At 31.8% G+C, this 144,179-nt stretch overlaps 2 protein-coding genes and 4 long non-coding RNA genes across 14 annotated transcripts; 2 read left to right on the top strand and 4 right to left on the bottom strand.

Moving 5' to 3' along the window:
- Positions 1–6,837: 6,837 nt before the first annotated feature.
- On the bottom strand, positions 6,838–9,461 carry LOC139526008 (uncharacterized). Its single transcript, XR_011665082.1, has 2 exons — positions 9,357–9,461; positions 6,838–7,262 (listed from the first exon to the last, which is right to left on the bottom strand). It is a non-coding gene; the product is annotated as an uncharacterized lncRNA (long non-coding RNA).
- Positions 9,462–17,168: 7,707 nt separating this feature from the next.
- On the bottom strand, positions 17,169–21,684 carry LOC139527267 (uncharacterized). Its single transcript, XR_011665315.1, has 2 exons — positions 21,457–21,684; positions 17,169–17,958 (listed from the first exon to the last, which is right to left on the bottom strand). It is a non-coding gene; the product is annotated as an uncharacterized lncRNA (long non-coding RNA).
- Positions 21,685–28,110: 6,426 nt separating this feature from the next.
- Positions 28,111–72,800, bottom strand: LOC139527291 (serine/threonine-protein kinase 36-like). Of its 9 annotated transcripts, XM_071322638.1 has the most exons (37): positions 72,686–72,800; positions 69,864–69,963; positions 69,017–69,157; positions 67,268–67,345; positions 66,026–66,205; positions 65,061–65,128; positions 64,262–64,488; positions 63,151–63,311; positions 61,385–61,408; positions 60,473–60,652; positions 59,611–59,631; positions 58,830–58,853; positions 56,660–56,845; positions 55,619–55,839; positions 54,800–54,899; positions 53,623–53,720; positions 52,644–52,749; positions 51,815–51,965; positions 49,934–49,951; positions 47,340–47,470; positions 46,693–46,800; positions 44,644–44,742; positions 43,377–43,471; positions 42,542–42,605; positions 41,671–41,781; positions 37,920–37,994; positions 37,330–37,557; positions 35,097–35,200; positions 34,467–34,580; positions 33,685–33,844; positions 33,210–33,348; positions 32,906–33,029; positions 32,481–32,541; positions 31,753–31,882; positions 30,470–30,542; positions 29,839–29,935; positions 28,111–29,074 (listed from the first exon to the last, which is right to left on the bottom strand). In XM_071322638.1, exons 2-37 carry the CDS (start codon positions 69,945–69,947, stop codon positions 28,886–28,888), a joined length of 4,170 nt encoding a protein of 1,389 aa, XP_071178739.1. In that variant the 5' UTR covers positions 69,948–69,963; positions 72,686–72,800; the 3' UTR covers positions 28,111–28,885. The 9 variants fall into 9 exon arrangements, with proteins under 9 accessions (XP_071178739.1, XP_071178740.1, XP_071178741.1 ...); XM_071322639.1 differs by lacking the exon at positions 49,934–49,951; XM_071322640.1 differs by lacking the exon at positions 58,830–58,853.
- Positions 72,801–72,957: 157 nt separating this feature from the next.
- On the top strand, positions 72,958–99,316 carry LOC139527293 (GPN-loop GTPase 1-like). Its single transcript, XM_071322647.1, has 12 exons — positions 72,958–73,117; positions 81,283–81,376; positions 82,280–82,319; positions 83,110–83,176; positions 84,153–84,190; positions 84,800–84,878; positions 85,560–85,700; positions 86,160–86,306; positions 87,247–87,329; positions 88,022–88,128; positions 98,561–98,647; positions 99,189–99,316. Exons 1-12 carry the CDS (start codon positions 72,989–72,991, stop codon positions 99,308–99,310), a joined length of 1,134 nt encoding a protein of 377 aa, XP_071178748.1. The 5' UTR covers positions 72,958–72,988; the 3' UTR covers positions 99,311–99,316.
- Positions 92,050–97,442, bottom strand: LOC139527294 (uncharacterized). Its single transcript, XR_011665321.1, has 3 exons — positions 97,306–97,442; positions 92,977–93,071; positions 92,050–92,189 (listed from the first exon to the last, which is right to left on the bottom strand). It is a non-coding gene; the product is annotated as an uncharacterized lncRNA (long non-coding RNA).
- Positions 99,317–132,254: 32,938 nt separating the features above from the next.
- LOC139527290 (uncharacterized) lies at positions 132,255–134,868 on the top strand. Its single transcript, XR_011665320.1, has 2 exons — positions 132,255–132,356; positions 134,228–134,868. It is a non-coding gene; the product is annotated as an uncharacterized lncRNA (long non-coding RNA).
- The last annotated feature ends 9,311 nt before the right edge of the window (positions 134,869–144,179 follow it).

Here is a 144,179-nt window from a genome sequence, read left to right as displayed (position 1 = left end):
ACATATCCAGGAAAAGTCCTGTCGAATAGAAAAGAATGCAGGTCAGATAGGTCTCAAAAAAACCACTAAGAAAACTGTAGTTATGAGTTTAAACACTAATAACCCAGCACCACTTATAATAAACGGAAAATCATTACCACAGACTGATACCTTTACTTACCTAGGAAGTACTGTAAGATCAGATGGTGGAGCCAACACTGACATCGAACAAAGACTGTCAAAAAGCTAGAGCTGCTTTTAATAACCTGCAGCCTGTATGGAAATACGATCAATACATCATCCGGACAAAGCTAAAATTATACAACAGTTGTATACTACCTATCCTGTTGTATGGTTCTGAATGTTGGCTAATGACAGAGGCAGACCAACAGAAGCTCTCTACATTTCATACCAAGAGTCTGAGGAGAATCTTAAGGTTATTTTGGCCATAAAAAATTACCAACCAGGACCTCCTCAATCAATGCAAACAGGAAGAGATCAGCATATTTATAAGCAGGAGAAGATGGAGATGGATTGGCCATGTTTTACGTAAGAGCCTGAAGAACTAACAAAAACAGCAATGTTCTGGATCCCAGAGGGAAACTGACACAGAGGACGACCTAAGATAACATGGCGGCGCATAGTTGAGTCTGAAATGGCAAATTTCCAACATACATGGTGGAGCTTGTAGAAGATGGCACAAAACAGACAGATGTAGAGAAACGTCGTTGCTTCCCCACACGCCAATGGGCGTAATGGGCAGGAAGTAAGTAAGTAGAGATTGTGTTCGTACATGAACAAAATGTTATTCATCTTCAATAACAGACATTTTACAACATTCACATAAACGATTTTCTCTAGAAATATTATTATAACTACCAACATTAATATATAACTTTAATGTTCCGCTACGTAACTTTGTTAACAGACTAACATTATTGCCATAAGAGAGATATTTTTCAATATAAAAATCAATTTAAATCTACAATAAAAAGCTGTGTACTTCTTTCCTGAACAGTTGTTGAACAATTCTGCAAGTCTTGATTTTTTAATACGAGTTTTAATATCATTCATACATTGTGGTTTCATCTTTATTTAGCCATACATAATTTAACCCAAGATCATATAATACATCCCGAATATTTGAGGCCCAGTTTACAAAACCATTGGTAGCATCGCCAAACAAGAACTTATACACATTGTATACAACTTTTGGATTATTTGTAATAATATGCAACCAATATTTAAAAACAAAATCGAACAATAAAAAGAGGTAAATGGCCAAGTTCGTCAAATAAAAAGCATGTTGGTTCATTTCGACCCAGTTTAAACACAAATCTACAAAAACGGTTAAGGATGGGTTCGTTATCTTTAGAACGATGGATACCCAATATTGCTGATGCATAGCCTAAGTCGGAGCCGATCATACTGTCTAAAAGAAACATCTGTTCTTCTTGAAGACTTGTTTGAGAGAGTTCATTAGAGATGGCATGGCTCTAATTTCTTGTTGTGCTAAACGTTTTTGAGTATGTTGAACTTTCCGATTTACTGTAATAATATACCAAGGTACACATATGAATTAACACTTTGCAGTTCCTTGTTATCATAGAAAAAATGAGTGTCTACTGGTCTAAATCCATTTACAAATACCACTAGTTAGGTTTTCTCACCGTTTACTTCGATTTTCCATTCATTGCAGTAAAGTTAAAGTTTATCAAATCAGTGTTGCAGAACAGTCAGTGTTTGTTCAAATAAATCGGTGTCGTCAGCAAAAAGTATAAGATATATAAGATTTCAAATCAAAGATATGACACCTTCGTTTACATCAGTGGAGATATCTGGAATAATTTCATTTATAAAAAAAAAGTAATGGAGATAAGAACTCGCCTTGTTGTTCGCCAAGATGGTTATAAAAAGCCTCTGATAGTTCTCCACCCGACCCCACACGTTAACGCACAGATGAATAAATAGAATTTAACATTGATATGTATATACTGCTAACTCAAGATTTAAGAAGTTTGTATCTAAAAATTCTTCTGTATACCTTATCAAACGCCCTTCGGAAGTCTACGAAGCCATAGTATAATTTTAATTTATGATGAGAGTATGTGAAATATTTCCATGTAGAGTAGATATAGCATCAACAGTCGATCGTACTGTTTGCAATCCAAATTGGTTGTCTTTTATATGATTTTCGTCCTGAGACCACGATAACAAACGGTCAGTTAGAATACTAATGAATAATATATATAATAGGTCTATAGTTAATCGGATTTGGATCATCACTTTTAAGAACAGATATAACTAAATATTCAGTCAAATTTTCTTGATATTAATAGATTATCGTTGATCATCTCAACGAGATTGATTTCTCGCTTGAACCGGAACGGCGAAAACGAGAAAGGCAATCGAGTTGAGATGACCAATGATAATCTGTTTATCACTATTTTACCTATGACCACGTTGTCAATTTCATGCCAATTTCGTTAGCAACGCAACGTGCCTGCTTAGTTTCTAGCAGTAATTTTCCATCTCAAGCGAGTAGCATGATATGAAAAAATACATGTATCACAAAAAAAGATCAAAGGAAAAAATGCACAAAAGAGCGATAAATTCCGATAGCAAAGATCGACTTTAACCAAGTTTTTAAAATAGGTGCGAAAAAAAATAGACATGACGAATAGTTACCAGGATTATAATTGTGTACGCCAGACGCGCGTTTCGTCTACATAAGATTCATCAGTGACGCTCATATCAAAATATTTATAAAGCCAAACAAGTACAAAGCTGAAGAGCATTGAGGATCCAAAATTCCAAAAAGTTGTGCCAAATACGGCTAAGGTAATCATATCACCTACAATTTCATCTTTAACTGCACTTTTTCCGAATTTAAGGTGGTATGGGTGTCTTTCACCATCTTGGATTGTAAAAAACAGAGAATTTAAAGTCCATATTTTCAATGTTCTTTGTTATAATGAATAGAAACTGATTGTCCAAACACTTTGAAAGCGCTATCGTAAATAATACGAGTTATCTCTCTTACGGTGTTATGTATATCGACATCTGAATTAATATCATTCACAACTAACAATAGTTTTTCTCTATGATGTTGTAACATTTTTGCATATACAGCTTTTTTATTTGTTTTCCATTAAATTGCGTGTTGTGGTATTTGTTCTCTTTGGACATATAGTGGAAAAGCTAAGTTCAAATTGAAAAAAATAAAGGCATGTGATCTGAGAACTCATACATTTCTAGAACTTCAAAGTCACTAATAATACCATAATTGTTTGGAGACACAAGAAGATAATCGTTGATACTCGTCCATTTACTATTACAAAACGTGAATTTACCATTCATATCGCCATCGAGTCTACCGTTAGCTATAGTTAATCCTGTGTTATAGCACACCAGTAATAATTTACGTCCAAAGATGCTATACAAACCTTTCAGATATGTGCTATTTAAATAATGTCAATTGATTCTAAAATAGATAGTAGAAATGCGTGACAGAATCATTTAATTCGTCTTTAAGTTGATAAATGATGAGGTTATTTTTCTTGCTTTCAATTCGTATAATTATAAACAAAAAAAGACCTTCAATTTCTTAATATACAGATCTTTGAAATAAAAATAAACAATATGGTTTCGTTTGGGTTTTTTTTCATTTCGAATGCAAAGTTAAAGTTTTAACACTAAATACTTGCCAAGGTTTTCACTGAAATGAAAGCAGTTATATTCCAGTTGAAGTTTATTGTACATCACGGCTGATAGTTTTAAAGTATAAATAAGTGTATAGAAATTACAGCTGTAATGTATAACAGATTTCAAATGGAATAAAACTGCTTTCATTTCGATGACAATTTCTGCCATAATCTTGTATTGAAAATTTTACTTTACATCTTAATAAAAAAAAACATTGTTTGTTTGTACTATAAAGATCTTTATCTGGCACAACTGTGCATTTCATATCGCATATTATTATTTGTATGTTAGGTATATCTTTGCGTCGTCTTTGAAAATTAAAAATTGTACTAGCGTCTCTATAATGTTCTGGTAAATCTGTGTTATTGTATAGATTTCAAGATTGTTATAGGTTTTTATAATCAGAATAGATTGATATAATTCATTTTACATCGCGATCATACTGATAATATAAAGGATATATTTATAGTAAGATTTGTTCAATTTATTGTTAGTTTTCATGTAGTGGTTGTACTGTTCTGTATCATAAATATATAATCCATCGCCCCGTGAGATTTATCGTTGGCTATTATTCAGTCATTTAAATATATATATATAATAAGTATGTTTGAACCAGTGACGACTCAACAGATGTTATCCATCGGATCACCAGCAGTAATGGTGATACAAGGCTGACAATACATTCTGTATATATAATTCGTCTAAACATGAGCCCAACAATGTTAGTTCTGTGAATTTGCTTTCGCAAAATTTTTGTTCTACTCATGCTACTGAGATATCGTGGAACCATATTGCCTTGCACTATCCCCGACGCGTTAGACCACTCTACCACTAAGGCTCTACAATAATAATCCTTTCGGGGGCCGGGTTTTACCTTTTCTTGTCAGTTTTTATCTACCGTCGTAATACTGTACATGATATATACTGCATGAAAATGAACTTGTTACAGATCAGCTGAATTATATGTTGTAAAGGATCCTACAAATTACTGCAAGATGCAGTCACAGAAATATTTATATGATAAGTACGTCTGAACCAGTGACGACTGTACAACATCGGTTTACCAGCAGTTATTGTGATACAAGGCTTACAATAAATTCTGTAAATATATCTCAGTAGCATGGGTTCGAATCCAAGCGAGGGAAGAACCAAAAATTTGCGAAAGCAAATTTACAGATCTAACATTGTTGGGTTGATGTTTAGACGAGTTGACACTTTTGGCCTTTTCGAAAATATTATTTGTGCTGTATTTAGACCCCTCTACCATGAAATTTGTTTTACATGCACACGTATAAAAATTGCGGTTTTTATCCAACGCAATTATAGGTTCGAACGTTGTTTTCAATTTAGACTTATATGTTTTTTGTCTGTATGTGCGTTGAAAGCCGTACGGTGACCTCTATGTTGTTTTGTTTGTATGTGCATTGGTGAAAACCGTACCGTGATCTATATGTTGTGTTGTCTATGTGCGCACTGTTGAAAACCGTACGGTGATCGCTATGTTGTGTTGTCTGTATGTTTACTGTTGAAATCCGTACAGTTTTTTCTATCACTGTTGTTTTGTCTGTATATGCACTGTTGAAAGCCTCATGGTCATCGCTATATTATTTGATCTGTTTGTGTACTGTTGAAAACCGTACGATGATCTCATTGTTATTTTGTCTTTATTATAAACTTAGTAGTAAATACAGATAAATGGTATGTGTAATACAATCACTGGCAAGCGTGCTGTATCAGCCACCCGTGATGATATCGATATCAGCACGGTAACAAAGGCTTTATCACACCTTTAATCTGTATGACGTCACGTCATCGATTGCAGTCACTGTTGCAAAGGCTTTATCAAATCTCTAATCAGTATGACGTCATGTCAAACCTATAATCTGTATGACGTCATTTCAAACCTCCTTATCTGTATGACGTTATGTTACACAAAAAAAACATCTACGTGAGGTATATGTATATAATAAAGTGTATATGATATGGCTTTTTCAATATCACACACCATATCAACCCTCAACCAATATAATCCCTCGAGCAGAGCTCTTGGGATTATATTGGTGTCTCGGGTTGATACGGATGCGATATTGAAAAAGCCATATGATATTCTCTATTTATGATTTATCTGCACTGTTGAACGCCGTTGGGTTATCTCTGTTATTTAGTTTTTATAAGGACTGTTGAGTGTGTAACGGTGTTCTCTATGTTATGTTGTCTTTATAGTGAGGTGTTTAATTTGCGTTCATACCACACCTGCTCATTTATATTTGTAGTCTGTAACCAAATAAAATATTTTTCAATGGATTGAGAATTCGAAATTTCGCTTTTGTTGTCTTTTATATATTGTTTCTCAAGTCTAATGATTGTTCCATTTTGAACACCTCAATATTACGAGGGTTACATCAGCTCAGTTGTCGTTTCGTCGGTACTAAAATGATTTATAACAAACCCTAATAAAATTTTGACGTAAGTTCATAAATTTGGTAATTATAAAGAAATTAAGGTTTAATGTATCTGAGATGGATTTGGCTATTTTTATGTGGTCATATAACTCTTGAACTATTCCGGTTCTTATGCACCCTTCTCTTTCATAGATTTGGTTTTGAGCGTTCGGGATGAAGGTTAATCATCAAAAGCGCTTCGGACGCATGGAATTTAAAGTGTTGTTTTAATTTTTACGGCAATGGGTCGATACCTCTGCTGGTAGACTATCAGATCCTATTGTATAATCAGCTCTGTAGTCAATACTTCGGCAAGGACATTATTTTTTAACAAACGTTATATGATTGCCCGTTTATAAATTTTGAAATTATAAAAAAACAAAAATTGAAACACCTTCAAGAAGAATAAACCTTAGATGGATTTGGCTATTTGATTGGTCTTTTTTTGTCATATAGCTCTTCAACTCTGTCGGTTCTGAAACATCATTGGCTTTAAAATATTTGGCTTGGGATGTTCCAGGTGAAGGTAGATATCCAGTAATCCGCTTCGGGTGCATACAATTACTACTAGTTGTTTTCATGTTTTAGGAGGAGATGAATAACAGCATTTAAAACGATGTTTCTTTACCAATTTCTTGTGTCTGTAATAATTTTGTGTAATAAGTTTTTAAATCACATCCTCTGTTTTCTAATCGAGAACGAAATCTGTCAATATATTTTTTTATTGTTTTTTAATTAGGATTTAATGTCAAAACTGTTTACACAGTACAGCGGCTTTATTCAATGAAAATACAATGATGTTTTTAAAAAAAGTTCCCCCTCATGCCATTATCACAGTTAGAAGGTCTTTGGCAAATTGGTCTGTTATAGCGCCGATATCCTTTTGTTTTTTAATCGTTGTCCCAGCACCAGTCTGTTTTTCTTTTTTCCCTTTGTTAGGTGGTATGTATCCGGGGATGAAATTCCGGTACTCTGTTGGAACAAACTTTGCGATGTCTTGCATTAAATCTGCTATTCCATTTTTTCCAATGCCAGCTCCTGGTGTTGGCAAAGCAAATGTCAGACACTGGATGGATATTAGAATTATGAAAAACTCTTTATACATCTTGAATTATTGTTTTTCAAAGATTCTAGTGCCTAGATGAAAAACAGAAATGGAATGATTAGAACTTTATTGAATATATTCATATAGTTCTCTTTCATACAATGTTTTTAACGTTTGAAATCCCCTTTCACAACAAAATTGACAATATCAGTATTTATAGAATTACTAGTATAGTATATAGTTATCATAAATGAAAAGTTATAAATAAAATCGTCAGGTAGAAGAAATTCCCCTTTTAAAAGTATGTGTTATGCTAAACCACGCTTATATTTTATTAAAGATATTAAAGATATTAGAAACCGTTTTGGTTGTAGTTGTACTAAATTGTATTCATAATTCCCATTTCTTCTCTAGATTTGGATATTGTGCGCATGCTTAACACGGAATATTACATCAAGAGACAAAAAGGAATATGCATGTTCCCAATCGCAAATTTCCTTTGTAGAGTGTTCATTTTTAATCATAGCAAAACCTAAAAGTCTAATAGCTGTATCACTAGCATGTCAACACTGCAGTTGTGAGTTCGAATCTCACACACGACAGGTGCACTCGACTCCAATCTTAATTGACTACGATTGTTAGTTTCCCTACCCTCCGAGCACTCTGACTCCCTCCCCCTTTAAAGTTGATCGCCACGGAATAGCATAAAAGTGTTGAAGTGGCGTTGAACATCAATCACTCAATAAATCATAGTCTACGTTGGATAAAATTCTAACTAGTTTGATGTTCAATTAGCGTTTTGTCTTTATAACTACCAACTTATACAAGAAATGATTTAAACAATTAAATAATTTGCCTTGAAAAACTTAAAGAAATAACTTTTTAAAAACTTATCATTATACAAATTTTAATGCAGCTATTAAAAAATTGTTTATAAACATATCTACATTATGTTATGATAAATCGGTTGTTATATATCAAAACGTATTGATTGACACATCAAAGTGGCTTGTTTCTAAACGTTATTTACAAAATATGTTGAAATATCTTTTATTGTCTTTTTCGCCAAATCAATTATTTTACGAAGATTTAGGCAAACATTTAATTGAAAAAAATGAATGATAATCATTTTAATATTCCCTCGAGACCAGTTGAAAAACCAAAGTAGCCTAAATAAAAGAGCGAAACAAAAACAAAAATTTTAACAAAATAAATTCTTGCAAAAAATATACAGGGATCAATTGGGAAACTATTTTTTTTTTAATTTAATGGCGTTCTTATAGATATACAGATTGTAAAAACGTGGCATGTGGATTGTTTCTATCTTTTACAGATTGAGCGAGATATTAATCATATTTAAAAAAGAAAATGAATGATAATCATTTTAATATTCCCTCGAGACCAAAATATGGAAAACCAATTAAGTTGAAAAACCAAAGTAGCCTAAATAAAAGAGCGAAACAAAAATAAAAATGTTAAAGTAGATTTTGTATCGTTTTACCAGAGAGCAAAACTTGGACAACCAATTAAGTTGAAAAATCAAAATAGCCTAAAAAGAAGAGCAAAATAAAAAAAAAATAATTTAAAAATAAATTTTGTATCGTTTTAAGATTGTAATCCTGGTACTTTTGATAACTATTTACCAAAGAGCAAAACGAAAATATGAATACAATTAATCAATTGAAAACTAAACCAAAATATCGTAAAAGATGCATGGAAAAAAATTTGTAGATCGTATTTCAGAGACATTGGGTTTTATATAGACTAATATTCTTTATTGCCTTTAAAAAACATAATTTATGTTTGCCAAAAGAATAGCCTTGTTCTCATATAAAAAAAAAGCCATATCCATTTTCTATTCTACATGAAATAAATTATAACAAATTTTACAACAATCAGTTTATCAAGATCCATTAATTTCAAACGATTTCTTAAGGTCCTTGCATTTTGTACCATTACTATAACTGTAATGAGAATACTAAAAAGTAAAATCACCAAAAAAACTCCGAAGAAAATTCAAAGAGGAAAGTCCCTAATCAAATGGTAAAATCAAACTAATGGACAACAACTGCCGTAAATATATTTAGCTTTTTTTCTAAAAATAAAAAACAAATAAAGTCATTATTTTTTTAGAGCCAATTTGAGACAAGCTTTTTACATAAAAATGAGGAATAAAAAAAACGTACCTGTACATGACAACCAGCTGATCACAGTCATTCATTTACCTGTACATCATTAAGTACATTGTGGTTAGATATACAAATTAATGTTATGCGTTTTCTGTACCTACATACGTGTTAGTTTTAAATAATTCGTATATATAATATGTTTTAAAATTCTGTACAGAAAAATAAATTGATTTGTACAAAATAGGTTATTGGTCATGAATTGTTACGCTTATTTATAAATAATCTCGGCTGATGAATTATGTACAAATATAATCTAGCTAATTAAAGATTGTGTTTGCCACTTTCCGACCGTAATGTAAAATCACTAGAAATCTTTTTTTTTTAGTTGTTTTTTTTCAATTTTTGTCGCTTATGTTTTTAAATAACGTTGTCCATAGAAAAAATTCGATTTTTTTTAGTGCATTGATTGATTAAATGATTAGTGTTTACCGCCACTTTCAAAACTATTGTACTTTTTCGTAGCGGCAAGTTTTTATTGGTGGAGGAGGCCGGGTGCCCGGACAGAACGAACCACCGACATGCGGTAGGAAAACTCACAATCCTAGTCAACTTAGATTGGAGTCGAGTGCTCCTGTCCCGTTCGTGATTCGAACTCACAACCTCAGTGTTGACTGGCTTGTAATACAGTACCTCAACTGCTTAGACCTCTCGGCCATTGATGTCCCCATGGAGGAACGATATGTTTTACTTTAAGATATTCATAGTTGATTTTACTCTCTGATGCATGATTTTTTTCAATTATTTATTGGGTTTTTTGTTTGCTTTTAACTAACTTACAGTAACTTTAATAAATACCAGCTTTGGTATGTGTTTGGTATGACTATACATTTTCACTTCTGTGATCGTCCTATGAACAACAAAATTGTATATTTTGTAAAAAAAACTATTTCCGAAATTCCATGACTTTATACCTTACAACAGCTTTATTTTTATTTAACTGTGTAGGCTATTTTATACGGAGTCATTTTTGTCGTGGTTTATGGTTGTCTTTTTGATATTGCTTAAAATCTAACTCCTTATTTTATTAATCTTGTATTTACATTGTGTCACAGATCAATTTTTTTCCGATCAGTGTATGTGCATTTGTTTTTTTTTTAATAGTTCTTTTGATTGAGTTAAGCCATTTTTAATTTCTATTTTATAGTGTGTCATTCTATGTTGACGTAATGTTAGACTATTGTTTCAGGTAAGGGTGAAGGTTGGTACCTTTTAAACCCGTAACATTTGTTTGACTTATTACGTCAATATTTTTAGCATATTTTGTTCCTTTACTGGTGCTCTTTCGGCATATAGTATCAATTTTAATTTGTTGATTTTTTAAATTTCACCTTAGTACATCCTTAAGCTACAATAAAAGATTGCTTGCTAGACCCTCTCTGTGATTAATATTAGATAACTCTGGTTAATTTCCCCAATCAATCTATCATGAAGGGGTGATAAATAATTCGACATTTATTTATAGTCTTTTTCAAAAATTATGAACGGTTCTTTATATTGGTAGGTAATCATTGTAAACGTTTCAAATTTATGAAATTATATTCGTACATCAATGTTTTTGACACTCCAATAACAAAAACTGAAATATATTGAATTGATACATTTTGTAATTATTCAAAATTTTATCAGAAACCTATACTTTAATTATAAAATAATGAAGCTTTTTAAAGGGAGACAATACTCGCATAACTTTTTTTCGAATCAGCACATGAACAAAGGAATGTCACTCTTGCATACAAATAGCACATCAATATAATTAATTAACTGTAAAAAATATTTCTTTGAAATTAGTTAACTTCCTCAGAAAAATGCTCGAACCATTTGACTTTGATAGCTTATTATTAACGTTTTTACTCAATATTTAAATAAAGAAGTTAAAGATTATTTTCTTCTCAAAGTGTAAGACGCAATAAAAATCGTATGTTTTCATCATCTACCCCAATACAGATTTGGTCCGTTTCTGTGTGTGTTGCGTTTCGGTGTTGTGTCGTTGTTCTCCTCTTCTATTTAATGCGTTTCCCTCGTTTTAGTTTGTTACCCCGATTTTGTTTTTTGTCCATGGATTTATGAGTTTTGAACAGCGGTATACTACTGTTGCCTTTATTTAATTAAGTCCTCAACATTTCGACATTTGTTTGTTTATTTTTATCAACACCGGTTTGTTAACAAATCACAAGTACATGTCCAGATCCGACAATATACCTTTATCCCGATATCGTCAGGTAAATATGCTATATCAATATTGAATTTGTTATCGGTAAATTAAAAGCAAACTATATATAATTGTTATATTCATATTGAATTTATATGTACTTTCATGGATCTATAATCTGTCGACTCCTTATCTTGGTATTGCACAAGATCATGTTTTTCTCTGACTGTTTATGACGTCTTTACATTGCATCCATTGGATGTTGGATATGTACTGAATGATAATTTAGTCTCAGATGCATGCTTTTTTCAGTTGTTATTGGCTTCGAACTAGCTGTCCGTAAGTGTGAGTACTCTCATGTCTGTACTTAGTCTTTTTCAATTGAATTTTATAGTTCGTTCTTATATAATACTGGTACACCACTGTCCCAAGTTATCTGAAGATTGGGACCCTACTAACATGTTCAACCACGCCACCTCCAAGCCTGTAATTCAGTAATTGTCGTTTGTTGCATGTTTGTTTTTCGTTCATTCATTTGTGCATTAATAAGGCTGTTAGTTTTCTTGTTTGAATTGTTATTGAAGGCCGTAAAGTGATCTATAGCTGTTAATTTCTGTTTCATTAGGTTCTTTGATAGTTGTCTCATTGGCAATCATACCAAATCTTCTTTATTATTTATATATCAATTCAAACTTAATGTCTGCCTTGATGAGATTGTGTTTTAATTGAAAAAAGAGTGAGAAGGTTACAAAAGGATGATGGGTTGAAACGAAAACCATACGTTTGATAAAAGATGGCAACACCGTGACACGAAACAATTCCATTTTATAATTCGAATGTTGTCGTCTGCGTTTTTAATAATTGCCTATGAATGACCTCGTAAATTACTGTACTAATAAACTACTAGTACTTTTGAAATTAGTGAAAATGATTCATAAAAACATAACCTAATACGTGTCCTTAAAATTTATACCTGTATAAGGGTGTGGATGGTGGTTTACAGAATCGAGAATAATTGAGCAAAGCATAGTTGAAAAAATGGATGTAAAATAAAGAGTAGAGAAAAAATTGCATAAAAATTGAAAAAAGAGAAATGAAAGGCCCTATCTAGAACCTCCTATATAGTCAGTACATTTAAGTTGTAATACAACCATTAAATAATGTAAAACAAAGATCCCCAGTCAGCAGACTAACAGTGGGCCAACGTTGGCAAATGGTCGGCCCGTTGGTCGACCGTTGGTGTTGGCTTCACAACATTGGCCCAACGTTGGCAAATTGTACATTGGTCGCACGTTGGTGTCGGCTGCACAACATTGGCCAAACGTTGGTCTGTTGTTGTAAATTCATATTATTATCTCATGTTGGTTATAAATAATCGGGCAAATGTTGGCATTATGTTAGTAGCAACATAGGGCCGATATGAAATTTTGTTAATAGAATTGATTATATAATATTTTACGCTTTATTTCTCTTGGGAGGCGGATAATTTCGATTGCAGCAGGCTTTATGAAAAGTTAATGTTATACCGACAGTGTTTATCAACTGAAATTACATTTACAACTCTATGTTGGGCCAATGCTGGCCCAACGTTGCGTGATCATATATTATACTCTATATATAAGTCAGATAAAATTTATACTGGAATATCATTACTGTAATAAAAAAAAATGTATACCGTAAACATAGATTGCCTGGTTAAAAATTAAAATTTATTGCAATCATTATTTATAATAACTTTATTCATTAAACTTTGTGAAACATAATAATAGCAATTATATGCAGAGTGATATTTGATACAGCCAGTCTGTTAATCAAGCCCATTCTGATAAGGTTGACCATATGTTCGACAAATTTCAAAGATAGTTGCTATGGTAATTAAGTTTATAGGAAATCTGAATGTAATGGGATGGTCACTTTTGTGATTATTTCCTGTTGTGTATTTGTAAGAAAGCAGTGATACGAAGAAAACAAAAAGAGAAAATCATATCATCTGAGATTCAAAGAGAAAGATAGTAACATGTAAGTTGTAACTTTAAAAAATCTGATATATATATATACGATTCAGAATGACAAATACAATATGATTTTTTAATCTGAGGGATGTTAATAAATATCAAAACATATATTAATTTCTATCATTTTATAATGCTGATCTTAAAGTTCCTACGTTTTGGGCGAAATATTTTCTAGATTTTAAATCATTTCAATCCTATTAATTATCATGAAATAGTTGCCACTGAACATTAGTATCTTCAAACAAATGGTAAATTATATAAATCTATAACCACAACATGTATGATCATTACTGAAGTTAATGGAATAAAAATGTCTTAAGATGTACCTTATTCCGTAATGTTTCAAAAATGTGGTATAATGATTTCTACTTCATTAAAATATAAATGAATTTGTTAGTTTTATTGTATTTCTAAATCGCATGCAAACAGATACGATATATTTGTGAAACCTAATCATATACACACTTGAATGTGTAACAGTGTTTTTATATATCAAATATATAACTGTTCATTAATACACATCTAAATTATTCTTTATATATCATGTATATTACGAATATATAAAGTATGATACCGAATTCTGAAATAAAAGTAATAAGGGTTTGTTATACCCACAAATCCGTCTAATACTAATGAATTTCTGACAATTAGACAAATAACCAATATATAAAAAATTGGTTATTTAAGATTTGATTTTGTATTAAATAGTGTTTAAACTATTTAGAATATACATTAATTTATATTACATATCTAGAAGGGAGATTACGCACGCATGCATTAGACAAATACGCAATTCAAGTTTACTTATAACTTTATTACAGAGTCGGTTAGAAAAAAAAACATAGCTGTAAATAGTCTTCGGATAAGGAGATAGATGATGCAGCTAAAGATTGGCGGCGCTTAAGCCTTGACTGAGAAGGTGGCAAGAAACAGAGAAGGGAAAAAAAGAATAACATATATAAGTAATAATGACACTGTTGAAGTTCAAATTGAGGAGGACACTACTCGTGGTGACGACCAATGATATCAAATTTAAAATAAATAAAGTTTCATCTTCTGAATTATTTAATTTTCATTCTGGATCTGGAACCAATACAACTAAAATTACATCTCCGAAAAAAACTATTTGTATGATCGCCTAACCATAAGCCATACGTCATTTGTTCTGTTAAAGAAATAAATGAAATTTATATGAAAAAAGAAGATGTGGTATGATTGCTAATGAGACAAGTCTTTACAAGACACCAAATGACACAGAGTTTATCTGGTCGATCCATCAAACATTGTCAAAGAATTATCTTAGCGTCACACAATAAATAAAATTAAAGAGGCAAAGTTCATGAAAAAAACAAGGACAGTAACAACAATGGGTAATACAAAAATACAGAATTGCTACCTTAAACTTTGGCAGTTTGGAATACAAAAAAAGATCAAATGCGCTCCGGAGTATTTATCATATACAGCTCTTAATGCAGCATCCATTGTAATTTGGTTGAAACAATATACCAACGTATTGCCAACATAAAAATGAGAAATACCTACCTTGGACCAACATAGTGCCAACATAAGAAAATATATCGCTACGTTGGTCCAACGTTGTGCCAACATGGATTTCGTTTTTCATACAATGGGCCAACGTTGGCTCTATGTATTGCATATAACCGTACAACGTTGGGCCAACATGAAGCCATCATGTTGGGCCAACGTAGGCCCACTTTGCACTTATACGTTGGGCCAACGTTAAAATACAACGATGGGCCAATGCAATGATATACGTTGTGCCAATGTTGGGCCAACATACTCATGTTGTCTGGGGAGGTACTAAGGAGGCGTAAACAAAAATTGCATTCGAAATATGTTTTGTTTCTTCAGACCGATTAAATCACAATGTAAGCACTTAAACCCCGAAGTACACCGCTTTTTGATCAGTTTGGTGATGAGGAAAGTTACTGTATGGTTTCTCTTTATCAATGAATTTATGACCATACAACGAGAAGCTGATGACTAGCAGATGCCTAGCCTTGTTTTACTTTTGTTACAAATACTTGAAATGTCATTAGGTAAAGAATGTATAATGAAGGTCAAAATATAAAAGTGTGTTACAATTTTTAATGTTTCCATATCTTTAATTGTAATTTCATTTCAATTGATCATGTTGATTTGTAATCTTGACAATGTACTTTTATTCAATACTTCTTTCATATTTGTGTATATTGTTTCATTGAAGAAAGACAATTGTGGACACTTTTGCTCAAGAAGTGGACACATTCATCATGCTTTTTGAAAGTTTCATTGGCTTATAGACCATTGTACTAGGGAAAATATAAAAAAATAAAAAATAAAAATAAATTTTCAATTTATACAAATAATTTAACTCTGAAATCATTATGTGTGAATATTCAATGCATATATATGTATTTTGATAATACAAATTCTTTCCTCTAAAACTAAGGTCATTGTCTTTTCTCAGTGAACTGTTATCAGATGTGAAACCACAACCTCAACTGTTTGGCAATTAAATCTGTCACAAGTTGATAAAATACTGTAGCTGTTACAGATCATACAAATTCAGTCCGGACTGAAGATTTTCGGGGTTTAACACAAAAGAGAGCAGATATCTGAAAAAGATTTTTGTTCCAAACACAATCCATTTCACTTGTCATAAAAAGTTCAAAAATGTAAAACACCTAGGTAAAAGCAACACTTTGAGTAGTTAGACTGACACAGTGCAGGTTTTAAGTGATTTTTACTTATACGACGTTTGGTTTAGATAGGGTGGATTGTGTGCATAAATTACTAGTAAAACGACACTCCATTATATATTTTTGCCAAGTTATGCTTTTTTGGTTAGGCCAAATAGAACAGCATGTGGTCCGAGACCACAATTGTCGTCCCTTGATTTTTGTTTTTTCGTTGTTCACAAATATAGTCCCTAGTGTTGACAGTGGGTTACTTGCCATTAATTATAATACCCCTTCCAAATTTACTTCTCCATGTTTAATGCCTCGAATTGCAAATAGGGGGTGAAATTTTAAAAGAAAGTAGTGTTCTGGTCCAGCTGAAAAAGGTTACAAATTAGCACTTCGGAAGCTGTCAAAAGATTTCAAGACGCCCTAAACATTAAATTGTCCATATTTTGAGTTAGAGCCGATGAAGTTTTCTATAAATTTTATATAATTTGTCCCAAAAGTAGTACAACACACTGTAAAAGTTTCTTTGAGAAAGCCCAGGTGGGATTTTTTTATTTTCATTTATGCTCTAAAATAAACGCACTACGAAATAATTGTGGTCTCGGACCATGTGTGGTTCCAGTTACACTTTAAAAAAGAGTTGGGTAGGTATATATTTTTTTAATTTTATGGTGTTTACTCAGTGTTGCTTACCCTGATTTTTTTTCAATCGATTTATGAGTTTCAAACAGCGGTATACTACTGCTGCCTTATTTTGCTTAATGATTAATGACCAACATATATTTAATGTAGGCTATTGTTAAGACTTAAAAGTTGTGTAGGTAGGGTAACAGGAACTACATATACATTTTTATTTGGCATTATGTGTATTATAACATTTTGTTTGACCTTGTTTACTCATATATATGCGTGTACGAGTGTTACCTTGGTGTTTTTTGCTGCACCTTCCAAAATGTTAGGCTTTTCCATTGCATTTTATTCATATTCTGGGACACAAAAGTAAAAGGAACATTTCAGAGTAGGCAGATAAATTTAAAAATTAGACATTGTTTGTGTACGTAATCATTTTAAATCACAGAATTTGGTAGGTGCATTGCTTGCAAAAGGTCTTGGGCAAACGTTTTTGCCATTTGTCCCATTGTATTTCGGTATGGTGCTCCGGTGTTAATTCCACCTGGTCCAGTTCCGGGTGCTGGTTCCCAAAAAGCTGGCGATCCATTGTTTTGTCCCTGTGGGTTATTTCCTGTCGTTTGACCAGAGGGACCATTCCCTTGGGTTTTACTCGATGGACTATTTCCCGATGGATTGTTTCCAGTCGATTGGCCAGAGGGACCGTTCCATGTCGATTGACCCGAGGGACTATTTCCTGCTGAATGACCAGATTGACCAGGTGATCCATGTCCATGCTTGTTTCCGGGTGAACCGTTTCCTGTGTTTGAATTAGTTGGTCCTTGTTGAAACCAGTTGGGAATTTCAAGATTAGGCACGGGATTATTATTTGAATTGCTTGCAGAATTTGACCCGGAAGTAGGTTGATTGAACCCAGGCACCAGATGGCGGTACTCTTGCGGAAGTGAATTTGATATCATGTTTACAACATTGTTTGGTATCATATTTTGTAGTTCCGCCATTCCACCGGAAGGAGATCCAGACATTATGTTTCCGAGTCCGAGTTGCTGTGAATCACACTGTCTAGCTAGAACATCAATCAAAATGGCTACTACTGACAAATACATTATTGGAATCTGTAAAACAAAATATTGCTACAAGTTTGATATCAAAGAATAACAAGTTTAAGTATAGATTTTTTGTTTGCGCGTTTTGATTCGCAAAACATAGAGCAAACAAGAATGGACAAGCTGAAATGTCTCGCCCTCTTTACTGAGCATTCACCTTAATTTATTAGCAAGGTTGCTGTCCATCAGACTGTTTTCTGACTTTATCTGTGTTAACAGTTTATACTTAATTTAGTCCTGGTATCTATGATGAGTTTATTATATTGAAATACAGTTGAAACATTGAACAAGAGTGCACACTCTGAAATGTCTCACCTTCTTTACTAATCATTGATATTATATTATAGTCCTAAATATAAATGTTTTCTACAACTATCCCATCAACTAAACATGATCCAAGAAAATGAAATAAAGGTCAAATGAAACAAACTGGAAATATATGTGCACCTTAAAATCATTCGATACACCAAATATGCTGTATTTCAAAATTCTATCTCAAAGAATATTTTTTATGCATGCAAATGTGTTTTTTCATGAACAATCTAACCAAATTTAGGCAATTTTCATAGACTTATAGCTTGAAAAATAGCACGGTGACCCATACTTTTTATTATATTTTTGAAAAAAGCATATTAAAATCTTCATTTTGGCAAAGTATCAGAAAATTCTGTCTCAAAAAGTCTTAACTACGATCTACCTTAAGACAAATATAAAATTCCAGATATCATCTTGAACAATTGAAATAATATATGCTCAATCCCAAGTTTCACGATTCATTTTGTGAGGTAACAACTATTAATATAATCAGTGGTTTTTTTTATATGGAAAAGATTTTAGGATATTAAATAACCTTCTAGGAAACCTACAAATAAACTCATCATAGATACCAGGATTAAAATTTTATATTTGCACCAGACGCGCGTTTCATCTACAAAAGACTCATCAGTGACGCTCGAATAATTAAAAAAAAAAGCCAAATAAGGTACGAAGTTGAAGAGCGTTGAGAACTCAAATTCCTAAAAATTATGCCAAATACAGCTAAGGTAATCTATTGCTGAGATAGAAAAGCACTAGTATTTCAAAAATTCAACGTTTTGTTAACAGTTGATTTTTTAATTATGAACATATCAATGATAAATCAAGACAACACAAAAGTGGTGACTACTGGGCTGGTGATACCCTCGGGGAAATAAATCTCCACCAGCAGTGGCATCGACCCACTGGTTGAAAATAAACTCATCATAGATACCAGGATTTTATATTTACGCCAGATGCGCGTTTTTTCTACAAAAGACTCACCAGTGACGTTTGAATAAAAAAATGTTAAAAAGGCTAAATAACATACGAAGTTGAAGAGCATTGAGGACCAAAATTCCTAAAGGTTTTGCCAAATGCAACCAAGGTTATCTATTCCTGAGGTAGAAAAACATCATATCATTACTAGTATGACATATTATTCTTCATGTCCAACAAATAAACAGTGTTTCTCCTATTTTTGCTGTTAGTTGCAGGCTCATAAAAAAAATGGGATCAAAATATTAAAGATTTTCCTCTAGATACTATCGTTTGATTGTACAAAGCTTCCGTCCATGATTGTAAAAATACCGGATGGTTTATATATCTAATAAATGTTTTACGAAATTTAACTGCTAACTGTATGTTAAGTTAACTGGAGGAAAAACCAAGTCCATTTATAAGTAATATACTGAAAACAGGAATTAAATATTTACAAAATTTACTTCTGGATACTCTCTTGTGATCATAAACAAACTTCTAAGTTTTGTAGAAATCGAGCATAGTTTCTGTGTGTGTTACATTTTATCGTTGCGTCGTTTTCTCTTATTTTTGAGTGTAATTTCACATTGCGATAAGACGTGTCACGGTACTTGTCTATCCCAAATTCATGTATTTGGTTTTGATGTTATATTTGTTAGTCTCGTGGGATTTTGTCTGATGCTTGGTCCGTTTCTGTGTGTGTTACATTTTAGTGTTGTGTCGTTGTTCTTCTCTTATATTTAATGCGTTTCCCTCGGTTTTAGTTTGTTACCCCGATTTTGTTTTTTGTCCATGGATTTATGAGTTTTGAACAGCGGTATACTACTGTTGCCTTTATTTAAGAAAGTTTGTAAAATTTAAAAAACATTAACCGCAGAGGGAATATTTGTTGAAACCGACGCCGACGACGACAACGACGACGGAATGTAAAATCGTTGCGTGTCGCTTGCGACAAAAGTTGCAGGCTCGACAAAAAAGGCAATGACTCACGTTAATAAAACATTGAAATGGAGTGTGAGGCAAAACATATATTAAACAAGAGATATAATGTATGAAATCTGAATCAAGCTTTGGACACTTCTTCTGTATAATCAGGTCCTGATAATGATTCGGAGTATTCATGAAAATAAACTAAATAAACTCATCATAGATACCAGGATTAAACTTTATATTAACGCCAGACGCGCGTGTCGTCCACTAAAGACTCATCAGTGACGCTCGAATCAAAAATTGTTTAAAAGGCCAAATAAATAATGAAGTTGAAGAGCATCGAGGACCAAAAATTCCTAAAAGTTTTGCCAAATACAGCTAAGGTAATCTATTCTCGAGGTAGGAAAGCCTTAGTATTTTAAAAATTCAAAGTAAGAAATTATCATCTATGTTTGCATGTTTGAAAGTCATAAAAATTTGAGTACCTCCTTTCCATTCCCGAAAATTTTCAAACACACTTAATCCCCCTTCCAACTTTATTCCTCTTCCCACTTTCAGGTTATGAACAGTCTCTCAATCAAATCTCAAATTATGGTTGAGGTAAAGCTGTCTCCTGTCCTTTGATAACACGTTAATTCATTTTGGTACGAGACGACTTTCGAAGCAACATTTTTTCAAAAGCGGAAAATTAAGTCTTTATTGTTTAAGCGCTGAATAACAGTTTTGTTTAAATGAAATATGTAAATTGTTAATGATTTGTGTGATAACTATTCAATACACTTTAACTTTCCAATACAAGTTTTGATAACTTTCAGGTTCAGTAAAACAAATACAGGGGAAATGTGACCTTTTAATGAAAGACTAAAATAAATTAAATTCAGTCAACGTGTTTCGTGTCTGTTTTAAAGAATTTATTGCAAAGGCTGAGTCAGCGTCAAAATATAACATTCCATCAGCAGTGCTGTCCAACAATTTAAAAATGAATAAAAAAAAGAATTACCTAAACTTTCGTAATAATTCAGCATTTATAACATTTATAAGGCCTTGTTTTAATGTCACACAAGCCACCCAACTTTTCATCAAATATAAAATCTATTTACTCAAACATATTTTAACATGAAAAATATTAAACCTCTTGGATCAGTCAGTAAAATAATACACCCCAAGTATATGCCTACACTTTAGAGAAAAGTTTATCTTGATACTGAGCGATTGTATTGATATGTATAAAGTTACTTCGATTATATAGTATATTCAATATTGAATATTAAATTAAGTGCGCATTTAAATTAGTAGACAAACCTTTTAGTGTGAATTGCTTCCAAATTTTCCAAATTATTCTGTAAATAAACAATGCATCTTAGTGTCGTTATGAAATGTTGACAGGTGGAGCCATAAATAAGCACATGACAAAGACAGGTTATATTTAGTATGATTATTATATTAATACCTCCCTGAAGTTATTATATGCATACAACCCAAAAGAAAATTCTAATTATTCAATTATATCCCATACCAACATCTTATTCTCATAAGACCATAAAAAATACGAAGAAAATAAATACCATTTATAATACCTATCATAGGCAAAATACAACTAGGTTTGTTAGTACTAAACCCTTTTTCTAAATCATCCAGGGGCAACTACACACACAAACACAAACAATATTTTCATTTTCTTTCAACAGATCCTTTCACACAAGAAACCTGAAGCTCTTAGTTAATTTCTTTAATTATTTCTCGTGTTCCTAACAATAAGGTTAATTAGGTTCATCATTTTCTGAAACAAACGAAGATATATGATGATACATTATAAATTATGAAGAAGTCATTTATCATAGTTTATATACATCATACAACGATCATTTAATAAGATGGATCAGAGGTGCTTTTAGTACATATTCTATTGTTTGTTCTAGTCTAGGAAGATATTATAACTGGTGACAATTTTTTAAAATACATATCTACGGTCGGAAACATATAATTTTACGTTTGTTTTATTTGTCTCGTTAATGTGAATTCCAAAATCATTGCGCGCATTTAATATTTATTATTGGTAATTTTTGCAATTATTGAACATGTTGAAGCGTGTACAAAAATTATAGATTCATTATTTCGATTTCATGAAAATCTGCATAGAGATCTATTTATCCTGCAATTGGGTGTCCTACTATACAGATACAGCCCTACAGATATCGCTATGCTGTATCCGTATACTATACAGATATCGCTTTAAAGCTCCGCCCACTGCCGGACTGAGTATTGTTTGAACCTGTGTGACCTCAGAATGTGTATTCCAGTTGCATTCCAATGACGATGACAATTGTCGATTTCAAAACTTGAATGTGTATGATTGTGTTACAAAATCAACCATGTCAATTTCAGCATGCATGTTTAGTGAATGTCAAGTCTGAAGCGTAGGACAACTCGTACACTTCTGTTTCAAATTTGACAATGTTTTGTTATTTGTTTTTACTGTTGAAATTAGTTGTTATGTTGAAATAAATAATTATTCACCTTGAGCGATGTATTATTGTTGACCATTGGAGATTCTTTCTTTGTGAACCCGTCTTCAGCGTAATGTTTGATTTTGATATTACTACGCGGGCCTCAAGGGATTGCAAATCGAAAATAAATGCTAAATATGTTAGTTTTTGTGTCTTTCAAAACACAAACAATATACAGAATTAATTGCAGGATAAAGACAATAACTGATTAGTGTCTTTAAATATCAGCTGTATTTGTACTCGGCTCGAAACAGGTGTAGTAGCTCGCTAAAAGCTCGCATACACCTTGTTTCCTAGCCTCGTACAAATACAGCTGATATTTAAAGACACTAAACAGTTATTGTCTATATATTGAAATTCGAGTTCTTTATATATCAATACTCACATAGTAGCATTTTTCTCATTAATAAAAACAGAGTTCTTTCGTCCGTTTGGTCTTCAGCTGGAAACGCTCTCACGCGTACGTGCGAGTCCTCTTTTTTTATTTTTTGTTTTATCAAAGATTAATATCCTTCAATAATCTTCTGCTGAGTCAATAAAAAGACTTTAGCAAAATTTAAAAAAGCTATATTGGCTGCATCTAAACGCATACGCAGCTTTTAGCAGTGAGAAAAAGAAATGTTGGACAAGGAGTCGGATAAAAGTATATATAGGTACAATTGATAGTCTCACGCTTTTTGTAGATGCAAAATATCTAGCTCTGAGTATTGGTTAACCACACAGAACTTTTTACAAGGACTCAATACCAGGTTCCAAAGCGTGCGTCTCTTCTTATAGCTATTATGATTTAATACGCCAGAAGTGCGTTTCGTCTTCATAAGTGACGTTCAGATAAAAAATAGTTAGAAAGCCAAACAAGTATAAAAACCAAAATAAGGGAAAATGAATACATTTTCAAAATTTCGTTCAAAATAGTAATGATGGGAATGTAGAATTCCATGTAGTCAATGTAGTCAATGTAAGGGACTAAACGGGTTTGTCTCATTGGCAATCATACCACATCTTCTTTTTTTATATTTACATTAATAACAAACCACCAGAGACACAAACAATTGAACATAAACCTTTCAACTGCTTATGCAGATATGAAAAGTAACATAGTCACACTAGCTGAATTAAGTGCAGCATTTTGATTTTAAATTTAGAAATTGTGAGTATCGGTTCCAAATTTCCGTGTTCTGAGTACCATCAAAATGCACCATCACGTTGACATTGTGTCGGATAAAAACCTGTCAGGGAGGGAAAATTGTAATCAAGCAGCTCTTTTGATCCCCGCTGAATATAAGGCTGACAAAAACATTGTCCAAGAGAATGGTACGGGGCGCCGAATGGGACTCTTGTGGTTTTGTACAAAATTCAATTCTGTCATAACAAAACCATTTTTGTCTTACAAAACTATGTGCTACAGACTTGATTTGTGAGAACTTCAATTTTGTGATGACAAAATTCATTTGTGTAGACAAAATTAATTTTTGTCATGACAAAATTCATTTTTGTAGACAAAATTCATATTTGTCATGACAAAATTCATATTTGTCATGACAAAAGTCAATTTTGTCTAAAAGGTATGCAAATATAAACATATTTGCATACAAAATTGACTTTTGTTACCTGATATGGAAATTAAATCACAAAAGTCAATTGTGTGAGGTAAGATTCAATTTTGTGAGACAAAATTGACTTTTGTGAGACAAAATTGATTTTTGTGAGACAAAATTCAATTTTGTGAGACAAAATTCAATTTTGTCAATTTTGTTGAGACAAAAGTCAATTTTGTTAATTTTGTTGAGACAAAAGTCAATTCTGTCAATTTTGTTGAAACAAAAATCAATTTTGTTGAGACAAAAATCAATTTTGTTGAGACAAAAGTCAATTTTGTTAATTTTGTTGAGACAAAAGTCAATTTTGTCAATTTTGTTGAGACAAAAGTCAATTTTGTCAATTTTGTTGAGACAAAAGTCAATTTTGTCAATTTTGTTGAGACAAAATTCAATTTTGTCAATTTTGTTGAGACAAAAGTCAATTTTGTCAATTTTGTTGAGACAAAATTCATTTTTGTCAATTTTGTGTAACAAAAGTCGATTTTGTATGCAAATTAGTTCACAGAAACCAAACTAAACTAATTTGAATACAAAATTGACTTTTGTCGCCCAATTTTCAAATTAGGTCACAAAATTCAAGTCTGTGTAACAAAAATGAATTTTGTCATGACAAAAGTGACTTTTGTCCGCTGATAGATAATTTTGTATGACAAAATTTTAAATTTGTAGTATGATACAAATTTTGTTAAACTGAACTTATTTTTGTTGAACAAAAGTCACTTTTGTCCGTACAAAATTGAATTTTGAGTACAAAACCACAAGAGTCCCATTCGGCGCCCGTAAATGGTACCTTTACTGCGACTCTTTCCAATCATGAAGATGCAAGATAACACAAGTCGTTGACCATACGTGAATTCATAACTGCTTTTTAAAAGAATTACAAAAGAGTAATGATTCAAAATGTCTGAAAAGGAGAGTTGAACACGGTAGATACAAAGCGAATATAATCAATTTTTATAATGTATATGGGCTAAATGCTATGACAATCATTGTCCATTTTTCACAAGAACAGTAGCAGCTTAACGAGACTGTAACATTATAATTGACTGGTAGATTAAAGATCAAACTATGCTCAGAATGATTGCCGGGAATGTCAAGATCAAAATACTCTCTCACTTTGTTCCTTAAATATGAACATGTCTGCATTTGCTACAAAAAGGAATAATGAAATTGCCTAACCATTCAAATTCTCTTAGGGGTATTGGTGTGAACGATTTTGGTATGGGAGTTGTGCGGTTTTTTTTTTTTGGTTTTTTTTTTCTATGGTCGGGTTGTTGTCTCTTTGGCACATGCCCCATTTCCATTCTCAATTTTATAATAACAAAGAGCTGTGTAATAACTTCAATGAACAAATGTGTTACAAACAACCTTGTCACTATGAACACTTTTTTCAGTTTGTTATTCAAATAACCATGGGCCAAACATGTGTATAATTAAAAACAAAGACAACGTCAGTAAGTGGCTATATCAAAATAAAGGTGGAAACCTCTATCAATGTAGAAAAGTTTAAGCAAGATTCAAGTTATCATCCTGATAAAGATTGTGTGCAGTATTTATGTCATGGACTCACTTTGAAAATTAAAATCGCAATATAGATGTTCCTACTAAAGAATGAAGAGTTTCAGATTTCTTTAGACTCGACTCAACACAATAATGTGTAAATCTGATATATCCGACGCGTTCACATTAATACCCATAGCCCCCTAATAGTGGCTGATGTTCTGTATTAAATGGTGATTATTCTTATACTAAACTAGCTTTTTTCACAACTCAATTTGAAGATCCTTTGATTCAAGTTTTTAGCAGATAGTAGTTAGATGCGTATTGTAGATATATATTTAAACTTCAAGATCTGAACCAAAATTAGCGCGAAATGCTGTAGCCATGGGTTAATTTTTTCAACAAGCCATAAATGAACATGCAGATGTAGCTTTAGACACTCTATTTACATTATGCAGATACAGTATACATATTCGTGTTTGATAATTTATCTTTAACATGCATAAAGACATAAAAAGATGTTTAATGTTGTGTCGTTGTTCTCCTGTAATATTTAATGCGTTTCCCTCAGTTTTAGTTTGTTACCCCGATTTTCTTTTGTCCATAGATTTATGAGTTTTGAACAGCGGTATACTACTGTTGCCTTTGTTTACAACTTCATTAGTACATTTAAAAAGAATTTGTAAGAACTTTTATTTTTTTTTAATTGTTAATACTTAATATAGGGGCCGAATTAATTAAATTACTCTGGTAATGGGAATATTCATTAATTCCCCAAAATTCTGTAGTTCATTTTTTGGCAATTCACATTAATGTTTGAATGGACAATTGTATAGCGTTCATTTTGCTATCTAAATCAAAATTAGTTTGAGGAAATGCATTTCTAGCTCTTGTAGTTCTGCCTACACCGAGTTTAATATGACCTTCCTTTTGTCTCTTTTAGCTGTCTACACCGAGTATAATATGACCTTCCTTTTGTCTCTTTTAGCTATCTACACCGAGTATAATATGACCTTCCTTTTGTATCTTGTAGCTATCTACACCGAGTTCAAAATCAATTCCATGTGTATTACTGACATTTATAGTGTGGCTCTTGAAGCCTAAGTTGTAATCAGTTAGCTACAACTTGTTTAGGAATTTAGTTAATGCTAAGTCTTAATCGAACCAAAATGTAACTTAAAGTTGAGCTGAGTCTTTATTAGGAAGTCTTATGTATATTGTAATTATATGGTAGTCATATTTTGAGATTGAAATGTAGATTATCTTGATTTATGAATTTTGTAAGAGAATATTAACTGCTTTTATTTTGTATAATTTGTAAATCAAGGAGCGAGCAATTACTCCTATTTAAGAAAGTAGGTCGCCATCACTTCTTCTATTACCACATGAATACTAAGATCCGTTATCAAATATATGGATGTTCTTTTTTTTATTGTATATGTAGAATTAATAAGTAGCAGTATTGCAATATGGGATATATGTCAATGACTTTACAGCAGTCAAACAGTTACCTGTAGTCAGACGATAATCATATCTTTAGCACCACTAAGCATGCTTACCTCGTGGTGTAAAGTTTGAGTCCGTCTTTGAGTAGCCATTTGGATGGGTATGTTTTTTTTTATTTATAATTCTCATATACTGTACATCTAACAAGGATTCTGTCATGATTTATGCATACTGCTTCCTATCGGAGTAAAATACATCTATGTCCTGCTTAACATGTCGAAATGTATTATTATATTATTTATTTATGTATTTATCTGTCTTTGGTGTTCTTGCATGTATTTATATGTATTCCTGTCATGTAATGTTGTCATTTTAGCGGCATCTTTATTATTGCCATAAAGCGCAGAGGTTTGGCTAGCCACAAAACCAGGTCCAACTCACCATTTTTTTTTAAATGTCCTGAACCAAGTTATAAATATGGCAGTTGTTATCTAATATTTCGTTTCTATGTATTATGTTTGTTTTTTGTTGCACTTCTGTGTTCTCTTATTTAATTGTTTTCGTCTTTTAGTTGAAGTGTTTCCCTCGGTTTTAACCAGGATTTGTTTTCTCTCAATAGATTTATGAATTATGAACAGTGGTATACTACTTTCGCCTTTATTTATGACATCAATTATACTAATGGAATGAGTAAACTTGACAATTCTTTTCAAGACAGGTATTTACATCATAAACTTCAAAATAAAAACAAAATAGCTATTTTGGCTGTATCTTAATTCAAATTATACACAAATTAAATAAAGTGATTTTTTTTATTATGGTTAGACACCCTTTCAACTTACTGCAATTAAATTTTCTAACATTCAATCAGTAGACTGCTTAAGTTAAATAAATCAAAACTATGATAAATTAATTGTTTATTAATATATGAAAAAATACGATGATTATTTTGTATTTCGACAATAAAAACAATCAATGAGGTAAATAAAATTACGTTTTTTAAGCATAACAAAAAATGCTGCCAACAAATAGTAAGTTACTTATGAAAGTCAAACTGATATATATATATTATTTTAATGATATTCTCATATATCAGCTGTAAGTCACTTCGTGTCCAGTAGGTAGTATTTTACAGAATGCACTGTCTAATGAATTATTTGTATTTAGTAATACAATGTATTATGTAAAAGTGGTTCTAAAAAATGAGGATGAAAAAAGCTTTAAAAAAGATAAATATTCATAACAATAACATAACAAAAACAACTTAATCTATTACAGCAGAAAAAGAAACTGTTAAGTGATATCGAAATCCAAAAACATCCCATTAACCATTTTGTAAAACATGTTTTTTTGACATAATATAACAACATTGTGATATGTATTGTGATAGTAAAAGATAAAGACTGGACGGTATCTTACAATCACACATATATGTCTTATGTGAACAACAAAAAGAAATTTGTATGATGGACGGTTTCTCATATACTGACAATACGACAATGGATGGATGGACATTTAATGTTTGCATAGATCTTCTAGCTTCCTGTGGTCATGCATCTTCTGTATGTGACACTCTTTGTTTTGTTTACTCCAAGGTCATCACATGTCAGTCACATGATTATATCATGTGACTCATTATTTATTATGTGCAATATTATTCTATTTTTCTGTAATAAATCATCCTTTGCCTTGTAACATTCTGACAAGTTTGCTACAATGTGAGTACACAACACTACTTGATCCATTGTTACTATGGAAACTGTTTATCAACAAACTTTGGCTTTTAGATGACCTTGACAATGGTCTTGGTGTTGTGGCAACTGATATGGCATTTAGTTTATCTACAGCCTTCTGATTCATCATTTCCTGAAAAATAAAATACCAGTAAATTATTGTTATATCCTTGTTAGAATACAAATGATCATGGATGGTTTTTTTTTTTTTATAGTTTGGACTTATTGTTATATCCAGTGATCAAGGTTTCACAAAACAATGGAGCCAACTTATGATTTTTTTCATCGCAACTTTGTTTATAAACTCTTTTAATACTTTATAACAAATCATTCAAGCCAATAAAGGTATTCATTTGAGAATGTAGGAATATAAATTTGGTCAGAATACTGGGATTGAAATAACTTTCTACTATTGATATGATTTAATGAACTGACAGTATTACATTCTGGTAAGAAACTTTTTTTTTATGCAACATGTTTTATTATACATCTGGGTGTTGACTTGACAGCAATAAAACATGTTACAGAGAAACATTAATCAAAAAGATTCCCCAGAATCAGGCAGATTTAACTTGGTTCTTGTTTACTGTTGAGGGTTGTTTGGTGACTTCTAGGTATTGTTTTCTGGGTTCTAATTTAAAGATCTACTGTATTACAAAAATCTACTGTATTACAAAGACATTGTGTGCATGAATGATAGGGACTGCAAATATAATGGATCAACTATAATACCCAATGGTATTTTATATTTGTCAGTTAGTTGCAAATAACTTAAAACTCTTTTTCAGGTAACAAAAATCCAAAGTTCTGCATAGAAAATATTATTTTTTTTTATGCTTAAAAAAATGCAGATACTGACTTATTTTTAGAAATGTTATAAAATATGATCACTATTACCTTTTTAAGTTCATCTTGTTGGGACAATGTACGTAAAGCTAGTATGGCATTTACTTGTACACCCTGATTTTGGTCATGACATGCAAGATCTAATAACCTACAAAATAAAGAAGAAAATATTGGCATATATGGTTATCTTTATTTTCTTACCATGCTTACATCGACATCATTTGGTGTGTTGTAAATATTTTTACCTCATGGGTAGTCTAAGTTTGTCAAATACTCTATATTTGTGTATCTATGTGTATTTCATTATTAAGTGAACTTATGTGTATTACAAAATGTACTATCATGACTATGTGAATCTTATATGTATAACTATGTGAATATAACAGTATAACTATGTGTATATAATATAATAACAATGTGTATATAATATAATAACTATGTGTATATAATATAATAACTATGTGTATATATTATAATAACTATGTGTATATAATATAATAACTATGTGTATATAATATAATAACTATGTGTATATAATATGTATAACTAATTTTATCTAATGAGTATAATTATTTGTATCTAATGTGTTTAACTATATGTATATAATTTACATAACTATATGTATCTAATATATTGCTATGAGTATCTAATGAGTATAACTATGTGTAAATGGATATCTTACCTTGGAATGATTTTTTGTTTCTTTAGTTCTAAACATAGAACATTAGAGTGTGCACCTAAATTACCACAAGCACCTGTAAAACAAAGATATAATGAACATGTGTAGTAGATCTTATTTCTTATGTTAGTGATAATAAAATCATGAATACCATTTTACTGTGAACTAAAAAAATAAAATGTTGGATAGCATTATAAACAAGAATGTGTCCAAAGTACACAGATGCCCCACTCGCACTATCATTTTCCATGTTCATTGGACCATGAAATTGGATAAAAAATCTAATTTGGCGTAAAAATTAGAAAGATCTTACCATAGGGAACATGTGTACTAAGTTTCAAGTTGATTGGACTTCAACTTCATCAAAAACTACCTTGACCAAAAACTTTAACCTGAAACTCTCACTTTCATTTTCTATGTTCATTGGACCGTTAAATTGGGGTCAAAAGTCTAATTTGGCTTTAAAATTATAAAGATCATATCATAAGGAACATGTGTACTAAGTTTCAAGTTGATTGGACTTCAACTTCATCAAAAACTACCTTGACCAAAAACTTTAACCTGAAACTCTCCACTTTCATTTTCTATGTTCATTGGACCGTGCAATTGGGATAAAAAGTCTAATTTGGCTTTAAAATTAGAAGGATCATATCATAAGGAACATGTGTACTAAGTTTCAATTTCACTGGACAACAGCTTCATCAAAAATTACCTTGACCAAAACCTTTAACCTGGGGCGGGACAGACAGACGGACAAACGAACGAACGAACGGACGAAGGAACAAATGGAGGCACAGACCAGAAAACATAATGCCCCTCTACTATCGTAGGTCATAGGTGGGGCATAAAAACATAAAAAATAAATGTACATTTTTACCCCCGAATATAGATTTATGCTACAATATAAACTAAAGAAAATTCAACATGAGGAGGAAAAATTCATAGGTATTAAATTTTAAAGGAATAAAAGACAAAATGGTTAATTCTTCCAATACATACATGTATATGTTAATCTTTTTCTCATATTTAAGGTTTAACACCTTCAATAGTATCAAGTTAAAAAAATAACGTAATATATTATTAATATATTGTATCAAACAAAACAGACTGAACAGAAAAACTTTCTAAGCTGGCTTTCCTCCTAAGACCCTTTTTAACAAGATTAATATATTTCAAAACATTCAAACCGAACACCAGTCTAAACCAATTATAAAGGGGTTTGGTGATAACAGCTTTCACTGTACATTGTAAAATAAGAATTTTTACAGTACTAATTCTTTACTTACTAGCAGCATTTGCTTTAGTTTTAGAGACAGGATCTCTCAGAAGTTCTACTAATAATGGTATACATGGTTTTAACTTTACATAAAGGTCTCCATTGTGATAGGCTGCATTACCTATGGCATAACTGGAACCCTAGAAAAAAAATTAAACACAATTAAAAAGTTTACCTGTCCAGAAAAATATGTATCTGGACGAAGTTTCTTGAAGAGTGTCAATTCAAAATTTGCATTCAAAATCACTTAAATTCTAATCAGCAAGAGAGGTCAATCATATCAACTTGTCTCTTTCTGGTTCCAAGTCAAGAACCAGGTAGGTCAGTTATGCTTGAATAAGGAAAATAGTTAACATTTTATAATTCATCATAACTTTTGATTGAATATTCCTTTGCAGCAATGATCTAATCAATTTTTTTTTTTATAAATTTTTATTTGTCGTGTTAAATAAGGGTAGTAATGCCCTCTACCGTCAGGTGTGCAACAGTCTATTTCATATACCGTTTGTGTCAAATTGGTTGAAATTTTACCTTGATTAATCAAAATACATGTATCATTATTGTGATTCATCAGAGGTTTCAAATAATTATGTTACCATCATTTTTGAAGAAGAATATTTACCGTTCAATATTTGTCGTGAAGGTTCCCCCATCACAACCCTTTTAAATCCCTTGACAAATTTATACTGATGTACTGTGTAGATTTTGTTAAATTATACTGATTTGTAACTACTATACCTTCCTAACATTTGGATCTTCATCCTTTAAACCAGCTATTAAACCATTTAATAACTTTTCCCTGTTTAAAAAAAAAAGAAAATTGTTCAATGAGTATTTTCTAAAGTTATGACTGTAATGTTTTTCTGATTGTTAGTTTGTTCACATACTTGACTGTCTTATCTTCTTCTTGTGTGTGTACAAATGTACATATGATTACTATTTTTCATTACTTGTTCATGTGACGAACATGTGATTACTATACTTGTTCATGTGACGTACAAGTGATTACTATTTTTCATTACTTGTTCATGTGACGTACATGTGACTACTATTTTTCATTACTTGTTCATCTTCCATACCTTTGTTTAAGTACACCATACATATGACTGTTGTGTCCCTACCTTTGTTTAAGTACACCATACATATGACTGTTGTGTCCCTACCTTTGTTTAAGTACACCATACATATGACTGTTGTGCTTCATGAGATTCCCCACCAAACTGCAGGCTCTAGATCTGACTGTTGCTGAGTTATGTTTGATCAGCTTTAACAATGGATCATAATCTCCTACAATTAATCAAAAGCTTTTGATGAATATTCATAACTGTATTCAAATAACCATATAACTTAATTCAATTAACTTTTCATTTGTTGATTGAAAACTAACATATCTTTTTTTATTTATCAGAAAAGAAAAAAAGCATTTGTGCCTAAAAGAACACCCTGTAACTTCCTCTTTAGTCTCACCTTTGCTGCCATGAAACACAGACTTGACGAATGGTGCATGCTGGGGCGACATTCTGACAAGATGGCTACAGATAGACACTACATCACTGACTACAGTTGATGAGGTTGACTGTGTACACTGGGTTAACAAGGATACAGTCTGCCAAAACAAAGGATGAATGATAAATCTCTTGAACTTTTTAATGCAAGATATTCAATTTTAATAATTTATGAATACAAAAGACAGTCTTTGACATTCTACATCCTTCTTGTTATGCTTATATATGAGTCATTAAAGAGAAACTAAAAGGAGAATGTATCTGAATATATTATTATTCAAGCTTTGCAATTTTCAAAGTTTAAAAGGGGCATAACTCTAGAACTTTACCAAAACCATAATACATGCATAAAACATTTTTTCTTTCAATCAGAAATGAATTAGTTCCTTCTCCAAATATCAATCTACATATCTAAGAAAGTACCCATGACCTCTTACCTTCTGCTCTTTGACACATTTACAAAATTGTTTGAGAAATTGCTGACTGCCGAGAACCAGTCGTAACATCAGATTGATAGGGATTTCTAGTTGTTCATTCTTCAGATACTTTGTACAACAAAATATAAGTCTTGGGAGTAGACTGGCATTAAATAAACACCTAAATAATAAAATAAAATACATGTATTTATAAAATGCCGATGAATAAAGAAAACCAAAATTAAAATTATCTACACAAAATGCAATATGATTTATGAACTATATAACTTTGTATTGATAATCACATCTTCTATATTCTCAATTGAATTTATACAAAAATTGTCCGCCATTTATGGTTAACTTATGTAGTTGAGATTACTGTCTCTTAAAGTTCATACCACATCACATTCATATAAAATTTAATTACCATTTAAAGTCCAATTCTTCAACCAAACAAGAATGTGTCCAAAGTATACATGGATGCCCCACTCGCATTATCCTTTTCCATGTTCCATGGACCGTGAAATTGGGTAATAATCTAATTTGGCATTAGAAAGATTATACTATAGGGAACATATGTACTAAGTTTTAAGTTGATTGGACTTCAACTTCATCAAAAACTACCTTGACCAAAAACTTTATCCTGAACGGATGCACGGACGGACGGACAAACGAACGAAGGGAAGCACAGACCAGAAAACATAATGCCCCTCTACTATCGTAGGTGGGGCATAAAAACAGCACTTTCCAGTTCTTAAATGCTTTCAAATAAGGTATATTAAAAGGATTAAAAAGTTACTGACTGTTGGACTTGATGAAGCAGCTCCTCTGCAATATCTACAGCAAATGGAAAACAACACAACTGTGTGACCTCTAGTATCATGTCGGCAGTCAGCTGTGGACCGTCACAGTGAAACCTGTAATAAAATATACATGTGTTAAATAAATGTGTGACCTCAAATATTATATTGTAAATTCAGAAATTATTGCAGGGTTTTTATTATTTCGAAAAATGCAACAGAGTTGTAAACACAATAATTTGAACTCACATTTTTAAAGGATTTTATACGAATTAAACAGTATCATTTGTTCTGTGTTCTTCAAAGTAAGTTTTGTTTTGTTCTGTTTGTTTTTTTGTGTCAAGTAAATAATGAGTCCTGATAATGACAAATATAAAGAACACAACTTTCTGCAAATCTTTGAAAAGGAAGGATAAAAGTCATTAGAGAAACAGATTCCATCACTATAACTTGTGTATTACGATATTTCTGCACTCTCAACAGTTACATTCTAATTATTTAAAAAGCTGAGACTGCAAGTCTTGCCCTTTAAATATTGAAATTTAACTGTTTCAAGTAGAGAAATATGGTACCACACTTGTTTCAGTGATGGTATCTATATGTAATCAACATTACAGATCTACCTTAACTTACCCATTATAGACAGATGATAGGAAGTCTTTGTGTAACAGATGAACTATGGTTAACAGTATGATACTATCGGGGACAGCCAGGTTAGGGATACACTGGTTAGTTTCCTGTAATATATAAAACAGTTAACAGTATGATACTATCTGGGACAGCCAGGTTAAGATACACTAATTAGTTTCCTGTAAAATTAAATGCAAAACAGACACATATTAATATCATCATAAAAAGCTGAAACTATAGACTTTTTTAAATTTTAATATGATAATAATTAACATTTTTTAGTTTTCAACTTCCAGTGGACATACATGTCTATCAGGAGCATACCTGTCAACTGACCAGTATTCTGCAGGTGTGACCCAAGATTTTCACAATTCTGACGGATCACCCAGGACAACCGGCAGGTCATTGAATAACCCCGGGAATTCTGAGAATGACCCTTTTTTACCTGGATTTCTTAGCCTTGAGATTGATTTTATAAGTGATTTTTCTATGAATACAAGCAAATTCATAAATCCTCCATGAACAGGAAGTTCAGCTAGCTGTGTAACTGTCAAATTAAGTGACCCATTAAGTGCATGGCTTCACTTGACAGCTTTGGTGTCAAACAACCTGTTAATTAACACCGATTACCTTAGCTTTAGGTCGTAAATAAATTTCAATGTTGTTTTACAAATATTTTTCAACTTGAGTTACTACCCCTTTTTTGTCACCATTCAAAATTGTTCCTTATCTTTACGTTTTTTGGGGTAAATAAGATAAAATCTACAACAAATAGAATTAAAATACATATTGAAATATAAATTTTCATTATTTTTAATACAATTATAAAAAAAAGATGAAAATTATTTTTTTCATCTCAACTTCCTTTAACTGTTAAACTTTATTTTAATGTACTCTTTTAAAAAAACCTGTTTTTTTCGACTGTGCATGGGCTGTATAGCCAGCCAAGATCGATAAAAACTTCATTTGTTGCTGAAGTCCAAAGACAGACTAACCGGTCTCAAACACTAAATATTCCGTCAAGATAAAATAAACAAAAAAAAAAAATATTCTCATTTGTAGATTATATCTAAGTGCTTGTATGTGAGGCTGAAATGCATCAGATGAAGTATTTTATTGAAATATCAATAATAAAAGAAGCAGACATAAAGTAGCGTTACACAAACTCATCAATAGCTTTAAAAGTGTAGTGAAATAATAAATAGTAAAATTTAATTAACTTAACCAAGTGAACACGTTTTGGAAACCTAGATTTAAATTAAAAGAAAAATGTCCCCTAAATACTGAATTTCAGCTCGAAAAAGTTCATACGTGTTGTGACCTGATATTTCATTCTTCAATACAGTTTCATGACCTGCATTTTCATTGTCACAGGCTGACAAGTATGTAGAATGATCAGGAGTCAGGACAAGAACATAATAACAAGATATGAATACGAACCCTGCAATTTACTAAATGGAAATGGTAAGCAGGATTTTTAGCATGTTTATTTACAATGTAGGAGTAGGTAGGATAACATGTCACCCTTTATGTACACATCATTTTATTCCAAGCTGACTAGGTTTTGCTTTAACTATTGCACTAGACTGAGAAAAGTAAATAACACTTTTTCAAGTCTCCTTAGTGGTCTGTAATGTTAGCGTGGACTACCAAAGTGCCAACAGAGAAAAATTGGTTGATAAAAACAGCTTGAAACACCAAGAAAGATGAGAGACGATGAAGTTATAGGAACTTTATTGACCTAATCATATATTTCTGATATATTTCCAACCTATTTATATATTTTCAAGCTTGAAAATGTGACTTATTCCAGAGGGACGTCCTATCACAATCAACCTATCCTTTTTAGCTCACCTGGGCCATAGGGCCAAGTGAGCTATTCTCATCACTTGGTGTCTGTCGTCATCTTCCGTCGTAGTCATTAACTTTTTAAATTTCGAATTTCTTCTAGAGATCCACTGAATGGAATGAAACCAAACATGGCATGAATATTCCCTTTGAGGTGCTGACCAAGTGTTGTTACTTTGAAGCTGATCCATCATCCAAATGGCCACCAGGATTTTTTAATTGATTACAGGGTCAATATTAGACCAAATTTGGCCTCAATCATTACTTGGGATATGATTTCTATCTATTTTTACATGATTTCCAAAACCAAAGTAGATTCAGGTGAGCGACACAGGCTCTTGAGAGCCTCTAGTCCATTAATCTAAGTATTATAATTCAAAGTACCAACCTTAGTAAATACAGTAACAGCCATCTGAAGAACAGCCATTAGTCCTTGTGGCGAGACAAGAGTCCAATCAGGAGGATTGAATCCCACTACATTCTCACCATCTTGGTCTATATCATGTATGGGGGTGTCTGTCTCCAGATTGATGACCTGTAAGGCCTGGGCCACACGGTGCCACAATGTACCCCAAATACCAGTCTCTATGTACATCTGAGCTACAGGACCTTCAGTCTGAAATATAGTTCATTCATTAAAATTAAAAAAAAAAAACATAAAGGATCAATATCTTTCTTTAATTGTTGCATAGATCAAACTTTGATCAGTAGCAAAAATTATATATTTTTCTATTTTTACAGTTTTTAAAAAAAGATGGAAACAAACTTTAATCATTAATTTATACATTTATGATCTCACTTAAGCTTGGCTATCAAGATACAGTACAAACTAACTTACCTGTGCCAACATTTCACACAGTAACAATAGTAGTCCATCTAATACTCTGTTACAGTACAAACTCACTTACCTGTGCCAACATTTCACACAGTAACAATAGTAGTCCATCTAATACTCTGTTACAGTACAAACTCACTTACCTGTGCCAACATTTCACACAGTAACAATAATAGTCCATCTAATACTCCATAATCAAATGGACACCTGACACATATCTGAAAAATACAAATAAAAAACATTGACAACAAAATTTAAAAACATTTTATTTCAAAACAGTGATTACCCAAAATGAAAACGTTTTTTTTTCATATATAAATGCTAGTCTGCTGATTGATTATTTACACAAAACACAAAAACCAAGCAAAATATTCTTAAGCAAAAATTAAAAAAAAAAAAATGGAAACCACTTTAAACATGTAAAAAGCAACCAAACATGCAAAAAAGAGCAGTTCCTTTAACATTTTTATAAACATAAAATAAATCATTTCAATTTTTATAGATTTTCAACATAGAGTTTTAACAGAGTTTTACTTACTGATAAAAGAAAACATATTAACAATACAACATTATGATTAGATGGTTTTAACAGCTAAAAGCAACTATGAACAAAAAATTCTCAACATATAACATTATACATATTTTTACATTGTAACAGTTAGAAATTCATCAAATTTGTTGAAAACAAAGAGTGTACAACATGCACTAAAAGAAAAAGTGTCTGAGTTCTTATATGACAATGCAGTTGTGATGTCTAGTTGAAAGAGGAGGCTCAGTTGCTGTGTGGTGGAGGTTGTTCATCTATAGCATGTATAGTATAACTACCCTGTCATCTCTGAGATTGTGAGTTGGGACAACCCAGGTACTGAGCAAGGTGTGTTTGACACTAATCTAAATTAACTGAATTTGCCAGTGTTCATGCTGAAGGTTGTCGGTTTTATTCATAACCCTTTTTCAAAGGGTCGATTTATTTTCATAATAATAAAAAAACAACTCTGTGGTCTCATGTTCACTTGTTCTAGTTCAGCGCAGGAGGTTGTGGGTTTTGAACCCCACAAGATATGAGGAATGAGAGCAAAGACTGGTCAGCTCGGAGTCAGAATAAGGTCTGGGTAAGGTGACATGTATTCCTGTGGACTGTTACCTTGTGAACTAGCACGTAAAAAATCCTGCTCAGTATGTCTGTATCATACACAGTACGGTTTATATTTATATTATGTTTTCATATTCTTGTCCTGAAAATGCATTTTAATTTGCTGCTGGATGCTAAGCAGTCATCCATATTAAGTGTACAACATGCAAAACATTTGGTTATCTCAATTCCAATTTTTTGCCCAATCAGCATGAAAGTATCAAAGCTCTGAAATCAATGTATTTATGTTTTGTCACTGATGAAGTCTATTCGTTTACCAGTGGCGGATCTAGGAGGGGGTTCCAGAGGTTGGAACCCCCCTTTTTTTTGGACGATCAATGCATTTGAATGGGAGCATATAGTTGGAACCCCCTTTACTCTGGGTTGGGAACCCCCCTTTTTGAAATGGCTGGATCCGCCCCTGGTTTACTGTATCATTCCAGTAAATCTAACAAAAAACTGGGCACCGGCTTCCTGCACCTGTAAAAACTGACTGCCACGAAATAGCCCAAAAGTAGCGCTTAAAATTTGCGTTAAAATACAAACAATCAATCAATCAATAACAAAACAGGTAAGAATGAAGGAAGCTGCAATGTAAACATGCCCTGAAGATAAACATCAAACTACCAAGAGAGGTGTGCAACAATAACTACTTCCTGTAGAAAAGCAAGAATGTAATCATGAGTAATTATACTGCACCAGGAATCCTATATTGATTTACCTCATCCTGTTGGTAGATTATCTTTTTGTTAATACATCATTGTACATTGCAACATTCATAAACTGTGTATTTGATGACAGAATTCACTTTCCTCCTTTTTAAATGTTGGAAACTAATTTTTGTGGATATTGTGGGTACTGTCAAGGGGGCTCGCAGGTCTAAATAATTTTTTTTTCTATTATAGGATTTTGCTATATTTTTCTATAAAAGGACTTTATCTTATATTTAATGTATAAATAAAATAAAAACATGGGGTCACCATTTATTTACGCTCACAATCTGGCTTCAAAAGAAGCATACATTTTCGTAGAGGCACTTTTTTTCTGTTGAACTAATAGGAAAAATAGAGGTAATATCGAAATAAAAAAAGAACTTAAATACAGAAATCCCTCAAATTTTACAAAAGTCTAGTTTAAGTACAGTTTATTTGAAAATTATAATAAAAAAATATAGGTCACTGTTGAATTAAAAAAGATATTTCAATTTTAATGCAAAAAAAATGTCATTTTTGCACCAAAGGGAGATAATTTGGAGCTTTCTCAATGATATATACATTTTAAAAGTCATCTAGGGACAACAAGAATTGATTTTTGTACCATATGATAAAGTAACAACTATTATTGCATAGCAATATAATATTTCCCACAGAACGTAACCAAAAGTTAGCGTGCAATAAATTCTAATATTGCACTAGTGCAATAAATCTTCAAAATTCATGACGTCATCAACGACAAAATCTTAGTTTAAACCAATTTTTACTCTCAAATATTATATTGCTATACAATAAAAGGGTTATTGCATGAATATTTGGGAATATTGTCCCTCGTAGAACATATATTGCACTCGCAAGCTCGTGCAATATAAAATTCTACTCGGGACAATATTCCCCAATATTCATGCAATAACCCTATAATACGGGTAATAAATAAAGTATGATATGAAAAATAAATGTTTATTTTTTTTCTGAAATCTTTATACCCTCCAGCCATCTTAAACCATGAATTTAAATAATTTTTTTTTTTTTTTTTTTTAAATTAATCAAAGCTTTATTGCACTTTTGCTGTTAACAATTTAAATGTTTAACAATCACAAATTGTCTATAAGTTTGTTAGCAGACTTTGGCAAAACCACAAAATTAAATATCCACATAAAATAAGTTTTCATCAGTCCACAAAAAATGTTACCCTCTTAAAATAAAGGAATCCACAGTACAGTGAAATCAGAATAATTTTTAAGTTTGAATTTTAATTTGCGAAAATTGCAAAATATATAGTTTTCACCATAAATCTAATTTTTTAAATTTGATAGCATTATTTGTATAGAATATTTCCTGGAATAGACCACTTTCGAGTTAATCTGTCATCGAAAAAAAACTTTGCAACGTCATTTACCAGATAGAAGGGATTGCCTGTATCCCTGCACTATTAACGTTTATCACGCGTCTTAGTGATCGTCATTGTGCAGGATAATCTAGAAATAATAGGTGTTTTGTAGGTACTTAATCATAATTCCCTCATGACAGCAGTCCTGATTGTCAATTATGAGAATTCAATATTTGCCGCATATTTCGTACAATATAAAGTTAAAGTTTTCCAACCACTTACTCAACATTGGAACGGAAGTGATGACACACCTAAATGCATGAATGATGTTCACTAAAACCAGAGTTTTTGACGGAAATGCATCGAACTAGAAAGTTGTCTATTGCAATAAAGAATCTATTGTTCAACAATATTATATGTCAGAATAATAAATGGATGCTCAATTTTCTGAATTTTGTGTATTTACAGTGACTGATTTCTTTAAAGAAAAAACAATTGTTTTTCCCCACAACATTTCATCTTCCTTCATATTTTCCAACTATTCTTTACTTAATTTTTCATTTTTCCTACCCATTCATTCTTCATTTGTTGCATTCTCAATAATCTTATATTTTCTCCTACCTACCCCTCAACCCTGGAATTCTTCCAGATCATTCTGTTTCAAATAAAACTTCTCCCTTCATTTTTATTCATTTCTCCCGAAAATAATATATATTTACCTGTTGTAGATCAGTAAACACAGCCAGACATGCCTGTAGCATCTCCTCAGGTTGTACCTCTACAGTCAGTCCACAGTATATCATCTGACTAAATACCAAAGCTGCAGCGGCCTATAAAATGAAATATGACAAATATTTAATACTCTTATCTCTTTTTCAAATCAATATTCAATTTGCTTCACTTATGTCTATAATGGTATATGAATTTCTCATTCTCTTCTTTCTGTTATTTATTTATTTATATTAAGCTTGCAAAATCATAATACAGTATTATTTTGAAACAGGTTTTGTTCACACATAGAAATGTTATGTATATTTTGCTATAAAAAAGAACCAAGGTCATGTTTTTAACGTAACAAATTCTTTACTGCACATTTGCTGTAAGAATTTTCCAATTTTCCAATTTTCCAGCATTCATTCTAGTATGACTCGGGTTAATTTAACCTGCTAGTTAAGGGAAGCACTACCATCGATTCATTTATTTTCATGGGTACCAATTTTGGGGGATGTAGGAAAACTTGCATGTTTTTGTGGATATTTAATTTTGTGGTTTTGCCAAAGTCTGAATAATTTGTAATCCACAAAGATTGGTATCCAACGAATAATAATAAATCCACAGTATATGGTAAAAGTAACACTTGCCCATTATGTTACCATTTATAATACCATTCTACAAATGTATAGAATAAATAATTGTGAATACACTTACAGATCATGAACTAACATATTTTTTCCAGAAACAACTCTGTAATCAATATGTACAGTGTTCTTGAATCGGACACAGTGCTGAAAAAACAAATGTCCATTTTTGCCCCTTTTAGAAAAAATTAAAAGTTACAAGAAAAAAATAATAGAGTAAAAAAAAACTTACTGTATGACTAGCTATTGTGGACTCTAGGAAGATTGAGATCATCACACTAGCTGCATCTGTTATTCTACAAATACAAACAAAATATATTATAACACGTTTAAGAAACCTTTTATTTCAACATCCCAAATTTGCTAACAATAAAATAATCCCGATTCTGTTAATGCAGAATAAGTATAACTCATGGATTATTTGTTTTCATGGATTTCGATGGGGAAAGGTTATATTCCTGTACGGACATTTTTTATAACAACAAAATCAAATATCAATGATTATAAACCAATCTCCAGTTGTTATTTATGAATGAGTTACATCGGTTAACTCCAGATCAATTTTCATAAAGGATTTCATTGAAAAACACATTGACTATGCCAAGATTTTTAGAATGAAGCCAATCCTACAAAATATATTTCAGTCAACAATTTTGAACCCCAATAAATATATAAAAAGAAGCATTCAATTCTTCAGTAAATTCCAATTATATAAGTTATATGGTTCGCTACTGACCCCCAACAGATCCATAGAGGGGCAGTAAAATCCATAGGGGGTGAGGCCGGAGGCAGAATCCCTTATGGATTTTATTTGCCCTCTATGGTCCATATGGGGTCAGTAGTTAATAACTAAATTATCACACGCTCGACTTTTTCTGCTGCATTTTGTTGAGAAATAAACAATGAAACACAACAACATTAATAGATGACGTCAACATTAAAGTGTCATAAAACGCCTATGAAATTAACTACCCCCCTAAGGTGTCATAGGGGGTCACCATATGATGGTGTTAAACCAATCACAACATGATAATTTACCAGCGGTGCAATAAATGATAACAACTTACGCTGTTGGCATGGTCTGTAACTGTATGACTATAGTACTGTATATGTGAAGAATCATCTCTATTACAGAATTAACTTCCATGTCTTGGATCTCAACCTATAAACAGTATGTCATGTGATTAAAAATAATAATTTGACCTTCGATACTTTAATAGGGGTCCCAACCAATATAGAGTTATACTAGAGCTAAACTTTATCCCTAACCTTACCATAACCTATACCCAACCAAAAAAATTACTTAATCTTAACCACATATAAACCCTTACCTTTACCCTCAAGTACAGAGACTCCTTTAGGTGAAAAAGGTCAATAATTTGGTATTGGACCTTCTTAAGGCAACAATGTTAGTATTTTGACATTGGTATTTTTAACATTTTCAACATTGTCATATGAGCAGGAGGTTTGGCTAGCCATAAAACCAGATTCAATCCACCCTTTTTTCTTAAAATGTCATGTACCATATCAGGAATATGGTAGTTGTTATTAAAGAGTCTGTTTTTAAGTTTGTTGGCGTTAGTTTTTGTAGCAGTTCAGTGTTTCTGTTGTTTGTTTTTTTTTTTTTTACAGCTAATTTCCTACTGCTTGTAGAGTTAAAACTTTTGTTGGCTTGCTTTGTTTGTATAAATGTTTATTCAAGCCCTGTAATTAAGATTGACATCTTCTAACAACACAAATAGATATAGTTAAACCTGCATACATTATATTTAAATTTAATTGAACATTATCCCAATAACATTGTATAATATACAAACAAAGCAAGCAAGCAAGCTAACCAAAGTCTTGCTTTACATGCATTAATAAATTAGCTGTAAAGCTGATGTGTTTCCCTAAATATTGGTATGTGACCTGGATTTGTTTCAGTTAAGGTGGTAGACCTAGGTTAAGGGAAATAACTCTTAAAATCATCAGTACGTATGTGTCAACTATTTTCAAAAACATATTCTAAGCTTCTAGGTTACATAGATTATTTTCAATCTGTTTCAGGTAAATGCTTAAAATACATTGGTGAACTTGACTTTAACAAACACTTGACTGATTTTAAGAGTTATCTCCCTTAACCTAGGTCTACCTCCTTAAATTAATTTTTGACTATAGAACAGCAGTATACTATTATTGCCTTTATTTAGTAAAAGGAAAAAAATCTTATTTTTGCTTTTTTATATCTGTGTTTACTGTAACCCTGTTATCTTTAATGTAGTTTATATTACTAAAGGGGAAAATATAAAATGAGAAATAAAACTAAATCAACATGTGCAGCTAAATAATTACCTTTCCCATAAGGATCCCCATTAGAGAATCCATATGCTGCACTTGATTAGAAATATATGAACACAATGTGGTAGACACTTGGCAACAGGCATACATTATCTGAAATACACAAAAGGGAAATAATAAGAACTTGAATATTGAAATGATAATAATTTGTAGCCTTGTGTTTGAAATATATCTATGAAATATTATTAATACATTAAAATCAACAAGACCAAATTTTGTAAATTTAACTGTACCAGCTCTAGCAATAAAATCAACCCTCGTTGAGATGACTAACGATAATCAATAAACAATTTATTTTTTTCTATCGTAAAATTTGTACCTAGTAATTAGAATACAGGGCTCACCCTACCAGGCGACTTGGGCGAAGAAGTCGCCTTCCCGACCGTCACTTCGCTTTCCCCGACCCCCAAAAGCGAAAACAAGTCGCCCTGTTCTTGACGATACTCGCTTTCAGTCGCTTCCGTCATCGAACATTTTCAATTTTTACCAAGTTGATGAAACATGAAATTTTTATTAATAATTAAAGAAATTCAGACATAAACGATTCATTATCTTTAGAAAAGAGGTTCAAGCATTGTCTTCGCAGTGTGTAGCAGGTTATTTGATAAAAATACAACTTTTTTTATCACTTCGTGCATTTCCGCAAGTTCCGGTGCTTGTTACTCGAAAACATACATCAACCTAAATTTCGGCGGCAAAATAAGTTTGTTACTTCATTTAAACGTGATAAAAGTTGCCTCCAGTAAATGTTTAATCCATTTATTGCATTAAAAACGTCATGTTCCTTTCCAAATAACTTGTCAAACATCGTTTATTTTTGTAAATTTTCTTGCATTCGTCCGCCATTGACCGATTTCTAAACTATGGATCTGAACCGGACCAGCTATGACAGAAATCCGTACTTTTACAATAATTACTATGGACGCACGGATGGAACAGCTGACAGAAGAATATTGATCCCAAAGGGAAAAATTACGCATTCCACACGCATTAAGAGACTTTTGGTTACATCTAATTGATTGGTGTATATAATTCCCTATATTTTTTATGGATTGTTTCAAACTATTGATTAAAGTTGCTTAACTCTGAGACTATTATATTAATATCAATTGGCCCAGCTTAATAACTTTTATATTTTTTATGAGAAACACTGAATTTCATACACAAGATAATTTTTATTTAAACTGTAATTGATATATTATAATTTCTTTACATTTTTTAAAATAATTTTTTTTTTTTTTAGTGCTAGATATTTAGTTGGTAGTTTCTCATGGTAGTTTCTCACAAGAACCTTAGTAAAACTTAAACAACTTTTAATTTCAAATGTTACTTTAATTGTAATTTTTTTACTCAGATATGAATTGAACAATATAAAAAGAACATTATTTACATATGGCCCTTTATACTATTGTAAAATCCAAACATTGTAGCGCATCGCGCAAATGAGCACTTCTCTTTCAAATCTAACCACTTCTCCCTATAAGTTTCAAAAAGAGAAGTCACTTCTCCCTATAATTCTGAAGTAGTGTGAGCCCTGGAATAAAAGTGAAAATTACCACTTTTAGAAAATTTTCTTTTATCTTATTTTGCTTCAAATGGAATAATAATATACACTTAAAAATTTATCAAACCTGCCATTTCACATTGCTACCGTATAGCTAGTTATTTTCGCAGGGTGTAAATTTTCGCTTATTTTCGCATATAGAACAAAATCACCAAAATTAATTCTGCCAATTTAAAAGTGTACATGCAAAGGTATTGATGAAAGTTTAGAATCCGCCAATATAATAACTGCCAAAATATTTCATATACCTTATTCAATGAAAATTGTGAAATTTTACACCAGTGAAACCCACAATATGGTATTCACTAAAACAGATATATAGCTAGGTGTCTTGTTCTTCAATCTATTGAAAATATCAATAAAAAAACATCACCAAAAATCACCCTAAATATTTATGTATAACAATTAAGTTAAAATGTATATAAAAGGACACCAGATTCAAAAGTTGTATATATCATATTTCCAGTCCTAGCACTTACTTTAAGTACATTTGTACAGAAGAGGGGATGCCTCAGTAACATAAAGAATTCATCTGTCTGCTTTTCATTCCCTTTACATGCCATCTTGTCTCCTAAATAATGTCCAATCTAAAATGATAAAAAAAAACTCAGGGGTTTTCTCATTCCCATTTCACTCTCAATTCTATTTAAAAAAGTTGTAATAGGAATTAAAGGACATACATTACCAGCATATATTTGTCATGTATAAGCATAAAACATTTGTGAAGCAAGTCAAGTCAATAAATCCAGCATAAACTAACAGTACCACTCTTTTATTTGTTTTGCTTAACTATTTGACCTTTTTCCGAACTTAAAATGTTTAAGTTGTCCCCCTTTGTCCTTTCTCTAAACTCCATGAAGTTTAGCTCCCTTATGCCTTTTTTTTTATTCATGAATTTAGTTTTGTGTCCTTCTGCCCTTTATTTGAACTCCATCATATAACATTATCTCCCCTTTGCTCTTTATTTTAGGTCCATGGCATAGATTTCACTCTTTGTTCACAGATTACATCAGAAGACAAATGTATTTGAACAACCATAGTGTAGTAACTAAAGACTTGTCTGACTTTATTTTGTCAGATTAATCACAGGTTCTAGTGTCGTTAACATCAAGGGAGATAACTTTACCTTTCTACGACCATCAACAGCATCATCAGCAGTTAGAGGCAGATTAACCATGGCAGCCACTGTGGTCACACCAAGGGAGATAAGCATGTCCATTCTTTCCCCTGCCATATCTTCATTTCCATCAGTAAGTTCTATAAGAAAATGAATCAATATTATATCTTTATCCAGTGTCTGTAAAGACCATTTTGAACAGTTTGTTCAAATGAAACACTAACATATTGACACAATATATACTGTTTTCCTAGGTACCGTTTCAATTTTTCGTGGATTGTGGAAAAATTGTGTTTTCATGGATATTTGATTTTCTGGTTATGTTAAAAACAGCTGACAACCTATACAACATTCATACTTCGTTGACGAGGGCCTTGGTGTCCGAGTGGTCTAAGTAGTAACTAACTGTAATCACTAGCCAGTCAACACTGAGGTTGTGAGTTCGACCAGCGCGTGTGGGTGCACTTGAGTCCAATCATATTTGACTAGGATTGTTAGTTTTCCTATCGAAGGTCAGTGGTTTTCTCTGGGCACTCCTGATTCCTCCATCAATAAATAATGGCCGCCACGAAATAGCCTAAATGCAGTGCTTAAAAGTGGCATTTCAAACACCAAAATTAAATACTTCGTTTAACAGTAAATTTGTTGTAATGAATAAATCTGCAAAAAGTACTCCATGAAGGCACGATAAATAATGATGAATCTACAGAACCCAATTTACCAATTTCAAACAACAAACAATATTGGTATGCAACAAATGAATTTACTGTCTATATGAAGGGTAGAAGTTGAAGCTGTGTTCATTTGATATAAAAATTACACTCGTGTCTCATGAACGACCACCTCTGATTGTTTCCATGAGGGTGCCTCAGTGGTCTAAATAAACTAGTTCATTTACAGTTTTCACTCGTCTGTCAACCTCTGAGGTTGTGATTTCTAACCCACACAATCATTTATTAAATAACATTGACAAAGGAATGTCAGTCTAACTGTTGAAGGTTGGTAGTCTTTGACCAGGCACTCTGTCTTCTCCATTAATAAAAACTGGCCATGATGATAAAGCCAAGAATACTGAAAGTTACCTTGAACACCAACAAACAAACAAACAAACAATTTGTTTTCTCTCCCAAACAATTCTTATAACACCTATAATGTTGCAGAATGATATTTTGGCAAAAACAGGGAAATCTAAAAAAAAAATTAAAAAGCAACACAAGCATGGAAAATCGAAAAAGCAAACATCTTCAAGACATTTAAAAAGTAAAACCTATCAAATATTAAAATAAAGTTGAGCATCAAGTCCCTGCTTACATGCGTTCTTGGAGTTTTATCTCTTACACACATTGCTTGCATGCTTTCAAGATCTTTAACAACTGACTTGTATACTCAAGTCTTTTCACAACATTTCAATCATCAACGAAATTCTAATAATGCATGCGGGTAAGCAATGCTTTTGTAAAGTATTTTGAGGTGAACAGGTTCATCTTTTTCCATAGAAGGCATAGGATCAAGAAAAGGTCAAAGGCAAAGCTATGAAGGTCAAAGGCCATGCACTGAAGGTCAAAGGTGATGCACTGAATCTAAATGTGAAGTAAATACTCATAAATATCTGTTGAATGAGAAACAGAATATAATAAGTGTTAGTTAGATAATTTTATACAAGTTTGGATGTTCAATAAAATTTATCACACATTAATCTACAAATGGACTTCTAAGACCAATAAACAGATATTTATAAAGGTTAGTTTGTAATTCACTTGAATTTCACCTTATTAGACAATTAATATGCTTTGTTATCTTAATGTTTAAATGAACAGTAAAATACATTATTTCAAAAGGCATCTAAATCGTTCATATCTTCATTTATAAATCAAAGAAAAACTAGTCTACTGTAAAAAATCAAGAAATTTTATCAGTAAATATCTGCAAAAATTCCCCCCCCCCCTCTTCATTTTATTGACTTTAAAAAAAACTATTTTTCAGCAGTTTCTCATTCAATTATTGGACTGTACTCAATCATGGAACACTACACTGTGCCATGCACATTTGAGTCTGGTAAATTACTAATGATTTTCAACAGTGTATTTCAGACTATTCAAGATAAAAACTTGCATGTAAAATAATAAGGCTTTTTTATCATAATATCCAACACCCATGCAAATGTATTCAAATATGCAAGGAATGTTATTTTAACTGAAACCATCCATGCTGAAATATTAAAAAGTAATTTTAAAACTTCCAATATAATTTAATGGAATAGGTCTAAGTTAAACTTGGTCAAAGAGAAATTAATTTGTTTATTACATAGATTTATACACCATCATCAAAATAAAAATGAAAAAGAGGCCTGTTCATAAAAATTCGCATTTCATGCTAATGCTAATACAAAATAATTATAATGAATTACTTGGATCTTCATGGGCTCTTTAATTGGAATAATAACATGGTACCTTATCTTGTTTCGATCACTGAGTAAACTGAGTCTCAAATCATTTTTCCATATTCATAATCAGTTTAATAAAAGTTATCATAATTTTGTTTATCTATGTAATAACTAAATTTAAGAATGCAGTAATAATAAATGTGGTGCAATAACTTCTTACCTTCTAGTATATCCCATTCTATAGAAATCATTTTAGTTACAATCAGCATAATAAGTATTAGAACACAAAAAATGTGTAAATTTTTCCATATCTCAAAAATGATTTAATGTTGATTTTACATTGAATCTTTCTATTAGCTTCTTAAGGAGGTAGACCTAGGTTAAGGGAAATAACTCTCAAAATCATCAGTACGTTTGTGTCAACCATTTTCAAAAATATATTCTAAGCTTCTAGGTTACATAGATTATTTTCAATCTGTTACAGGTAAATGCTTAAAATACATTGATGAACTTGACTTTTACAAACGCTTAACTGATTTAAAGAGTTATCTCCCTGAACCAAGGTCTACCCCCTTAAGGTGGTACCAAACACCCTGACTAAAATTGGATTTGGCTGTTTAATTTTCATATGAAATAAAAATTTCAAAAAACTTGAACCACACACTGTCTCGGAAAATTTTTATTGAATAGATAACAGCTTGACAAACACAGATTTTGATCATTGCATGCATTGAGAAACTTTACATTTCCTTAACAATACAACATGATTAAATTATTTAGCTGCTTTTACAGAGTTATCTCCCTGTAGTGTTAGGTACCACCTCAATTTGTGAAGACTCATTCTTTCTTTTAAATCTAATTTTAAACTCTAACCGCTCATACTAATTTTCCCTCATATGAAAACAAATAAATAGAAACCAGAATGTGTCCATAGTATGCAGATGCCCACTTGAACTATAATTTTCTATGATCAGTGGACCCTGAAATTGGGGTAAACACTTTAATTTGGCATTAAAATTAGAAAGATCATATCGTGGGGAACATGTGTAGTAAGTTTCAATTTGATTGGACTTCAACTTCATCAAAAACTACCTTGACCAAAAACTTTAAGCAGGACAGATGTACAAATGAAGAGATGTACAAACCGAAAAAAAATAGTACCCTTATTAGGCGGGGCATCAAAATTCAATTCCTTTCCACACTGATGAATCAAACTTACCATCAAGCCAGAAAGGATGACCCATCCAAAATGATCAGAAGTGAATGTACATAGTAGATTTATTGAAAACAAGTCACATTTTTTTAAAATAAAAGATATTTTTATAAGTTCTCGGAGGTGAATATGGCATAACTAAAAAAGTTTACAATTTACAAAACTGTTTCTAAAGATTGTAAATTCACAAATCATTGCATGGTCTTTATTTATGTGACTTTGAGAGTATCCCAAATATAAGACGTCTCATTCTGGTATGAGATACATAAGAGTATACGTAACTTTTCCTGAAATCCCAATAATTAAGGTGGTACCCAACACTTTCACTAAACTTAATTTGGCTCGTTTAATTTTCATAAAATTTTGTCAAAGTATTTACTTTGACACTTTAACAAAAATTTAAAAATTAAAAAAAAATTTGAACCAACCGTTTTGTCAGAAAAATTACACTGGTTATATAGCAATTTGACAAACACCAATTTTGATCATTGAGAAGTTTAAGATTTCCTTTACAACACAATGTAATTAAAACGTTTAGCTGACTTTACAGAGTATCTCCCTGTAGTGTTAGGTACCACCTTAATCTCACATTTTAGTGCTTTCTTCAAAATTGGCAATAAAAATTGCACACAATAATTTCTGAATTAACGGAAGTCAACTCTTCTTGAACAAATAAAACTTTAAACTTTATTTTCTTATTAAAGTAGCCAATTATTCAATTATGTTTAAAAACAGATTGTGGACTTCAGAAAATAGCATAAAAATCTATATGTGTCTACATCCAGTCTGTTACTGCCAGAACTGTAAAATAGTTATCTATTTGCTGCATATACAAAACAGTAACTAGCTATATAGATAAATATTTCTATAAAAGTAAAGATTTTTTACCTATTAACTTTTTTAAGCGAGCTTCTTCTAATTTACAGCAAGCAAGTATAGCATCAATGGCATCAGTTTCTTTAGCAGCCAGATGAGTAAAATACTGGTTCCCAATCTTTAATTTGTCTCTTTCCATTGCCTCACATGTATACATTGAGCACTGCAAGTGAAACCAAACATCTTAGTAATGCATGCCTTTGCATTATAAAAAAACTAATAAAAAGAGTCGCAATGTATAAATTTCAATAAGACAGCAACCTAACCACGTTGATAACCAAATAACATCTAGACACAAACTTCATGGAGTTGCAATACACAATATGTCAAGTGCTAATTCACACAAGTCAAAAGCTACATGCATGTTTGAATCATTGCAGTTATAATTAGATATAAGAAGATGTGGTATGAGTGCCAATGAGACAACTGTCCTTCCAAGTCACAATTTGTAAAACCATGGAGCCGTTACATGTGACAGATGTTTAAGAGTTTATATTGCAATACTGTTTAATTGAACATTGTCAAAATAATGGTCAAAACAGGAGAAAATATAAGTCAAAGTTATTTTACAATTAAACAAATAAAAAGTCTACCTTATTCATAACTAAAGGCTGTCTGTAAAAAATACGATGTAACTTATAGTTGCCAACAATTATTTTTCTTATTCACTTATTTTACAATTATGGGTAAAATATTTGTAAAAATCTTAGTCCTTTCTTTTCTCAACTGAGAAAATATTTACTAAATGTAGCCTTCAAACCTTATACCTATTCGTATCAAGTACTATAACAAATTGTTCACAATTCTTTATAATCAACATGATTACGTAGTTGACACTTACCAAAATAACTTGTTCTCTGAGGCGTAGATCTTCGTCTGATGACACATTCAGTAACTTTGGAACTAAAGACATGTATTCTGTCATGGCATTTAAGTACAGTTGTCCTCTGTATAAAAGGAAAATGCATAGAAACTGTTGTTTACAAGGAAGAGATACTGTTTCAAAAAATTTTTCTTGGAAAAATCAATTTTTATTGTTTGTGCACATACACTTTTTTAATGGATTGCTGTTTTCATAGTTTGTTCACAAGCATTGAAACATTTTTGATGAATGTCATTCTGGTATCTTTTGCTTTTCTTTTTCATAGTTTGTGCACAAAAACTGTTTTGAATGATCAGTGTTTTGATGGTTTTGTGTACATTTTATTCCTGTTTTTTTGGAGAAAAAACACGTTATTGTCACCAATTGCAGTTCTAAGTGGAAAAAAAATGTTATTTTCTAGTATTTTGAATGAATGATTTAAGACTTGTAACCTTACAAATTAATAGCAACTAGAATGCAGAGAAAAAAATAAACTATTAATGTCAAAACCAAAATCTACCTAGAAACTGTTCTGTATTTTATTTTTATAGCATTGTATTAAAATCTTATAAGATTTTGTAAAATGGCACTTTCCCTATAATCTTGCATGCTATATATATAGCATTTCCCCTTCTCAACTAATAATGATACAAAGGTATAACAAAAACATTTTAACTATGAAACAGAAAACTCTATCAACAGGGGCAGATCCATCCATTTTGAAAAGGGGGGGGGGGGGGGGGGGTTCCCAACCCAGAATAAAGGGGGGAGGGGGTTCCAGCTATATGCTCCCATTCAAATGCATTGATCGTCCAAAAAAAAGAGGGTTCCAACCCCCGGAACCCCTTGGATCCGCCAATGATCAATGTTTCATCATACAAAGAAAAGTAGATAAGTAAATGCAATTATTTATATATCTTGTGTTTCCTAAAATTAAAACAGAGGGATAAACTCTTACACTTCTTTATCGATATCATCATTCCAGCTGACCTCACTAGCAAAGTAGGCATTAACTGTTATCACTAAGTCTATCAGTATCTGCTGGCACCAGGGTTGCTAAAAATAGACAAGGTATGGTATGTGAAATATTTATAGATTAAACTTGAAATTACATGATAAAAGCCTGCTGCATTCGGTGTCGGTCCGAAATCAGGAGCCTGTGGTTGTCATTTGTTACTTGTAAATCTTATTGGTTTTTATTCATTGCTTTTATGTACTTCAGGTTATCAGCTTTCTTGTTTTTCTTGTTTTACATTTTTCTTGCTATGTGGGTTATGGCTTTTGCTAATTGGCCAAGGCCATACTGTTATAAAAATTGAGAATGGAAATGGAGAAAGTGTCAAAAATAAAACAATCCGAACAAAGAGCAGATAACCATAGTTTGACATCATTTTGTCTTGGGAGGAAAGTTGTCTCATTGGCAACCATAGCACATTTTTTGCCATATCACATCTTCTTATTTTTAATACAAGAAATAATGATAACATTAATTTTTTTCCAATATCAGCTTTTTTCAAGGAGTAATTTTAGCAATGTTCATTATTAACTTAAAAGTTAAATTAAATTTTTAATAATTGAAACATGATTCTTTTTCATTTTTCTGAGTTTCAATTTAATTGCCATATACAAAATCTTATTTAATTCACATCAAATACTTTAACCAATTTATATTTTAAAGTAGTTTACCTATGCAATATTATACAATAAAAAACCTTTAAAAATATATATGTCATCAATGGATCGTTTCTTAAACTCATCAACAATAAAGCAAATGAAAAAAAATTGTAAAACTGCTATAGAAAGTAAAATCACAAAAATACTGAACTCAGAGGAAAATCAATTCGGAAAGTCCATAATCACATGGCAAAATCAAATAACAAAACGCATCAAAAACGAATGGACAAGAACTGTCATATTCCTGACTTGGTACAGGCATTTTCAAATGTAGAAAGTGGTGGATTGAACCTAGTTTTATAGCTAGTTAAACCTCTAACTTGTATGACAGTCGCATCAAATTCCATTATATTGTCACCGATGTGTGAACAATCGAAAGTCATCCAGAAAAAGCTTAACATTAAAAAGTATCAGAGTGTGAAAATAGCTTACTTTTCTGTACTCCAGTCTTCAATACTAACCTGTCTAACTGTTGGTTTACTCAGAATATTATGAATCATTTTAAGTGGCTGCTGAGGAATTGATAAAGCCTTCACAAAAGTCAAGATCCACTTCAAGTCACTGGAAATATAAATCATTTAAATATTCATTTTTTGATGCAATAAAATATCTTAATCAATTTGCCATTTAAAAAAGATTCCTTTGAATCACTGTATTATAATTTTAAACATAATAGATATAGGACGATGTGGTGTGAGTGCCAATGAGACAACTCTCCATCCAAATAACAATTTAAAAGAAAGTAAACCATTACCTTACCTTAAATTTGGTTAATGAAAAAGTGACAGCCCCCCTTTTTTATGGAACGTATGTACTCCAACATACTCCCTATAAGTAACTGCAGTATATAATAAGTCCCTCAAATATAGTAAACTAGTATTAATTCAAATGGTTATTGCAAAACAGTATATAGATGCCACTCTAAAAGAGCAAGTAAAATATTTCTAAAACATCAGTAACATGATTAAGATTTCATGCAATGACATTTTGAAATAAGCTATACTCACAAGTCAGGAGCCGGTAATTCAGTGGTTCTCATTTGTTGATGTGTTACATATATATTTATTTTTTGTTTATTTTTTGTACATAAATTAGGCCGTTAGTTTTCTTGTTTCAATTGTTTTACATTTGTCATTTCGGGGCCTTTTAAAGCTGACTATGCGGTATTGGCTTTACCCATTTGGTGACCTATAGTTGTTAATTTCTAAGTCATTTGGTATCTTGTGGAGAGTCGTCTCATTGGCAATCATACCACATCTTCTTTTTTTATATATACTAACCATTTCAGTGTAATTAAATTAGTTATAATTCTGAGAACTGATTTCAATTTAGCTGCTCCTTCCAGCATGCCATCTAATACTTGTGTAGAACTATTCTGTATCCTGGTGTTCAGTCGAGCGTGGAATTTACTATCTTTAAGCATCTGTATAGCCTGCTCTGGATCCCCTTCCTGATCAGTAGCATCAATCAGTCCCTCCCATTCATCATCACTACAAACCTCCTACAACAGCAAACATTTCTTATCATTTTTTTTTATTTTGCCCACTGGACATTAAAAAGAAACTTTACATTTAATAACAATGATTTTAACATGATGTTCTTTAAAAGCTTTGTGTTCATACTGGTGGTAAAATATGAATATATTGTTTGGGCTATTACAATTATAATCCCACGAAATATGTGTTTTTACTAATGGGCTGCTTGAAGTCATTGAACAATGACATAAGAATATAAGCATTTCAAGGGGAAATGCATGATTGTGAAACGGATATCACAATAGGGAAACATTAACAAACGATGCTCAAATGTGATATAAGCCTCTCTTTTTTTTCTCTATTTTTTTTACATATAAGTAAAATGTCATTTAAATTTATAAAAATCATTATTGTATGTCACAGATTCAGCTTGCTTGGTTCTTTCACTTCAATGTAATCGTGTCCTTATTTATGGGAACGCTGTTGCTCGAGGTAAAATAGTTATTCTAATATGACAACCAATTATTGTCAACCTGTATAATCACAATATATCTGCTCTGTTAGCACAAAAGCAGTAATACACAAACATGGCTGTTCCGCGTTACAACCAACTTATTTATACTGCTCAATATTATTAAATTTATATAACAAAACCCTCGGTTTACGTACACCAATGCTAACGCTCAGGGCAAAATAATTGAAGATAAGTGCCCAACCCATGGTTAAATGAAAACAAAGCTACGGCTGCCATGAATTATTTCTTAAGCATAAGGGGCCAACCTGTGGTAAAATCAGTTCATGGTGAAAACTGTACAAACCCTTTAATACATTTAATAACCAACTCACCTCTCCATCCAGTTTAACATTTTCAATAGTTTTAGTTTTCTCTTTATTCCTATCTTTCTCTTTATTCTTATCTTTCTCTCTCTCAGGAATCCTGCGTACTGTTGTACGTCCTTCAATCTCTATACTGGGATATTCTTTTTCATAGTCTTTACTTATTCTATCTGGTCTTGGTGTTGGACTTATATTCTGTCAAAATCAAATTAATATTTTACAGTGAAACATTCCTCCCATGTAAAATACAGTATTTCAACAAACAGTGAAACCTGTCTTCTATTAACCCTGTGTGAAAGGGAAACATGTCTAAAGTGAACTTCTTTCTTGTATCAAGACATATGATGAACATATTATTAGGGCTGTTCCACAAATTATCTGGTGGGGTCAGGAAGGGGGATGAAGGCACACATATTAACTAAATATTATATGGATGGTTGCATTTATAAGAATGATAAGTAAACTGAAAAATGTTCCTTTCTTGGATGGTTGATGTCGTTAATAAGTGTGTTCCTCCCCCCCCCCCCCCCCCCATACCTTTAATTCTGGAACAGCCCTTAGGCATTTAAAACAAAATTTTTATGTTTATAACTTGAAAATCATCAGTTTTAATAAGTTTTACTATTCTAACCTAATAATATAAATTTTAAACAAATGTAGAGAGAAATTGTTTTCAGAAAAATCGCCTGCTCCTATATTTTGTCGCCAGTTTTGAAAACTTGGAGCAAACTTTAGAACCAGCTAGAGTCTTTATTTCTTCTACCAAAATTTAAACTATGTTTAATTTACATTTCTTATGCGCTCAGCCTGCACTTTACATCATTTAACATGTAAACTAGGTAAGTTATTGCAGAGGGTGTACACACATACAACAAAACATCATGTGCACTTTATTTTCTTTTGTAGAAGAATATAAATTTGCTTATCGTCTGTATATGGTACAGAGTAGAGAAAATGACTTTAAATTAAAATATAAAAAAAATAATGTGTAATTGAATGAAGAAAACAAAATAAGAGGTGTTTATATTACAGAATATCGAAAATTTGTATTAAAAATAAAGAATACAGAAAAAGATGACAAAAGGCATCCTACCCATACTGAAACCCTCTTCAACTAGTGCCATAATTCAAAAGACCTGAACATATAAATTCTAAAGCCAGAATTATATAGACATGTCTTAAGGTGGTACCCAACACTTTCACTAAAATTAATTTGGCTCGTTTAATTTTTCTAAAATTTTGTCAAAGTATTTACTTTGACCTTTTAACAAAAATATAAAAATTTCAAAAATTTTGAACCAACCATTTTGTCAGAAAAATTACACTGGTTATATAGCAGTTTGACAAACACCAATTTTGATCATTGAAAGCTTAATATTTCTTTTACAACACAACGTAATTAAAACGTTTAGCTGACTTTACAGAGTTATCTCCCTGTAGTGCTAGGTACCACCTTACGTAGGTATCTCAATGATAGGAAAAAGTAAAATTGGGTTATCTTTCTTTGTTCAGGTGTGCTCCTTCTTTGAAGCATTTTCACAGTACATAGAAGAAGTAAATATGATCAACAATGTATTTTGTCCCCAGATGAAATAAAAAAATCGCAAATTGCAACATTGGTAATGCACAGCGCAGTCCCTGTCTCTTTCCCCAAATATAAATAATATTAGACATCAACATGAATCGATACTTTACAAAACTAGCCTTTCCTACATAAAAAACAATCTTAAACAAACACTTGAATAGTATTTCAAAATCTAATTAGCAAAATGATAATTTAAATAGACTTATTATTAGTAAAATTACATTTCAAAATTGGTAGAAAATTTCCTTTAAATGCTAAGATTGTTCATCTAGGTATATTAAATAATAAATTTCATTCTTGAAAGCTGTTGACTTTAAATGAATACAAGTTAATGTTGTATATAATTCTATAATTAAAGCTTACTACTTTAATTACCTCCACCAATTCTTATAAACTTGATTAAAATTTCAAAATGTAAAATTCTTTCACTTTCTTTTACAATATATATATCATTTATTCAAAGCAGACAGGTGCTTCTTTAAATTCCTCATGTGTAATTCCAATTGCATATCTATTATTTATAAATTGCACATTGTATCTAAATCAGTCAGCCACAAAATAACAACTACAAATTGTGAGTGCATGAAGACTTACACGATAGGAATCATTCTTCTTCAACTAAAAACATATAATTAATAATATAGTATTGTGTGTGTGTATATAGTATACATGTGTACATAGTGAAGGATAAACACACATGAAGTATAAAATTTATAATCAGGTTAGTCATAAATTTATTTATCATACATTCAGTTTTTTATATGAATGTCTACTACTTTCAAGTCAATTTAGATGTGATAGTAGAATCTATATGTATCTGTGCTCAGAGGGAAAATCATGACAAAACATGTCAATATTTGACAATTAAAAGGATGAGGTTATAAATAGAATAAGAATGCATTGTTTGTTGTATTAGTAATTCCATACTGGTATTTGAAAGTATTGGAAAAGGGGGGAATAAGGTGTCTAACAGATCTGAAAAGCTTTTACACTTTACACCTTATCACTTATAAGCAACTGACCAAATATGAAGTAATTCTGGTAGGTATATATATATATAGGTAGCACTGGAGTTTATTAATCATATTGAAATATTCAAAGTAACATACATAGGAAGTAGGTATCAGAAATTCAAACATATTCAAAAAGTTCTTACACAAAGTCTGCAAGTGATTAATTTTTAAAGAAAAAAAACCAATTAATTTCTACCAGCGAAGCAAATTCTGCAAGGTTTTCATCTATTCCTGACCCAAAGATAATAGAACCAATTAGACCTAATGTTGGTGTCATTATCTTATATAATTATTAGCAAGTTTACTGCCCATGCCTAGAATAACCTCATTTTGAAGGGAAGAAAGGAAAAGATAAAACCTACCTCGATTTCTGGATCTTTATCCTGTTAAACAAAGAGTTATTGTTAGTTTAAGCACAACACAAAATGTTTATTATTTGTTATTCATATAAAGCTAAATCTTGGATTATGTTTTAGTCTCAAATATCAACCAAAAAGTTAAAAAAAAAAAATAACTTGCTTATATATGTTTTATGAGATATTAATTAGAATAAGAATGAATTTTCAAATTTATTTAATGAATGGCTATTATCTATTTTGAATTTATTGAACCATAAAACTAATTTTTGACTCTTCACATTGAATAATCCGCGTAACGGAGATGGTTCAATAAAATCAAAATAAGTTATTGCCATTCATTATAAATAAATTTCTATCAAAAATAAGGCTCAAGGAACATTTTATATTATTTATATTAACAATAACAACGTACACACATGTTGGCGTATGAATACACAACGTCAGAGTGGGCGTGTCGCCATCAAAATTGACAACATTGAAAATAAAACTAATAATTTTAACCAATCAAAGGACAGTAAATACACCAAATTTATTTATTATAAAATACTCTAAAATAAATGTCAGTTTTTATTAAAGCATGCAACATGTGCAAATTGTCATACTGAAATTAAGTCAGAATTAGAAATACACAGGGCTATTCCATTAAAATGTTTGTGGAAAAGGGGGAAAGGAAGTTTAATTTTTGACAGTGTTTGTGTCTGCTTGTTTGTCCATTTAATGTATGTAACATTCCTTAAAAGTATGATGTGTGTAGGGATATGTACCAAAAAGTCTCTTTTTATCTCTTCCTACCCTCCTACACCAATTGTAATGGAATAACCTTAACTTTATAACTAAAGCTAATATACTTAAAAATAGAACCTACCTCACTAAGACTAGCATCCTGCCATTCCTCAGAGTGATGTCTTTCTTGTTCCTGAGGTGGGGGAGTGGGGTCCTTTTCTTTTTCTATTTTGTCTTTCTCTGGTCCTTTTTTACTTGGACCCCATGCCTCTTTACTAGATGATATTTTTTCTCCATTTGGTGCTGGTGGCTCTTTACCTTTCTGTTAAAAACAAATATTATATCTGTTACGTTTATATACTTTTAATTCAGATATCTTCACCATATTGTTAATAATGGTAAATAATACAAAATGTATGCACCCATATGAATACATTTCATATACAATATTTAGAGACATCTTTTACTGTCTAAAATATAAATTCCAAATTGCCTGAACTCACAGACCTGTTTATCTTTTGAAAAATAAATTATTTCTGATGAGTTATTCTTCTTTTTTTCAGTGAAAAACATCCTTATGCCAATTCTGTAGTTGTTGATAAAAAAATAAAGTTTAAAGATATGGTTTTATCAGGTTTGTGCTGACCCTTGGCCTTTCTATAACAATACCAAGGTTAGCCATGTGTAGGTGCCCATAATTATTGGATCAAATTATTTTTTATAATTTCAATGTTATTTTTTCATGAATAACATGATATAAATTCTGTGCTTATTTTAAAATATTTTAGTTAATACCAAATATAACACACCAGAATTTAATGTTTGGCTGAAAAATCCCCCCCCCCCTAAACAAAGGTTATTAGAAACTAGAAAATTTACTGTGATTCGATTGTAAGTGTTACCATAATGCCAATGCAGATGAAAAAATCTACAATATTATGGTGAAAGATATAAAACACCTGATAAATTTGTAAAAATAATTATCCAACAGTTAGATGTGGATTTCAGAATGTCAGCCATGTTAGTAGTGCAGGAGAAAACAATTTGTACTTACATATAGTTGTCCCTCTGTGTCTGACTATAAGATATTACTTAATTAGTAGAATGATATCAATTATAATGAGCCAAGGCTCTGTGTTAAAGTCCGTACTTTGACCTGTGATGGTTTACTTTTACAAATTGTGACTTCGATGAAGAGTTGTCTCATTGGTATTCATTCCTTATCTTCTTATACTGTGAAAATACTTTTATTCGTGGGGTACCAATTTTCGTGGTTTTCTTGGATGACTTTATCCACGAATTTAAGTGTCCAACGAAATAAAACAACCATTATCCAAATCAAGACATGGAAAGATCCCCATGAAGGTTTTACTACTGATATGATCGAGAGAATATATTGAATAACCTCAAATCTGAGAATACTTTAATAGCAGTCACAGAACTACAACTGCATGCAGGACTATACCCATTTAATCTAATTTTATATCCTCATAGTTCTCGTACATATGGGAAATAATAATTTCATGCTGGGCTTGATTTTGATATGGATTATTTGACAATTCAAGATACTTTTATAGCATTTGTTTATGACACTGATTTCTTAAGTGACATGTTTATTGCCTAATTAACCCCCTTTAATGGTACTTAATCTGTTGATCACTTTATCTTGGGTTAATTAGTGTTGTCACTACGATTTACATGGGTCAATGTTTACTTTGCAATTTCCTTCAACCCAGACTATTTGTAACCTTCGTTTCTAAAGGCTTTGATTTTTCAATTATTTTTTTTTGAAAACTAAAATCCACGAATTTAAAAAACCAGGAACATGTAAATATTGCTCAAACCACGAAAATTGATACCTACGAATTAAGTACTTTCACAGTATTTATGACAATATCAGCCATTTAAATGCCAGCAGACAGGCAACAGATAACTTCAGTGAGGTTTAGGGCTAACCAAAAGTAAGCAGAAGGTCAACAGATAACTGCTGTAGGGTTAATGGCCAATCAGAAGAAAGCTAGAGGTCAAAAGATAACTTTTGTGATGTAAATGGCCAATCAGAAGTAAGCTGGAGGTCAACAGATAACTGTTGTGATGTAAATAGCCAATCAAAAGTAAGCTGGAGGTCAACAGATAACTGTTGTGATGTTATTGGCAATCAGAAGTAAACTAGAGGTCAACAGATAGAAAGCTGTGGTGTAGTGGTTAGTGCATCGTACTACTAACACAAAGGTTCTTGGTTCGATTCCAGTTCCAGGATGAAAATTTCAGGGACCTAATTTTTGGCTCTCCCTTGACACCATTTGCGAGTATGGTCTTGAGGAAACGATGAGAGTCCGTCAGAAGGGGACGATAAATGGCTGACCCATGTTAAGAGAGAGCCACATCTCTTGCACGTAAAAGACACCCTTGTAGATTTCGAAAAAGAGTAGGCTAATGCCGCTACAAGGCAGTACTCGCATCCGCGAAGTGAAAAGGGATTAATATAAGTTGCAAAACTTGTTTCCCAATCCACTATAAATAAATATGTTTAAACTAACAGATAACTATTGTGATGTAAATGGCCAATCAGGAGTAAGCTAGAGGTCAACAGATAACTGTTGTGATGTAAATGGCCAATCAGAAGTAAGCTGGAGGTCAACAGATAACTGCTGATCTTCTCATAACAATTGTAAGTATAAAATAAAGTTTAATGATTTGTCCTTTTTCACATTTCTAATTTCAAAGAATATGAAATTGAGCTGTTGTCGCATTTCTTTTAAGCACTTTCCAAATAAATTCAATATCAAAATTGAACATAACAGTCATAACTTGACATACTTTTTTCTCTTCCTCCATAGCCTTCTTACGAGCCTTAGCCAGTATTTTAGAGGTTCCGGGTGGGTGTGCTTTCTCTTGTGCCTGCTTTTCCTTTCTAAAAACCATAGAAGCTGTGAGGGGCTGTGTAAAGGGACTTGGTAACTTGGTATCCTCATCTTTCACTGCAAAGGATTTTGTAACATGGTTAATGTAAATTCAAGACAACATGTTTCTCGTTTTTATATAGATTAGACCGTTGGTTATCCTGTTTGAATGGTTTTACACTAAACATATTTGGGGAGCTTTATAGCTTACTGTTTGGTGTGAGGCAAGGCTCTGTATTGAAGAACATACTTTGATCTATAAAGGATTTTCTTATAAAATTTGTGACTTGGATGGAATGTTGTCTCATTTGCACTCATGTCACATCTTTTTATATCTAACAAATTGTATCCAACTTATGAAATTCAATTTCAATGATTCCAATTTAAATCATAAACATGTAATATGAATTAATTATATGGTTCTCATTTTCATGAATTTTGTCGCATAATAAACCATATTTCAAAAAATAATATTTCCGATTGGCTTATTTGGAGAATTTGTTATAACCACAGAAATATAATCTTCTTCCTCCACACAAATTGCTACGTAAGAAAATAAATAAATTCTCTGTAAAAACTGTAAAGTAGAAATTATCGTGTGCATTTTGTTACTGTGATTTTTTTATATTGGAGTTAAATGTGAGATTTATTATTGCGATTTCAAAAAAATCAGCATAAAGATATGCATTAGATATGTACCAAATTAAAAATGTGATTTCTTATTTTTGCAATACTCACCCAGTCACAATATTCCCATTTATTTCATAAAAATATTTAAAACAAGAATGTGTCCCAAGTACAGGGATTCCAAATTTATCCGCTCTATCATTTTCTATGTTTAGTGGACTGTGAAATAAGGGGTAAAAACTCTAATTTGGCAGCAAAATTAGAAAGATCATATCATAACTAACATGACTACTAAATGTCAAGTTGATTGGACTTTAATTTCATCAAAAATAACCTTGACCAAAAACTTTAACCTGAAGCAGGACAGACGGAAGGACGAACAGACAGACAAATTACTATACCTGTAACTCCATCTCCAACAAATGGATGCATCAGTAAATCTGGCCAGGCCAATCTTGACCTTGGATTCTTTGTCAGTAGACCCTGTAAAAAGTCCTTGAATATTGATGACATGTTCTTAGGCCACTTGACTGGATCCTTTATGATCAAACTAACTAGCTGGAATATACTGTTAGTGTAGAAGGGTGGGGTACCAGTAAACAACTCATACAGGATACAACCTAAAGCCCTGAAAAATATGCAAATTTTGTTAACCAGTGCATGCAGTGAGTTCATACAATTCTAGTAATGTATGGCAGTATCTATATATATATGCTGTTATCCATGTCCTCAAAAGTGTTCAATATACTCTGCAAAGCTAAGCCTACATCCCAGAATGAACAGTTCCTACTTTTTGCTTTGGTTATCTTAAAAGTTTTATATGCCTTGTATGTGATGTCACTATTTAAAAAGCTCACATTTTTTTTCTTTCAAGTCTGACACAAAATACATTTCATCAATCCATTGATGTCATTTTCATTCACGTTCATTCAAAAACCAAAATTACTTATCTCAAGTAAATCATGTGATTGAGATTGAGATTGAGGACATTGTTATGATAATCTTTCAGTGACTTGACTTACTGTAAAGGGGAACGTCTTTAATTGCACAAATTGGTAAATAAGGTCTCAACAGCTCATAGTATATATTTTTATTTTCAAACTTTTTTCAAACATTCATTTTTTTCCGATCTCTTGTACATCCACTTTATGTCTTATATTTAACACTAAAAAAGTAGGCTATTCTAAAATACAAATTTACCACAAGTCAGCTGTATGATCATATGGTTTTTCTTCAACAAGTTCTGGTGACATATACAATGGTGTACCCTGAAACAAAGCATGACAGAAATAAGATAAAATAAAAAACATTATTCCACACGAAAAAACTTGTAATTGGATAGTTAATATTTTTCTAAATGTTCCCTTTTCATTGGCTATGTATAATGGGTGAACTTAAAACAAACATTGCTTGGCCGTTTCAATTTTGCGCACAGTTGAAGGACAAACAATGACCTATAGCTGCTCACTTCTACATCAATTTGTCTCGTCAGCAATCCTATCACATTTTCTTCATTTTTTTATTTCTATATACATAGTATACATTTCCAATGATGGTTTTGTACTGCATAAGATGTAGAAATAAATCAATTTCAGAAAATGGAAATTAAAGTTTATTCTTAAATTACTTGCTAATTCAACTCAACACATCCCAAACCAAAGTAGTTCAATTGACAAATGTAGGTCACAGTGACTTTTATCTTGATACTATACTGACCTACACTCCCAATTTAGTGGTATTACATATTCCAAAGTCTATTTGAATTATTTTGCAAAGAATTCTGATCAACTGGTGGTGTGGTCCCTCAAAATCTTTCAATTGGGTTAGAAATCTTTGCTTTGTGTTGAGGGCCTCATTGTGACTTAGAGATGAAAAACAGCAATTATAAGCACTGTTTCTTTGCTTTTTGTGTGGTTTTTGCTGTGGATGTACTGATTTTTGTGTTATGGATGAATACCCCATATCCTTTTTCTACTCATACACTTCTTAACACAGTGAGTGAGATATCATCTTGGAAATATAAACATATCAAAGTCAATGAAGAAGAAAATGTAGGTCACAAAGACATAATTTGTCAATACCGACTCCATAAATGTATATCAGCCCTAAAAATTGCTCATGTGTTTATCAAAGTATCATTCAATGGCTACCAGAGCAGAGCTCACCTTAATGGATGTTAGAACCAGAGTATTAAAACTCATAGCTCTGGCAAATCCAAAATCACAAAGCTTGATTATCCCCCCTTTTCCGAGTAGGATATTCTGTGGTTTCATGTCTCTGTGGAGTATCCTGTGTGAGTGAAGATAATACAGAGCTGATACCAACTGACAGGCTATAACCTGTACCTGAAATGGAAAAAAAATATTTAGGTTACATGTATGATACATAAGAATACCTAATTTTGATTGGCCAACAAGAATCCCTAGGCACTTCAATAGCATATTCTATTTCTGTGTAAACATTTTGTTAAAATACAACATCTTTGTCAGTATTTGCACTATCCATGACAATTTTACAATAATGCGTTGGAAAAAAAAGAGCTTGATATACACTTTGTAACTCTTGATTGTAGCATAAGAATTTAAATATAAATATTTAATGCATCTTGTTATAATTCTATAGGGTAATTAAAGCATTGATTGTACACACATTATGAAGCTCTTTTGAGCTTCATACAAAATGTGATTTGGTCAATGCTTTTACACCCCAATATAATTATAAAAAGAAACAAACAATTCTTAGAATAATAGTTAAATATTAGGCCACTAAAAAAACCCTTTCATCTTCTAAAATTCAGATGTCAAATCTAGAGAAAGGTTAAATAACAAAATGACAATAAATTTTATGAAATTATGATAGATAATAAGTATGCAAGTAGTTTTGAAATAAAATTTTAAATCAAATGTCACTCTAAACCATAACCACACATGCATAAACGCAAACCAAACATAAGGTTTAGAACAGTCATTATTCTCTATATTCTCTTTTGACTCATAAATAAATCTTAAGAAATTTTTCCTTGCAACAAGCAACCTACAGACACATCAAAGAGTTGTTAAAAGGGTTCATAACTTGCAGGAAGCATAGCATTCTACACAAGGCATCTTATTTAATGTCTGACAGGACATGTCTTAGTATTTGTTTACTGTACAGCCAAAAGGACGCCCCACTTGGTAAGGTTGGTTGTTGGAAAATCTGTGGTTACCATATTTCTATTTCCAAAAATAAAGCGTCACAATGATAAACATTGAATATAAATACTTCAGACAAAGAACAATGAACGTTATAAATCCGTAAAAAATATACTGTTAATACTCATACAGTAAATTTTACCCAAATTTCGTAACAATAACGGGAAAATTATAATGGTTGGCATTTACATGTATATATGTTATTTAAGAAAATACCTGTTCCTCAGGCAAACTTCCATCATCTTCTAAAATCTGGAATAATTCTCCTTCAGCATAATCTGTTACAACTACAACCTGTAGATAGGTGAAAAAGACTTATTTATTTACATCAATAATCAAATTATAACAATCAGTTCATATTTAAACAGTTGATTTTCCACAGTCAGTCAGGGGTACTACTTGTACAAGTCATCTTAATTTACTTGAAGAAGAAAAAAAATATACTTATATAAGTTAATTAAAATGTTTGAATAATCTCCTTAATTTTCTCAAAAATTCACTTGTACAGTTAACTCTCGTTGTCTCGAACTCGGTTGACTCGAAATTTCGGATGAGTCGAAGTTTTCACGTGGTCCCGAACTTTGTTCCATATAAATGTATGTAATTCGACTCCTGATGAGTCGAAATTGGATGAGTCGAAATTTCGGTTGAGTCGAACTAAATTTACGATCCCAAGGTTAACAAAAGCATTAAAAATTCATTATTTATCTCGAACTAGTACACATATGTCAAAACATGACCTCCGGCATTTAAATGGATTGAAGAGTTAATCTGACAATACACGTGTAATTAAATTTCCAGTCACTGACCACTGTATTGATTTATGACATGCTATTTCCACGAGTGTTTACTTAAGATTATCTTTTATAATTTTTTTATAAATAATTAGTAATGCATTGTTAATGTTCATGAAAAAGTATTTAAAATGTTTACACAAAACAATTAATTGTGATTTACACTAATGAGCATGGGCGTGTATAAAGTAAGGATTATGACTTCCGTTGATGATCACCTAAAAACTACTCAATCGGCGTCTTTTAATCTTGTTGTATTTTCTTTTGAAAAGAAAGAGTGAGATAAAACAAAATGAAGAGGAATCTAAATTTTCTCAAGTCTCTTGTATCCAAGAATAAACAATTTTGTCAACTATAAACGACCTGAATAACGGAACTATCAATTGGAAATTACTCTCTCGGATAAAAGCCATAGAAAAAGGTTGTAACGGAAACAATTGAAAAAGTAAAAATAATGTTATTATAATAATGAAAGACCTTGACATACAAGTACATCGGTCTGATACCAGAATATCGATCCCCTTCCAATATTCACCCGGATTTATTTTAGCTTTACCAAGCTAAGCAAGAGTTGTGTCCCTTGTTCTGTCAAACTTCTGGTTTTGAGTCGAACTATGTGTATCTCGAAATATTTCTCTGGTCCGGCTGACTTCGAAATAACGAGAGTCGACTGTATATCAAAGTGAATTATTTTTACAATCCCATAAAAATTATCAAGTTTTGAGATGTAAAAACATGCTTTTAATGATTTTTCCCAATGTAGCTCATAATTTTTTATTAGAGTTCAAGACATGTGCAAAGGGCAGAAAATTTTTTAATTCTATTAATAAAGCAAAGAAATCATAAGAATTTAAGAAATGAAGATACATCAAAAGGATGACTTTTTCACTTATATAAGTAAAAAAATTTGACTGAATGTCTAAGGAACATAACTAAGCCAATTGTTTTTTCTATACAAGTAAATATAATTCACTTGTGTTAATATCATACAAATTTACTTATATACAATGTAAGTATATTAATATTACTTCTTCAAGTAAATAAAAATTACTTGTACAAGTAGAATCCCTTACTGACAGTGGCAATCCTTATTAATAAATTTTCACAACTTGGAAAAAAATGATATGCATATTTAGAATAGGAACATGTTTATGTAATATTAATATCATACCTCTTTGTCAGTTTCAAAACTGTCCAACATTTCAATAATATTTGTATGATGTAAGTTTCTCATAATCTCTATCTCTCTTCGTAAGTTTCTTAACTCCTTTTCTGGTTTTCCTACTTTTGGAATGAATTTTAAGGCCACCACCTAAAATAAATACAAGATATTATTTTACTGGATATTACTACATAATTGTTATTTTAAATTGTAAAGTAGAAAAGTTTGGAAGCTCTTCTATCTTTATAAATTCAAATGTACAATGATGTATGCATGGTTTATTCCTTTTTTTTTTTTAAATAATTAAGGTGGTACCTAACACTACAGGGAGATAACTCTGTAAATATCAGCTAAGCGTTTTAATGGCAATGTATTGTTAAGTTTCTCAATGATCAAAATGAGTGTTTGTGAAATTATAATATAACCAAAGAAATTTTTCTGATAAAGTGGTTGGTTTAATTTTTTTTTAATTTTTATATTTTTGTCAAAATTTTATCAAAATTAAACGAGCCAAATTAATATACGTCAAGGTGTTGGGTACCACCTTAAGATGATTGATTGTTGCTTGGATAAAGTTCATTTTCTAATGATTTTATATCTTCAAACATGGGCTTGTTATTTGCATCATTCCATCATGTTATATGCTTTTCTCCAACTAAAAAAAATAATCAAAATCATCCACCACAAGCATTTGCATTGCTCTACAAACCTTAAATATAAAAAGGTATAAAAAAAAGATGCAGTTGATACATTTTTGCAATAATTACGTCATGCCTTTTCTTACATTGACACACACATTTTCTATTTGGAAACGTGTTGTGCATGATTTTTATGTGTACTGAAGACATGTTTTTACCTGTGATGAAAACTTTTTTCTCCCTTTATACACTTTACCAAAAGATCCTTCACCAATAATTTCCAGAACATGATAGTTGTCCATTTTCTGTTTATTCTCTCTGGAAAAAAGGTTATAATTACTTGTACATGTATTGCATTACTTTTGATAACTAATGTTTGTAATAAACTATTTTCATATTTCTAATTTTTTGACTCCAGATTTTATAATTTTTCAACAGGTAATCTAATCTGTAGCTAATGACAATGTTAATGTGCTTGTACTTTACATCAATGCATACCAGTATGCTTTTCTCCATATCTCAAATACTAAAGAATGATTTTTTCAGTAGTTTAAGCAAGAAAAAAAACAAGAATGTGTCCATAATACATCTAGTACAGGAATGCCCCGCTCGCACTATCATTTTATATGTTCAATAGACCATGCAGGTCTGACCTTGAAATTGGGGTAAAAACTCTAATTTGACATTTAATCAACTTCATCAAAAACTACATTGTACCTTAATCAAAACCTTAACCTAAAGCGGGACAGACATATGAACAGACGCACATACTAAGAAACATAATGCCCCTCTACTTTAGAAGTTGGGACATGAAAAAGAAGGGTGTTTATAGTTGATATAATGAAGACATACTTCTATGTCTTACAAAATGGTTTATTTACTTCAATAAAGTAATATATATGTTCCTTATTACAATTTTATCAAGTGTAATTTTTTACTTGTTACTTTGTACACACGCAATGCAGACAAAAAATACTTGTATCACTAGTGTTTAAATGAATGTCAGACGAGTAAAGCACACCATTTCCACACCCTGGTTTTTATTTATATAATAGACTGCAACTAAAAATAAACATGAACATGATGAATATTCAACTTAAATAAATTTGGTCATGAGATTGTGTGAAATGTGCATGATGTCACAGATGTGTGATACCCTGAAATTTATCAAGGTTGACAGATAATAAAGTTTTGAACTACATGTTATGGTATACATGTGTCTCAAATAAATTGCTGAAGACAATAGCAACTGAAAGCGAGTATGGTGAACAACTGGGCGACTATATTTCTCTTTTGACTTCCAGCAAAGTGACCAATAGGAAAGCAAATTTATTGCCCCAGTCGCCTGCTAGCGCGAGCCTTGATTCAAGACATCCATGCCTGCATGCATAAGATAATTTGGAAAAACTAAAAGAAGAACTAAAACAGAATGCCAAGATACCAAACTCATAAGTCAAAACATGATGGCAAAAAAAAAAAAAAAAGAGAACAACTTGCACCAATGTAACCGGAGAGCATGATTTTACTTGTCAAATAATTGCATGTCTCCACTGGGACTCGAACCTCTGTGTTTCAAGGCAGCTCATTAACCGACTGAGCTAAAGAAATACTTCCTGTCACAATACTAAAGTTCATGACTGATATGATGATGAGTGACAGTGTCTTCCCAATCACTGTCTGTTAGTCCTAGTTCATTTGAAACTCTGGAGTTAACTTTACTTACTTGGGTTTCAACAAAACGATTTTACTTGAAACACTCGAGTCGAATCCGGGTCCATTCGCGCCCATTCACGTTCGGACCCACTCATGTTCGCCCCCTTTCACTTTCGCACCCTACATGTTCGCACCCATAGTCGTGTTGACACCCTACATGTTCGCGCCCAATTTTAATTGGTTTTGTGTTTAATAACTTTGTTATCAAGTTTTGGCAAGTGTATTCTTATAAGTATAATTGTTGTCATTGTCCATGTTGTCTCAAAATAAAGTGAGACAGCATTTTTTTATTTTGTGTTGAATAAATCTTAATCATGTTTCGGAAAGTGTATTGTTAAAAAAAAATAATAATCCTTTCTAAATAAAGTCATGAGTGGGATTCTGTCAAAGTTTTATTTTGTGTTGAAGAACTCTTAATCATGTTTTGGTTAGTGTATTGATAAACTTTGTTTCACTGACTTGTTTCAAAATAAAGTGAGATTCTGACTACGTTTTTTTTTTGTGTGTTGAATAAATTTTATCATGTTTTGGTTATAATTCGTGTATTGCTATATTTTATTGTTTCATTGTTACAGATCAAAGGGACCAAGCTGTTAAAAACAATTATCTTTTGTGTTTTTCATTTAAAATCTTCAATGTTTTACTCATACCAAGCTATAAATACATTCAGTATTTACACCAAAGCAATTTAAAACAACAATCATGATTTTCCAATTATTCAACTGGAATTTGAATTAAAATTGGACGCGAAGGTGTAGAGTGCGAACAGACCTTGGGTGCGAATGTACGAGGTGCGAACGTGTAGGGTGCGAAAGTGTATTGGGCGCGAACGGACCTGATACCACTTGAGTCAACCCCTCGTACCCTGGTTCCAACCCTCACCGAGCCAGGGTTAAACTTGAGAAACTCTTGAATGATGTCAAACCAATGAGAATATCTTATTTTTTATGCTGGGTCAGAGTTACTTAGAGTTGTTCCGAATATCAACTCTTGTGCGTTCACGTGATAATCTATTAACTCTGAAGTCGATTAATTTTGTAGAGTTTCAAGTGAACTCGGCCTTAGTGTTACAGGCCATTCATTAGGAGGCGGTACCCGGTACTTGTACCCTCCTATGCTATTGACAAGTGCCGCCTAAATGTAGGAATTTTTATATAAGATATTCATGGAATAAATTGAAAAGTACCACCTAGAAATGTGGAAAGTACCAGTCAACATGAAAGATAATGAAACCCCTGGTGTTAGAGCCAGTGAAGCCCTCGTTTTCTTAGAAACAATAATGTATCCAGTGTCTGGGGTGAATGTTTATGCATAATCGACAAATTACCTGCCAGGTTAAGAGTTAATTTGTTGTTTTGTCGATTTTTTTTTTAGATTGTTTACATCGTTGCTGCTTGTTTCAAGTTCCCCTCTTCCGGAATTCCAGCGCTTGCGTACCATTGTATCATCTATTTTCGTATTAAAAAAATAAGAAATAAGATAAGTTGTAATAGTAATGAGATCAAAAAAACAATCCTTATTTTAAATCTATAATAATCAGTTTATAATATGATACTATTATTTTCAACAGATATTTACAAAAACATACGAAAATAATGCTTCAACTAATTTGCTACTTATTTTCTGAAAAATGGCATGTTGTGAAAAAGTTGATGATAAAATTCCATCAGAAACACGAACAGAAGCACATACAATGAAAAAACCTACTTGCATTATAGTTCTTGGGATGGCAGGATCTGGAAAAACAACATTTGTTCAGGTGACAGTCGTCGTCGGCTAAATAATTTCACTTATTTTGCCTTGTTTACACATTTTTAAAACCACTGCAAAGCCAAAGCCAGACATATCATTATATCCATTAAAAATATACAATACAAGAATGTTATATCAATCTTAATTGCAAATCTTTATATAAAGAATTAACTATAGTTACTGATTTTTTTTATTAAAAAATAAACTGCATGTCCGGTATCGGGATCGTTCGCCCTGATTACATGTTCGCCCTAGGTTCGTTCGCACTGAGTTTGTTCGCCCTGGTATTCCGTTCGCCCTGAGTTCGTTCGCCCTATTCTCATAAATGATATGTATATGTTATATGTAATATGTTTCATTAATAAAAGAAATGTATATTTATATATATTAAAATTTATGTTTATCTATTAAAGCTGAATACAGAATATTAATTAAATAAAATTCGTAGCTGCATTGTTACACTCAGTTTATTTTATAATTACTTTTAATTACTGTTGAATGAATTTTGATTGCTGATTAGGTATAATTTGAAATCTTTGATATCACTGATTGTTGTATGAATTGTCTTTGATGGATTAATAATGAAAATAAAATTTTTCTCAAATAAAATAGTCAGCTTGGATGGGTAAAAACACTGATGTACAAATTGTTAGGCATGAAAGGGAAATTATTTTCGCAGCTTGGCTTCTTTGATCTCAAGTGCGTTTTGACAAATTTGTTATATATGCAGCCAAGCACGCAGGTGTTTCCTTCTACGTCCTAATTCCAGATCTTATGACAGAAGCAGAAGTCGTCGACTACAGTGTCCGTGCCGAAGACCTAGAGCGTGACATCCATAGGAAGTACACCATCCTAGAAGAGAAGATCCAGACAGCATGGGACCAATACATTGGCAATGTGATCACAACAACACACTTTCTGAAAGTTATTGCCAAACTGTACAAGCCGTCCGACATATTCAATTAAATACACACAACACAACACTATAATAAAAAATAAAAATCGTAAATATTCGGCGAAATTGTAGACTGACTTCAACATATTCAATTAAATACACACAACACAACACTATAATAAAAAATAAAAATCGTAAATATTCGGCGAAATTGTAGACTGACTTCAACATATTTAATTAAATACACAGAACACAACACTATAATTATAAAAAATATAAATCAGGGCGAACAGGTATCAGGGCGAACGGTCTCAGGGCGAAAAGGAACTAGGGCGAACAGTAACTAGGGCGAACAAAAATCAGGGCGGACGAGGGGTCTCATCATGCTCATTGGGGGTTCTGATCCCGGATCCCGCTTACTGTTTTGTCTGATTCCCATATCCCGCTAACACTATGTACGTAAGCAATTCTCTTTTTTTTTGTAATTTCACGTGTCCCGCTAGACTCCATTTCCCGTTTTCATGGCATAATAAATTGACTTTCACGTTTCATGCTTACCAAAAAAACAGCAATCCCGCGTCACGCTTAGACCCCAATGAGACCCACGTACAATATACAGTCAGGAGTGCTACTTAAAAATTGCATATATTCAAATAAGCTGTAAAACTTAGAATTAAAGCTTATCAAGCAAATGACAATTACTGCATGTACATAGTTGTTTTTTCAATGTAAATCAGGTCTTTTTACCAATAAAAAAATCGAGTTTGTGGGAAAAATATCCCAAAAATGTTATAAACACTTATTGAAGTGATTAAATTTTAACTTCTCAAATTACTTGTTTCAGTGATTTTGAAAAGTCTGTGCGAAAATTTTAAATATTTCACAGGCAAAATCACTCAAAGAAGTGATTTTGAAATCATTTTTTTTATTTACCACCCCTGACTGATATACAAATACTTTTGAACATGTTGAAATTTTTTTTCTTATTTAATACACCTAATCGCTAATCCCAGCTGAACCGGCTGCTTGAACTTTTGATGCATACAGCAATCACTTTTCCATTGTGGCGTCAGATATTTTGTTGTATGACGTCAACATTTTATGAGAACCTGTGTGATATCCAGTAATGGCGGTCAGATAGCAATAAGGTGTATTAAAAAATATACTACATGTACATTATCTGTGAACAGTCAGGGGACTTACTTAAATGAGTGATTTTCTAAATCACTGATTCAAGTAACATTATTTCCACAAAGGTTGAAAGTAAGAGTTGTCTTTCTTTAATAATCACCTATTTTAGTAGTACAAATTAATCACTAGAAGAAGTGATTTAATTTTATTGAAGCTTTAAATATAGAATACCAATGATCAAGGGACTAATTATGTTTCTAAAATTATCAGAACCAACATCTGTGTTTTTGGATGACTACATGTAGGTCATTTCAGGTGATGACCTTGTACTGAATCTAGGATAATGACATAAAAATCACTTGTTTAAGTATCATACCTCAATTTCCTTCCCAAAAATCACTTCTTTAAGTATCGTTATTTTAATAACCCCCACTAATTTCAACACCCCCGAACAGTGAAATTTTTATCACAAACAGTAGAATTTTATTACATAATCTGAAAGATGAAACCTTGAACTTCACAGGAAAAATACTTCCACTGCTGAGAAAAATCTGTTAACAAAGTATCAGTTCATTATGTAAAGCCAATATTATAGCATTTTTTCAATTAAAATAGAATTTGCAGCTAAATGATAGCATTAAAGGCATAAACCTTGCTACTTAAAAGAAGCAAAAAGGTATTTTTTTTTCAATTTTACTAATGAAAAGATATTATTTAAACCTATGTGTTTAAAATTTTGGTAAAACTACAAAATCCCAATTTGTGACAAAACTTTGAATTTGCTACTTAAATAAGTGATTTAAAAATCACTTATTTAAGTAAGTCCCCTGACTGGTGAAGAATGTTGAAAGGGGACGAAGTCTGTATGATTTTTTTTTCAATTCAAACATATTTAATCTTCAAAATCTGTTAAAAAAGAAACAGAAATACCATGACGTTTCCGATTTTGCTTCTATTGTTAGGGATTTTAGTTGTGACATTATTTAAGTTATGACATCATACTCAATGTAAACAAAGAAAGATATCATCAGGTAATGTTTTTTCATATCAAAGAATTATTAAAATAATTACACCTTATGTAAGAATCCTGGGTTTTGATTGGTTGATAGCCAGTGTATTTTTCACAAATTTACTGCTATCAAATGCATATCGTTCATTTTTAACGTTGCCGCTTGTAACGTCACGATCATCAATGCGTTTTAGACATTCGGTGTAATTAAACAGATATAGCATGTTCTTGAGGGGTATTTGCGAAAAATACCAGTCTTGAGAATGAATTTCCCTCGCCTTACGGCTCGCGAAATTTAACATTCTCTCAACTGGTATTTTTCGCAAATACCCCTCCTTAACATGATATATCTGTTCAATAAAATTTGTAGTGAGTTCATGGAGTTCCTTCCTATACATGCTATATTTTACTAGACTGATAAATATATATTTTACTCAAAGTCTCCTGAAAACGAAACCGTAAAAAAGAAGAAGAAATTTGATTTCTGCGCAGATGCAGGAATAAAAAAAAAAGTGACAAAAAAAGTTAACGATGTTGAGTTCATTAGTCATGTTAGTACAATAAAAATTTCAGGAAATTTTCCTGATTTAAAAAAAAAGAAATTATTGATTTTTCTCCTGTCATGACTGTCATGACTAATACATTTAATAGGGGACTTCATCCCCTTAATATGAGGCAGACATTACCTGTGATAGGGGACAAAGTCTGTATGAACATGATGAATTTATTTATTTTTTTAATTCAAACATGTTAAAAAAAAAGAAACAGAAATACCGATTTTGGTTCTGTTGTTAGGGATGTTAGTTGTGACGTTGTTTAAGTTAAGATGTCATATTCAATGTAAACAAAGAAACGTTGTCATCAGGTAAGGTTTTTTTCATAACAATCAATTTTTAAAAATGAATAAGTATTGAGTTCCTTTCTATATATTTTAGTAGACTGATAAATATATTTTTTATCAAAGTCTGATGCAAACAAGACGGAAAAGGAAGTAGATTTCTGTGCAGATGCAGGGATTTAAAAAAAGTCTGAAAAAAAGTTAAATATTTTGAGTTCATTAGTAGAATGAAAAATTAAGGAAATTTTCCTGATTTTTTTTTTTTTTTTTATTTTTTTTTCTACTGTAATAGGGGACTTCGTCCCCATACAAATGCTTTTGAAAATCTTGTCCATTATAAAAAAAATGATGGTTGTGTTGAATTTTTTTATTACAACAGTACAGTACAGTTTAACACATGTAACAAACATGTTGCCAAACTCCACAAGCAGCAATTATTCACTGAGTTACACCAAGACACTCTGATATATATACCTTCCTTAATTTTAGTAGAAATTTGAGAGTATCCCCTCTGACTTGCTCTAAATCTGGCATGGTATCGTGCCATGCTTAATTGCTTTAGATAAAATGCCTAAACAAATAAGAGCAGATAACAGCCGAAAGCCACAATTGGGTCTTCAATGCAGCGAGACAATCCAATAACTGGATATGGGCCTCAGCTGGACCCTCAATAAAAATGTGAACTAGTTCAGTGAAAATGGACGTCATACTAAACTCCAAAACATTTAAATGAACTAAAATATAGTTTTATCTTTGTCCGTCATTCTGCTATTTTGCTATATATATACTTTTTTGGAAAGATTAGAACTTGTTCTAAATCTTTACTTAGGCACCAGCCTCCCTAACAACAGGACAGGTTAGCTACTGTTACTAAATGTATTCACACTGAAATATAGTTCCCTATGGTTCTCATGTATGTGCACATAATACACATATAACTGAAAAAAACTGGGTACTATATAATTGGCGCAGTTCATTCAAGAGTGTATGTCATTAAGGTGTGTTGATGTGCAGGCTTTTTAAAAAACATTTTGATTAGGTAACTGGGTATTGATTCAACTAGTATGATTGACAACTGTCATTATCACTAAACAATCAGAGACAAGGTGGACCTTTAATTACAATGCCCCACCTCCTAAACTGCCAATCAAATTGACCCCATTACCTATCAGTCTTACATAATTATAATTCTTAATACACAAGTATTTGACCTCATAATTGAATACACAAATGTGTATATCCATGATATCAGATGTTTGATATTTATAAGGATGATATATTTATTTATTGCCAATTACTTTTGATCTACATTACATAAAGTGATTCTGTAAATTATATCTGAAAGATAAATGATTAATGGATTTTGTAAATAAGATCTTAAAAAAAATGAAATATGAATATAAATATGAATAAATAAAAGGTATTCAAGTAAGGCCTATAATTTACTTGATAAATTTCCAATAATGATTGACATCTGTAATTAATCAACAATTAAATTAGTACACTTTTTTTTATCAGGAATTGGCTTGAAACAGTTTAAAAATTTTAAAACTTTTAATTATAACAAACCATTGTTTATTAGTTTATTTCCCATCAATCATTATACCCCCGCTTTAAAAAAGGAGGGGTATACTGTTTTACCTCTGTCTGTCAGTCCGTCCGTCAGTCTGTCCGTCAGTCCGTCCATCAGTCCGTCAGTCAGTCCGTCCCATGAAACTTTCGTCACATTTTTCTCAGGAACTACACATCCACCCTTTCTGTAATTTGGTATCAACATTTATATATGTCAGCCATGCCGTGTGATGCGTTTTCAGATTCATCACTTGACAACTTCCTGTTTACCGAACACGTACTTGTCTGATTTTACACATGATAGCCAAGTTGAAAATTTTCGTCACATTTTTCTCAGGAACTACAATACAAGGATTTCTGAAATTTGGTTTCAGGATTTATATAAGTCAGCTATACCGTGTGATGCGTTTTCAGATTCATCACTCGACAACTTCCTGTTTACCGAACACTTGTATGATTTTACACATGATAGCCAAGTTGAAAATTTTCGTCACATTTTTCTCAGGAACTACAATACAAGGATTTCTGAAATTTGGTTTCAGGATTTATATAAGTCAGCTATACCGTGTGATGCGTTTTCAGATTCATCACTCGACAACTTCCTGTTTACCGAACACTTGCATATTTTTACACTATTAATATTATCCACTTGCGGCGGGGGTATCATCAGTGAGCAGTAGCTCGCAGTTTCACTTGTTATATCTATTTTAGTCATTTGAATTTTTATTAGAAGTGAATATATATTTTTGCAATCAAGAAAGAATCCACATTTCAATAAGATAAGTTTTTTAATTGGTTTACGTTGAAAAGGTACATTTTCAATGCCCTGTGTTGAAAAATGCTTTAAAAATTGATCAAAAGGCACTCTAAAACTTTTAATCTTCAATGCCACATACACAGTGTAGATACTATTCTATACGCTATCCGGAAGTTGCGATTTTCGAAGCAAGAACTTTTTGGATCACATTTTAAATTTGATGGGTATACTGAATTAAACGGTAAGTTGATCATCTTTACATTGCTTAATGATTAATTCAGCCGACATCGATATTCTCAAATGGTTTAGAATTAAATTCCGCACATTCATTATTCGTATCTTTGCCTTAATCAAGAGATTTTCAAGTGCATCACTAAGAAAAATCAGTCGGCGAACCTAAAAACAATCTTTTTACCCTCTTAGTGTACAAATTAACGTAAAAACCTGACTTAATTAACTAAATGAAGTATATTTCAAGTGGTGGTAAAAGTTTCAACCAGATCTTTAAAGCCAGAAATAAGAAAATTACACTTGTTTGAATTTCTCACTGTACGATCAGTCTCGCTTGTATATTTTAAAACTGTATGATCAGTCTTTATGTCACTGTATTCTAGTGGTGATTTCAAAGTTATTTACGATACATTAGAAGGTGGCATTTTTCTAAATAACACAAATATATTTCATATATTCATTTGATTTTAAATAAGACTGATGGAACAAAAATACAATTATTTTGTCGTCTAAAAAATTCATCAGAAAATATATTTGTATTGTCTGATGAAAGTAATTACACGTTATAGTTCCCTAGATAGTTCATAATATCACATATACACGTATATACCTTCAAATTGCTGTTGTTTTTTCTTCAAAATCACGACTGGTAATACAGTAAAAAAATCTGAAATCGCTTCTAGAATACAGTCAGTTCTAGACTGATCGTACAGTAATTTATTTTTGGGATCCTCAAGGAAAACATATTTTTTATGGGAAATACGAATATTCTACTTAAATACGAAAAGAATATTGAAACAGGATATACATTTTGTACTTAACTGTAAACTGATGCAAATATTTGCAATAAAAGATTATTTGCTTTGTACTACGAGAGCAAAATTGTCCATCTATTTCACATTTTTCTACCAAGTTGATGTGATGCACACATATATTTTATATTCTAATGCATGTTTTTGTTACAGTTACTCATATTTATGATGCTATATATCATCATAACCTTGAAGATGCTCAAAGCACCTTGTAGATATAGGATTAAACAAATGATGAGAAAAGTAACGGTAGGCAAAACTGTCCTGTTAGCCAGTTGGAAATCATCGCTTCGAAAATCGCGACTTCCGGATAGCGTACAGAATAGTATCTACACTGTGACATAACCTCTGTTTCAACTTATAAAATGCCCAAAATTTTTCAATTTTTTTTGTTGACACTTTAAAGTTTTAAGCTGTTGGTCCAGATTTATGTCTTACAAGGATAGTTGGTAACATTTACTAGAAGAATTTTTGCATTTTTTTGTTTTTTTGAAACATGTTCAGAACCGGCAACATAATTTTGATAAGATATAAACTGCAGTTTAAATAAAATTGTGCAAATTAAGAGACCCGTATTATTTAATTTGAGCTCATTTTATCCTCATACTGGAAAAGCAAGTTTCCTTCTAAAGACCTGCTGTAAATGCAATTTTCAGCAATAGTGCTTTATAAATGTTCATTTTCCCCCACCATACCTTAATATGAAATAATTCAAACTACTCTTCTAATCTTTCCATGAGTGATTTCCATCACTTTGATTCTAAACACCTTCAGAATTTGAGCTGATTTTATATATCATGTTTGTGTCCACATGTGTTGTTGAAATTGCAGATTTTTCAATTTTTGAGACAGGCCATTTGTGTCTTTACGACACATCTAGTTTTATTTATTATTTAATTAAACTGATTTCACCATTATATTTTACAGAGAATTACAGCTTGCCTTCATGCTAAAAAGAAGCCTCCTTATGTCATTAATTTAGATCCTGCAGTCCATGAAGTACCTTTTCCAGCAAATATTGGTATGTGCCTATGTGGACTTTATATGTGATATATTTTTTGTTATTTTTAGATACATATAACATTATATTTCTGTGACACTTGTCCTGTTTCAAATTTTACAAAAATATAAAAACATCACAAAAAATTTTGAAATTACAGTTTTTGGGTTTGGTCAGAGGAAAAATGTTATCATCCTAACATTTATTTGTAGATAACTTCATATGGTTATTCTAATAACTGGAAGAAGTTATAATAATTAGATCTCTCATGTATCATCATTGGATCATGTAAATGTCTTAAAGAAGTTAAATTGAGGAAATCTTGAAAAAGAAAGATTTAGATCCGCTAAAAAAAATATACGTAACGTTTTTGAAACTTGCAATTAAGTGTAAAACTTTCCTTAACAATTCAACTAAATCATGTAAATATTTTTATTGTAAGATTTATTTTACACTTAAAGATTTTTTGGGAAAAGGGCTACAGGCTCCTAGGAACCTATAGATCAAAATGTGCCATGAACATGTATTACAGACAAGATTATAGTCATGATAGTATAAAATAACAAGGTGTCATGTTATAAAATTAAAATGATTGTGGTATGATTGGCAACTCTCAACCTGAAGTCAAAAGACATAGAAGTTAGCAACTATAGCAAAACCCATAAAGCATAGCAAGCTATTGCTCATTATTGAAGTCTGTACGGTGACAGATAGTTAATTTCCGTGTCATTTTGGTCTCTTGTGGAGAGTTGTCTCATTGGCAATCATACCACATCTTTTTTTTTATATACACTATAAAAGACCCTTTTTGATGTGTTGTCACTTTACACACCAACTTTTTTCATAATACACTTTCCTTTGTACCCCATGCCATGATAGAGTGTAATTTCATTGATCATGATGCTAAAATTGATATTCTTTCAGATATCCGAGACACAGTTAATTACAAAGAAGTGATGAAACAGTATCCTTGGTAACAAGTGTATGAGATATAGGTTGTTTCAGAGCATTGAAGTCATGTGATTAGTTTTATTCTATGTCTGGGTCAGTACGACTGCTGGTAGGCGATCAGTTCTGGAAGGTACAACAACCTTGTTAGACTAGTGTGTGGATCTCTATAAAATTTATCAAAAGGTTCAATACCACGAAAAGAAGGTTGAGATTGTTTTGGGGGATGTCAGATGATCCCAACCGTTTAGGAATTAGGGGCAAAAAAGAGGCCAAAAATATATATGCATTTTTCTAGATTCAGGACAAAAACTTTTGTATAAGTATTTTGATTACTCTGAAATTGTACCACAACGGCACAAGGTTGAGTTCCACAAGTAGAAAGTTGGGATTAATTTTGGGGGTAATTGATTACCCAAACTGTCAGGCAATGTCAGGAATTAGGGGCCAAAAAGTGCATAAAACAAGCATTTTTCTAGTTTCATTTATTCTGTAAACCTATAATGTGTCAATTATTTAATTACAATCCAAATTCAGACCTGTATCTAGCTTGAATAATGTGTCCATGTTTGCCCCAACTGTTCATGGTTGGACCTCTTTTGTTGTATCAAGCTGCGTTCAGCAAAGCACATTTTTTGTTTTACTATCAGCTAATACATGTAATAAATTAGGCTTTCCAAACTTTTGCTTGTGAGTATTCCTAGTCAAAATCGTTCAAGAAATAAATATACATTTTTTGTGTGCTCAGGAATCAATTTTGTCTTTTAAATGTTTTTACCCGTGAATTTTCTTTAACGAATACAAAGGTATTCTTTAGGACCAAACGGAGGGATAGTGACTTCACTTAATTTATTTGCTACAAGATTTGATCAGGTGAGAATTTGTTTATCATATTTATAATAAGTTGGTTGTAGATTTATAAATGGTAAAAAAAGGAAAGGTTTAATATAAATCAGTAACGCAACAAAAGTACTAAATAATAGGGTTCAACGTACATTCTTAATTCCATTATTCCAAATTTGTAGACCTGGTATTTGTCTTGTTTTAGTTCTCAATGCAAATAACATAAATAACAACAGGTAGAATAATACCATACATTAAGAATTCTTTATGCAGTATAATAGATAGCAAAAAACAAAGGTACACATGAAACAATACTATATATAATACTTCTAAAACAAATACTTAAGTACTTCAACTGCTGATTAAGTTTGATATTTACTGTTGTGTTTTAGAATTCATTAAAGTTTTGATTAGTATGATTAAAAGGAGATTTAGGGTATTTGTGTGTATACTCATAGTATTTGTACACTAATCAGGTTATTGTCAAATTCACTAACTATTCTATTTGCCTGGTTTTATTAAAGTTTTCACTTGATATAATGATATAGATATAAGAAGATGTGGTATGAGTGCCAATGAGACAACTCTCCATTCAAGTCACAATTTGTCATGTTTAGGCCAAATAAAAATATATGTGTGGTTCCAGTAACCCTACCGTCCCTACTTTTTTCGACTTAAAAATAGCCAACCCTAAAGATTTTATTGTCATTTTTTATTAAGCACTGTTAAAGTCAGAATGTTGCTCCCATAGACTCAATGTAAAAAAAAAACATAAAATAAAAAAATCCCTACCTACCTACCCTAACTTTTTTTCAGATGTAACTGGAACCACACATACTTTTTTATTTGGCCTTACCATTAATACCTTGTTTACATACTTGGTTGAATTGATTAATTTAAACATACCAAAGATATTGACCATCACAATTACTGTTTATACATATTCTGTGTCAGATTTGTCATTGTTTTTTCACTGTTTATACTAAATCAATTTCTATACACTCAGGTCATGAAATTTGTTGATGAGAAAAGTTCAGAAACAGAGTAAGTACATTATTGGGAATAAAACAAACTTTTCTATTTTTAGATCATCAATTATTTTTAGATGAGAAAATTCAATCAAATGAAATATGGCAATTTCTTCATCTCCTATTGTTTGTAGAAATATTTTGTCCGTGCTGCTAAAATGTATTTTGAACAACCATGTATAGATATAGGAAGATGTGGTGTGAGTGCCAATGAGACAACTCTCAATCCAAGTAACAATTTATAAAAGTAAAACTTTATAGGTCAAGGTACGGCCTTCAACACGGAGCTTTGGCTCACATCGAATAGCAAGCTATAAAGAGCCTGTTAAATTACACTTAAAGATATTATTGGTCTTATTTGGTGTTCAGAAACTGTGAGCTCTAATGCATATATTCAGATCCATATAGTGATATACTCACTAAAGAAATGTAACTTTTACAAATGCATGAAATGCAGAGATAAAATTATCACTTTTTAAATTTCATTTTGAATACTTTTTTATATACACGACTTAACATGTTTTTGAATAAGACATGTTTGATCGAATCCAACGATGTGATTAACATGATATAGTCATTTGACTGAGTGACATATTTCTGACTTTATTATATCATTTTTCTACAGATACATACTATTGGACACACCAGGTCAGATTGAAGTATTTACCTGGTCAGCGTCCGGAACTATTATAACAGAAACATTAGTAAGTTTGAAGTATTAATAGGGTCGAATTATTCACAAAGCAAACAAATTTAGGAGTTATCCTTCAAATCTTTTTTTGCTTGATAGCAATGGCCATATATTGATAAAGTTCATAGTAGTGCTGTTTTTGTTGTTTTTGTTATTGAATAAGGAACAAAAATTATTTAAATTCAAATTGTATTATAATTTAAGAATAATGTGTACTGGCAAGATTAAACATACCTTTACACACAACCCACATTAAAACAGTGAACTTGTGTGTTAATCAGCAAAAATATTGATACTGAGTAAACATGTATACAATTAAATATAAATTACAAACCATAGTAACATTGTGAAGTTTAAATTTTTAGATCCGGATTATGTACTTCAGCATAATTTTATGTATTGTTTTTATCCTGATGATGATGCCAAGCACAGAAATATGTCGATCAATAAAATTTCTGCAGTCGTCCCTAAAGTGTTGTCGTTTTAAGACTCTCTACAAATTAAGTATAAAGATAGATCATTTTTTTGTGTAAGGTCATGAAAATATTTGATTGAACATCCAAAATTAATTCAAACTGTAAAAGATAACTTGATTCATCTGCAGTCTTCACCAAAACTTTTTAGAAATTGTAGATTTACAATATTAACAAGAATAACATTAACAGTGATATTTCTGATTTATTTTCATTTTCAGGCGTCCTCTGTACCAACTGTTATAGTTTATTGTATGGATACGTCCAGAAGTATCAATCCTGTTACATTTATGTCCAATATGTTATATGCCTGTAGTATACTGTATAAAACCAAGCTTCCTTTTATAGTTGTTATGAACAAAGTAAGTAGTCTAAAAGTAGGGGGGATAGTAGTTTATTAATCAGCTTAACTGTCCTGATGATGTTAACTTTTAATTCGTATTAACAAACATATTTCTTATGTGTATTAGATAATTTGAATGAGCCAATTTGAATCCATTTGATTTAAAAAGAAAAGTGTGTGAACACGATTAGCGAATTTGATTTTCATTCGAATTAAATGTACATGTGAATGAGGCATAAGAATCACCAAGCAGCCTTAAAAGACCACATAAAACAAATCCTCCAACAAATAAACAAATGAACTGAAGGACAAAGACATGCAACACATGGTCCAGATAACTATTCCATCACCGTGCTGAATTACAAGTCATGAAACAAATATCTATGTCTGACATGTGTCAAAAAAACCTTGAGGTTTCCTTTAGATGAAAAAATCAACTTAATCTGTATATTTAACAGTTTCCTCTTGATTTTTTTAGATAGATATCGTGAACAATAGTTTTGCAGTAGAATGGATGAGAGATTTTGAGACATTTCAAGAAGCTTTAGAACATGAGACGTCTTATGTTTCTAACTTAACAAGATCCATGAGTCTGGTGCTAGATGAGTTTTATAATAATTTACGGGTTAGTTCTTTATTCATGTTATATAATGATATATATATATATATATCTGCATTGTATTCTGCCTAATCAGACACCTGAGTATTCCAACATCCCGCTTTAACCGACACATTTTCATGGTCCCACAATAGGCATTTCTTTGCAGAAAAACCTGAGTATTCCGATACCCTGCTTAATCAGACATTTCTTTCTGGTACCCCAGTGTGTCGGATTAAGCAAGTTCCACTTCTATGGAAATCAGCATTTTTTAGATATTTAAATTTTTAAACTTATGTGATTATATCATGGTTATTTCAACCTCAGTTTGGCTCAGTGGTCTAAATGCTAGCCTGTCAAGACTGAGGTTGTGAGTTTGCATACCCGTAGCCAGGGGGGTTCGGGGATTCGGACGAACCCCCCCTTGAAAACAAATAAGCACTGTTATAGTCAAAGTTCTGTTTGAATTGTGACTGTTAAAGTCGAGTTCATGAGTTCAAATAACCCCCCCTTGAAAATTCCTGGTTAAGGGCCTGGTTTGTACCCTTTCAACTCCTATATAAATGGACTAGGATTGCCAGTTTTCCCGCTGAAGTTAGATGCTTCTCACTAGGTACTTTTGAATTCATCCAAGCAATAAAAACTTGCCCTCATGGTAAAGAGGTCAGTGCTGAGATTTCACTTACAAAACCAAATCAATCGGTCATCTACATTCATTACATTCTTTTATGGATAAATTTATTATTCTTGTCAAGCTTAAAATAAAAATTATGGCAGATCATGGATACTAAAATTGTTTGTAAATATAAGTTTAGTAATTTCATAGGGTTGTAAATGAGTTGACCGCCCGAACATTTTTAGAATGAAGTGGTTCAGCGCTTCATACAAAATGTACTTTGGTGACTTTTACACCCCAATTAATTTACAGAAAAAAGCATTCAATTCTTAAATAATATTTTTATTTCAGAATGTTGGTGTGTCTTCAGTGACAGGTGAAGGTATAGAGGAATTCTTTAAACTAGTAGATGATGCTGCTGAAGAGTATGAAAGGTACAGTTTACACTAAGATTTCAAGTGAAATGTCACTGATGAAGGGTACAGTACACTAGGTTTTCAAGTAAAAAATCACTATTGACGAGTATTAAAGGTACAGTAAACACTAAGTTTCCAATTGAAAAATCACTGCTGAAGATTGTGATAGGTACAGTTTACACCAGGATTAAGTGAAAAATCACTACTGACGAGTATTAAAGGTACAGAAAACACTAGGTTTTCAATTGAAAAATCACTGCTGAAGATTGTGATAGGTACAGTTTACACTTGGGTTTCAAGTGAAAAATCACTTCTGAAGAATATGAAAGGTACAGTTTACACTCGGTTTTCAAGTGAAAAATCACTCTTCCTGGTGATGACTGATTCACTATGAAATATAGTGATATTTAGTAATATCCCTCTGATTTACAGCTGAGTATCAATACTGAGATTGTGATATAGAACCCTGCATGTGGACAGGTGTGTTTGATTCCTATTCTAGTTGGTAAGGATTGATAGTTTTCCTACCAAAGGTTTTTGTAAACTTTGACATCCTCCACCTATGGAAAACATCTGCCATAATTTGCTGAAAGCAGTTTTAAAGACACATACTCTATTAATCTTATATGACATTTGGAATACCAAGAGTTTTATTTGACTCAAGTCCCCCATTATAAATATTTACTAAAAATAGATATTATTGTTTATAGAGATTACAGACCACAATATGAAAAATTAAAACGAGAGAAAGAAGAAGAGAAACAAAAACAAACACAAGAACAATTGTCACAGTTAAACAAAGATATGGCGGAAAAAGGTAACAATAATATTATGTTATCATGTAGACAGTTATTAAAGTTACAAGAAATCTAAGACTTTTTACTGCAAAACATACTTAAGAGAGAATTGAACACATGAGCTAATCTCTTTGAGGTGGTCTCAAAGTATTAGACAATTTATAACTTGTATGTGAACTAAATGCTATTAATTTACTGGTATTTCAAGTGTTGTGGTTAAATTGATATTTTTCATTGGTTTCAATTTTCTTAGACTGGGAAGATATATATTGTTTTTTGGTGAATAAATTCATATAACAAGTCTTCATGATATTTGTACACTTTGAATAGTGGTCCATTTTATATAGCCACAAAATCAAGGAAATTGAGTATCACATGAAACATAAAGCATCCACAATATAAATGTGTTTATATCACCTGGATATGAGATAGTAATTACAGGTAACTTATAAGGTACAATTATCTTAAAAAAAATATGAGATTCTGTGTAACAATTTTTTTACTTTTTATAATACCAGTGTAGGTATATTTATTGGATGAGTTATATGCATATCACTGTTAAACATGTATGAGGTGACAAAAGCCGAATAGATTTTTATACGACCGCAAAATTTGAAAAAATTTTCGTCGTATATTGCTATCACGTTGGCGTCGGCGTCGTCGTCGTCCGAATACTTTTAGTTTTCGCACTCTAACTTTAGTAAAAGTAAATGGAAATCTATGAAATTTTAACACAAGGTTTATGACCATAAAAAGAAGGTTGGTATTGATTTTGGGAGTTTTGGTCCCAACATTTTAGGAATTAGGGGCCAAAAAGGGCCCAAATAAGCATTTTCTTGGTTTTCGCACTATAACTTTAGTTTAAGTTAATAGAAATCTATGAAATTTTAACACAAGGTTTATGACCACAAAAGAACGGTTGGGATTGATTTTGGGAGTTTTGGTTTCAACAGTTTAGGAATTAGGGGCCAAAAAAGGGCCCAAATAAGCATTATTCTTGGTTTTCGCACAATTACTTTAGTTTAAGTAAATAGAAATCAATGAAATTTAAACACAATGTTAATGACTACAAAAGGAAGGTTGGTATTGATTTTGGGAGTTTAGGTCCCAACAGTTTAGGAATTAGGGGCCAAAAAGGGACCCAAATAAGCATTTTTCTTGGTTTTCGCACCATAACGTTAGTATAAGTAAATAGAAATCTATGAAATTTAAACACAAGGTTTATGACCATAAAAGGAAGGTTGGTACTGATTTTGGGAGTTTTGGTCCCAACAGAATAAGGGGCCCAAAGGGTCCAAAATTAAACTTTGTTTGATTTCATCCAAATTGAATAATTTGGGTTCTTTGATATGCCGAATCTAACTGTCATGACTGTGTATGTAGATTCTTAACTTTTGGTCCCGTTTTCATATTGGTCTACATTAAGGTCCAAAGGGTCCAAAATTAAACTTAGTTTGATTTTGACAAAAAATGAATCAGTTAGGTTCTGTGATATGCTGAATCTAAAAATGTACTGAGATTCTTGATTATTGGCCCAGTTTTCAAGTTGGTCCAAATCGGGGTCCAAAATTAAACTTTGTTTGATTTCATCAAAAATTGAATAAATGGGGTTCTTTGATATACCAAATCTAACTGTGTATGTAGATTCTTCATTTTTGGTCCTGTTTTCAAATTGGTCTACACTAAAGTCCAAAGGGTCCAAAATTAACATTAGTCTGATTTTAACAAAAATTGAAATCTTGGGGTTCTTTGATATGCTGAATCCAAAAATGTACTTAGATTTTTTATTATGGGCCCAGTTTTCAAGTTGGTCCAAATCAGGATCTAAAATTATTATATTAAGTATTGTGCAATAGCAAGTCTTTTCAATTGCACAGTATTGCACAATGGCAAGAAATATCTAATTGCACAATATTGTGAAATAGCAATTTTTTTTTTAATTAGAGTTATCTTTCTTTGTCCAGAATAGTAAGCAAGAAATATCTAATTGCAAAATATTGTGCAATAGCAAGATTTTTTTTAATTGGAGTTATCTTTCTTTGTCCAGAATCAACTTAAATCTTTGTTATATACAATATACAATGTATATTCACTTTTTACTACCAACTGATAAATTAAAATAATCTTTACCATTCAGTGATAACAAGCAGTTTTTTACATCTTAATATTTTATGATGTATTTAAATGAGTAGTTATTGTTGCAAACTCCATTCGAAATTTTAATTGAGATTAGTTTTGGAATAAGGGAAAGGGGGATGTGATTAAAAAAATTGGGTTCAATTTTTCTCATTTGAAATTTCATAAATAAAAAAGAAAATTTCTTCAAACATTTTTTTGAGAATGGTGAGTTATGGCCCTTGAACCAAGGTGATTAGTGTTTCATAGCTCCGCAAAAAAGTGACTTTTTGAAAGATTACAGCTAATATGTATGGTATGAATTGTTGAAGACTGTATGCAATATATGTTTACAGTTCTTTTGAGACTAAAACATTCAAAAACGGACAAATAGTTTAGTATTTATCGATGTGTAAAGACAAAAAAAATCCAAACGAAGAAAACAAAATGGCCACCTCTTATGCCGAAGCAGCTAGAGATGAAAACAAATACAAAAACAAAAACGATGACTGCAAGATTGGTAATGTTAAACCAATATTTCTTCTAGAAACAGACGTCTTTGGTGAGAATGATATGAATCATTTAGGTCAACGCCCATTTCTAATAAATATAGAGGTATATCGAGCAATAGAAGAGCAGGTATCAGTTAGAGCTTTAATTGGGTTACAGAGAGTTCGAGGCATCTGGCGACTATATTTCGACAATGAACAAGACAAAAAAGAACTACTGTCATTGGGGCTAACCATCAGAAGAAAATCAATAACCCTGTACTTGAGAAACCCAAAGGTAACCATGAACGAAGAACCAAATGCTATAAAGGTACGAGTCAAAAATGTTCCTCTATCAGCAGATGACGACCAAATCTTAAGAACTCTTGAAACTTCAGTTAGCAAGTGTGAGATAATCACTCACTCAAGGGAAAGATTGAGAATTGACAATCTTGTAACAAACTGCAGAACAGGTGATAGGATAGTCATATGCAAACCTTTCAATCAGCCTCTGCCAAAGTCGTTGAAAATAGGCAATTATTGGGCTACTATCAGCCATTTTGGCCAAGCATCTACAAGCAGACCAAATATAATGAAATGTAGTAAGTGTCTAGAGGAAGGGCACATAGCAAACACTTGTCCAAACGGATGGAAGTGCAAAAAATGTGGTCAACTAGGACATAGGCAATATGAGTGCGACGAGCATTCTGATGTTGAAGTTGAAGAAGACAATACATATACGACCAACATGGAGGGTGTCTGCAATCCAGACATTTTCCATGCAAGTGAAAATGATGTTCAGACCAATGAACAAACTGAAGATAACGATGAGTCATTCCAGGATAGTGATGTCGATTCCAAAAGCTCGACAAAACCTCTCCTGAATACCAAGGGTAGAAGTAGGTCAGAGAGTGACACGGAACATTCGCATTTGAACCTTGGTACTCAGGAAAGTAAGTCCGCTGGAAAAGACAAACCTAAAATTCTCAAAAGTGTTGACAGAAGACCAGGTATCTCGAGGTATTTGACAACAAAACCAAGTCATGATCCGAGCGACACTTCAAGTAGCACACCCAAACAGTCAAAAACAAAGAACATTGAAAAATCTCCAGTAACCCCAACAGAGAATCTGCACGACGCAACACGAGATGAGGCTGCTAAGAAGCCAAAAAAGAGACGCTGATTTAACATCTGTTAATCAAAATACAAAATATAAGACTAGAACTCTTTTATTTTAAATTATAAAAAAAAAAAAAAAAATGCATTTTGTCAATCATATTTTTCACAAAACAGTTTGTATAGCACCGATTTCATTTATTTTTAACTGTATATATTATTCGAGATATGTCTCAAAATGTTTTTTGTTATGTGACACAGCTGATGAAGGTTGTCCACTTAAAATATCCAGACTGACAGATAGTCTAATCAATTCCAATAATGAAGATCAGAAATGGTCTGTTCTTCATGAAAGTTTTATCCTGAAAAAGAAAAAGACAAATAAAAAGAAAAAGTACATTAATGTATGTGTATTTAATAAAGTGGCAAATTTTTGTTATTGTGTACTAGAGAATCTAGTCATGTCGATGATAATACTTATGTCATGTTACTATAATATTAAATTAAAGGATTTACCATCTGCTACTAAACATCCTGATCGAGAAAACATATTAATCCATCTTAAAAAGTCCCCAACAAAAGCGGATGAAATAACCTTGACCAGAAATTCTATAAATACTTTAACGTTGAGGTCAAAATATAGAACGTACAAAACTAAAAGTAGAGAGCAAGGGTACCTGGACAGCGAAAGTCTAAATCTATTCCAAAATAAACACCATATACTTGACAAATATAATCATCATGAGAATAGGTTATTAATGCTAATTATGGAAAAGATCGATAAAATAATACATTTTACGGTACGGGAAAATAAACTACTAACAATATTAATCAGGAATACACCGACTATAAACATAGAGATAGTAAACAAACCGGTATTACTTGAGAAAAAAACAAACACAAACCTTAATTCATCGTTTAAATACCCACGATCTGAAAAACCAATCGCAATCAGTGAGGCGTATAACGGTATTTCTCAGGTAAAACAAATGCTATATCAGTATGTAAACTGCCCTATAAATAACTCTTCTTGTACAGAAACAAGACTAAAAGAATTTAGTTTTAAGTCAGTCAAAAGAAATAACAAAATAACAATAAAGAAAACCAATTCTAAATGCTTCATTATTAATAGTAAGAAAGATAACTCACCATGCTATTGTATGAAATTTAAAATATCCAACTATAAACCACCATGAAAAACTATTTGCATATTTGTACGGTCAATGCTAATGGACTACAGCAACCTGAAAAAATAAATAAAATAGTAAGTTGGGCAAATCAACAAAAATGTGATATAATTTTTATACAGGAAACTCATTTTACTAAACAAATGCAAGATACTTTGTCTAAAGAACTTGGTAAAAACATTTTCAGAAGTGATGGTACAAGCAATTCACGCGGAGTAGCAATATGGATAAAAGATAGAATAAATTTTAAAATTATTGATGAGCACAAAGATGCTGATGGTAGATTTATTTTGATTAATATTGAAATAAATGAAAATATTTACACGCTAGTAAATATATATGCTCCAAATAGATCAAGAGAAAGAAATAGTTTTTTCAAAACAGTTAAATCATATATAAATAAATATGGATTAGGTCAAACAATTCTTGGGGGAGATTTTAACGACATCTGGTCATTAATTGATACAAAAAATAAAACTAAATCCTCTAAAAAATTTGATAAACCAGTTACAGGTTTAAAAGGGCTTATAAAATCGTGTAAATTAATAGACATTTGGAGAAGTAGAAATAAAAATCTAAGACAATTTACTTGGTGTAGGAAAGATAGATCAGAAGCCACCAGAATTGATTACTTTCTGATTTCAAAAGAAGTACAAAAAAACTGTAAAAGCTGCGATATTAGACCTTTAATACAGAAAATAACAGACCATAATGCAGTATCATTAAAAATTAATACTGAAAGAGGAAATAAGGGGCGTGGCTACTGGAAATTAAACTCAAGTGTTTTAAATAATGATGACTATGTAAATGAAATAAACAAATTAATAAACAGATATGAAAATGAATCAATTAACTGTGACGATTTAGGGATACTATGGGACAATTTGAAAATAGAGATAAGAGATGCAAGTTTAGACTATTGTAAAAGAAAAGCCAAATTAAAAAAAGATAAAATAAATATCCTAGAAAAACAGCTAAATGATCTCAATAATAAAGCAAATAATGGTACAGATGTAAATCATAAATTACAAAAAGAAATTGAAAATGTGGAAAATGATTTAGAGTGTTTATATAAAGACAAAATTAAAGGACAAAAAATAAGATCAAGGGTAAAATGGTTCGAAGAAGGGGAAAAAAATAGTGCTTACTTCTTGGGACTAGAAAAAAGTCGTCAAACAAAAAAGATTATAACTGAACTATATGATGAAAATGGGCTCCCAACAACTGATCAAGATAAAATTCTAAATCTACAAGTGAAATATTACAAAAAACTTTATGAGTCAACTAATCCTTGTGATAATGAAGTTAAAACATATATTAATGAAACAAAATTAACAAAAACGCTTAAAGACTCAGATAGTAATCAATGTGAAGGGGAAGTAACAGAAATTGAATGCACTGAAGCAATTTTTAAAATGAAGCTTAATAAATCCCCTGGTCTTGATGGGCTGACAGTGGAATTTTATAGGCAATTTTGGACGAGCCTAAAAAATATTGTTGTCAAAGTATTTAATTATAATTATGAAAAAAAAGAACTTACAAACTCACAAAAGAAAGGTGCAATTTCACTAATTTTTAAAAAGAATGATCCTCTTTCATTAGATAATTATCGTCCCATAACTTTATTGAATATTGATACTAAACTATTAGCTTATGTGTTAGCTCAGAGACTTAAAAAAGTACTACCATCTATTATTAGTCTAGATCAAACAGGATATGTTAAAAATAGATATATCGGATTTAACATCAGACAAATTCAAGATATAATAGATTATTCTGAGAAATTTAATATAGAAGGAGCAATCCTTTTCTTAGATTTTAGTAAAGCTTTTGACTCACTGGAATGGACTTTCATGACGGAAACACTGAAACGGTTTGGATTTAAAAGTAGCTTTATCAGATGGGTTGAAACTATGTATAACGACATTAAGGGATGTATCTTAAATAATGGGTGGGTCTCAGGTCCGTTCAAAATATATCGAGGAATACGACAAGGGTGTCCGATTTCAGCGTTACTTTTTGTTATAACAGTAGAATTAATGGCAATAAGACTTAGAAGTAATAAAGATTTTAAAGGTATAAAAATTACATTAGATGGAAAATCTTGCAATTTAAAAATTTGTCAATTAGCTGACGATACAACACTTTTTCTTCAGTCAAGGAAAGAAATAAGTTTAGCTCTCAGTATAATTGAAACATTTGGAAGTTTTTCAGGACTTAAGCTTAATAGAAATAAAACGGAAGGGGTATGGTTAGGACGACTAAAAAGTTCAAAAGATAAATATGAAAATATAAATTGGACCCACAAACCAATCAAAAGCCTTGGAATATATTTTGGGTATGACAAAAAAGAGTGTCAAACATTAAATATTGAAAAAGTGTTGGACAAATTAACGAAACTTGTAGAAAGATGGGCAAAAAGAAAGTTAACAATACTTGGAAAAATATTAGTAGTAAAAGCTATTCTTCTACCAAATATAACCTACATTGCTACTAACAGTATCATTACTAAAGAAAATCTACAATATATAAATAAAATCTTATATAAATTCATTTGGAACGGAGGAAAAGATAAAATAAAAAGGTCAATAATAACAAAAAACTTCGCAGAAGGGGGGTTAAAAATGATTGATATAGAATCCTATATAAAATCTATACATTTAAAATGGATTATAAAAATATTAGAATCAGAAAATGCAAATTGGTCTGTATTATCAAAACTATACCTTAATAAGTTCGGAAAAAACCTTCTTATTTTCAAGATGAATGTAAATAACACAAAATTGCTAGATAAAAACATATGGAACAGTACACCAACTTTCTATCAAGAGATGATAAAAACATGGATAAATGTAAATAATTGTGAAAACAATCATCATGATCAAATCGATAATTATTTAGAAATCAGAAAACAAGTTATATGGGGAAATAAATTCATAAAATTTCAAGGAAAATGTTTGTTCTTTGATAACTGGATTGATAGTAACATAGTATATATAAATGACATAATAGATAAAAGAGGAAATATATCAGAAGAAATGATTACTTCAAAATTAAGAAATAAAAGGAATTGGATTTCTGAATACTCAAAACTAAAAAAATCTATACCAAAGCAATGGATAGACAAATTAAAATCAGAAGAATCATTCAAAACAAAAGTCCACATCAACCGAACAAAAACTAAACTTAGAGATTGTAATGATGTTCTAACTATTAATGGTAAAAACATATACAATTTAGTATTAAGAGTGTCAAAAACAGAAATACCAGTAGGATTTTTGAAATGGGAAAGAGTCTTAAGCAAAGGGAGACTAATAAATGAATTTAAAGACTCTATTAAATTTAATTTTGAATATCTTAAAGATAATAAAATAAAAATGTTTAGGTGGAAATTAATGCACTTTATTTTGCCAAATGAGGTGCTGCTTTTTCAGTGGAAAATTTCACAAAACAATTTGTGTTCATATTGCAATGAAATAGATAATTATAATCATTTTTTCATTACATGTTCATATCATAAAACATTCTGGAAATCAATGAAAGTTTTACTCAAAAAAGTCTTCATAGGCGAACAAGTAATTAGTCTTCATTCCTTGGTTATAGGATACAAAATTCATGACGAAGCATACTATGCGCTAAATCATTTGCTTAGCTTAATGTTCTTTTCAATCTATAAAACACATTATGTTTCCAATAAAAAAACCAAAGCAGTAGACACATTAAAAATTTTTGAATATGAGGTAGAAAATACTGTTGAACTATATAGTATGACCAATTTAGAGATCAGCATTTTATTAACAAAGGTGTTGAATATTTTGAAGAATAATAATGAAGTCATTTTTAGTTAAAAAAGCTACATGTATAAAAATTGATTTTTTGTTCCTTTATTATAAATGTACTATGCAAGTAATTATCTGTAATTGCTATGCCTAAGGTATGAGTATGTATGAAAGTTATTGAAAGAAATTTGTTTGTAAAATGTATCATGTGACAGTGAACAAGTATGACTGTATGTGCAGAAGTTTGTTTGTTCAGTAATTATTACTACAATGTATGAATGTTAATGTGGGTAATTCAGATATAAATGAATATGTAGGTGTGTGTGTGTGTGTGTCTTTGTCAATATATAGGTACTTCGACACTTGTACGCTACATGTGTGTGCATTGTTTACAAAATTTGTCAGGTAAAGGTCACGACACGGTATTCTATCTGGGTCAAATCAATAACAAGTTTATTAAAAACTGAAAGTGAAAGTGCAACTATGAAAAATATATTTACACTCCAACTTACCTTTTCGCAATATTATTCAAAGCTTAAAACCACATAGAAATTAATAATCCAAATTCTCGAAACACTTAAAAAAATATTGTCCCAACACGAGGAACAGAAAAGTCGTGTGAGGTCACTTGACTGCAATTCGTTTTTGATTAGTTAATAAAAGAACCCAAAAAGTCATTCCGGATGAATGATCAATTTCCGTAAAAATATTATTGTGTAGATATTTGTTTACGAATATATCAAAAAATACTTTTTGTGAAGATGCAAAGACTATTTGTAACAACTATAATAATAGTTTAATATGTGAATTAAACCAATGTAATGTATTAGTTAATTTTACTGAATATTATCCCTGGGTATTCAGTGGTATTTTAACAGGGAAACTTGATGAAATGCTGTACACCAAGTTTAATTGTTAAACAGCAATATGTGCAATAAAGAATCAATTATAGTGTTAAAAAAAAAAAAACATTTTTTTGAGAGGATTAATATTCAACAGCATAGTGAATTGCTCTAAGAGAAAACAAAAATTTTAAGTTCATTAGAACACATTCATTCTGTGTCAGAAACCTATGCTGTGTCAACTATTTAATCACAATCCAAATTTAGAGCTGAATCCAGCTTGAATGTTGTGTCCATACTTGCCCCAACCGTTCAGGGTTCAACCTCTGCGGTCGTATAAAGCTACGCCCTGCAGAGCATCTGGTATAGATTATCGTTGGTCAAATCAACAATATTGATTTTCTAGCGTGAGCCTGGATGGCAAAAGGTGAAAAGCAATCTAGTTGAAATGACAAATGATAATCTGTTAATTCCTATTTTACCTATGACGACGTTGTTAATTTCATTGACAACTGCACCCATGCCCTTAATTTCTAGTGATAATTTATCATATAACTCTTCTGTACTGAAAAAGGAAATTATCAATTACTTCCCTTCCGGAGCACCTGATTTCACTCCCTGTTTTTAGAGGAGTTCGTGTTGTTTCTTATTTATTTATAATGTTGATGTAAATGTCCTTTGGTTTTTCGAGTCTTTGTTTACTCCTTGGATTTGATTGTTATTGTCTTAGTAACATCAAAGGAAAACTTCATAAAATAGCAATAAGTAATTAGAAATATATAAGGCATCAGTTTACATTTATCATTATTACAGGTATTAAATATGACAAAGTAATATTTATTACTCTTTTACAGGTAATTTTTAAAAAGTACTGGTATACATAACACCTGGATATGAAACATATCTATATATATCTATTTTACAGGTAAATTAAGTACAGGTATCACAATAAGACCTGGATGTCAAGACGAAGATAGTGATGAGGAATTACAATGTACTATGGAAGAAGAAGGTCAGTATTATAAATATAATTCAAGCTCATAGTTCATAAGTGTCCTAAGTTGGGACACTTATCATTGGTTGTCTTATGTCACATGCCTGTCCCAATTCAGGAACCTTGTCATTAGATGTCTTTTATCACATGTCTATCCTAAGTCAGGAACCTTGTCATTGGTTGACTTTTATCACAAGTCAGCCCTATGTCAGCAACCTTGCCATTGGTTGTCTTATGTCACATGCCTGTCCAAGTCGGGAACCTTGTCATTAGTTCTCCTGTAATATATCAGCATGCAATTTGTAAAATTTGGTTCTATTGATTGCAGAACGGTAACATTTGATTTATTAACAACAACTGCAGACTCTTGCCTATTCAAAACATGAAATATAGACACCTGTCCAGTGAGCACAATTTACTTTTCAGTCCAAAGATGCAGGAATCCAGTTTGCCTATAAAACATTTAAGTGATGTTAAATGCAATGTATAATGAAAGAGTTTTCTGGTTATGGAACTGATATGAATCCAACATATTGACAACTTTTATTTATTTTTTTAGATGAAGAAGAAAAAGCAGAGTACCATTCATTTAAAAGATTTCTACAAGCACAAAAAGACAGGCAGCAGCAGAAATGTGATACAAAAACAGACATTTCTCAAAATAAAGATGAAAAAACATAAATTAAACTTACTTTTATGTATAAAATCATAAAAATTGTTAAACACTAGTGGGATATAATTTTGCTGATAAATTTTTGCAACTGCTGCTAGGTTTTTACCTTTAGGTGAATGTCCTTCTTTAGAAGTTTAGGTTTAGAAAAAAATATATTTATATCAGAGAATATAATTTAAGGAAAATACTCTTCCATATGTATTAAGGCATTTTTTTACCCTGCCTAAGATCTTAGGAATGCAATATGTTTTCTTGTTTATTTGTCCATCAGTTAAAGTCTCCTGTTTCAGATTAAAATTTAAGTTTATGAGAGTTGGTACTGAGAACACATGCACATTATGATTTGAACTTTGAAAAAAGATATAAGCCAAATGAGGGTTTTGACCAAGATTACACTGTTTACTGATCATGAAAATTAGATAGTGTGAGCAGGGCATAGTGTCGTATGTTTTTTTTCTGTTACACACCTTTTCAGGGTAATTATAGATCTATATGAAGGCTACATATTTATTTAATGATGCAACAAAATTACTGCCAGGTTTTCCACCAACAAAGATGCCATTTCAGCACATTTTTGTCATAACTGTGAATTTCTTGGTATAAAACAAGGCATAGGGATCTTTATCTGGCTGCTGTAGCAATGCATACATTATTTTATTTTACAAGGGAGATATCCTGGATGCTTTATACATGTTATACCTTGTGTACAGATGCATTTTGTTAGAAAAGGATTGATATATATGTTATGTCCTTGCAAGGTCTACATTTGTGTTAACGAGGGTTCATCTGACATTGTCCATAACCTTACTTTCATGGTTTATTTATTAATGTTAACTTATGGTAAACCCATTTCTCTCTAGTTATTTTTAACAATATATCAACTATATTTGGTGTATGGAATATATGTATGCCCCTCTTTGTTCACTGTCAATTTTATGGAATTTGAAGTGACTGTCGTTTTGAATTTTCCTGGGAGTTCAATATTTTGTGAATTTACTTCTGACTGCAATCATCTGACCTTGAAATTGTTTTCATGGTTCATTGGTCTACATTGAGTATTCAAAGCTAGGTCAGTTTCTTGAATACTATTCGCTATATTTAGTGAATGGAATGTTTATAAAGGGCCCAAGTTGTGTGGTGAGGTTCATCTTAAGTTGACCTTATTTGCGTGTATCATTGATTTTGTTAAGTGTATGTAAAAATTGCAGTGAAACCTGTATCCTAAAGACCCCACATAAATTCAATAAAGCAGGCGAGATATTTTTTAGTACACATGTATTGGTTCAGTGACTCATGAAAAAAGTGAATAAATTTTTTAATAGATGATATTTTCATGCCAGAAATGACGATTGTTGAAAATGCATATTGATCTAGGTGAGTGACAAGGCTCTTTTAGAACTATTCTTTTACTCTACAACATTTTGTAGCAAAAGCAAGCCATAGTTTTCCTTCATTTTGATGTCTGCATTTAAATGTAAGCTCCGCTTTTGAATAGAATATTAGTAGACATCATTATCGTTGTCAAATCTTCGTGGAATTTTTTTAAACCTCGACAGAAGCTTTTTTCGAGATCTAGAAAAAGCATCTGAAGCAATAAGTTTTTAATTGTTTTAATTTTCCATGTTTTACTGATGAATGGACTTAAATCATGGCAGTCAAAACTCTTTGACCCAAATAGAAGCAATCTTAGTCGACACACACGGTTTCACTAAAATATTTAGTTTTTTTCAAAATAGCGTACCAATTTTAAATTATTCATTTATATGTAGGAAGATTCCATCAGTAAATGCATGTTGCGTCTTATCGCCTCGGTCCTCAGTTGAATCTTTGTTCTAGAGCTTACGCTTCCTGTCTTGATCTTTTTGATAGAAGAAGCTATTGAACTAGTAGGTTTTATGTCATCCCTTCGAATATTTAAGGTCGCCATTATAATTTAGTTGACCGTTTTTGTCGCAGAAAGCTCGACATAGGGATAGTGATGCGGCAGTGTTAGCTAACTTCTTGAAAGCTTTATATTTTAGAAGTTTGAAGACCTGAATGCTTCATACCTTGTATAAAGATGTCCTATGTTACGAAGTTTCCGTCTGTCACATATCTATTGTTCTTGATTGCATTTTAATGGTTCAGTGACTACTTGAAAAAAAGTTAAGATTTTTTGTAGTGCTTATTTCTCCCTTATTATGAGTAATAGGATAATCATATTTGGTATGTGCGTACCTTGCCAGGTCTTCATGCCCGTCAGACAGTTTTAATTCGACCTCGTCCTCATTTTATGGATCAGTGAACAAGGTTACGTGTTGGTGGTCAAGTCCATATCTCAGATACTATAAGCAATAGGTCTTCTATATTCTGTGTATGGAAGGATTATGTGAGCTTTACATGTCCAACTAGCAGGTGTCATCTGATCTTGACCTCATTTTTCAGACTTGGTAAAACGTCACCAGCGTCTGAGCAGAAAGTTTATGTACCAGGGGTATGTCAAAGAACGTCTCGTCCTTTTTCTGAAGAAATTCATTTGAAGGTACAAACATGGAAGTACTATATTGACAAGAAACTACAACGATTAATCAGCATTTATTTAGAACCCGTGTAGCCCTGTAGAAAAGATATGGAAACTGTCTAATTAGTACGCTGGCGTTAATTTCTTGTGTGATAATCTGCGATGCCGTGGTCACATAAAATGACAGGAGATACTTCTTATAAATCACGTGGTTTCAATCCAGACAGCTTAACATAATTACCTGTCGGAAAACACCTTTACTTATTTCAACCGCGTCGGTAGACCTTTATTCATGAACAACTTATTCACAAAAATCGGCTGATGCATAAAAAATGAAAATCGGCCCAGAATTAATTATTATACAAAGATTTGAAATAGTGAGTGACAATATTTTATTAGTGTGTGGGTTAAGTTTAAATCGTGATAAAGGTGTGTTCTGGCTACCGCCGGTTAACAATAAATATTTTTTTTAAATATTAAAACTGTGAGGTTTCGAGTAAGATATATGGTTTAGTTACTAGAAAAACCTGGAAATTACTAAACCTGGAAATTAGAAATTTCCAGTTTAAAATACGAAAATTAATCGAGCAAGTACAAATCAACAAAATGCAGCAGAAGCAAACAGAGATCTAACTACGTTGTGTAGCTATTTATATAATACGTCTCTGTCCCATAAAATATTTTATCACTATCTGTCTAAATGATACTGGTAAATATTATTGAACAGTCGCCGTACTAAAAAAAAATCAACACATCGGGGTTAAGCTGAACATTCGTATTCACCAACCAATGATCTTACCCAAGATTTAGAGCGAAGCTTAATAATTCCTACATTTATCTAAAATCTCTTTGGTCTTTTGTTTTTCTCAGAACAATCATTTACAATCGTCTTAGATATGCCGGAAATATGTGCAACTCCACTGAGTAAACAGTAGTTATATAATCACAACTTGCGATAAATAATACGTATAGTGCAATTTCTACCGAAAAAAATGGGGCATTTATTCAATAAATTTGGTACAAATTTCCATCGTCAATGTGTTTTCTATAGAATTAATGATGACTCGCATTTATCCATCACCGTCAATATAATACTTCCATGGTACAAAGAACGTGTTGATAAATATTCTGAATCAACTTCACAAATAGTACACGTTGGTCTTGAAGTATAGATTCTGCATAATGACGTTGTTTATCATCTTAATAACGTGTTATAGTATTAAGTATTCATTTGACGTGAATCTGTACTTTATATGTATCTCGTCATATTTTGAACGACAAAATTTTTAATTAAGACCTGTGTGACCTCAAACAGTCGATTCTACGCCAGTATTTAAAATCTTTTAATCCTTTATGGGTGGATTTAACACAGATAATTAAAATTGTATAATAATAAAATTTGATGAATGCCTTGTTGTGCTTCTTTGTTACATTTGTTTGTTTTTATAGTGATTAAGATGATAACACAATGTTGACTGCTGTACCAGTATTTTTGACATTTTTACCTATTGTGTCTGTTTGGTTTGTTCACGCATCGTTTTCAATATAATAGACTTTGGTGCGACTGTCATACAAGTGAGAGGTTTAGCTAGTTATGAAACCAGGTTCAATTCTCTATTTTCTACATAAGAATATGCCTGTACCAAGTCAGGAATACGACAGTTGTTATACATTTGTGTGATGTGTTTGAGCTTTTGATTTTGCCATTTGATTAGGGACTTTCCGTTTTTTTGTGTTTTGGTATGTTTTTCTTATACTGTATGCAATAGGTCTACTATATTTGGAGTATGGGATGATTGTGAGGTGTACATATCCAACTAGCAGGTGTCATCTGACCTTAACCTCTATTCATGGTTCAGGGGTCAATGTAAAGTTTGAGTTTTGGTCTGTTTTTCTAAACTATAAGCAATAGGTCAACTATATTTGTTGTATGGAAGGATTACAAGTTGTTCATGTCTGCCTGGCATGGTTCATCTGACTTTGACCTCACTTTCATAGTTCATTGGTCAATGTTTAAAATTCTTAGAAACTATAAGCGATAGGTCAACTTTATTTAGTGTATTGAATCATTGTTAGGTGTACACGTATTTCTTGTTTGGTTTAAATGACCTTGACCGTATTTTCATGGATCATGTTAAGTTTATGTAATAGTTGTAGTAATGCTTTCTATTTAGGACAATCAACAAAATGATTATTAAAGAAGGCAAGACATTTCAGCGTGTGTACTCTTGTTTAAATATCTTTGTAACAGATGACGATTTTTATGTTTCAAATGTCGTATGCACAATTCTGTCCTCTTTTGCTTATTAAAAAATTACCAAATGCGACTAATCACCGATATTTTAATTGCCACAATCAACAGGATTGGTGATATTGGGGAAGATTCAGCTTACTCGTCCGGAGCACATATTATTACTTGCGGTGGGTTTTTTTTGGGGGGGGGGTGTTGTCTTTTTTGCCTCGTTTTCTGTGTAATTGTTTTCATCTTGAGAATTAAAAAAATCTGTCACACAATGGACAGATAACTAATCGTTTCTTTTAAGTCGAATATGGCAGTTATCAAGTAATCCGTTTCTATGGATGTTGGCGGTGGTTGTACTTCAGTGTTTCTGTTGTTTCGTTGTTTTCTCTCAATCGATGTATGACTTTTGAACAACGGTATACTACAGTTTCCTTTATTTCGAATAGATTTCTTCGTCAATGTCGAAAAATAAAAAAAAATAAAAAAATTTCTCTAGATGAAGAATCGAATGAAGACATATCTTATTCAAATCTCAATAGCATTACATCAAAACAAAACAAAACTAATGACATTGGATTATCTTTCCTTCAACACCTGTGAAAAATGTCTTGTCACGAAACTATTGAATGAACTTAGCGTGCAATGTTACTTATATGTATTAAAAATATGAATGAAGTCAACATGTTTCGGAAACTATCACTTTAAACAGGATACAAGCATGTCAAATTGTCAATGACCTATTTAAAGTTACTTATATGTATGGAAATTATGAAATTTCTTTTACATTTCTACGGTTGACTTAGGAAACAGAGTTTATCTTGGTATAATAGGAATTTAAAACATTTGGTTATAAAAACTTGACCAGCCATCATTTATGATTAATTCTCTGTCCATTGTGTGTACCGAGTCAGGAATATTACAGTTATTATCCATTTATTGATGTGTTTGAGCTTTCCATTTTGCCATTTAATTAGGGACTTTCCATTTTGAATTTTGCTCGGAGTTAAGTATATTTGTGATTTTACTTTTTTTTATATGGTCAAACATTATGTATTTTCACAGATTGTAAAATTGTGTCCGAAGCTCTTTTTTGGAATGATTTCATTTAGAACGCCAAAATCTTAGCATTTGAAGTAAAGCATGTAAAGGATGTAAATAAGAAATTGTAGAGTGAGTAGTTAAGACTATATCCAGTACTCTGGAACAGAACAAGTCAGTTCTTGTTGTTTTTGTTTTGCTAGTGAGTTAAGTCAGATGAATCATTTTGCTGTTGCCAAATTAGTCCTATTGAGAATGGACTAAGAAGTGGAACGATATCTCTTGTTCAAAATTAATTCTTCAAATCAAAGCAAAAGATATACATTTGTTTACATCTGTTACATATGTTTTGCAACGACAAAAAGAGGCTCTATTCGTTCATTGCTCGGCCATATCTGATATAACTTTCATCTTATCATTTTTAACTCTTCCATATTATATTTCTCAGTGGCCTACCAATTGCAATTATGATCGTTTCCTCGTTTAAGTTGACTGATGCATGAACTTAAACGATACGTTTTATGTGCTGGGAAAATATGAATGGAGTCATAAAGTTTCGGAAACTGGTGCTTTAACAAGATGCAAGCATGTCAAATTTTCAATGACCTATTAAGAGCCATTTGTTTTTATATGGAGGAGTCTGGTTATGAACATATTTATAAACCCAAGTCAACCCCAGGAGTCGGTTTCACCAAAAAACTTACGACTAAACTTGATCGTAATTCATGAACAATTCAGTATACTTACGATCAATCTTAGTCGTAATTATTTTTTGTGAAATCGACTCCTTGATCGACTGCTTACCAATATTGTTGTCTTCAACCTTGCTAAAGGAAAGATGGACTTACTATTAAAGGTGCACAAAAACTGTACCAGAAATAAAGGTTATGGAAAAGTTATTGTCCCACATCTGTAATAATGAAGCCCCAGAGACAATTTTACTTCACTTGTATGTTGTCGTCGATAAAGCTCTATCTACATAATGGACAGGTCCAAGATTATTTTCTGAAGAAGCAACGTCACCAGTGTAAGACTGATAAAATGTTGCGACTGTGATTTTTGTCATCAATAATAGAAAACAAATAAATGTTTGTTACCCTTGTAACATGAAATTTAAAATATGAACAACTCCATGGAAGTTTTTTTCAGTATCACCCGTATAATTTTCATGAATAAAATAAAATTAAAATTAGTTTTATAGAAATTACTTGGCATATTAATTTCAATTTTTTCTGCATTACATCTGCTCTTATATTCACTGGTGTATTTATATACATTAGACTGTTTGATAGCATAATCCGTACAGGTAACTTTGGCACAGTACCATGTCATTATGACTCACGTATAAAGAGATCATTTTATTTCTTGATAAAAAAGCATTGATAATGTCCAGTATCCTATATAAACTTGAGAATGGAAATGGGGAATGTTCACAAAGAAAACAACTTGACCAAGAGTGAAAAAACAGCCGAAGGCCACCGATGTGTTTTCAACACAGCAACAAAACCCGGCCCCGGAGGCGGACTTCAGCTGACCCTTAATCAAAAATGTGAACTAGTTCCATAAAAAAAGACGTCACACTAAACTCCAAAACATATAGATAACCGTCACTTTAAAACAAAATTATTCTTATTAAAATATGTGTTTAATACAATTCATTCATTTCTAGGAAAACTGGTTAAAATGAAACCAAAATTCTAAACATATTAAGTTTCAGCACTGCAAGTTAATTTCCGTGTCCGTTCAAAACAATATTTAGCACTGTTCATCAGTAACTTTCCATCTATTTTGAATTTGAACAAAGAGAAGGCCAATTTTTAACACGTGGGTTTTCCTTCAAACGAAAAGTTTCCCCTTTGCTTTTTGATTTTTACTTGATATAGTGTTATCTATAGCTAGCCATCATCGATGAAAGATATTTATGGCGTTAGTTTTTGTCGGAAAGTTTTATCAAACAAAAAATCTATTTGTAATGTATATCTTATGTTGAGAGGAAATTAACGAACAATTTTTATCTATAATTATCAAAAATATATCAGGTTCTACATTTTTTTATTTATATTTGCAAAGGATTGTGATACCTTTTACCTTTTAATGACATGTTTATTTTCAATTGTTTATCCATATAAAAGTTTACTGTCTCCAAGGAGGTTTCAATAAGTCCTTACGTAAAAATTAAATTTACGCTCCGTTCCAGAGAAGGACATTAAAGGCTTCTCTTTTAGTGATTAATTTGTCGTTGCAGCAATTAAAAATAATTTCATCTACTTATAACTATATATTTATTTAAGTATATCCTAGGAAAATGTTCAATCATTGCAGAATAAAAGAAGTAAGCAGAAAAAGCCCCCCCCCCCCCCCCCCCCCCCCCCCACACACACACACATAAAAAAGGAACGGCTTGTTCTGTCAACTGAATATTCATGTCCTATTTTAAGACAATTTTCTCATAAAATGTGTTTTGGAGACTCAATCCACTCAGAATATTTCATTTTTTGTAATATTTCACTTAAATAGCAAGAAATTTTAACACATGAGATTACGCACAAAGTCAAAGGTGCATGCACAGCTTTCCATATTATAAAGAAGACATTATTGTTCAATAAAGTGAATGTGACTTTTTTCTTTTGTAAAACCGATTATTTTAAGCATTTTTGTCAAGTTTTGTCATAATCAGTTCAATAGTTTGAGAAAAATCAAGTATAATGAATGACGATATCTACAGCGATTTGAGCAAAATTTCTTCGACAAATCCAAACCAAGCCGCATCGAGATAGAATTGAGTGTGGACCAATAAATGATCAAATATCTATCTTATCTGCCTACAAACAGTTGAATATCATACACAAGATGATTCCAGGAAGATACATACCACTAATGGACAACTTTGTCTTCTTTATAAGGACTCTTTTGGTCAATTTATGCCTCTCATTTCCGAAAATATCAATTTTTCAGGCCAATAAATAAAAATAATGGGGTAACTTTCACTCATTTATGGTAGAAATGTTATAAGTAATGAGTAATTGAAGCATTTTAGCAGAATGAACAATCCATATAAAAGTTAACTGTCTCCAAGGAGGTTTCAATAAGTCCTTACGTAAAAATTAAATTTACGCTCGTTACAGAGAAGGACATAAAAGGCTTCTCTTTTAGTGAATAATTTGTCGTTACAGCATTAAAAACAATTTCATCTACTTATGACTATATATTTATTTAAGTATATCCTAGGAAAATGTTCTATCATACATTTGTCATAGCAGAATATAAGAAATAAGGAGAAAAAGCCCCCCCCCCCCCCACAAAAAGGAACGGCTTGTTCTGTCAACTGAATATTCATGGTAGAGTCCTATTTCAAGACAATTTTCTCATAAAATGTGTATTGTAGACTCAATCCACTCAGAATATTTCATTTTTTGTAATATTTCACTTAAATAGCAAGAAATGTTAACACATGAGATTACTCACAAGGTCAAAGGTGCATGTAGAGCTTTCCATATTATGTGTTATACCACCATTGATTTTCCCCTATTAGTCTTTGTTAAATTTGAACTTTTCAAAAAAATGTGCAGAATTTATCTTTGTTTTAAATAAAGAAATACTTGGTATGAGTAAAGTTTTATCCTGTCCAGTACTATAGAAAATTTTTTACATATCATTTCATTGCATTTAAGAAAATAACCATCATTGGAAGTTAACCAATCAAATTTCTCCCCTTAATTTATCTGTGTACAAGGTTTAGTCATCATGTAACGTCATGATTACACATTATCTATAGAAATCCCTAATAAAAAATAATGGTGTTGTGAAATACCCACGACATATGTTTATGACACTAAAATGTTTTTACTGCAATAAAATGTAGGTTTAATAACTTACAACTGTCAAATTCAAGGTAATATTTTTTTTCGACCTACTTTCGTATACAACCGGATGTGACGTTCCATGATTTGGTGTTATTACACCTTAAGAGTGCAGATATGTTATAACCAAATGTCGAATACGGGTAAGGTTAGTCAGGCAATTAGTATCTGCTAAAGCAATAACCAGAAGATCTCATACGTCGACTGAGAGGAAATTGGAATTGCAATCAAAGTCAACAGTTATAAAGATTGCAATTCATACTTTTTGAAATATCCGTTATGTTTACTACATTTTCATAATGAGAGATACACAGTATTCAAAGTTTTGCAAGTTTCATTGTAGATCATGGGGTCAATTGTTTTTTGCCTGTTTAAATCTTGGAATGCAATTTTACCACCACAACCCTTCCAAGAGCGTGTGATAATGGAGAATCATGCTTAAAATGCCATTCAGATCTTACTAGTATTTTAAAATATTTGGTCTACGACAATTCAGATAATTGAAGGTGGATTTCATGATATATCAATTAATCAACATTTGATTGATAAAGAAGCATGAATCATGAATAGGATTCTTTTATTTACAAACCTTTTCTATTTATAAAATCTGGTGTACACAGTGAAATTTTGCTCACGTGAAAAATTTCACGTGCAATTTACCTCAAATGAACTTAGACATGAAACTTTCGGGAAAATTTTCATGTGAATTCAATGCGATTAGAAAATTTTATGGGTTTGACAATTATATAGGTTCCTTTTGATCATAGAGCGCTTTAAGTGTTTCAAAACATATATCCACAAGGCGTTCTAATGTTTGACTTTCATCGTTGCTGGTAATAGTAAATTTAGAATACAGCTTCGGAGGCATACAATTCACAGAGTGTTTATTTTTTAAATCATATATCTATTAATGACGTCACACATCAGGTGAAGCTTCCTCCTCCCATGTTTAAACAATGTATTTTGCATTGATTTTTCAAAGAGACGTTAAATATCTCATAAAAAAGCTAAAGTTTCTTGTGCATTATAAATCAGAGTATCATACATTAAAACAGAACATTTCTATTTCGGGAGATTGGAACGATTGTAGGATAAAAGAACTTATGAAAATACAACAATATACACTTGGTCCATAACAAAGATCAGACTTCAAATTTCCAGAGCAACAATATGAACATATTCAAAGAAGGAATTCAAACATACATCTGAAAGCAGACAAAATATGTAAAAAAGAAAAGTGAATGGTAAAATACAGAACTCCGAGGAAAATTTAAAACGGAAAGTCCCTAATCACATGGCAAATCAAAAACTCAAACACACCAAACAACTGTCATATCAATCCTGTTTTGGTACAGACATTTTCTTATGTAGAAAATGGTGGATTGAACCTGGTTTTATGCTAGCTAAACCTCTCACTTGTATGTCAGTCGGATCAAATTCCATTATATTGACAACGATTTGTGAACAAAACAAACAGATAATAGGTAAAAATGTCAAATAGGAGTACAGTTAATATTATGCTATTATCTTAATCACAATAAAAACAAACAAATATGTAACAAAGAAGCGCAAACAGGCATATAGACAAAGCATATTAACCAAAATGAAAGACAAGAATACAAAAATTATAAGAACAATAACACAATGAGGGGTAAATAAGAACAGAGTCATGTCTAATGGATATCACCAAAAACAAACTAAACAGTAAAAATCATATTCATAAAGACAAATAAAAGAATAATATAATACTTTATTAAAACGATAAACAACGTCAGTTACCATAATATTAACTTCAAGACCATAGTATATTATTTGTGAAGTTGAAACTGAATATTTATGAACAAAGTCTTGAAACCTTCTGATGAACCTTTTATTATTGCTTATATATCATATTGTATCGTTTAAGTGTTGAAGTAAAAATAAAATGGCTGAACTTCATGAATATGAAGAAGTAGGACCAGTAAGACGAGATGAGAAACATGTCTATGATGACATTAAGAATGGTAATAATATGGTCAATGTGAGCAGTCCTTCGTGGAAACAATATATAAAAATGTTAATAATAGTGATAACAGTTTCTTTGATGAGTGCTGTTGTTACTTATTATACGGTAAATGGTAAGTCCAAATAAATAGCAATTTAATCCTTATGCATGCGTCTGCATGCTTTTACAGATGAAACAGAACCTTTTATTCATATATTTAATGGATATGTTAACGGCATTAGAATATTTTTATATACCAAAATAGTTATCAAAGGTACCAGGCTTATATTTTGATACGCTGGACGTGCTTTTCGTCTAAACTATTGGTACAAAAAACTTTTGATGGATTTTCAAGAAGCTTGAATTGAAAATAACATATATTTAGTTGCATTTTACATTATTTTTTTTCAATTATTTACATGTTTCACCTATTCTAAATTGCAGTATCTCTGGAAGTATAAATGAAACTGTGGCACACACTATTTGATTGGTATTAAGATGCAGTTCAACGACTGCTAACTGAATAAAGCATTTCATCAAAACGTGACCAAGCTGTAAGTTACTTCTCGTATTATTTTGAAATTTTACCCCAAAAAATAGAATGTTGATATTTAGATTAAAAAAAGTATGTTTCGTTATTGATATAATATTTTGGTTTCTATTAACCTCTCATATCAAGGAATTTGAAATTCTTAGTTTAAACAATGCGTAACATTATTCAAGCTATATCTCTTATTAATGACAATATACTGTAATCATTACTGAATTCTCTCAGATGTATCTCACATTTAATCTTTTTAAGGAATGACTGTAATATTTTTTCTGTCTATGAAGAAATAACATAAAAAATTTGGTGAACACTGAATAACGCGCGTAGCGGGTTATTTAACAGTGTGCACCACATTTTTTATGTTATTTCGAATAGACAGAACAAATATTACCGTCATTTCTTATAATTTAATTCTAAATTCCATTTTAAACCGTAGAAAACCATGAAAAAAAGTTGATGACGTCACGGTCACATGACTAAATTATGTCTATGGGCTCATGACAAAATAACGTCAGCCAATCAGAAGACGCGTTACATCCAAAATTAAATTATTGAAAGATAATTTCAGGTTTTATAAAAGCACCCAATTTATAGATTGCAGCTTTTATAAAACATAAGGAAATCGTCGAACGAAAGGCTAAAGATTGAATGTGAGATACATCAGCAATAAACACATTTATTCTTGGAAATGTAGAAGAAAAAGCACGAAGGCCCAAAATGATGTTTTATAGGACTTACTGTAGATTGTATTTTCTAAATTCTAATGAAATAAAACAATTTCTTATGATCTAAAACTGTTCTTAATTCAAATCAGTTATGTCTGACTCCCTGTCCTTTATCTATTTGTAATGTAAAACCGATTCTTCAATGAAACCAGAAGGCAATTTGACTTGCAACTTCGTATATATAAGTATTGAAATGGTACTGACAGATTGATTAGATAATTTTTGCAGAACCATCTATTTCCCTTGAAAATTGCAGCAGAAATTAGAGTTTCTTGTAAAGAAAAACGAGACGAATCTGCAAGACACTAAGAACATTAACAATTTAAAAGATCAACTAGGTAAATATAAATCATTATGATACATCAATAGATATACTTCCTCTGGTTGAATTGTTTGTTTCGGTCCTTCCGAATCTTTGTAAAATTAGGCAGTTAAAGTTGCAATTATAACGAGGTTGGGAAGAAAAGTCTAACGTACGGTCAATAAAACGAAATTTTCTGGAATTCATCTATTCCATGATAAGTTATTTTACAATGCCATATATATGTATATTGTAATATAATGAAGTGCCACTAAGGGAAGAGACAGATTTTGATTCTCATTTTGAACCATGTTACACTATGTAGTTGTGTCACCATTGAACTATAGTTCTAAACCACCGGAAAAGTAATGTTCAACTATATTTCATAACTCCTTTTACCCCCCCCCCCCTTTTCCCTTTTTTTTTTTTTTAGTTCACCTGGCCCAATGGGCCAAGTGAGCTTATTTCATCACTTGGCGTCTGTCGTCCGTCGTCTTTTAAGTTTTACAAAAATTTTCTCCTCTGAAACCACTGAGACAAATTTTAACCAAACTTGGTTATAATCATCATTATGGTATGCATTGTAAAAATGTGTCCTATGACTCCACCTGCCAACCAACATAGCCGACATGACTAAAGATAGAACATAGGGGGTAAAATGCAAGTTTTGTCTATCATCTTGGTCAAATTAAATCAAACTTGGTCTCAATCATTATTGGGGTAACTTATACTAATTATAATGATTTTAATCTTATTATACAATACTTCCAAAACCATAGAATATACAGGTGAGTGACACATGCTCCTGGGAGCCTCTATTCATTATTAAAGTAGGCAATCAAGAAAAATATATAATGGAAAAGGAATTAGGAGACATTTACAGTAGCAAATTTTCCCCATGTTTTAAATTTTTATACTTTATTTCTGTTTTGATTCTAATTCAGCTGCAGCAGAATTTAGAGATACTTGAACGAAAATTGGCAGAAGAAAAACGAGACGAATCTGCAAAACACTGAAAACCTTGACAATTAAAAAGAACTAGATATATATAAATAATTATAACAAATCAATCCATTTACTTCCTGAATCGCTCGTTTTGATAAAACTCCGGATCAGCGAAACATTTTACTGTACACATGTTCAGAAGTCGCAAATAGTAACCGATTCGGAAAGCATTTTTTTTTTTAAAAAAAGTATTAATACCTTTATTCAAACACTTAAAGTTTTCAAATTTGAATTTAATTTTATTAAGGTAATTCTCTACATCATTGTGAATCAAATTCGAAATAAGTTTGTTTGTCTCTATTCCATTGTACTTAGCTGTTACAATGACAAATGCAGGGTCACTAAAACGAAATTAAGACAATATACCTTTTTTGCTCCATATTTCCGATGATGAGATAAGGTTCTAATTTGAAGTATTGATTTAAATTTTCAATATGTTCTTAATTAATTAGTATACATTAAGATTTGATATTTTTACATTATCAATTATTATCCAATAAGTTAACTTCCCAAATTTAAATGGATTTTCAGTTAAGTTTTTTTTTACTTTCCTGATGAAATAGCGTGCTTGCAAATTCTTATTGTATTTCAGCAATGATACAAATTTAAAAACAGTTAAGAATTTTCTGAATATAGTCATCCCACAAGTCTTTTTTTAACAATGCCATACTTTTATATAACAGAGTAGGGTCATTTGATTCACATGTTTAATCATACAACACAAATATTTTACAAGATTATTTAAACTGATACGATTATTCTTTAATTCTTAGCTCAGCTTCAGCAGAAATTGGAGTCATATTAGTCCAGTCAAAATAAAATTTAACATCAAACTAAGATTTAGCATCAAACTTATTGCAACAGAAAATGTTTAAGTTCTAATCTATAGCATTATGCCCTTCATATACACAGAAAAAAGTCCCATAAAATCTAACTTAAGGAAAACTCTCAAAATCAGAATTTTTAATTTCCTATAGAGTCTTTTTTTGTCAGTTTTTGATTGTTTTTCTTGAAATTTATGTAAAGTTTGATACTTTGAGTTGGTATTTGACTAAATTATATAATCTTCTGCTCATGAAATGTTCAAAACCGAAGTGTTATGGATAGTTTTATTTTTTTCGCGCATTTTTCATTTAAGAAATTGCAAATTTGAAGCTTTGTAACCATTTTGAAAAAAAATAATGTAAAAATTTGGTATTGTTTATATCTGTATATTATATTTTTTCAGCAACTTACTTATCCAAAGAAACTTTAAACCACAAAAAGAAGAATACATGCTTAATTATTTTTATTAAACTTGAGATTCTTTACCTTGACATGTTGAAAAATTCATTAAATGGTCATCTAATGAATTACGAAATCTAGATTATAGCTTGATAAAATATATGAAAACATCATAGAGTTGTTTTTTATACTCTTAAGACCGTTAACAAATCAAGAATGAATACATTCTGATGAATAGAAGCGGTAAAGTTATAAATTTGTATCAATTTTTATTGATATTTCTGCTTTTTTTGCAAGAGTTATCTCCCTTGTCAATCTCCATAGGAATTTTAAATGGTGATTTTTTTAGTCTTCCTAAAGTTAGATTTTATAGGACTTTTTTCTGTGTATATTTGGTGTATAATGCTAAAGATTAAAACTTAAAAATATTCTGTTGCAATTACTTTCTGGTTAGGGTCAAATTTATGCTAGATTGACTGGACTATGATAGAAAATTTGCAGATATTGAAAGGAAAAATAAGGAAACTGAAAACCGAAACAATTTAACGTTTTCTGAATTACGAAAACAGATTAAAGATAGGACAGAACAGGGTAAATATGAATCATTCTTAACAGTAAATATAATTCTCCTCCTTGGTCATTTGCTGAGACATCTATTTTACTGAACTCAGTTTACAATATCTCTACAAAATTATCCATGATTGCTTATCATAGTAACTTGTTCAATGTCAGATTTGTTTTGATTTTCTGAATACCTTGTACCTTATTCAAGTTTTTGTAATTTAAGAATATGTATGATATTATCAAGATGCTTGATTTCTTGATTGACAGCATATTTGTTACGTTCGGAGGACATGTTTTTCAACAGACTGTCGGCATATCAATGGGGGCAAACTGTGCCCCTCTACTTGCCTACTTGTTTCTTTAATATTATGAGGCTGACTTCATGCAGGAACTTCTTAGGAAGAAAGATAAGAAGTTAGCAATATCCTTTAACTCCACTTGCCGCTATATAGATGATGTTCTTTCACTAAATAATTCAAAATTTGGTGACTATGTGGAACGCATCTATCCCATCGAACTACAGATAACGGATACAACAGATACAGTTAAGTCGGCCTCATATCATGACTTACATCTAGAAATTGACAATGAGGGTCGGTTGAAAACAACACTTTACGACAAAAGAGAGGATTTCAACTTTCCAATGGAAAACTTTCCATTTCTAAGTAGCAACATTCCAGCAGCACCTGCATACGGGATATATATCTCCCAATTGATACGATATTCCCGTGCTTGCATTTCCTATCATGATTTTCTTGATAGAGGGTTACTGCTCACAAGGAAGCTATTAAACCAAGAGTTCCAAATGGTGAAGTTGAAATCATCCCTTCGTACATTTAAAATTTTACGGACGCCATCACGAGTTGGTTGACAGTTATGGAATAACCATTTCACAAATGATATCGGATATGTTCCTTACGTTGTAACTACTATCCCCTTCCCATTCATAAATGTGACCTACCGCATTAGGCTATTTACCGGATTATTACATAAGCCACACGATGGGTGCCATATGTGGAGCAGGATCTGCTTACCCTTCCAGAGCACCTGAGATTACCCCTAGTTTTTGGTGGTGTTCGTGTTGTTTATTCTTTAGATTTCTATGTTGTGTTATGTGTACTATCAGTTAGTCTGTTTGTCTTTTTCATTTTTAGCCATAGCGTTGTCAGTTTGTTTTTGATTCATGAGTTTGACTGTCCCTCTGGTATCTTTCGTCCCTCTTTTTTAACTTCTTTTTGTAGTTGATATTTTTTGTGTTGTTAGGTTGGTTTTTGTTGAGATTAATCCTACTTTTTTTTAGTGATTTAAAAAATCAATTTTGAATAATGTGTCAACGTCCAGACCATTTGACATATGCCAACGGGACCGCAGTCAAATAGAAAGATTAGAGAATGTATGTTTTTTAACAATTATTTCAGTTACCGTGCTAGATAAAGATACATATCATGTTATTTTACATTGTCCTGTTTATAATGATCTTAGTCAAGTTCGTTTTAGTGAGTCTCGTTAAATTGATGACATTTTAATAGTTTTACAGATTGTCAGAAATTGGTGTTTTTATTTTCGAATCATGATATTAAAAGATTATATGCCAAAACCTGTAATTTAATTCCGAAAAGACGCCGTGAAGTTTTATAATTATGCATAATTATGTTGTATAACTTTACAATTCATGTTTAATATTTATTATGTACATACATATTGTTTTAGTTGATTATCGTCTCTCATAAATCTGTACAGATTGGCTTATGCATAAAAATTGTAACTTTGACTAATTTTTTTATTATTATTTCTTACAATAATTCTTTTTTAAACTTAAATTCATTTTTTATTTAATCTTCATCCTATATTACAAAAATGATGTAGATTATATAATATACTGTGTGAGAGAAAAAACTTCTTTGACACTGTTACATGTACACGAAATTGTCCTTCTAGTTTTGAAACTCCGCTGATTATAATTTGAAATGTTTTGCCTTGTATTTATTTCTTTTAAATTTATTTACATGTAGAAATAAGAAGTTGAATTGTCATTGTACGTTAGTACCATTAAAGTATCTATTGATAGTCAAATAAAATGTATAAAATTCAAGATGTTGGATTGTTTAGATTTATGATGATATATATTAGCCAATAGAGAATACGCTAACAAGACAACAACCGGACAACACAAAAAACGAAAAGTAGCTATAGACTAATGTGCAGGCCTCTACAATAACTTTCTTTTCAATTTGTCCTGTAGGACAAGTACATACCAAAATTTACTTGTCCGAATGAAATTGTAACTTGTCCAAAAAATTTCTATTAAAAATAACCTTTTTATATTTTTAGTTGATTAAATGAACAAACCGAATTTAAACAATAGACAGGATTTGATGTATTTCTTTTGATTTGAAATTCTTTTCAAAAATATGAGTCAAGTTCAACTGAATCTAGTCATGTCACAGGACTTAGTTTTCCATCAATGCCAGTCTCATCAGACTCTAAACATGAGGCATCATCTGATAAGCCTGTACACTAATTGGATTTGTATAATCCTGGTTTTTTTCAGTTGAAAAAAGTTTATTGAAATGCAATCAATAAAAAGAAAAAGATAAGGTATGATTTCCAATGAAACAACTCTCTGCAAGAGACCAAATGACACCGAAATTAACAACTATAGGTCACGATATTGTCAGTATTGTTTTTTTCTACTTATGATCAAATATGATTTTGTGAATTTAATGGTAAATAAAAAAAAAAAATTTTGTGAAAAAATTACCAGTATGGTATTTGTTATATGGAACAGAATAAGGTAACAGAATAAGGTAGCAAAATGAGGTACTGGTTTGTCCTGGTCCCAAATGTCTCCTGCCTTGTCAAACTGTCTATCAATCATGTCTACTAAATATGTCTCCTACGGTGCCAAACGGTCTATTAAACTTGGAGCTGGTGACGAATTGTCCAGTAAAGTTACCTTATCTACAAAGCGCATCATTGATTCGGATCAGTAAGACTGGTTTCCGAGAATAGTATACCTTTTACCTGTTAAATAGTACCCGACAAAGAACCAGTTAAAAATTATCGATTGCAACAAGTAAACATGTTGAAGAAAAAGGTTTTGCATTTGAATAAACAGAATGCAGAAACATGTCAAACTAATATTTGTTTTCTTGTTTTTTTGTTTATAATTATTGTTCATCAAAGTTGGATTAAATTTATGTTCTGCTGAATAATTGTACTTGTCCCGACGGACAAGCTTGATACAGCTTTTACTTGTCCGACCTTTTTTCCCTCTGGTACCGGACAATCGGACAAGTGATATTGTCGAGGCATGTAATGTGTTGTCCATTCGTTTGATGTGTTTGGACTTTTGATTTTGCCTTTTGATTTTTGATTTTCCTTTTTGAATTTTCCTCGGAGTTCAGTATTTTTGTGTTTTTACTTTTTTTTTTGTAAAGTGTCTAGACATTGCATATATGTCAAGTGGATATTATTTGATCGCATTCCTTAGTTATAGTTTATTGACTTTGAAATTTGCTTAGTTTTTCATGTTTGTGTTTAGGTTTGTTTAAGGGGGTTCGCGGGTCTAAATCATTTATATAGGATTTCTCTATATTTTTCTATAAATGAACTTTATCTTATAGTTAATAGAAAAATAAAATAAAAAAATGGGGTCACCGTTCATTTGTGCTCACAATCTGCCTTCGAAAGAAGCATACATCTTTGTAAAAGTGTTTTTTTTCTGTTGAACTAATAGGAGAAATAAAGGTAATATCGAAATAAAAAAAAGAAATTTATTACAGAAATCGCTCAAATTTTACAATGATTTAGTTTAAGTACAGCATATATCGAAATTATATTAAAAAATATAGGTCGCCGATGAGATATTTTAAAGCCAAAAAATGGCATTTTTCCACCAAAGGGAGATAATTTGGAACTTTTTCAATGATGTTTACATTTTAAAAGTCATCTAGGGCCAACACGAATTAATTGTTTTGAATGTTTTTTGTACGATATGATAAAGTAACAAATACAAAAGGTAATTAATAAAATTTGTAATGAAAAACAAATGTTTAATTTTTTACTGAAATTTTTATACCCTCGAGCCTCCTTAAATTGAACTTCTCGTGATCGTATAATTGTAGTTTACATTGTGTTATGAATAGAGAAAACGACGTCTATACAAATGGATGATTTAATGCTGGAATACAATGACGTTAACACATAGCAACCATGACGTTACATATAGAGAGCGCTAACGCGTATAGGTACATATATGAATCCCGCGTAATGTGATTGTCTCTATTTATCCTCGACAAACTACTTATGATAAGCCAATATACTCATCATATATACCAGGACTATAAATTTCTTTATATACGTCAAACGCGCGTTTCGTCTACAAAAGACTCATCAGTGACGCTCGAATCCAAAAAAGTTAAAAAGGCCAAATGAAGTACGAAGTTGAAGAGCATTGAGGACGAAAATTCCTAAAAGTTTTGCCAAATTCAATTAAGGTAATCTATGCCTGAGGTAGAAAAGCCTTAGTATTTCAAAAATTCAAAATTTTGTAAACAGTTAATTTATAAATATAACCATATCAATGATAATTCATGTCAGCACAAAAAGTGCTGACTACTGGGCTGGTGATACCCTCGGGGAAATAAATCTCCACCAGCAGTGGCATCGACCCAGTGGTTGTAAATAAACTCATAATAGATACCAGCCTAAGGACTAAATGTTTTTATAAACGCCAGACGTGCGTTTCGTCTAAAAAAGTCTCATCAGCGACGCTCGAATCCAAAAAAGTTAAAAAGGCCAAATAAAGAACGAAGTTGAAGAGCATTGAGGACGAAAATTCCTAAAAATTTTGCCAAATCCAGCTAAGGTAATCTATGCCTGAGGTGAAAAGCCTTAGTATTTCAAAAATTCAAAATTTTGTAAACAGTTAATTTATAAATATAACCATATCAATGATAATTCATGTCAGCACAAAAAGTGCTGACTACTGGGCTGGTGATACCCTCGGGGAAATAAATATCTACCAGCAGTGTCATCGACCCAGTGGTTTTAAGTAAACTCATCATAGATACCAGGACTAAATTTCTTTATATACGCCAGACGCTCGTTTCGTCTACAAAAGACTCATCAGTGACGCTCGAATCCAAAAAAGTTAAAAAGGCCAAAGAAAGAACAAAGTTGAAGAGCATTGAGGACCAAAATTCCTAAAAGTTTTGCCAAATCCATGTGTGTATATGTAATGCAGTTGTTTAGCATTGGCACATCTCATTTCCATGGAGATTTTTTAGCCATGTACACATGCACCTTCAGACATGGTATATTGACTTTGAATATTTGCAAACTTAAATGTTAAAGTATTGCTATTTTAATTTCAACTTTTGCATTATCGGAAATACAAAAAGCGTGACATATTTCTGTGAGAACAGTTTACTTTAATAGCTTTCCAATTTTAAATTATCCAATTGATTTGTAGCGAGAATCCCGAACTCCGAAACAGCGGTTACGTCCTCTTTACTACGCTACGTTGACTTTAACGAAAGCCAACGTCACCACTGTTTCGGAGTTTGCGAGAATCCATCATTGAATGCATGGAATATATATCCCTCAGTTGCATCTTTATTCAAGAGCTTGCGCTTCCTTTCAATGGATATTGGCGGTTGTTGTACTTCAGTGTTTCTGTTTTCTCTCAATCGATGTATGACTTTTGCACAGCGGTATACTACTGTTACCTTTATTTCGAATATATTTCTTCGTCACTGTTGACAAATACTTACACGTTCGAACTTTTTGTTCTTTGAAGAACCCAATTGGAAATGAAATAGACATATCTCAATCAAAATTAAATTTCACACCAAAACAAAAATAATGACATTGGATTATCTTTCTTTCAACATAGGTGTTAAAAGTCTTGTCACGAAACTATTGAATAGACTTAGCGTGTTACGTTACTTATTTGTATTGGAAAAATTGTGAACGAAGTCAACATGTTTCGGAAACTATCGCTTTAAACAGGATACAAGCATGTCAAATTGTCAAGGACTTATTAAAAGTTACTGGTATGTATTGAAATTATGAAATGTCTTATACATTTCTACTGTTGACTTAAGTAAACATAGTTTATCTTGGTTTAATGGGAATTTACGACTAGCCACCTTACATATTGTCAAACATTTTATATTTGCACAAATTATTCACTATGCACTTAAAAGAAAATAATACTTCTGAAAATTGTGTGTCCGAAGCTGTTTTTTGGAATGATTTCACATAGAACGCCCAAATCTTAGCATTAGAAGTCAAGGATGTAAATAAGTAATTGTCGATTGAGTGGTAAGACAATGTCCATTACTCTGGAAAGGGAATATATCAGTTTTTGTAGTTTTTGTTTTGACAGTGTCATTATCACCTTACTTATGTCAACGGTTTCATTTTGCTCTTGCCAATTAAGTCCTATTGAGAATGGACCAAGAAATCGGAAAGATATATTTCATTCAAAATTAATTATTTCAAATTTCAAATAGAAAAAGATAAATATTTTCAACATCTGTTAAATATGTTTTGCCTCGACAAAAAGAGGCGTCCTTCTTGGTCTCAATCATTCATTGGTCGGCCATATCTGATATAGCTTTCATCTTATCGTTTGCTACTCTGTCATATTTTTTTCGCAGTGGCCCTACCAGTTGCAATTTGGATCGTTTCCTCGTATTGGTTGGTTGTTAAATGAACTTAAAACGGTACGTTATATGTATTGAAAAAATACGAATGGAGTCAATATATTTCGGAAACAAGTACTTTAAACAGGATGCAACCATGTCACATTGTTAATGACCTATCAAGAGCCAGTTAATTTTCATATAGAAATGATTATATTTATATGCCCAAGTCAACCCTTGGATCCACTGCTTACCACTATTAAAGTCTTCAACCTTGCTAGAGGAAAGAAGGACTTACTACTAAAGGTGTACAAAAAAATTAAAGGACAAAACTATTAATTGGTGTTCTGTAATTTCTTTGTTTACCTCACATAGTTGATGTTATTCCCTCGGTTTTAGTTTGTAACTCGGATTTATTTTCTCTCAATCGATTTTATTACTTTAGAACAGTGGTATACTGCTGTTGCCTTTATTTATGGAAAGGTTATTGTCCCACATCTGAAATAATAATGTCCCAGAGATAATTGTACTTGACTTGCATTTTGTCGTCGATAAAATCTTATCTACATAAAAGTTGGATAGGTCAAAAATTATTTTCTGAAGAAGCAAATTTAATTTTTTACACACCTACCGTAATCAGTGTTTGTTTCAAATTGTATTTTTTCTCCAATGAGTATTTGGCAAAGGGAGGGGGTAATGGTTTTTTTCTTATTGATTTTTGACGGATCTGAGATACTACACAAACAAACAATTAACCTCACCCTTTTTCAGTAAAACATTTATGAGTGAATCGTTGTTTGAGTAAAGACCAGTTGCAAATATTTCTGTCAGTGTGTACGTCCAGTCGATTCGGGAAGACCTTTTCAAATGACTTATGTGTTCGGCAATGATGATGGATGAGTCTTGATAAGAGGTAAATAGGGCTACGTAAAGTGTTTTTATAACAAATAAATATATCAAGTTTATTTCAACAAATATATCTGTAAAGAACTATATATTAATAAGTGTTATAAGTATCAATTTTGTATAAATATCGTTTCTTGTTTAAATATACATAGGAAAATTAAAGGTCTGAATGCCTAGTTTTGTTTACACTTAACCTACACAAGGCCTACATCGACTATTGACTGATGTAGACAAAACATGGTTTAAACTACATGTACACATTGAGTTTTACCAATGGGAACGTAATTATGTTTAGTTTATGTGTGGGTTACACTAACACAACACACAGTTTAGGTCAATGTGAACACGGCCTAAGACTTTGATAAAATCTTGCGGCTAGAATTTTTGTCATCAAAAATAAGAAACAATTAAATGCGATACCCTTGTAACATGAAATTCAATTATGAACAAACTCCATGATGATATTTTTCAGTATCAGACCCATAATATTCATGATTTAAATAAAAATTAAGCTTAGTTTTATAGAAATTACTTGGCATAATAATTTTTGTTTGTTTTTTATAGTTTTTTATACGACGGCAAATATTTTTTAGGTATCATATAATGGTATGATGTCGTCGTCTGCGTCGTCGGCGTCTTCTGTGTCGCCTGTGTCGTCGTACGAAGACACATTGATTTCCGGACAATAACTTTAGTTAAAGTGAATGGATCTCTTTGAAATTCTATAAGAAGGTTCAATACCACGAAAGAAAGGTTGGGATTGATTTCGGGGATGATAGTCCAAACTATTTAGGAATGAGGGGCCCAAAAGGAAAAAAATCAAGCATTTTTCTCGTTTCAGGATAATAACTTGTGTAAAAGTAATTGGATTTCTATGAAATTGTACCACAATGTTAAATACCACAAGTAGAAGGCTGGGATTCATCTAAGGGGTTATGGGGCCAACAGTTTAGGAATACACGGCCAAACAATTTCCAGTGTATGGATCTCTCTGACATTGTACTACAAGGTTCCATATCACAAAGGAAAGACTGGGAATGAGTTTTGTGTTAATTGTCCAAAATAGGTGAGAATAAGGGACCAATAAAATGCCAAACAAGTATTTTTTCTACTTTCCAGACAATAACTTGTGTTTACGTGTATGGATCTCTCTGAAAGTGTACTATAAGGTTCCATACTACAAACGATAGGCTGGGATTGAGTTTTGGGTTTATTTCGTGAAAGAGGGGGGATGGGGGGGGGGAGTTTAAAAGTTAGGGTTTTATTTATTTTGTGTCAAAAACCTATATCATGTTAAAAATGTGATCACAATCAAAATTTAGACAGTATCAAGCTTTAATATTGTGTACAAATTTGCCCCAACTGTTCTGGATTCGACGTCTGTGGTCGTGTCAGGCTGCGCTCAGCGAAACATTTTATCTGGTTTACATCTGCTCTTATATTTCAGTTCTACTCACTGGTTTATTTATATACATCAGTTAGCACAATCATTACAGGTAACTTTGGCATAGTTCCATGTCATTTTGAATCACGAATAAAGAGATATTTTCATTATTTATTTCTTTTTCTTGATAATACAAATTGAAAATGTACAATGTCCTTTATAAATTTAAGAGTGGAAATGGGGAAGGTGTCAAAGAGAAAACAAACTGTCTAAAGATTAAAAAACCCAGCCGAAAGCCACAAATGGGTCTTCAACACAGCAAGAAAATCTTGCACAGGAGGCGGATTTCCGAGCGGACTTCAGCTGGCGCTAAACAAAAATATGAACTAGTTCAGTGAAACAGACGTCATACTAAATTCCAATATATGTACAGATGCCTATCACTGAAATATTTTTTTCCTTATTAAAATACGTGTTTGATACACTTAATTCATTTCTTGGTAAACTGGTTAAAAATGAAACCGAAAGCCTACATGTTAATGTTAGAGTTTCAGTACTGCAAGTTATCTTCTGTATCTGCTCAAAACAATGTTGGGAACTGTTCATTAGTAACTTTCCCTCTACTTTAAATTTGAATTTGACAAAAGAGAAGGACAATTTATAACAATTGTCTTTCCTTCAAACGGGAAGTTTTCTTCTCTGCTTTTTTATTTTTACTAGATATAGTGTTATCTATAGCCAGCCATCCTCGATGAAGATAGTTAATGCGTTAATTTTTGTCGGAAAGTTTTATCATGTATATCTTCAAATGATCTTAGGGAATTTAAGCACATTTTTGATCTAGAACAATCAAAAATCTATCAGGTCCTACAATTATTTTCATATTTGCAAACAACTGTATTCCCTTTAACCTTTTAATGTCATCTTTGTTCCTTTTAATTGTTAAAGAATAAAGACAAGTAATAACCAAATGTCTGGTAAGGGTAAATTTAGTCAGTCAACTGTTATCTGCTAACCAGAAAAAAAAGAGGGACGAAAGATACCAGAGGGACAGTTAAACTCATATATTAGAAATAATCTGACAACACCATGGCTAAAAATGAAAAGGACAAACAGACAAACAATAGTTTACATGACACAACATAGAAAACTTAGAATAAACAAACTGAAGAATAAACAAACAGAAAATCTCAAACGTCGACTGACAGAAAAATCTAACTTTCAGTCATAGACAATGCTTATAATGGATGCCATTCATACGTTTTAAAATCCCTGTTATGCTTACTACATTTACATAAAGAGAGATACACAGGTTTGCAAGTTACATTTTAAATCATGATGTAAATCTGTTTGTGTGCCTTGTTAATTTCTGGGTCATTTTTGGTCTCTTGTGAAGAGTTGTCTCATTGGCAATTCTACCATGTCCTCTTTTTATACATTTTAGATCTGTGAATGCAAATATTTTCCAACAAAGCTTGCAAGAGCGTGATGATCAATAATCTTGTTTAAAAGATCAATCAGATATAATAATCCGTTAAAAAACTTTGGTCTACATCAATGCAGATATTTCAGGGTTGATTTCGATTTCCGTTTTATATTTGGATCATAATTATAAATAATGTCAATTTTTCAACAACTGTATGGTAATGCAGCACACGTATGTTTCTTTTGTTTATATATACATCTATAAAATCTGATGTACAAAATTATAAGCCTAGTATCTTTGTTGCGTTTGTTTTAACTCGATGACATTTCGTACTGCCTATTGTAAATCAGGATGATATTGTGTGTAGTTTATATTAGGTAGTTGGAGGTTTTACTCTGCCATAGGGTTCTTACAACGAGGCGTTCTAAACACGAGAAGAATGTTTACGACTAAAACTGTCACCCTAACAAAACAAACCCTCCTCGGAACAAAAGTTAACAAATAGTATTCTTTTATTTGTCTTTATGAATATCCCTTTTACTTTTTAGTCTGTTTTGGTTATATCTAAATTACGTGGCTCTGTTCTTTTAAAGTCCGTCATTATGTTATTGTGCTATGGTAAATGTTTGTAATCTAGTTTTTCATTTTTGCTAATGTGCTTTGTGTATATGCCTTTTTGAGTTTCTTTGTTAAATATGACTTGGCTCTGTACTTATACATCACGTTATTGCGTTAATGTGTGCACTATGGTAAATTCATGTATTCTTGTCTTTCATTTTACAAATGTGCTTTTTTTATATGCCTTTTTGTGTTTCTTTGTTACATATTTCTTTGTTTTTATAGTTATTAAGATTATAGCACAGTGTTGACTGCTGTACTCACATTTATGACATTTTTACTTATTATGTATGTTTGTTTTGTTCACACATCGTTGTCAATATCATGGATTTCAATTCGATTGTCATACAAGTGAGAGGTTTAGCTAGCTATAAAACAAGGTTGAATCCACCATTTTCTTCTTTAAAAAAATGCCTGTACCAAGTCAGGAATATGGCAGTTGTTATCCATTCGTTTGATGTGTTTGAGCTTTTGATTTTGACACTTGATAAGGAACTGTCTGTTTTGAATTTTCTTCGGCATTCGGTATTTTTTCTATTTTATTTTTCATAGCCCCCCCCCCCCCCCGTCGGGCAGGAGTGATATAATCAAAGATGGTTGATTCGTGATGGACGTAATCTACTGTGCCATCCACGATATATTCAAAATTCAATCCAGGAAAGTAAACTGTCATGACAAGAACTTCATATTGACAATGATGTAAGATGTTGAAATAAAAAAAAATATATCAATATTTCAAAATTAATGGGTAGATTTCAAAGGTGCTAAATGTGTCCAGACTGTTCAGCCACACGTTTTACAAATAAAGAAATGTTAGGCAGACACTAGCGAATAAAAAAAATTGCAAATGTTATAATATTGTAGTTTTATATTGACAATATGAAATTTTATCTTACCTCCTATACATTACTAGGAATATGATTGGTTAAAAGCAACCTCGTGGAGACCGTGTATATTCAATATAAGGTTAGTAGGGAGGCGGGGCTTATTTCAATACACGGTTAGTTGTGGATTTACGACTTGGGCACTGTTTGATTATTTAAAACTTTTAAAGTTCTGTTTAATATTGTTGATATCAAGGTTGTTGATAATAAATATTTATCGTTTTCATTAGTTGTTTAGTGTTTAGTACAGACCAATTGAAGAAGATTCTTAAAATTGAACACTTGAACACTTTAATGCAGAAATAAGAAGATGTCTCATGATAGCAAATAAGACAACTTTAGTCTAAATTTAACAAATAAAGATAGTCGGTAAGATAAATTCGTTACATAGTGTGCTAGTGACCTAATATGATATATACAGGGTACGAAAATTTCATATGGGGTTCGAGCTTCGCTCTCACCCCGTATGCAATTAACCGACCCTCTATATATCATATTAGGTCACTAACACACTATGTAACTAATAATATCATGTTATTGTGACGAGTGATCAAAATCTAAACACCATTACTCTAAACGAAACTAATGATGGCCAAGTGTTCATTGGTTTACAATTTACACTTCCTTATTGTGACTATATAAATAAATAGGAGACTGGAATGATTTGATCTTTCATTATAGTTAATATATTTGATTGTATTGTTTAAGTGTTAATGTTACAATAAAATGGCTGAACTTCAAGCATATGAAGAAGTAAGACCAGTAAGACGAGATCAGATGCATGTCTACGACGACATTAAGAATGTTAATAAGATTGACAATGTTGTTAGCAGTCCATCGTGGAAACAATATCTAAAAATGTTTATTATGGTAATGTCAGTTTCTTTGATAAGTGCTGTTATTACTTATTTTACGGTAAATGGTAAGTCCAAAAAAAAAAATAGTATGTTATTTGCATGTTTTTACAGATTAAATAAAACCTTCCAGTACTTAATCAAAAAACGAGGATTCTTCAATATTTTCATATATTAAACGGATATGTTTACCGCATAAAAAAAAAACCTCAGAAATAACCTTAAAGTGAAAATATGCAATTTACATTTTTTCTATTCAATTTAATACATATTTCACAAACTCTTAATGTCAGTATCTCTAAAAGTATAAATGTAACTTTGGAACATTTCATTTTATCGATATTATGCAGTTCTATGAGTTCTGGCTGAATATTAAAATATCTTTTTTAATTATAGCTCAGCTGCAGCAGAGATTTGATATACTTGAAACAAAATTGACAGGTTTTGGAAAGAAAAACAAAACGAATCTACAAGAAACTGAGAACATTAACAATCTAAAAGAACAAGGTATATTTGAATCATTATAACACATTAAAATATACTCCCTCTGGTTTAATCTCTCGTTTCGGACAAACCCCAGATTTTCGTAAAATTAGGCAAAAAAAGTCAATGCACAATTATTGTATTTACTTGTTTCAATGTCTAATGTTTGGTCACTTAAAGAAATTTGAACAATAACCGTTTATGATCCTTATTTCCAGCGATGAGATAAGGTTTGAATTTGATTTTAAAAACTAAATAAATGATTGGGTTTTTTTTATAGCTCAGCTTCATCAGAAATTTGCAGATATTGAAAAGAAAATTAGGGAAACTGAAAACCGACACAATATAAAGTTTTCTGATTTACATAAACAGATTAAAGATAGCACAGAACTAGGTAAATATGAATACAATGAATAATAAATATACTTACCCTGGTTGAATCTCTACTTTCGGCCCAACCCCATATCTTTGTAATATAAGGCCAAAAAAGTCAATGCACAATTACTGTATTTACCTGTTTCAATGTCTAATGTTTGGTCACTAAAACAAAATTTGAACAATAACCTTTTTTATCCTTATTTCCAGCGATGAGATAAGGTTGAAATTTGATTTTAAAAACTAAATAAGTAATTGTTTTTTTTGTTTTTTTTATAGCTCAGCTTCATCAGAAATTTGCAGGTATTGAAAAGAAAATTAGGGAAACTGAAAACCGACACAATATAACGTTTTCTGATTTACATAAACAGATTAAAGATAGCACAGAACTAGGTTAATATGAATCATAATAAACAATAAATATAATTCACTTTAAACTGTGGACATCATATGGAATGAAATGTACTGATGGAGCGAAGTATCAGTGAAGATTGCAAGAATGTTCAATTTTGCACCGAATTTTTTGAAATTTTATGCATATAACAATATAAATGTTAATGATTAAAACCGGTTCACTAAACGAACACGGCGCGGTTGTGTTTAACCCGTTTGTCAATAGGTGTAATGTAGTTTTCCTTCATTTTCATTTATTCATTCTTGTATGATGTTACATATCATGGAACAAATAATATATGTTTTGAGATAATGTGTATTTTTATTCTTTTTATACTCTAACTCATAATTTTTTTAAATTAAAAAATGGAATGTTAAACAATAAGGTCAGTATCGAGCCACTGACTTCTTAGCTGATTATACCCTCCTTGTTACCTCTGGTATGCTTTCCCTGACCCAAACATGACTACTAAATTAAGGCACATTCGATTTACAAAAAAATATCTAGTACAGTCAAACAAAGTACAAACATAAATAGCAAGAATAATAACTAAAGTATATAAAAAAAAAAGTTAACACTTATCATGACACAAAATATCATATAAAAAGAGAGTGGATTACTAAAGACAATCTAAAATCATGTCCGATAAACCATAACACATGCATAAGTCTTATATTGATAGAAACTCCAACGAAAAAGTAGAACATGTGCATCCCACTGATTTAGTTCAGAAAATAAAAGGTTCCGACTCAGTTTGTCTACTATAGGACTTTTATGTTGAGTTTGTGAGTAAGAGCCCCGGTTTACACATCAATAACCTCTAGAAAAAATGTGTTTAATCCTTATAATTCTTCAGCCAAACATTTGTGATATTCAATAAACATTTTTGTTGTTGATGGCTACTACATATATATATATATATATATTTACCATCAAAAGCACAATGGCAAGTCGTAACTAAGGAGTACGCCGCCATCTTGACTTTCTAAAAACCATAAATGTCCGATAAATACAACGGAATCTTAAATGAAATAGCACCTACCTCAAAAACTTCATTTTAATTAAATGTTATCCGAATTTGAAGCGTACACGTAACGAAATAATGTTTCCCTTGAAAATTTCCATTCGCATGACGTCGTGTTTTGCCATCACGTAAATTCGCCAAATCCTTCATGAAATTTCGTGGAAGTTTATTAAATTTTATTATTATACATTTTCGAAGCTTTAGTGAATTAAATTTATTTCTTTTTTTTTGGTTATATATGCACTAGAATAGTCACAACTGTTATGCAATTGTTTTTATATCTCAATTTGCTGAAAATCCCGGGATCACTGCAAACTTGTGTATCGCACATGAATAGATTACAAAAGTAGTTTCGGAAACATGGTTTATCGAAGTGTAAACTTAGAGAAAAATTCTTATTGACCAATCCAATTCAAGTATTTATAGATATGCAAATCATATAAGAATTATCAAGTGATAACTCCTTTGTGAAGTGTCTGCGATGCCGCCTTCGCATGTTCTATTTACTGAAGCTGATCGTATCATGTGATTTGGTATAAAGTATCTTATGTATCTACAAATGTAAATAACACGGAAACTCCTGTTGCTATTTGTGAATCTCTGCACGATTAACGACACCTATTTCCGTTCAATAAATGAAGACGAAAGCTGAAAAGATCTGAAATATTGTTTCATATTTAACAGAGTTGAATAGCTGCATTCGGTAAAAGGGCGAGATATTTTTAATTTTGTTTAATATGTTTCAATCAGTGGAACTTGGAAATCGGGAAATATCAGGTATCAAAAATTACATGTACCTGACGTTGAATGTTAAATAATGTGATGCGCGTGTAGGATGTAAGCTGGAGAAAGACAGCTGAAATGTAAGTTAAAGGTTGTAAATTTTTATCGAATGTTACAAGAATATTTATGGCTTTCTCTATCATCTCAATGTAGAAAAATGCTATTAAAAAGTAAAATCACAAAAATACTGAACTCAGAGGAAAATCAATTTGGAAAGTCCATAATCACATGGCAAAATCAAAAAACAAAACGCATCAAAAACGAATGGACAAGAACTGTCATATTCCTGACTTGGTACAGGCATTTTCAAATGTAGAAAATGGTGGATTTAATGTATTTATCAAATATGTTTTAAAAACTAAAAGAGGTTAATAGTTACACGCACGTGATGACCTCTACAAACAATTATTAATTAACTACACTGTTATTGGACTTAATATGATGAAAACTGCCTATGCAATATAATCTGTAAACTGGGCCAATACAGAATAACTCGGCCAATATAGATTTTTTTCTGTATTGGCCGAGTTATTCTATATTGGCCGAGTTGACTTCTTCTTTCCTCTATAACTTCCTCCAATAGTTGGAGCACACCAACATTACTAAATTAAGGTTGGTTAAACCCTTATAATAATTAATTATTCAGTGAAAACATAACTATTTAAAAATAACATTAAAAAATATATACAGTTAAATCCCTGCAAAAATAACAATAATAACTTCTATGTACATTAAAAATGTGTCACAATTTAAAGGTTATTAATAGAGTTTGAAGAAAGTTTTGAATATTATTTACAGGGCATACATTATAGTAAAAAATCTTTACATTCACTAAAACAATGTTACTAAAAGGTAAGAAGAAAATATAAAAATAACTAGTTTTCAGATTTCTGCCTGCTGCAGCTACTACATCTGTCTATGTGTACTACTAGGCGATATAAAATCAATAAAATCATGCATATAAGCTTATATGTCCTAAGCGATCTAATTATGCATAACCATTTTAACATGTATAACTATCTATTATATATATATATATTTATATATATATATGTGTGTGTAGCTACTGGGTATTAAAGCTAAACATGCATATTTATTCCCTAGTTTATAGGTATAGCGCACAAGTGCAGGATTTCGGAACGTCTCTAGATTTTACATCGAAAGTCACGATAAACACAAACTGAAAGTTAACAGTTGTTTTGAAGACGCAGTTGTCATTTAGTTATCTTAAACATGCTGAAAATGTCAGGCGAAAGACGGTCACATTCATTTAAAAGGTATTTTGAAGGCAGACGATAGAACTATTTCAGGTTTGGGGAACGAGTAGATTATCACAAAGTTCATTTCTTGACGACCTCATAATTTCACAATTGTACACATCGATTTTAAATTAGTTTCTGCATAACACATGCAAGAGCAGTACCTTTCCCATTACTATTTATGTGTTGCGTCTAAATTTAAGTAGTAACACTTTATAGTGAAGATACCTGCATCTAATAAAAAGAAACAAACTGAGATTTGCATAGTTCCACTTCAAGGTAAAAATATTTATCTCTTTTGAAATGAAATTAAAAAAATATTGTAACACTGTAGTTAATTAATAAAGATATTATTACGTGTATTTCTGTATTGGCCTTGTTATTGGTCCTCGGCCAGCTGTATTGCAGCAAGCCTCGGACCAATAACAAGGCCAATACAGAAATACTTACGTAATAATATCATATTATCACGTTACGAGACAGATGAATTGTTACACCTTTTATAATAATTCAAACGCTAAAAACAACCTTCAATCGTCAACCTAGTCCGAGATTGCTATAACATCTGACAGAATTTTTTTTAGGAATTACTCTTTTGTTGTTGAATTGCATAAGATATTTTCCATATGACTTTCAGTAAACAGTATATGAAAATATTTGTCAAATTTAGCAATAAACCTCAATTACAGATACAGATTATTACCATTTCTGTAAACATGGAATTTATTGCTATTCAAGCTAATATCAAAATAAAGACATATGATATGACTAACCATGGGCTATTTCATTATGACAAAATATGATATTTTTTTATATGATTTTCAAGCCTTGGATGTATATTGTAGTTCTGAATGTTTAGCCAACGGCCCACTTATGAATAAACATCTTACTATTTGAATTGATAGTAACTAAAACTGAAATTTTCATGACTTGCAAATATTTTTTAGCTTCAGTATTTTTGTGAGAACAGTCGATGTGTTTCGTTTTTTCTTTGTATTTGTTTTAACGCAGCAAAACTGATCAAAACCATATTGAAATATTTTTAATTTTGTGACATGGTCGTTAAATGTCAAACCTTTGACAATTAGGTTCACATCCGATAATTTGGGTATGTTCCGTTATTACGATCAATCATGAGTTTCCAGCAAATTAACGAGTGTACTTTATAAACGTTTAAAGTCGGTTTATTTGAGTTTCGACCAATATAATAATTTCATGAATGAAAACAGAAATACCATGTATAAATAGAAAATCTACATAAAGACAAAGACGAATAATACAATATAAGAATAAATCATAACAGGTCATTAAAGTGAGTGTCTAGATTGGGTGGGTGAGGGTCCTTCATTTCTGTATTTTTAATTGTTTGGAGCATTGTTCTGTTTCTTCAAACATAGCGCTTATTCTTTAAATTCCCATTGCAATTATTTAAAATGTATCTGTATTGCTATGTTCTCTTAATTCTGTACATCATTCATATCTGCAATAAATATTGAATTGCTAGTACATCATTCTTTTTATGCCAACAGTTATTCGTTATACTCTTGCATCCCGTTATGATCTATTCTTCATTTTGTTGCTCATATTGCTCTAATTTTTAATTTTTCGGAGCCATTATTCTCTTTTCTGTTAACCCAATCGAGACACTTACGTACTAGTAGTTTACGAAAATTTTAATGCAGATACGAATGATTATATCGGTCAATTGTTACTTCACTGATTATCCAAAACCTACATTGATAGTTTTGAATGATGCCAAAGTAAACGTGTTAAGTGTAATTACTTAAAAAATTAAAGAAATAGAAGATTATTCATCAAAACGTTATTTCACATATATTTATATATATATATATATTATATATATATATTGTTTCTATATATTTTTCCAGTTGCCATTTCAGCTAATCCTGTATACAATAAAACGGCACAAGATGTACAAGGCATAATAAAGTTTGAAGAGGTCAACTTCAGTGTTGGCATCGATAATCTGCTATCATATAAAAGTACAGGGAAGTTTGTGGTGGAGAAGGAGGGACTTAATCTGATATCGGTAGCAGTCTACTCCACATCCAATGATGCTAAATACTACATTTACCTGAATGGTAATGTGATATCGCGAACATTGGTTTATTATACCAGTAGTCCTCCGTCTAAAATGTACCATACCGGTACTGTTGTTGTAGTAAAACAGTTACGTCTGGATGATAGTCTGTGGGTATACTATCCAAATAGATATAAGATAGGAGGCGGATTATGGTCGACACTTACAATTATCAAACTCAAATAAAACATTGACTTAATTACATCTTAAGCAAAACAACGTCCATGTCTACAGATATAGAACAGATAATAAATTCTTTAATCACATATGTTCGAAATAAAGACCGAACTTCTAATGATCGCCATATCAAAGAAGAGCGGTTGATAGAATAGAATAGTAGAAATTATAACATCTGTCATGCAATTAACAATTATATGTCATTTTGATAAAAACAAAATGTGAATCTTTAAATTATATTTATGTAACTTCTTTTGTACTTTTATTTTCTGAAAGCATATCATAAGAGCTATTTTGTATATTTTGTTTTAAAATGTTATCGTTGATTTTAATTCTATTCACAAAAGAATGGCTTATCAATAAATAATTTTTACGAAATTATACAATTGTGCATTACCTGTAGCTAGTAAGAAGGTACCAGACCAATAATTTATTATATATTTTTATAGTTTTGAAAATCATTGCGTCTTTAATTTTTGCATTTCTCCCTTAAAATCCATACTGTTTAGTTTACATTTTAAATTCTATATGTATCGGTCACTCACTTAATCATAATTATTTGTAGTCTTTGACTTTTGATCTAAAAAACTTAGATCAAGGTCTTTTTTCAAGATTACAATGTAAGTTTGATCTTATTTACTTTGTGATGATAATTTTACTATTATCTTGAAACACACGGACTTTTGGTAAAACTTGTTCAAGTCTTTTCCATTTAAATTAAGTATGCATTCATCTTAACCCAACCCTTGCAATCATATATATGAATTAGTCTTAACCCAACCATTTTGCATTTTGGTTATCATGCTGCAATAATCTTATGCCCCACCTACGATAATAGAGGGGCATTATGTTTTCTGGTCTGTGCATCCGTTCGTTCGTTGTACCGTTCGTTCGTTCGTCCGTCTGTCCGTCCGTTTGTTCGTTCGTTCGCTCGTTCGTTCGTCCGTCAATTCGTCCGTCAGTCCGTCCGTACGTTCGTTTGTTCGTTCATCCGTCCGTTCGTTCGTCTGTCCCGCTTCAGAGTAAAGTTTTGGTCAAAGTTGTTTTTGATGAAGCTGCAGACCAATCAACTTGAAACTTAGTACACATGTTACTTATGATGTGATCTTTTTAATTGTAAAAAGTAAAAACACAAAAATACTCATGATCATGAACTCCGAGGAAAATTCAAAAAGGAAAGCCAAACTAGACTTTGACCCAAATTTATCGGTCCACTGAACATAGAAAATGGAAGTGCCAGTTTGCGGTTAAAGTTTTTGGTCTAGGTAGTTTTTGGTAAAGTTGAAGTCCAATCAACTTGAAACTTAGTACACATATTCCCTATGGTATGATCTTTCTAATTTTGATACCAAATTAGATTTTTTACCCAATTTCACGGTCCATTGAACATTAAAAATGATAGTGCAAGTGGGGCATTCGTGTACTTTGGACGCATTCTTGTTCTACAGTAAAATGGTTCTGTTCACTTTTGTAAAACTGATTTTTGTTATTTCTTCCAATGACTTTTTGGTGAATTTATATTTACTGTTTTGAATCTTAATCCTCAACTAAATATAAACTTTTTGAAAAGAAAAAAAAATTTCGGACGCTGTTAAATGTACACGAAACTGTGTTTCTATTTTTGAAACTCCGTTGATTATAATTTGAATGTTGTTGCCATGTATTGTTTTCTCTTACATTTAATTACATGTAGTAATTGGATGTTAAATTCTCATTGTACTCTACTATCATTAGAGTATTAATTGTAAAGTTCAAGATTTATGATTGTTAAGTTATTATTATATAAATTGGCCAATTGAGAATACGCTAACGACCGGACGACACAAAAGAACGAATAGAATCTAGAGACTAATTTGTTGTAAAGTTATAGAAAATGCAGATATGTCAAGCTTTAAATAGCCAGAGTCCGCATTTAAAGTACATGTAGCTACAGACACCTAATGATATTAAGAGGTCAACTTGAAGTCATGGAGTACAATTATCAAGTAATGAATAGGTATTTGTAGCTACTAGAAGCAATGACGAGGTTCGTGACTTGGGACACGAACACGTCGTAAGTAAAAACTAGACATTTCTCATTTTTATATAGATTATACCATTGGTTTTTGCGTTTAAAAAGTTTTACACTAGTAATGTTTTGGGGTCCTTTATAGCTTGCTGTTTGGTGTGAACCAAGGGTCCGTGTTGAAGGTCGTACTTTGACCTATACTGGTTTACTTTTATAAAGTGTGACTTGGATGGAGAGTTGTCTCATTGGTACTCATACCTCATCTTCCTTTATCTATTGAGCTGTCTACGCTCCTATTCTAATGGAATATTAAAAGGTGCATAAGGAACATATAATAAAACTTATCTTATGTAAATTGGAGTGCACAAACAAATAACATGTAAAACATCAAGGAATGCTTGCAGTAACTGAAAACAGGCTCAACGTACCTGATTTGAGATGTCAATCGTCCATTCCGCAATAATTTATTTGCTTGAAGTGTTTTTCCATCAGCTCATATTGATAAATTTGATATGGTTTTAAGGAATTTTTATTCTTTTATAGAAAAGAGTAGGCAATGAGTCAGTAAACCAACGACAAAAATGACACAATTGAGACACAGAAGGCAATATACGCTGTCTACAACAACAGACAGGTGTTAATGCAATATCTCAATTTCTAGATCGTTCCCTAGTCTGTGAAAGTTAAAATTAGCAAACACAACTAAAGGTCCACGATCAAGCCCAAAATCTTATAAGCATCCAAAACGCTTTTCTGGATCTACCTTCATCAGGAATGCTAGAAGCTAAATATTTGAAAGCCAAAGAGGTATAGGCACCAGGACACGCGGAGAGCTTTATGAATAAAAGGGACTTAAATATAAAGCCAATTCCGTCTAAGGTAAACTTATCCTGAGGGAAATGGTACCTTAGTTTTTTTTAATGATTTATAAATTTATAAACGAACATTTTAAGATAGTTACCTTTTACATTATGTCAATATCGAAATAGCTATCAAAAGTACCAGGCTTATAATTTAATACACCAGACGCGCGTTTCGTCTACATAAGACTAATCGGTGACGCCCAGATCAAAATAGTTATAAAGCCAAACAAGTACAACGTTGGAGAGCATTGAGAACCCAAAATTCCAAAAAGTTATGCCAAATACGACTAAGGTAATATATGCCTGGGATAAGAAAATCCTTAGCATGATTTCGAAAAATTCATAATTTTGTAACAAAGTGCTGACTACTGGGCAAGTGATACTATTTGATACCTTTGATAACCAGCAAAAACCGACTACTGAGCTAATATTATCCTCAGAGAATAATAATTAAACAGCAGCAGTAACGAACCACTGACATAAAAAAAAATGATACTTTATAAATTTCATACGTCCGAAGCGCTTTCCTGGATTTACCTTCATCAGGAACACTCGAGAAAATCTGTAGGCGTGCTTCAGCTGGTCCCTAAATAAAAATGTATAGTATTTAAATGATAATGGAAGTTATACTAAACACCGAAATCTATCCAAAAAAAACCGAACTAAAATTAAAAATCGTACTAGACTAACAAAGGCCACAGGCTCCTGACGTGGGACAGGTGCAGAAATGCGACGGGGTTTAACACGTTTTTCGAGATCTCAACCCTCCTATACATCTAGCCAATGTAGAAAAACAAACACACAGCAATACGCACAGTTAAACTCGGTTTTAAAGAAGTCCGAGTCCGATGTTAGATTTGATAACAAAAGAAACTAAACAAAATGACAACGATACATAAATTAACAAATAACTACTAGCAGTTACTGACAAGCCAGCTTCCAACCTCAAGTAAACTGATTGAACGGAAAGGCACATTACTTAACGGTATAATAAGTTTCAAACACACAAAATAAATAACAAAATATAAGGCTTTAACACATCACAATTACAAAATAAGAGATCAATACAAGTCAACAAGAAGAGGCACCCTATCTCCTTATTTGAATGTGAAAGTGCTAAATTCTACAGCTATACTAGAACACACCCGCGAAATCGCGGGCATTCAGAGCGTAGTTGAAAGTATGTAAAGTGTTGTTGGAAGAATTATATAAAACAATTTCAGCAAAAGTATCATATTCAAAGTCAAAGGTTATTGGGGACAGGAAAATGTGTGTTTTTTTTTTATCCCTCCTCCTTTATTTCCAAAATTCCCAATTTTGGTTTTCTATCAATTTCAATATGAACATAATATATTTAGTGGGGAATTTCAGCAAAAGTATCATAAGTCATAGGTTATTGGCGACAGGAAAATGTTTTTTTTATATCCCTCCTCCTTTATTTCCAAAATTCCCAATTTTTGGTTTTCTATCAATTTCAATATGAACATAATACATTGAGTATGTTCTGAACATTTAAGTAAGGAGCCTGTAATTCAGTGGTTGTCGTTTGTTTATGTGTTACATATTTGTTTTTCGTTCATTTTTTGTACATGAATAAGGCCGCTAGTTTTCTGGTTTGGATTGTGTTACCTTGTCAGTTCGGGGCCTTTTAAAGCTGAGTATGCAGTATGGGCATTGCTCGTTGTTGAAGGTCGTACGTTGACCTATAGTTGTTAATTTCTGTGTCATTTTGGTCTCTTGTGGAGAGTTGTCTCAACATGGCTATCATACCACATCTTCTTTTTTTGTAATCAATGAATTTTGTAAAAGATTTAATAACTGGAGAATTTCAGAAAAGGTAGTATCAAAAGTTCACTTGAATAATTTTAGGGCTTATCTGTATATTATGAACATTCATTACTATATAAATATAGTGTATTTACTTTCAATTTAAAGTTTACTAATCGATCCATGGTGGTCATTGATGTAGTATACAGACCCTCTCTATTTAATAAACTATGTGACCGCCGTGGATACCATGGTGGTCATTGATATAGTATACAGAACCTCTCTATTTAATAAACTATGTGACCGCCGTGGATAGTAAACTTGAAAATGATAGCAGATAGAATTCTTAAAATACAGTATACAGAAAAACGCAAACCGGAAGTCTAATCAGACTAAAAATTTCGTCCAATGACGGAACAATATCCGGATGCCTTTTTTTCTCGTTTTTCTCCCAAAATAACTCAATCTGAATAATCATATGAATGGATGACAAATGCGACTATGCACTGTATCTATAGGACACAGAGGCGTGTTGATTAATTTGTTGTGGAAAGAAAAGAAGCGACACCAAAAATGAGGTCTTCTCGTTTAATAGTAAATATCAAAAGTTCACTTGAATAATTTTAGGGCTTATCTGTATATTATGAACATTCCTTACTATATAAATATAGTGTATTTACTTTCAATTTAAAGTTTACTAATCGATCCATGGTGTTCATTGATGTAGTATACAGACCCTCTCTATTTAATAAACTATGTGACCGCCGTGGATACCATGGTGGTCATTGATATAGTATACAGACCCTCTCTATTTAATAAACTATGTGACCGCCGTGGATAGTAAACTTGAAAATGATAGCAGATAGAATTCTTAAAATACAATATACAGAAAAACGCAAACCGGAAGTCTAATCAGACTAAAAATTTCGTTCAATGACGGAACAATATCCGGATGCCTTTTTTTCTGGTTTTTCTGCCAAAATAACTCAATCTGATTAATCATATGAATGGATGACAAATGCAACTATGCACTGTATCTATAGGACACAGAGGCGTGTTGATTAATTTGTTGTGGAAAGAAAAGAAGCGACACCAAAAATGAGGTCTTCTCGTTTAATAGTAAATATCAAAAGTTCACTTGAATAATTTTAGGGCTTATCTGTATATTATGAACATTCCTTACTATATAAATATAGTGTATTTACTTTCAATTTAAAGTTTACTAATCGATCCATGGTGGTCATTGATGTAGTATACAGACCCTCTCTATTTAATAAACTATGTGACCGCCGTGGATACCATGGTGGTCATTGATATAGTATACAGACCCTCTCTATTTAATAAACTATGTGACCGCCGTGGATAGTAAACTTGAAAATGATAGCAGATAGAATTCTTAAAATACAGTATACAGAAAAACGCAAACCGGAAGTCTAATCAGACTAAAAATTTCGTCCAATGACGGAACAATATCCGGATGCCTTTTTTTCTCGTTTTTCTCCCAAAATAACTCAATCTGAATAATCATATGAATGGATGACAAATGCGACTATGCACTGTATCTATATGACACAGAGGCGTGTTGATTAATTTGTTGTGGAAAGAAAAGAAGCGACACCAAAAATGAGGTCTTCTCGTTTAATAGTATAGATTACCAAAGCTGATTTCACATATATATATATATATATTATATATATATATATTTCATTATTACCAGTACAGGAAGATATGTTGTTATGTATTGATCACATCAAACTATACAGAAAAGCAAAGGAAACTTTTGATTTTTGCTTCAGACTGTAGTTTAATTAAAACATATTTATTTATAGTGGATTGGGAAACAAGTTATTGCAACTTATATTAATCCTTTTCCACTTTGTGAGTGCGAGTGCTGCCTTGTGGTTAACCTGCTCTTTTTCGAATCTACAAGGATGCAAGATATATGGCTCTCTCTTAACACGGGTCAGCAATTTATCGTCCCCTTCCAACTGACTATCATCGTTTCTCAAGACCATACTTGCAAATGGTGTCAAGGGACTGCCGAAAATTCTGTCCCTGCAATTTTCTCCCCGAAACGGGGTTCGAACCAGGAACCTTTGTGTTAGTAGTACGATGCAATAACCACACCACCACGGCTCTCTATAATAAGCGTTTAATTAATCCAGAAATGAAAGAGTACAAAATAAGAACAATTTTGGCTCGGAACGCTCGGCAGTTGTTCAACGGATGCTTTGACTGGGGTATAATACCACCATTGATTTTAATTGAAGTATTCTATTTCAAATAGAAAATCGCATTGTTCATAAAGAAGTAAATTGTCCTTTTGTCAGTTCAATAAGGTTTACAAATGTGTTCAGGAAAGATGCCTTTAACATGTCTGGTGCACCATACCTCTCGTCAAGTCTCTGCCATATTCTGTGTGTACATGCCTCTTGTTCGGTTGTTGGTGTTTGTTGCCATTATGCTAATGGTGTGTTTAGAGGAATCTTGTCTAAGCCACCTGATCGGCTAAACTACTTGTTCATAATTTGAATAGTGCGCACTTGTAACTGGCTTTCCGTGTTGGTTAACTCGGAGAATATATGGACATTATGTGGAGGAAATCTTGTTATCTCCGATGTTGGATTGATATTATGGCTGTTATTTTCTATAGATTCGCTTTTGATAAACGAACGGAATCTTCTTTATACAACTCAGTTTCCCAATTTGGCTATACTTTAGGCCCCTAATTGTTTTATCAGCTCTTTAAAATTTGTTAATGCTATTACACGGTTTTAAGTTGTATGATCCTCCTAGGTCATGATACATACAATGATTAGGAAAATAGATAAACAAATTATACAAAGAGATGAATAATTTCCCGCATAGCTACATAGAATATACATTATTAATACTAAAATATTCGATCATATTATCAATTTCAACAGGGTTATTTTCTGTTTGATAATATTTGTTGATAATGCTTCCTGAAATGATGCAGTAGTAACGTGTAACCAGTAGGGCGTTTATATATCTAGCGATTCATCCCAGTAAATACTTGCATCTAAGCTGTATAAACACAATACGGCAATACCAAAAATCTATAACTATTTACTAGTATATATGCAATGTACAACGAACTCAAATATACACACTGACTCTTAATCAATACAAAGTAACAAGTATTATACAACATAACAGCCTGGGACGGTCTGTCACTATGAGACATTGCGGTTGGTAAAGCTTGTCCTCCGAGTGAGACAGTCTGTCACTACTAGACAGTGCGGGCTGGTGCAACCTGTCCTCTCAGTGGGACAGTATGTCACCACCAGACAGTGAGGGCTAGTCCAACTTGTCCTATGAGTGCGACAGTATACCACTATCAGACAGTGTGGGCAGATACAGCTTGTCCTCCGAGTGGGATAGTTTGTCACTACCAGACAGTGAGGGGTGGCACAACTTGTTCTTCAAGTTGTACAGTGTGTCACTACCAGACAGTGCGGGCTGCTACAACTTGTTCTCCGAGTGGGACAGTCTGTCACTACCAGACAGTGCGTGCTGGTGCAACTTTTCCTCCGAGTGCGACAGCATGTCACTACCAGAGAGTGCGGGCTGGTACAATTTTTCACATGAGTGGGACGGTCTGTCAATACCTGACAGTGCTAACTGGTGCAACTTGTCCTCCGAGTGGGACAGTCTGTCACTACCAGAGAGTGCAGGCTGGTACAACTTTTCCTACGAGTGAAACAATCTGTCGCTACCAGACAGTGAGGGCTTATACAACTTGTCCTCTGAGTGGGACGGTATGTCACTACCAGACAGTGCAGGCTGGTACAACTTTTCCTACGAGTGAAACAATCTGTCGCTACCAGACAGTGAGGGCTTATACAACTTGTCCTCTGAGTGGGACGGTATGTCACTACCAGACAGTGCAGGCTGGTACAACTTTTCCTACGAGTGAAACAATCTGTCGCTACCAGACAGTGAGGGCTTATACAACTTGTCCTCTGAGTGGGACGGTATGTCACTACTAGACAGTGCGGGCTGGTACAACTTTTCCTACGAGTGGGACGGTATGTCACTTCCAGACAGTGCTAGCTGGTGCAACTTGTCCTTTGATTGGGACAGTCTGTCAATCAGACAGTGAGGGCTGGCACAACTTGTCCTCCGAGTGGGACAGTCTGTCACTACCAGAGAGTGCGGGCTGGTACAACTTTTCCTACGAGTGAAACAGTCTGTCACTACCAGACAGTTTGGGCTGATAAAACTTGTCCTCTGAGTAGGACAGTCTCCCTACCAGACAGTGCGGACTAGTAAAGCCTGTTCTTCGAGTGGGACAGTCTGTTCTGTCAAAGTAAAATACACAAATCAACCTTTACGTTTATTTTGTAACAAAATGTCCTTCCAATATAATTGCTTGTACGCAACTAATATTTAACGTAATTCTGTTGGGTTACTTCACTTCGTCTGTATAAGATTATCGACAGCTGATCGACTGCCAATTGACAGCCTCGAGTTACGTTTCTCGATCACTTAATATATGCTCGTAGTCCAATAAATTATTTCCTTAAAAGGTGGTCTCTAAACTTTCCCCTTACGGAACGAGGAGAATACTTACAATTACCTCTTTAACCTTTGACCCGCCAAACGTCCGATGCACATACCACTACACCATTACTATACTCTTTACTTTTTGTTGGGGTTTTCCTTCTAGCACACACATCGCAACCAGCGACACACGCTCTATTGTCTGATTTCAAACCAAGCCGGTCGTAAGATTAAGACTAGCGTATTTTCTCAAGAGTTTAATGCATACATAAGTTACACGCAGTATGAGAGTATTCTAAAACCTGTTTGCGCTCAGACATTGGAACTACCACTTCTAATTTCACAACGTTCGATTCGTTGTCGTCAAATTGTCTGAAAACAATTTCATTTTGGAATTA

The sequence above is a fragment of the Mytilus edulis genome, chromosome 6 (assembly GCF_963676685.1).
Source record: "Mytilus edulis chromosome 6, xbMytEdul2.2, whole genome shotgun sequence".
In the NCBI taxonomy this organism is placed as follows: domain Eukaryota; kingdom Metazoa; phylum Mollusca; class Bivalvia; order Mytilida; family Mytilidae; genus Mytilus; species Mytilus edulis.
Note: the sequence above shows the minus strand (reverse complement) of the source record. Positions and strands in the feature narration are given on the sequence as shown.

Excerpts from the sequence above, each read along its gene's own strand:
- LOC139527291 (XM_071322638.1), bottom strand. The coding sequence starts at position 69,947 with ATGGACAACTATCATGTTCTGGAAATTATTGGTGAAGGATCTTTTGGT. Across the intron at positions 60,653-61,384 it reads ACACAGAGGGACAACTATAT|AAAGGTAAAGAGCCACCAGC; the intron begins GTAAGTACAAAT and ends TGTTTTTAACAG. Across the intron at positions 29,936-30,469 it reads AAACAAAAAATCATTCCAAG|GTTATTAGATCTTGCATGTC; the intron begins GTAAGATATCCA and ends TTTATTTTGTAG.
- LOC139527293 (XM_071322647.1), top strand. The coding sequence starts at position 72,989 with ATGGCATGTTGTGAAAAAGTTGATGATAAAATTCCATCAGAAACACGA. Across the intron at positions 88,129-98,560 it reads CAAAGATATGGCGGAAAAAG|GTAAATTAAGTACAGGTATC; the intron begins GTAACAATAATA and ends TCTATTTTACAG. Across the intron at positions 98,648-99,188 it reads ATGTACTATGGAAGAAGAAG|ATGAAGAAGAAAAAGCAGAG; the intron begins GTCAGTATTATA and ends TTATTTTTTTAG.